At 38.3% G+C, this 144,179-nt stretch overlaps 1 protein-coding gene and 1 long non-coding RNA gene across 4 annotated transcripts; both read left to right on the top strand.

The window, feature by feature from the left end:
• Positions 1-12,448: 12,448 nt before the first annotated feature.
• Positions 12,449-21,411, top strand: LOC122177922. Its single transcript, XR_006178199.1, has 4 exons — positions 12,449-12,534; positions 13,697-13,750; positions 17,538-17,608; positions 18,963-21,411. It is a non-coding gene; the product is annotated as an uncharacterized LOC122177922 (long non-coding RNA).
• Positions 21,412-43,145: 21,734 nt separating this feature from the next.
• Positions 43,146-133,164, top strand: USP25 (ubiquitin specific peptidase 25). 3 transcript variants are annotated; one of them, XM_042866611.1, is made up of 26 exons: positions 43,146-43,225; positions 61,867-61,944; positions 62,967-63,111; positions 71,672-71,795; positions 77,236-77,398; positions 92,771-92,857; positions 97,267-97,404; positions 97,918-97,994; positions 98,670-98,743; positions 100,731-100,879; positions 104,300-104,427; positions 105,223-105,318; positions 105,738-105,899; positions 107,740-107,948; positions 108,665-108,735; positions 112,871-113,099; positions 114,458-114,655; positions 115,262-115,401; positions 118,258-118,371; positions 120,206-120,301; positions 123,601-123,779; positions 124,634-124,712; positions 126,358-126,437; positions 131,149-131,272; positions 131,912-132,107; positions 132,567-133,164. In XM_042866611.1, the coding sequence occupies exons 1-26, from the start codon at positions 43,181-43,183 to the stop codon at positions 132,737-132,739; spliced, it is 3,354 nt and encodes a 1,117-aa protein (XP_042722545.1). In that variant the 5' UTR covers positions 43,146-43,180; the 3' UTR covers positions 132,740-133,164. The 3 variants fall into 3 exon arrangements, with proteins under 3 accessions (XP_042722545.1, XP_042722544.1, XP_042722546.1); XM_042866610.1 differs by lacking the exon at positions 43,146-43,225 and adding an exon at positions 43,757-43,929; XM_042866612.1 differs by lacking the exons at positions 43,146-43,225; positions 118,258-118,371; positions 120,206-120,301 and adding an exon at positions 43,760-43,929.
• The last annotated feature ends 11,015 nt before the right edge of the window (positions 133,165-144,179 follow it).

Here is a 144,179-nt window from a genome sequence, read left to right as displayed (position 1 = left end):
TAGCTCAGATGCACCCAATTCAATGCAGATCTTGAAAGCAATTCCTCTAGATCATCAATTCACTGTGGATGTGGCACATTTTCCATTGTAAATCCCAATTTTGTCTTGTTTTTCACTATTAGTGGGCTTCCACCAAGAAGTACAGAACTGTAGGTTCTGGATGTATGCCTGTTTTGAAACAATTCATCTAAAACAATGCAGATGTTTCCAAACACAGTGGGAGGGGAAGGGGTATTGTTTTAAACCTGTAAAACTGTCCTAGCCACCATTCATTTGATGAGGGCTGCAAAAGCAAAATTCCCCCGCCTTACACAATGCAGATTCACACCCTGCTGAGGTACCAGAGGTCAATGTAATTAAGGCATGTATGTACAGAAGGCCATAATAAGGTTACATGCACAACATTAATTCTGGCTCTTCCTAGTTTTTGCATGCTTGCTTGAGCAAACATTATCTGTATTTCTGTGGGCTACTGGAGGGATTTTTGCAGCTGTATCTAAATCACCTAGTGTTTTTTCCCTCTATCTTCACTTGCCATGCCTGCCTGTCTTAGAAATATTGTGTGAAGAGAAAGCAACTGCTTTAACTGCAAGTAAACTTTCTCCAATCGCATACAAGATTATCTACATACAAGTTGTGCTCAAGGACTGCAGTTATTAATATAGCTGGTGATAACTGATAATGCTGCCAGTTTGATTTGGTTGGACTGTTACACGAGCCAGCCAGGAGCTAACCCTGCCAACACTGCTTTTGATCTAATGCAAAAGGTGAATTTCAGCTTCATAAAAGTGTAGAGGCTAGCATATACCTAACTGATACTACCTAACTGCTTATACTTGGTAACTGTGGAAATAATGGCAGACGATACATTTAATTTCTGATGCTGAACAATCAAGAACCATTACAGGAATATGGAAGACACGAGTAAAGCAATTAAGATAAGTGGAATGGCTTTCATTGCTTGTATCAAACAAGTGAACTGCTCAGGAAGATGGGCCAAGTTGGTGGACTTGCTCAAAATAAATGACCGATGCAACTTTCTATGTATGCTTACTGTAACTCCTACACTATGGTAGCTAGATTGGCTAATTGTCAAAGCACTGATGTGGCACACTTCCACTTACTACTTCAAATAAGAGCATAACTTGTTTTAAGTGAAGTTGAAGATAAACTGACTGTAACAAATGAAAAGTAAATGACTAAATTTTGTTCATAGAGAAAGCTGAGCTTATAAACATACGCTCCTGAGTTTATACACATACAAGAATGAAGTGACTCCTGTTCTGTGGGACTATTCAAATGAAGTTAGTCATTTGTGTGAGCGTTCACAAAATCAGACCACAGCATCCAGAAACTCAGCTGCTACACCCAAACACTTTTCCCACAGCACTCAATTCTTAGTCACCACTTGCCAGGGAGAGAAGACTGTGTGTAGCAGAAGTCATTCTGGTCAGTGTATTGCCTATTTAGTACAAGAACTTATCTTGCTCATTTGCAATGATTCATTTTACAAGACTGCAAGTGTTAATTTCTATCAGTCATAGGCACCAGATTGATACTAAATGAAAAGGTGAAGAAAGCCTTGTCATTTGCTCTTAAGTCTAGAGCTGGAGAACCCCAGCTTCACTGATACACAGGGATTGACAGTCAATTTGGAACTGACAGTAATATTAATGATTGATACTTTCAAATGTTTCAAATGATTTGGGGTAGCTGCATCATAGGGATTCCTTCCTGCAGCCTGATCTGAGAAAAAGTAAGTCCTCTGACCTCCTGAAAAACCAGTGACTCCCCGACACCTCTCTGATTGGTCTCCTCTACTCCTCATTGCTTTTGAACACTTTCTGTCATACTAGTTATCCAGCAAAGGAAAGGAACTGCCTAACCTGCTGTTGTTTGCTGCTGCCACTATGGAGACTGCAGGGCTGTAGTCCTTATAGAAATTTGCAAATTATTATATTATTAACTGCCATCATGTTAATTTAGCTGATAGTTAACTTTCTGGTTGTGGACATGCTTAAAGCCAATATTCACTCAATCCGTGGGCTTGAAAGAGAATTGAAAGGTAGCTCTGAAAAGGCTGTGTATCCACTCCCAACAGATGACTTCGAAGACAGCAGTCTTTCTGCCCACTCACCATCATCCAGAGGAGCTTCCTGGATCCCTATGCTTCCATGAGAAAGGAGGGGAGATGCAGCTCCTGCAGCTGCCAGGAGCCACCAGCTTTGCAGAAAGGGATGAGATGATTGCTCATTAAGCAATGCAAAATTTACTCTTAAAAAAAAATCAGACCAACAGAGCTGTAGAAATAACACAGTATATATTTTTAAGCACCTTAGTCAATTCAGTCAAAAACTATATGTTGTCAGGAGAAGGGGATGCAGTTTAATAATTTTAATGGCCAACACTTAAGAAAAGATTAAAGGTCTAATACATTAAAAAGGAAACTTTGCTGATGGTAATCACTTTTGCTGCTTTTATACATCATTTTACTCCATGTTTGTGTACGAAATGAGGTTTGGGGAGGCGGGTGGAATTTGAAGATTTAGGGAGATTACTGCTTTCATGAGAGTGTTTTATTGCACTTCAGCAGTTCTGGATTTAACCAGAAAATCCAATTGTGAAAAAAGGATGAAACAATCTGTTTTTTCTCTAATCAATCACAAGGTTGCAGAACACATTAAAATAAATTTGTGACCACCATTCTTCTTCCTTCCCACTGCTGTCATAGCAAATGATCATCCAAAAGCAGATTGACACTTCACATATCAACTCTGATGCCTGCTGCTCTCTTTTTACCAGTTTTTATGATCACAAACAAATAACTTCAGAGGTGTTACAAGAACACAGAGAAAAACCTTACAGTAGAAGTATTTTAAAAAGTGCTTCCCATAAATGATTGACAAAATGATGATCAATTACATGAAATAATACAAAAATTCTCATAAAAAATAAATAATCGTTTATGCTACTGGAAAATATTTCTGGATTTTGCCTACGGTGACCTCTTATCCCTAAACTAATTGTTGTCTCAAGTATAGCAGCTAGCAACTCAAATCAAAGGCAATATCTTCAAATCGATACAGAATGTGGAATCATCCCCTACTGTTGCAATAAATAGCTGTGGCTTAAAGCCACTTAAAGCCACAGTGCAAAGACTCTTATCCAAGGTAGTTATAATTTTACCCTCTACATCTTCAAATTGGTAATGTTCATCACATGTAGACTATGGACAGACTGCTTCTGGTATCTAAGCAAGATCAGTTCTGTAAATGCAATGTAAATGCACAGTAATGTTAAGAAGCATCTCACAGTTTCTTAGTGTAAACACCTAGACTAAGCTATTATATTAGATATAAATAAGTGTTACAGTACTTCCAGAGGACAACTCATCCTTTTCCAATGCAGATGCAATATGCAATGAGATGTGTCATTGCTGAGGGTATCTTCCTGTTCGTTGAGTCTAGGTATAGAATAGATGGTTCATTTTTAGACAGTTAAATTTAGGTTAATTCCATCCAAATACTACAGAAACCTTTCAGAGAAGCAATTATTTAGCTATTCTTATGACTCTGACCTGAGATCAGTAAGCACAAAAGACTACAGATTAGTTGAATGAGGTAATTAACACTGTTTTTGGACTGTAATTTACCTTAGCTTCCTAATTGCTGTACATGGATGTTCCCTGTCCTCCACAGGCAGATTCCTAAACCTATGCATTGGAGCAAAGAGGTCTTCACATATATTTCCTGTCCCCTGATGCTGCGAAAGCCTGTGGGCTTCAACTCATTGCAGCATCAAACATGACACCCGCGTCTGGAGTGGACAGATGTGATGTGAATGAACCAAAATCTCTCAGAAGATTCCAGTAATAAAAAAATCCAACTAAGCTCTGAACAGTACCGATAGCCAATGGATCTGTCCTATGACCTTTTATTGTGCAAAAAGTCATTGGGATTTGGGAGGGCGAGTATATATGCTTGGCATTAGATGATTCAGAGTATGTTGCTGGTGGTGGTATTACAGTTGTTCAGCTAACAGTTGGGAACATCAGCAAATAAAGTGAAGCCACTACCAGGTACAGAGAGCACTGTGTGAGTATCTTTGTGGTATTTGTTCTGGGCCATATTTTGTAGAGCTGCTTTTCATTTCTCTTTTCCCAGCTGTCTTTCATGAGCACAATATAAAAGGTTAAGTATTAATATAGAGTCTTATGATTCATTGACAGTGGTGGAATGTAACGCTATGTTTGATTACATTGACTGAAAAAAATCATTGCTTTCCAGCATGGAAATCATGTGGTGATACATAAGGAGACGGATAAGTGAAATGCTACAGCATGTCACTCTTAAAAACAAAAGCAGGAATAGTCAAGGAGATTTTGCTGAACAACGCAGGAGTGAAAGACAGAAAGAGAAACTGAAAAAGAAGCAGCAGCACATACCAAGATGCAAGTTAAAGAAGCACTGGAACATGGCTTTTCTGAAGGTCTTCAGAGAGATTTCTGGGCTGAGAACTTAGCTGCAGAGGGCTGAGAACATAAAGAACTGTCACTTGTCTGAATACTCCTGAATGCAAATGCATGGATGTGTGCTTTCTTTGTGTGAAATACACATATACATAACACCATCAGCAAAGATGACTGCTCTCCTAACCATTTCTAGTTCTAATTAAATAAAATCATGTCTCTGAAAATCAACTAATCTCTTAGACAGAAGGGGTAACAGCACTCTGTTACGTTCTAATAAATGTGGCTTTATATGGGACAGAACTATCTGTCATTCCCTGCAATCTTATGTTTGTTTATATCCCACATAAAAATAATAATGTTACACCAAATTTTTATCATATAGTTTTATATGATGACCATATGTAATTTCTAAAGTGCTGACCATGTAAATATTTATCATACATATTTTTCTGTGCAAGAACTGCATTTAACTTCATCAGTTCCATTTCATTTAAAAAAGACTAAGCCAGCATATTGAACTGATTTCTGGCACAACTGAAGTTTTTTTTTTTTTCTTTACTGTCATTTTAATTCATTATATTACTCTGCTATTTTTAACAGATCCCATTTATATTGTACATTGCAGTTCCAGAGATTAACAGTTGGAAACAAAAGATTAATTTACAGGAAATGCAAAATATCAAAGCATAGTGACAGGAGTTATCTTAAGAGTTGTATCATATTAAAAACCTCCCGATGTATACCATGGCATATTCTCTGCAGTTTAGATTTAAAACTTTTACAGGCAGGGGCTACCTACTATTGGTGCTGCTGTGAAATAGCATGTGCTAAATCAATCCGTTTTAACAAGTGTCTAGGATGGAAAATGATTATAGTTTAGAAGAGGAAAATAAGTTGTTAGAAAATATCAGTAACAATGCTGTGGAACAGTACAGTATTTCAGTGACTTACATTTACAAAAGTGAACCCCATGTGTGTGTGCAGCCAATTAAATTGATCACCACCTGATGGCTGTCCAGTGGCCCACATGGAGGGAATTAACTTGTTTGTTCACTTTGGAGCTGAAAACTCTCTGTGTTACAGAAACTGCCACCAGACCTGGCACCATCACTGGCAGAGGTCAAGGGTTTCTTGCAGAAACACGCATTGCTGAGCTTTTAGCTGCTGACAGACTAAGTGCAAGGCTTCATTTGTCAGAGATGGTGGTGAAAACGTTCTGAAATTTTAAGCAAAGCTCACAAGAAATATATCCCTCACGAGATGGTTATAGCACATGCACAGAATTACCCATTCTAGTTTACTAACAGCCATGGTACTGGACATCAGGCAATATGCCTCTAAAAAAATTATATTCACGCAAGCAAAAGTTATGGTCTTGAGGCAGAAATTAATGGGTGAGGTTCTCTGGCCTGTGTGATACAGGAGGTCAGACAAAATGATCACAACGGTCACTGTGGCCTTTTAAATCTGTGAGTCTTTGATCGTTAAATGGAAATCAAGTTGCTTTCAAAATCAGGTAATACCTCTTTTCATTTGGTCTGCGTAGGGGCGTGTGTATTTGACATTTGATGCTGTAAAATATACATAGGTTAATATGATATTCTGCATGAGTGGGGCACTATCTGTTCCCTCATGATACAAAGCTTCTTGTATCACAGGCTCTATCACATAACACTATTTTAGATACTATTCCGCTGTCAGTACTGCAGGCAGCACTTTATCACTTGCATAATGCAAGATCTAGAAAAGCAGAATAGACTCTTTGTGGACATTCGTGGGAGGAGTACTTGAGTAAAAGTAGTGTTCTGCAGCTTTTCTATAGCTAGAGTAATGCTAACACTCCTTTTGATGTAAGCAGGATCATCTTTGCTTTGCTGAAATGAGCATATAGAACTAGCAACTTTTCTACCGTCCTCAACAGATTTTCTAGTCATTCTGAATGTTCTGCTGGTCACAATGAAATGGCATCAAAACATAATTGATGGATTTATTTTGCGGAAGCTAGGGTTTTTTGTTTTGTTTTGTTTTGTTTTGTTTTACTAAGGCTTTAGTTGTTTCAAAAGAGAAAATTCAATTAAAAAAAAAAGCCATCATACTGTCAGTTGGAGAGAAGATGGCACTGCAAAAACAAAGTGATAGAAGCTGGCTATCCAAGAGAAGCATACAATTAGTTCTGAATACTTTTCTTTCAAAATTATACCAATAATTGGCAATCTTATTCACTTGAGTTTGCATTTGGCTAAATGACAGAGACTTCTATTAACTGATGCATTAAAAAAAAAAGTTCATTTGCAAATAGCAGGGTCTACTATCAGTGAAAAGCCAGTTTTCTTTCTATTAAAAAAAATATATGAGGGCACTTCTAACTGCATGATTCCCATTCCCAGCACACAGCATGTATCACCACATTTAGGATGGTAGGATGGTCTTAGGAGCTCGCTTTGCTGCATGAGCAGCACTGTGAATGGCAATACCTCACACACCTTTTGTAACCACCTTCTCCTCACAGGGTTCCTGCCCATTTTTGTCTCATGCCAGCATCTTCTGTCTTCTTCCTGTGTGCTGGCCGCATTGTGAAGCAGCCCAGCAAACAGGTCAGGTTTGAAAAAAAAAAACCCAACAAATCCTACCTGCTGAAAAAAAAAGATAAAAAGAAAAAGAGAACAGAGTCATCATGGATGGCACAACAGAGCAAATTAGGAAGCCTGCAAACCATCCTGAGCATCACTGTGGACAGAGCCAGGCTCACTGTAGGCTTAGTGAGTGATAGTAAGAAGATAATCTGTGCCTCTCCAGTTTTGTGTGCCAGGTATTCACCCTTCTCCACACCTCAGTAACTGTGTAGCTTCCCATCCGCCCTACACATCCCATGACAGTTTGCCACAAATAGATTCAGAAATTGACTGTCAAGTTGTTCTTTATAACGTAGTTTATTGCCATACATGAAAGCTGCATTGACTTTCCTCCAAAATAGGAGCAAAGAGCTGCACTGCACTTGATGTTACCTGCAATGAAGTTGAGCAACAAAGGGAAGAATTGGCTGTTACCTCTCCAAGCTCAGTTCAATGTCTTACACTGGTCTGGAAAGGATCAGGATAATGGAAAGTTTTGGTCTGGGTTGAACAACACCTCAGAGGAACACTTTTGGATGTCAGAAACTTGGCTTCTTTTCCCTCTCTTAGAAGAAGTTGCCATATAATTACCTTTGCCAGGTACTTTCTGTCGAGAAAAAAAAAAAATAGTAAAGCCTATTTTAATCCTTCCCCTCGTTGACACCTCATTGTTTTATACTTGTAATGATAAATGTGATAATGAGTAATAACATCTATTCATGGAATGTGTGAAAGCAGGTCTGAAATGTCAGGATTTTGCATGAGGAAAATGTGTCTCCAACAAGGTCAACTGCACTGACTTACTTTAACCCATTCCTCATTAAAACACATGCTGAATTTCTCATAAGTCTGGTCAGAGTACATTCTCTGTCTCTGTGCCTCTTTGCCTGCAGTTTTTTTTTTTTTCAGATGGTGCTCAAAGGCCAAATTATAAGAATTTTCACACTCGTTGTTCCCCATTAAAATGCTAATGCTGGTTGTGATTCTTATTGTTTAATCCCTTGAGTGCTTTAGGAAATGGAAGACAGAATACACGTTCTCTGAAAGAGCGCTCACCCTGTATGTTTCTCTGTCCTATTGTCAACAGCAGGGCAGATGAAATGGAGTGGCTTGGCCAGCAGACAGGGCTCCTTAGCAAGGTGCGGAAAGCAAGCTGTACGCAATCGTGCCTCTGATGTTTCGCGCCTTGTGCTCGTTCTGTTCTCTCCCACACGGACTTTTATAATGCCCTCATCACCGAAGTGTCTGAGTGCTTTCTAATAGTGCATTAACCAAAACAGCCAACATCTGTCACTTGTTTCTCCTTTCATCCTGTCCCCAGGGAGAAGAGCCTGCGTAGAGAGAAACCTTTGGTAGTGGGCTATTTTATGAGAAAAAGATAGGGAATGAAAATTGCTTTTTAAGAGTTTATTAGCGTACGTGCTTTTGTAATCTATAACAGGGTGGGAAAAGGTCAAAAGAATACACTTGGAGCAGAAGGAGATGAAGAGGTATGGTGGTTCACAAACTCTGGGGAATGTCATCCATGGTGCTTGTGTGCCTTTCAGGACAGCTCTGCTCTGCTCTGCTCACCATGGTGCCAGAGACTGGAAGCTGCCAACATCAGTCCTGGTAAATTGGATTATTACAATCATGAGCCGAGGCTTGGGATGGCTATCAGTAAGAAAGACAGATTCTGAATTTGACTACAGAATTCCAAGGGGTTGGCACTGACAGCACCATGCTGACTGTAAGATAACTAATGGTGGGTGACATAGTTGATCTTTTTGTTGTTCCTGCTTTAACATTTCTTGACCTTAAGAATATAGATGCTGATTTTTGCTCCCAGAGTGAACTGAAGACTTGAAAACCAGGATCTTTCCACTTACCATAATCAGGAAATAACTTCTTTTGCCACCTATACATTTGCCCCATAGAAACAAAGATTTCTTTACCACAGAAAATAACAGGAACAAAAGATATAGATTTTATAAAAGCAGTATTGGTTCTGTAACAAAAGATGCATTTTTCAAAATACTCCCATCTTTTCAGAGCAACTTACATTATTTGTGCCTGTGCATAGTTTTTGAGAATCCTGTTAAATAACTGGTGCTTCTTCCTGCTTCTGTGACTTTCCTCATTCCTTTATACTATCTGAAATACTGGCTTTTATTCCGTAATAAAACCATCATGAAAACCTGGCAAGCATCTCCTTAGAAAATTCAGCACTGCTGTATACACACTGTATGCTATCAAGCTAGTTTTAAAGAGTATTTTGACAATATTGAATGGCTTGTTATGTCATGATAATCTGCTTCATATTAATTCATTCTGGCTCTTGTTACTTTAATCTAACACTTGAGAACTTTGGATATTTCTACCATCAGCCCAGCTAAAATAACCACCTTTTTGTTTTCCATGATTTTTCAGCATGAATCAAGCAGACATTACCCATGGTTTTCATGGCTATGTATGAAGCTTCAAAACTAAGTGAAGGACACCAAATGAAGAAATATTAATTACAGTTTGCCTGGAATCATAAGGGAAGAATTGATTCAGACATACTCTGCTGTGGGCCTGGATTAGCAGTACACCATGATTCCTTCTCCCCTTGAACTAGCTGTGCTCACCAACGAATGGAATTTTACAGCCCAGATTTTCCGCTCTTCTTTTCTTCCTTATGCATAAGACAAACAAGCAAACAGTGTGGCTCAAAGATCACAAGAGCTGTCCTGAGTACAACTACCTTGCATAGGAACACAGACCACATCATAGTTTACATCTTTGATGTCTGTCTTGAAATTAGACTGTGATTTTTAAAGTTAGGTAGCACAACTAACTATTCACATGAAAATATGTAGATAAAAGAGCCATGTTTTCTCATCCGTCATTCTCGGCTTTTAGAGTCATAATCTTGCTATTGGACTGCGCTTTTCTGTGAAAGTATGCGTTCTTTTATTCCATGATTTCATATCTATGCAGGCATCCCTTTCTAAGATGTGGGCTGTTGCATATTCAATCCATATGTGTCATCCAATAGTGAGTAGCTAACACTGAGATAAACAGTCTAGATGTCTACAATGGAAGATCTTCCTGTTCCTAAGTCCATCAAGAAGAAAAGCAAGATGTTCAGCTAGCATAGTACGGTCTAGGTGACAGTTTGCTCTGTCTGGGTGTAGTTCTTATTACCACCGGTGTGTTTGCTTTTTATTTGTAAGTTTCGAAAGCAAGTAAAATAAAGTGAGAAAATCACATTTAGCAATACATACTTTATTATTATGCTATCAAAGGCATAAACGCCTTTAAAGTAAACTAACATAACATATCACACTCAAAAGACAGAAAATAATAACAAGATACACATAATGCTAAACCATCAATGTGTTTGGTTGGTGGCTTTTTTTTAGTTGCATTTTAGTAACTATAATTCCTCTCTTATTCATTTCTTTATACCAAGACTGTTAGACCAAGAAAAGCACCAAATCAGCAGACACAGGAATTTGTGCTTTTAACACATATTCTTAGGTAGGGAAGATCTGGCTTGTACGTGTATCACATACTTAAGAATCTGTTACAACTTGAATACATATAGTAGCTGTTGTCCAAGTAAGTCTATTCAATAGGCACTACAGATCTGTAGAGGCCAGTTTTTATGAACTCATGGATTCACAATGTATTGTCTTCATTATTTTCAATGACTGCTTCTCTTAAGTAGTACAGCTTATAGTGTTATAGAGAACAGCCACGTGAATATAATGTTGGGAGGAGGGAATAACAATAAAATAAAAAATAAATAAACCCAAGTTTACTTACATTTCTTTTATTGGTCTAATTCTCTCAGGCCACCTGTTTTGTAGCAGCTGTGAACCCAGTGAACTCCAGGAGATTACATGATTCTAACATTACAGATCAGCAGCCAGGATGTGACCTAACTTCAGTTTCAGAAACAAAACAAATAAAACCCAAAGTGGTGTTTGCATGACATTTTTAGTGGCCTGAAAATGTGTGATATCATGTTGCAGCCAGCCCGGTGCAAAGGCAAAGTGCTGCTGCAGGAAAGTCCTGCTCCTGCCTTTCTCTCCCAGCTGTGTACCTTAAGCTCTCTTGCAGACCAGTCGTGCTTTGACTCAGAATAGCCCATCTGACTGTTGTGGTGGTCTTGTTCTCTGTTGAGCCACCTAAATAATCCAGCTCGCCTTGCAACTGCACAATCGTTAGGTCTGAAAGAGAAAAGGCAAAGGAAGCACAAAGCCAGGTACAAGCAGATATATCAGTGGAATTAGCCCTTTCATTAGCATTTCCCCATTAAACTGGGGCAGATCTGACATGAAAACGGATCCTAAGAAAAAGTAACACATTAATTCCCTGATGCTTCAATAGCTCATATTCAGCACTAACATTCTCACATTCAGCTAAGTAAAAATAAAACTGTTTCCACCATGAGTGAGAATCATGTTTGATAAAAATTTTACTGTAAATGACAAAACGATGCAAAGATATTTTTGATACTTTTATATGTATAAAATATTATGTGTCAAAGCAGAGTGAGAATTTCCACACGCTTTGGTTCAATCTTGCAGCTTAGCTAATTGAACTGGATGCTGCTTTAAAAATCTTTTTTCCATTCCAAGCTAGAGATTGAACGTTTGAGACTTCACACAAGTCCCTCAGCACTGACCTCATTCGTACGTTTTTATAAACTCACGGAGGTAGGACCAAAGGAGGTAGGTCTCGCAGCTGAGAACTCATAGCTCACTTAGCCGAATACTAATCACGTTATTTAAAAGAAGAGAGTGCCCTCTAGCGGAGAATTCTGAGACTTACTCCTAATACAACATTTTAAGGGATGTACTGGTTTTTGCAACGCCAGAAACACCCAAACCAACCCAAACCAAACAAAACCAAAAACCAGCTCAGAACCATGTATAGAAAGTACAGTCAACATTGAAAATCCTCCAAATTCATGCTCATTTTCAGCTGCAATACACAGGCTTGTTTGACATTTTTTTCACTCTTTTAACCCATACCTTTTTAAAATGTAGAAATACTTTAGTAATCCTATTCTTCTCTTTATTCTTTTACTGTGGTCATCTGATCAGAAAAAGAGGTGACACGTGTTTTGACTGCCCTCACAACAGGAACAGTCAAAGGGAGTGTCTGCAAGGCGTTCATACACTCCTGCAAATAAGAAATGTGCTTCCCAGAACGAGAATAATTTCACAAATAATGTACCAGTAACAGAAAGTTAAATTAGCAATGAATATCCGTCACAATGAAGCACTCAACCAGCTCTTGATGTGACACAACTTGAAGGGACACAATGTACTTTCAAAGGGCACTGATGTAATAGGATGAGACATAGTGACCTTTGTATGGTTTCCTTATTTGCTACGCAGACGGCAATCAAGCAACTTTAAACAGCCCTGAGACTTTGTTCCTGACCTCTTCTGAACATTTTTCGTTTAATAACATGTAAGTGCCTTTTACATTCTCCCTTCCTGTTTGGATTGCATGGGGATGAGAGATCAAGACAGATAGCAAAACCCTGATCTGGTGGAGGAATGATCTCGCTCTATGAACCTCCTGTGAGTTATAGGGTTCAGAAGGCAGAACCCATGGTCTTGTCAGTAAGAAGTACTAGTACAGTTTCATCCTCCTCCTCATTTTTCTCCAGCATATTTCATTGCAGTCTGACATTCCTGCTACCAGTTTTCCATCTTACACCTGATAGGGGTTTTCCTGCACCACATGCTGCCTTTATTGTGCCAGACTTATGGCTAACTCTTGAAACCCTGTGCCAAACCTTGCAGTTTCTACTAGTATTCATGGAGAACAGCTGCTAGAGCATAAGATTTCAAAAGAATATCAGCTCTCATTTAAAAAAATAAATACAGAAGAAAGCTTGAACAACACAAAGTCTCCAAATCTGAAGTGTAAATGCAAAACCACAAGAATATATTAGTCCAGATATGTGTCATATTTTTAAAGCCCAGTGGCAATCTTCTGAGGTGTGAGCTGTGATTTCCAAATGTCTGGAGCTGGCAATTGTTTGCCATTTAAAATTTCTCATGTGGAGAGTTTATTCTCCATCACACAGCTCTGGCCACTTCTGAGTTACAGGACACCAAATGAGTTTGGCAGACAGCAAGATCTGTCTGTGTGCGTCAATCACGCTTACTAAAATGTCTCTCCTTATTCATTACATTCAAATGCTCTGTGAGTAGACTAAGACTGAACTGCAGTGTGGAGGATGTTTTAGTGGCTGGAGGGTGCACTTTGTGTAGAAAAATGGAATTGGAAGATGTAATCTTCACCATTCTCTCTTTTTCTTCTCAAATGCTGAAGTACGTAATCTTCAACAGCATTTGTAAGTGTTTGCTTTCTAGTATTACGCCTGTTATCTTCTTTTCATTTCCTTCCAAGCTAGCTACTTGTAATTTCTCATCTGGGATGAAACACCTGAAAACCAGAAAATAAAGAAAGAAAATAAAAGCAACACATATCTTTTCTACTGAAAATTACAATGATTAAATAATTTCTAAGATAAATCCAATGAGTTACAAATACAGTCTTCACATGATTTTCTTTTAGCTGTATTGCTAATAGTTTGCATTCATTTTTTCGCGTATTCTAGCAGATGGCATCTCTGAATGGACGTGCTGAGACATAGGACTCAGGCAGTAATGAGGTAACGCGTGTTTAACCTCATTTGTTGTCATGAAAATTCTCATTAGGATTAAATTCATCCCACGAGAAAACAGGAGTCTACCTTAAATTACATGAGTATTCTCAAATTAACTGTAGTTGGCAACTAAACACAGTACTATCTCCACGAGTTCTCACTGGGTTTTCAACTCGTGAGTTTTCTGCCATTCAGTCATTTCTAAAAATACTATCTTTACTCTAGCAGGCCTCATCTCCTCTTTCAAAATACAAATAACAAGAATTCTTCTTTGGCCTGTCATTTGTTTGATATGCTAAGCTTATGCCCATCTTAATGCTTCATTACGAATGGAAGGAGTATCTAACTCAGGGAGGCAGAGAAGGGAAAAAAAAAAGACAGCTGAGAATCTTTGAATAAACTACAGAAAATGCATGTTGAATTTTTTGAAGCCTGGTGAAGAAAAAATGTGCAAGTTTTCTAAGAGACTTTAAGCTTTTAAAGCAGATTCTCTGAAGATCTAACCACTAAAAAGATCCTAAATTAGATTAGAGCCTAAAGTGAAGTCTGCGTGTGATGCTTTGGTACAGATTATTATATTATGCCAGAGGTCTAGACAAGAAGGAGCCAGCCGTGATTCTAGCCTGCATTGTGAGAGAGAGCATTTGAAACAGAGAACAGCATTATCCAGAGACAGCAAAGCTGATTCTGGGTCTCTTTTTCAGTTCTTTAGGTAGGTTATCCCCAGATGGAAGGATGACCCATATCCTAGCTTTGACTGCTGATGGCTTAGAAGCACAGAAACAATGAGTTCAGAAACCATTTCTCTGCATCCTCACCATTCATCCTCTAGAATGACAGTTTTTTCTACATACACTCCAAGACGCCAAGAAGCCCTGGAAGGGAAAACCAATTTTCAGTACCGTGTAGAACTGGTTCTAGAACAGACTCCCATGGGACACTTGCGTATTTGTCTCCTTAGCACTGCTGTTGCAGCCCAATTCCTCCTCAGAAACAGACAGGCCTATGTTGCCATTACCTTGTTGCAGGAGTCCCGGTATTACCGTGGAAATGAGCAACCACTGAACTCAGGGAAGAGCGGCCCATGGTAGAGATGTCACACCATGCAGTCTGAATTTCAGAGGAATTTGGATCAAGTCTTTCAAAACTGTAACTATGTGTTATAAATCAGCCATGTGGTATGTAGGACTGGAACACCCTTCAGCTTGGAATCAGGTCCCAGAAAGTCCTCTCAGTTCACATGCAATGAATCCTGGCTTTTCTGCTGGGCATAGCTTTGTCTGTTATGCAAATGTTAGTTTTCTTCTCCCACAGATCAAGGTCTTTATGGTGGTGCTGAATAATTTTAACATACCAATTGATAGTTCAGTTGGAAAATTGAACTATTTCCAAGATTGGATTTTGAATGCATGAGAAAAAAGAAAAAACAAACAAACAAAAAACAGCTTAGAAATTGATTTTGTTAAATCACAGCAACACTTTGATGTAGGTATATATTTAAGATGTTTTCATAATGGTTTTACCTCAAGGAGTAAGGAATCAGCTTAAGCTAGTTGTACCCAGTGTACCCTAACACAAAACACCAACAAATGGTATGATGAAACTAAAGACTCTAAATGTACTGAATGCATTGATCTATTAAAACATTTCTACTCCTATTTGATTGCATTGTCTTGCAAAGACAACACTTGCGTACAAGTATGTTTTTACGATCATTCTATGAAAAATACAGAACATCAGCCAAATTCAAGTGAAATTCTCAGTGCAGTAAAAGTAGTGAAAAGTCTTGTGACTAGGGCTGAGAAAGAATGGATTGTCTTATTTTCATTGGAGCTTCATTAGTTACAAAAAACTGATAGAGTAAATGCTCAATCACAAAGCACTACTTTTCAGCATAATTACTATCAATAACTATACATTTTTACCAGTGATGAACAAGAGTCTACATGCTGCACTCTTGAAAATCAGCACCTGTTTGGTCTCCATAAACATTCAGCACGCATTGATGAATATCAGTAGGTGCTATTTTTTATCTGCATAGAGGAAATCAGTGACACACCTTTTCTTCATACACACTTCCATGTCAGTCACCATTTTGTCAGACTGCCCCTGTGCTGCCATCTGTCACACAGCAACAGAATGTAATGGAATAGTATCAGGAAGGTTCAGCATCTACTGCCATGCCACCAACATCTGTCTGAGACATTCCGAGCTGGCATAATAAAATAGGAGGCATTACTTTCAGCATTTGTATGATAGTTGCAAACATTTCATCCAATTATATTTTTCTCTAAATGTTAGGACCTCAGCTTATTAGTTCTAAAAATACCAGAAAGCCTGAAGAGGTTCTTGGAATTGGTGCAAGTACTGTCTTTAAGATATCACTGTAGTACGTTTCTAAGAGAGAAATAATCTGCATGAAGTTAACCTGTTCAGAACAGAACATGGACTTTTTTTTTCTCTAGCCTCTTTTCTTTTGCAGATCCTTTAAGTATTTGATCTGGTATCCAAGATTTAATAAAACATGATTTACCCTAACAGATATATAAACTAACAAAAAATACATGAAGAACATAAAGCATCACACATATTAATTCAGTTATGAAGACTATGTAGTGTTCTATATCACAACATCTGCAAAAATTAGGTTGTGTTAAAGATTAGTTTATTAGTAATACAGAACTCCAAAGTAACAAGAATCACCTCTTTTTTTTTCAGATTATCCCTTTGACCATGCTAAACACTGCCTTTCCTTGATACTTGCAGTCTATAATTATGTCTATATGTAAATTGTTTTTTGTCAGTCATATGTGATGTGTTGAAGTGTTGTTTTGTTTTGGTTTTATGCTGTTGCTGCTTTATTTTTAAATGTTTCCTCACAAGGCAGCTGTAGTTCAGTTGCTCAGAGTAAGTGCAATTAAATTGAAAGGTTGAATACATGTTTTCACACTTTGTGCTGGGAGGACTGGGTATCCCCATCCAGTAATCTATGCACTCTCTACAGCAGAGCTGGATTATTCCAAATGAAAATAGGTAGAGCTGGAAGAAATATGGGAGATCCTTGTATGATGGGTCTTATGCTCTTGATTTTCAACCTCACACAGCAGTACGATTCATAGAAAGCGCATAGACAAAGTGCATAAAATAAGAAAAAAACATGCATCAGATGAATCTGAGAGACTATCAAATCCTAACATATACCAGCCATTTGCAATAGTTAAACAAAATACAAGAGTTGTGAATGGGACTCTGCAAATGCATCATCAATAGTTTGATTTGATTATTTTGTAAAGAAAGCAGAATCAGATTGTTCAAGGATGATTTGCAAACAGATGAAGAAAACCCAAGGTTCAGTGCCTGTCAACAAGTAATGAAAAGTGTCCTGTCCTATCTGTCCATCTGTTCTCCTCCCAGTGACTTCAGTTGATGAAAGTCAAAATTCTGTAGTAGGTGAGATTAATCTAGTCATCCTCCTCCCCATCTAGATAGTCTTATTTAACCATAGTGACATGGAAAGCTTTCATGGTATGCACAATCTGGGAAAAATACAAATGCTTTACCTAAAACAAACAGACAAACAGCAACAAGAAAATATAGTAGAAGTAAGGATTCTAGGCTTGTAAAGCATCGCTGCAAAATGTCATTGGTCTTAAAGTTAGAAACTACAGGGTTGAGGGGTCTACAAAGCAAATAATCTCAGATGATCCCTTAAGTAGGCACTGTACAGGGACACTTTTTCTCAATTCAAAGATGGCTCAGTATTTTCATACAAACAATTCATGTTCTTCTCCAGCTAGCTAAGTGTTCCTGATGCTGGACACTGGAGGAATTTCAGAGAAGGCACCAATTTTGATTGGTGATAAGGTAACTGCAAATGAATTAATCTCCATACTATAAGAGACGTTAATTTATCATATGAAAATGAATTCAGAAAATAGCTCCCTTTTACTAATGTAACATCTTCTTGCTAGAAACTTAGTTTAGTTTTTTCATGCAGGTAACCATCTTTATTAATCTCCATCATTTGACTGGCACACATTTCAATTTTTAAATGATTTTTCTCCAATACTTGAAAACTCTGGAATGTAAATGTAAAGTATGCATACATTATGCAGTAACATCAAGGCAGAATTAGACTGTACTTTGAGACAAGATATAGTATCTGTTGCTCCTGTGAAACAGACTTGATTAAATTCCCTACAGAGACAAAGGTTCAAAAGTTCCTAGTTTAATAAAACATGGCACAAAATGTGGGAAATAGTTGGGGATGTGAAGCTTTCACAATGTGAATGGATCTATTCCTGAAATATATGCATTTTCTCTGTAAACAGCTGTTCTCCATAAAAATACATTTTTCTTAAATAACTCAGTGTTTGGTCTGTTCACATAACGTGTGTGAAATACCTTACCATGCCCTAGGTGTAGACCTGCGTACTCTTTGAAGCAGGAACAGAAATTTCAATAAAACCTGTTGCAAACTAGAAATTCTGAGGTCTTCCACTAATTAAAATATTTCTTTCCTGAAGGTCTGACCTATCTGCTCTTAAGTTTTTCACAGATAAAGTTTGGGAAAAGATCTGAACAAATGATAGTTTGGGAAAACGATGGGAGACAGTTATCAGATTTCAGCCTACTTCTTTTGTATGAGCATTCAGTAGTGCTCATAACAAATAAAAAGCAGTTGGCTCCAGCATACATGAAAACCATGGAGGACGACATACTGCTCAGAGGCAATACTGGAAATTCTATGTTACAATAGCTGGATGCATGGGCTGAAGAAGATGAGAAGAAATTTGAGTTTTCAACTATCATAACAGGAACTGCAGCCAATTGTAGAGCATGTTCTTGCTCATTACTTGATTTTCCCATACTGTAGGCTCAAATTGTTTGATAATGACCTCTGGGAAAAAAAAAAGTAATCGCAACACAATTGTTTTGATTAAAAAAATGTAGCACTGCAAGGTCTGAGTGTGTGTGCAGTTCTCATGGACTGCTTTTTGGATGTGCTCATACATCTGAATTGAGAGTAAATTGACTGAAGAAAAAAAAAAAATTATTTCTCACCCTTGCCAAGAGATAAGGAAAAACAGAAAACAAAACAAAACCAACAAACAACCAGAAACAAGATCCTTCCACAGCTTCTATAGAGATAAAATAACACCAAATAGGGTGATCTTTATATGTGCACAATTTTTACAATTCTCTTTATCCTTCCTAGGAAAGTATGAGTACAACTTCAAATGAAAGACAACAAATGCATCTCCCACAGAAAAGAACACAACTGATCACCATGTCCACTGTGAATGCTGTCAGGCCCCTGCCAGCACCAACAGCCCCTCCCTGCCCTGGGCTACAAGCCTCAGCCCAAATCCTGCCCTGGGACCCCTGGTTCTCTTGTGGGGCTTCCCAGATGGGCCTCAAGTCTGTGGTGTTCTCATCTCCAGCCCTTCTCCTGTTCCATCTCCTGCTGCCTCTGGAGGAACCTATCTCTGGTTGATTCCCTTGTTCGTGGGCCCTGTTGCCACCCCCTTGCCCTGCTTATGTGCTGTGAGGCCGTGCCCCGGCTGGTGGAGGCATCATCTATGCTGCAGTCACTCTTGGCTCATCCTCCCTTGGAGGAAAGCCCCGTTATCGCTATTCCCTGACAAACACAGCAAGTTCATGGAAATTGCAATAAGATAAGTTTCAGTAAGCCATTAGGAAAGCTTCCCAAGTGCAACCTGTTCTTAAAGTCCCTTCTACCCTTAGTTTCCATGTACCTGGAAGATGCCTGCAAAAGAAAATAGATCAAGTTAAATTCAAGGATGTTAAAGCTACAATCCTCTGTGTCTTGAGGGTGTGTCTGCACGGTCCTTCACAATTACAGCTGATGCTTCCTCTTCAAAAACTGGTAAACTGCTGCTCTGTGACAGGCCTGTAATGTGATTCTCTAATAAAATTGCAGTCAGGGGTCAATTTTGGCACCTGTCTTCTAAACCAGCGGCTTCCATTCAGCTTTTCTCATGTGGACAGACAACTGGACCTACAATCTACCTTTTCTCTTAAGCACTTCTTAAGATTTTTCTATCTGCCACTAAGGTATATTCTGACTGTCTTCAGAAACGGTAGATGAGATATGCCCATATGGGATTCTTAAAATATCTGTACCATTCCAGAGTAACAGATTTTGCTATTTTCTTAAATACCACTGCAAGTTTTCCTGAACAATTCATTTTGAAGGAGGCATGAATAAATTCTCCTGATACTGAGATGCCCAGCTGGGGTGTCTCAGGCCACAGCTTGTGTGACACTGCACCATGGCATCAACATGACGGCTGCCTCCGGACAAACACAACAAATAAAAATAATCACGAGCACAAACTAGAAAATAAATGAGGTAGCTTTGTATTCAGAATGGAAATCAACTAAGGTACACACAGAGCTTTTGCTTCGATGTTCTAGCGTATCTGTGTAATAGCTGTTTTGATATTTGCCTGAGATGTGTCTCTATTTCCAGTCAAGTATTAGGAAGCTGAATGCAAAGTGTAACAGCTTAATCTTTCTTTTTCTTTCCTCACTTGATTGCTAGTTTTTCATCATATGTTGCCACATGGAAAGTTACCCCAAAAATATCACATTTCAATTAAAGAAGTCATGTACAGGCAATGTGATGGAGTAGGAGACAAGGACTATGGGGATGGTCAGAGGATCTGTACTGGTTATAGCCAAGTTAAACTGACATTTTATTGACACTTATCTGCAACACACACACGGCTGTTTGTTCTCACCTTTATCTACTGCCTCTAACAGAGATTCCTGTCATTGCTTGGGTTGTTGTTTTCATTTTGAATTGGCTTAACTATGTAGGCTCTAAATCAGTTCTGAGCAATGACACATCTGAAAAAAATATTTGTAAGAAAAAAGATTGTTTCAAGCTAACTTGGTCTGTGTGTTAGAGATTAATGAGGAAAAAAAAAAAAAAAAAAAAAAAAAAAAAAAAAAAAGAATATTACCAAGGGAAGAAATATCTACCAGACTTGTGATGGGGGTGGAAGAAGAGGACAAGCTTGCACCCAGAGCTGTGTTGCCCCATCCCTGGAGCTGCTCAAGGCCAGGTTGGATGGGGCCCTGGGCAGCCTGAGCTGGTGAGGGGCAGTCCTGTCCACAGCAGGGATTGGGACTCAATGACCTTCAAGGTTCCTTCTAACCCAATTAGTTCTATGATTTTATGATTCCATGATTGTATGATTCTATGACATCTTGCCATAGATCTGCTGCAAGCAGCATAACTCATGTAACGATTTTGAATGCTAGAAAACACTAGCTAAAACACAGACATGGGAAGGAAATCACATTTAGTGCACCTTTATTTGGTCTCTCATTCTGGAATGACTAGAACTGGTTAAATCAGTTTTAGGACATCAGAAAAAAAAAAAAAAAAAAAGTGAGATCTATTTTCACATACATTTTTCTCCAACTTTTCTTTATATTGCTTAAGTTAATGTTTGTTATTAAAAGATTCAAATTTAGCCTGTCTGCTGTGTAGTGGTATGCTTTCATACTTGTCAAGAAAACTCTCATTTTTAAAAAAGAGCTTGAAGAACTAACCCATCTCTGTCAATTAGAGAGCTTCCCTGCATTGCATGCTTTATTTGATCTGTTATTCAGCATTCATAAATAATTGAATCTGTTGATGATATCTCTTTAATACAATAAGACCTCACAATAAAGCAGTATGTTTTTTTTCCCAGAGTAATTTGCTGTTGCTGTTTTTTGTTTGTTTGTTTGTTTGTTTCTGGTTTTTTGTTTTTTTTTTTCTGATTGGATTGTGTAGTTTGTTTGTATTTCAGAGCAATGTATTTACATTTCTAGCTTGGCCTTAGAAAACAGACTCTTACAACAATCACAGAATGGCCTGGGTTGAAAAGGACCACAATGATCATCCAGTTTCAACCCCTCTGCTATGTGCAGGGTCGCCAACCAGCAGACCAGGCTGCCCAGAGCCACATCCAGCCTGGCCTTGAATGCCTCCAGGGATGGGGCATCCACAACATCCTTGGGCAACCTGTTCCTGTGCGTCACCACCTTCTGCATGAAAAACTTCCTCCTGATATCTAATCTAAACCTCCCCTGTCCCAGTTTAAGACCATTTTCTCTTGTCCTATCACCATCCACCCTCATAAACAGCCGTGCCCTCTTCTGTTTATAAGCTCCCATCAAGTACTAAGGACCACAATGAGGTCTCCCCGACAGCAGTGTATAAAGAAAGGTGCAATGTTTGTGCAGCAATATCAATCTTCACTTAGATTAATACGTAATAATGAGAAAGGAGAGAAGCCAATTCCATAATAGCTAAAGGGAACAAAGAGCCTAATCTCAGTAACAAAATAATAATAACCATAACTCCTGGTCAGAATCATGGAATGTCTAGAGTGGAACAAGGAATCTGAGGAAAAATAATGGTTGCAAAGATAAAAAATAAAACAAAAATCTAATCTGGTCAGAAAAACACCATGTAGCTTTTTGAGGAGATCACCAGCTTGGCTGCAAAAAGCAAGTGTTCATAAAATGGTCTTCTGCAGGATGTTCACCTCAGGCTTGCTTAAGGTTTAACTTCCTCAAGAAGGCCAGTGTCAGAATGAGCACAGCCTCTGGTATTTGCAGCCATCTCAGAGCAGAAAAGGGTTAAGCAGCTTATTGAAGGGCAGGCACACCAGCAAGCTCAGCAAGCTCTACGGTAAGTTAGGGACAGGAATCTGAGCTCAGGTAGGGCAGTACGAGCAAGTCCCCGTGAGGAAAAGGACGCGGGCTTTCTACGGGTAAGAGTTGAGAAGAACGGCGCCCAGCAGGTGGCGACGCCGGGCCGCGGCCGCCGCCGGCGTATGGCTGCCTCTGGGGCGGTGGCGCTGCCGGGGGCCGCCGGGTGGGAACCGATTGTGGGCAGAACTCAGTGCGAGTCACGGAGTTTCTAATGTTACAAGGAAGCAGAGTAAAAGTTCAGCAAGTGCGATGGGACGTAGAGAGGAATGAAGGGGAGGCCTGCGGATCCAAGAACAGATTACGCGAGGCGCAGCTGTTCGCTTCCTTTTCTGGAGAAGCGGTGATGTCTCCTCAGTGATTTGCCTCTAGTCAGATAAACACAGCTGGTAGTAAGAGATTCATCAGGCCAGGCAGAACTACACATCTGCCCGAAAGAGGTAAAGTTGCCAGATTTAGCTCACCCACTTCACAGCAGAAAGGTTGAGGTTAGGAGTACTTTCATTCACTGTGGAAAGAAATCCTTTTGACCTGCCAGGAAAAAAACTGGAGTGAGAATCTGACCCTAAGAAATAACAAAGAGAAGTGAGGTTTTCTGGCATCTGGATTGTCAGAGTTCATAACAAAGTCTCTTCTGGCCAGGTTGTAATCTGTTGTCTTTCAGCTATCTAATTTTTAGAAACGAAAATGAGTGAAATTTAGGTGGAGACTGTTGTTTCAAGTTAAGCTCTACTCAGATAGTATTTAACCTGCAATTAACCACCTGTTTTAAAGAAAGTCAGAAGACTGCATTACATGAGGCAATGCTAATGCCATGTGGACTTACGTTGTAATGCTATTAGAATACCCTGTGAGAGGTAAATTTAGAGAGCTAGACTATGTAAGTTCTATGCTGTGGTTTATTTAGCTAGATTATGTCCTTTAAACAAATCTCCTCTGGTTTTAATTTTTAATTAAGTTACTGAGCAGTACTAGTGAAATTTGGGAAACTGAAAATTTATCATGGAAATGAACTCGTTATTGAATTGGGGGCAGCCTGATCGGGCCTTTTTGGATCATTTGCTCTTTTGAATGTGGGTGGAAAATATCTGTACTTATTTGATCTTGTTCAGATTTTCAGTGTGGCTACAGCTAAATAGCATGGTTGGTCAGCCTGCTAAAATTTATGAAGAAAATCCAAAAGTGTCCACCAGGACAGGCAGTTCTCCTCCAGCTGAAGCTTTGGCACCAGTTAGCTTTAGCTGAGTTCTGCTCAGTATAATTTGAGGTCTTAAAGGAATGGAAATATTATTAATTTATCATTAATCTGTTATTGATTGTTAGGAAGGCAGATGATCTATAGATGAAAACAAGCCGTGGTGCTCATCTCAAGGATTTCATTTCTCAAACAGAGACAGCATCAAAACAAACTGAAGATAATTTATGGACCACATAACAAGAACAGGTAAGCTGTGGTAATCATATAATCACTGTGAATGCTTCATTGATTAATGCTTTCTGACGTGTATGTTTAAAAGATAAAGGGAGGTGCTACAGAACTTGGAATGGAGAAAGCATAAAGACAAATGAAAGAAGTAAGTCCTGAGTCAGTGAACTACCTACCATTCTGCTCGTCTAGCATGGGATGTTTCATTTTTGTATCTAATGGAACGCAGGCATCAGAATAGATTTTCAAAATATGAATTAAACAACTAAACCAAAGCATTCACATCTTCTATCATTAAAGAAGATGCACACTGATTTTTAGTGACAATTAAAAATCACCATACAATTTTGATGGCTTACATACAATTCAGGCCCCTTATTGCTGACCATAGATGTGAACTTAGAAGATAATTTTAAAGTCAGTTTTCCTATGACGAGAGAAGTCTTGTCAGAAGTTAGGTAGAACCTGACTAATTAATAAAGTGCTTTCAGGCTCTGCTAGAAAAATCAGAGATTATTCTTGATTTACATCTTAATAAGAAATCATAGATAGTGTAAAGAGCTTCTTTGATTATTAAGATATGGCATGAATATTGAAACCTTTTCCAGGTAAAGACATGCTGATATGAAAAAATACAGAATAAAATCATTTCTGTTTTCCTTTTTAGTGTTTCTATTTTATATCTTCTCAGCAAATCAAAATTTGTGACTCCCAACGTTCTAATTAAATGCGGTGGTAGTGAGTTGAGAAATATGACAATGGACGTGCATTTGCTGCTTGGAGATGTCTGAGACACTAGTGAAGTTTCTGATCATGCTACATTCAAGCTCCCCTTTTTATATTTATATCCTGTATAGTATGTGTTCTTATCGCCTGAAAAATTAGAATGAGAAAGGTACAGCACAGGCAAAGCAGAAGAAATAAATGGAAAATGCTCAAATGTACAGGAAAGAACAGTAATAGTGAGATTTTATATGATGTTTTCTAATGTGAGTATGTCATAAACTGAAATTAGTAATAACTATGTACTAGCCGTTGTTTCCTTCACTAGATTGGAAATCAGTGAATGGTGGTACTATAAAATCATTAGAGGTAAGTTGTGATCCAGAGCAGGGCATAAAAAAAGTAATCTGTCACTTAGGTCCTCTGCACTTAGGTCCTACGTGTTATGTACCACAGGTAACTTTAGTAAGAGGTTAGTCATGTCATGCTCTCACATGATGTAATTAATACACAGTAAATGACTCCAAAATTTAACACCAGTCTGAGTATAGTAATTGTGGAATTGTTCCAGATCTCCAAGAATGCACGAGTGTATGGTGTTAATAGCCTGATTATGTAGCAGCAAGGGTTTAAATATAGATTTTGAGGTATCTAATTTGATTTCTCAAGAGGCAACTAATTCGACAGCAAGCACCTTGTGTTGGAAGCTTAGTTTGTGGAAGAGCTGTAGAGCCAGGCGGGTTTTATTTTGGTGAGCGTATGAGACCTGTTAGATGCTTCAAGTGTTTACATCTTATCTGCAGTACTTTAACAGCATCCCCAGACATACTGATTCACCAAAACCTGAACTGTGTGCAGTTCTGGGTGCTACAATGTAAGATTTAAAACTACTAGTGAACATCCCAAAAAGAGCAACAAAAGCAGTGAAGGATCTAAAGGGCAAGACAAATGAGGAGCAGCTGATGCTCCTGGTTTATTCAGCCCAGAGGAAAGGAAGCTGATCTCAAATGTTGTCCTGCAATAACATAGCATCATCACCAGCTTCAGAGCATGATGAGACTACTGAGTGTCATTGGCTGACTTTGCCCATGAGAAAGCTGAAGAAATAATTCGCCTATCCAGCCCCATTCTTCCCTGTTTCACTTACATATGCTCTCTCCACAGTATTCTTTTATAACCTTGAAATTTGCAGTAATCTTTCAGAAAGCCCTAACATATACTGCGTGTTTTGTATGAAATCTGTGTAGCTTCTTCTGGTTACAATAGTTGCTTTTTCTGTTGCCAAGAAAATAGCATCATCAGCTACTTGGACTATACAAAATATTACAGAATAAAATCAGCAACAGAAGTACACTGTTATTTTCTTCTTCCTTATGTTCTGCCTTGTGACAAGAATCCTTCACTCTTCTAAGTTCATCGGTTAACAATAAACCAAAGCTGTTTTCAACAACTGTTTTATCATAGCCTCTGCGTAGCATAGTACAGTGATCATAACATAACTGGCTGGCTATTATTTGTATGACTTGCAAAATCTTCTAAATGGAGATTATACATTTTTCTTGTTTCCAAAGAGAACAAAGCTTCTGCAATTCCATAATAACAGTGTCAGAGAAAAGCATTCACTGCAAGAGATATGGGGTCATAGAGATTTTGGAATTGACTAGAGAGTTTACTGTGGATTGTGAGTTGCTTATATCTTTCATTCCTATTAGCAGAAGTTTTTGTCATCGATCCTTCTTGGAAATTACATAAGGATGTTTGGCTAGATCTCAAACACTGATTCATCAAAAACACCTTTTAAAACGTGAAAAAAAAATTGTTCATCTTGTCCAAGGGAAATGCCTTGAGGCATTAGGATAAGAACTTTACAATCCTCAGTTATAGGAAACTAATTTTGGTCAACAACATTGTGATTTTAAGTTCTGAGTAATCCCTTTGTAGTTAACAGAAAGAGGATCTTCTAGGGGATTCTTGACCACAGTTAGACTTTTGATCAGGAATCTAGTTTTCTTTCACCCTTCTGAGGAGGTTTGTGGGAGAGAGAAGAAAACCACCTTAGACATCCTTGGTGATATAGGAGGGATTTGAATTGGTGGTCTCAGTGTTCCTGTGCTAGAGGCTGGCTGTCAGGTCTGGGGATCTCCTTACAGGGTGAGGAGGACATGAACACAGGGTGAGATATCAGTTTCTAGCCAACATGTCTTTACTTTGTCTCCTTTAGCACTGCTTCAAAACAGATAGTGAGCTAAAATCACCTCCTACACCATATACCTGACTTGCAGACCACTTCTTTTTAGGGGTATTGGTTTGTCTTTTACTTTGCAGGTACTCTGTCATGCCTATCTTTTGTTTTTCAAGTTGTATAATCAACAAATATACAGAGTGGTTAGGCTGATGGTATAGCTAGAAAGGTTATCGCAGTGGAAAGGGGTAATCAAAACTAATTGAAAATACTGGGGCTGGGCTCACAGGAAAACTCCAAAAGGAGCTGTCTACAATAAGAGATCTTTCCAGAGTGGCAGTCAGCCCTTAAATGGAGTCTAGCAGATGTGGAGCCAGGCTCCTCCCCTTCCCGGTTACACAGCTGAATTGCCTTCACCTTTGCTTCTGTGGCTGACTCACTGCTTGCCTCAGATGATCAATCAGAGGTTCAGGCTGTGATTCAGTAGTACCCATACACAAGTATATTGTACGTGATTTTTCTGATATGTGTGCGTAAGGTTTTCCCTGCTCACGCTCATGCCAGGCAAATTGTATGATGCTAAGTTCTGATTAATTCTTTGTTCTGTTTGTAGTTTCAGCTGTGGATGATAACATTTATATTCAGAAAGCACTGACTGTGCCTTTATGCTTGAATAACTGTCTCAGGAGCAGGCCCAGGTACCCCAGGACCCCTGATCTCTCCACTGCTGTCTCACAGACTGACCACGTGGAGCTCGTTCAGTCATGTGTGATGTTTTTGTGACACTGGTGGTGCTTTGGTATTTGAAGTTGTGGGTTCACCTTCACTCATACCTGGGAGTGTTTTTTCTGAGTTTACAGTTTTAGGTCTACCCAAAACTGAAGTTTGGAGAAGTAACCAATAGCCTTCAAAGGTAATGTGAGTATTGACTGTGATTTACTTTAGGTAATCCTTCAGGTGGGCCACTGACCTGCATCTTTGTGCTGGAGAGTGTCTGTTAAGGAGCCCTGTAACTTGCTGTCCTTTATTGCACTGTGCTGCTGTATCATTTATTTAATAATGTACTTATACTCAAAAACCGTTACAGATATCTGGATCTTGAAATTTGTTGCCAAATTCTGTAACATTCATCCTTCTCACCCAGTGAAACTATCCGCTCTCCTCAAGTGAGTAAGACATAAAAATTTTTTTGTATTTTTCCTTGCATCTGAAATTTCAGTTTCTACAAAAATCTGAAGGCTACTTCTGAAGGTAACGGCTGTACTATTTTGTTTTCTGTTATCAGTGTTTCTTTTTTATTAACGTTTATGTTATTTCTCAGTTAACGTGGCAGCCTAACATTTAGGTAGAAGAGAATCTGACTTTACGTAGAACGCATTTTATTTATTTGAGGCCATTCTAGATGACTTGTTTAAAGGGATGTATCACAACTTAACTGATGATCTCATCCTCCTTCTGTGCAATTACAGTTCTACATAACAAAGAGATGGCCATATGTATCCAAGGAAAATGGAATTACATAAGCAGAAAATTAAGCTTGTCAAAATAGTATATAAATGATGTGTAGTATATAGCATATAAATACTTTTGCCTGGTAAGTAGAGAGATTTCCAATGTGATCTGAAATTTTGCTCCTTGGACCAAGGCAGAAAATGATCACCTCAAGGTAAAATACAAGTCTCTTGTCCTTTTAAAAAATATTAGTTACATATAAATGGGTGATCATGTTAAAGCTCCTTGCTTTGATTTATCTTATGAATTAAATTTATCAGCTGCAAAATTTGCTGCATCAGGATTTTCACAATGATCCCCCCTCAAAGAGATGGCATCTAATGTGCTAAAATGAAGGCTGGTATCGAAAGAGTTTGAAGCTCAATTTAAAGTGCTAATCAGAGGTATGTCTGCAACCAACAACTGCTCTTACAGTACCTCTGGGTTGTACCTCTTATGGTAATGCTGCATAATGATTTATAGCAAGAGCTTTATAAAACCTCTCTCATACAGAAAAGACCTCAAGAGAGAGAGTGAGGCTTCTTTACTCAGTGGTTTAGTCCTCTACAGAGGCCTTCTAAAATGCCATGGACATTAACATTTACACAAGCACAGCTGGGATGCAATTTTTTTCCTGGCATCTTTCATTCAGATATAAACAGGTACCAGGAGAATATTAACAAGTATATTTTTGAAGAAATATAGTCTTGAACTAAAGTCTTCAAGAAAGCCAGCATTTTTATTCTTCAATTCTGAGTACATGTGAGACTGATTAGGAACTCTAAACACAGAAAGGTGCATGCCAAATGCAGTAGATCTTTAGTATAACTTGTTTAAATGCTCTCTTTATTAAAGCATCATTGTTTCCAAATTGAAATGCTTTAAAAAAATATGCAGAGTTGATCTGTGTGAAGAAAAGCTAATAAAGCATTAAAAAAACCAACGTACATACAAAAACCATCAACCACTGCACAACAAATTTTATTTCACACATCCAGGAAGGAACGTTTGGAACACTTAAAAATTAATAAAATGTGAATTGCTGTACCTAATCGAAAGAAAATTGAACTCTGAATGAAACTTTGTTGCAATTGCAGCAAAATAGAATTTAAGTTGAAATTGGAAAAAACTGACAACTTGAAATGTAATTTGAAATAGAGAATCCAATTCCAGGACAGGTCTGTTTAATTATGATTTCCTATGACCAAATAATTTTGATTATTTTAAAGAGAGAGAGAAAAGTCAACTCACAAGTGCAAGTGTTGTATTAAAAATCTTAGACTAATTATTCTTTAGCAAAGCACAGAATTCTCCATTACCTGAAGTATAGATTGCTCTTCTTTTGCTGATGTCTGAGAACTTTTTAGTTCCAGTTGATCGCTGTATGTTTTAAATGTGATATTGCATTTGGAACAAAGAAATCATGTCAGACAAGCTGTTAGGATGTCTGGATGCATCTCCATACATCACCACAACGTGTTATGCCATGGGTTTCATTGGAAGCTGGACAGTGATAGAAAGCTGGGAAATTTTTTTATTAGGAAGAACACCTATGTTAGTGGAAGAAATGTTGGTGGATGCAGATGTCATTAATTGGAAGGAAGCTGAGCCCATTCATTAGGTCTTTCTTCTGTGTGGGAAACTACCACATAAAATAAAGAAGACTAGTTATGCACTGCAAGTAGTTGCTATGTAATGAGCATTAACTGCACTGTTCTTTGAATGTAACAACTATCTGGTGGCTGGCTTTCTTTTTTTTTTCTCCAGGGTTTTTGATCTGTTTCCTGTAGAAGCAGATTCCTTGTGCCACATTCATGCGTTTCCCATCACTTTGTAGGCTGAAGAAGAAATCCAGTCTGCCAAATTAATTAGCTAGAATTCTCCTACGTAGGCGACTTTGTAGGAGTGTGTAGACCTTAGAGGACTGTTTGTCACCAAATGAACGTGTCTGTGCTAGTTCAGAATCCCCTTCGAGCTATGTCTGAAATATTTTTCTGTTCAAATGAGTTACTCCTTCTCGTGGGTGTAATGAAGAATCTTGTCCTACATCTTCATTTGTATATACTAGGTTCATGACAGAGCAACTTAGTCATATGGAAGAATGCAGATATCACCTCCCTTCTATACTGTGTAAACCTACTGTGAGCACTGGAGCTGTGCAACTAACAGACAAGTAGAACCAGGTCTGTGAGGTCTACCAAAACAACCCGGTTGTGAAGTCTGCATAGTCAAGTTAAAAATCTAATCTGTCTGTATGGATACTTAATCATGGACATACAAGTTCACATTCAAGTTATCCTTAATTACACCTCTCAGCTCTACTACCTAAATGAACAATACTTTGATGAATGTTGCTTTGTTTTTTTTTTAAATAATTATCCTCCCATTATATAGCAACTGAATATTCCTATTCTACCTATGGGCTTTTGTGCATAGGAGCGGTACACTGAAAACTAAATATATCCAATATTTATTAAAATATGTATCTAAGAAGGACAGCAAGACAATTCTTTTTTACAGCTTTATGAGAAGATTTGTCTATGCATGAAAAAAACTCAGCCAGTCAGTGTCTTCTACTTCAATTTCAGATTTATGTTTATATCTGTGAAAATGAGTAACGACTGCATCCTGCATTTTACAAGTTGGTATATGCAAAAAAACCCGAGCTTTGGTGAAACTGAATTTTAAAAATACTCTGAAAATGGGAAGAAATGATGCAAAGGGCAAAAGAAAACGGAAGATAAAACAGGGACAAAATATTTAAAGGGAGGGAGAAATAAACCAACAAAATACAAATCTGGACATAAAAGTATTGGTGAATCCTGAAAATGATGTACACTATATTACATTATAATTTTGTTTGCTATCTCTCTCGCCCTATTAATCTCCTGCATGTATATCACATGTGACTTGTGCTCTTTATGCTTTTCTTCCTTCATAATGAATGTCTTATCTCAATGAACAAACTTATCGTGCTTCCCACCAGGCTGCTGTATCTATGCTTCATCTTCACACAGCTTTGCCATCAGTCCAGCTGCACTGATGTGGCTCTCTAGAAGTGTGCACACTAGCTAGCGTGCTTATTGGCACTGTCCTGCGCTGAGGCCACAGTGCTGCCTGCAGTTCCAGTGCCTCTCTGCTCTGTGTAAACTTGTACACCATCTTTAATCATCTCAGCTGGTGGCTCTGATGCACCACCAAAAAACTCAAAGGTCTTTTGCTCAGCTGTCTGCAGTAGCTGTGGAAAGGCTTCAGCAGAGTTCCATCTTGAGTTCAACAGAAGTCCACCAAACCTGAGATGGTGCAAATTTGGCGTGCTGAATTCAATGAATCAGAATTATCCTAAATTCTTTTGCTTGGATGTAGAGCTGTCACAGGTTTACTTCATCTATAGCGCAAGTACGCTGTTATACATAATGCTGCTGTTTATTCCTTGACCAAAGCTGCTTACCCACTCTTTCCATCCAGGGACATGGACAGAGACAGTCTGGCAAAGTGAGCTGAAATAGTTTGAGGCACAGCCCTTCCAGCTGTCTGTTCTGTCCCTTTTTTATCAGCTTCCCCTCCCACAGCTGGCTTGGCAGGATGGAACACCTGCACATGTATCAGCACAAAGTCTGGTGTCTTTGCACAAACAGTCTTTCATCAGCACTTTAAAGAAAATTGATGGACTTTGCATCTGAGGTGTGCACACAGCTCCAGCCTGCTGCTTTTCTGTGGGGATGCTTTTCCCTGGCAAACAAGTGGTAGCAAATTGTGGAGGGCTTACAAGTTTAAGAAAGGAATAGTGCCTTAAATCGTCACTCATTTCTGCCATGGGTATATTTTTGTAGCTTCAATCTCTAAAGATCTTTATACGTATTTTTTTTTTTTCCTTTCTCCTCACAGTGTTGCAGAAATTGTTACTTAGCTCTACTTAAATAGCTGTAACAGAAGGCTGTTACATTCTCAAATGAAAAACTATGTGGTATGTAGGCACCAAAGAATGCAAATAAATATTTTGCAAAACTGTCTGTAATTATGCAAAGTGAGTTTTATGCAAGGAGTGGCACCACGTAAATGGCAACATAACATATGCACACATTCAGAAAATACCATTTTTTCAAACAGGCTATTGCCACCATCCTGGAGTAGCTGGAAAGTTGTCTTCAATTGCAAGTTAAGTATCCCACTTTAAGTCTTTCATGTTGGGAGTGGGCCATTTTTCTGTAGTAACCTATTCTTGTTATTTGTTGAAACAGTCAAGTGACTCAAGTCAACAGGAAAAAGTAGAATTTCTGCCTGTATGAATGCTGTATGCAGCAACATGACAGCAGTTCTGCTACAACTTTCCTCCAAAAAGAGATCTGAAGTGGCTCAGATGTTACCTAAGATGGCTTATAGCTGGAGTTTGTTAATTTCTCGCTTTAAACTTAGACCCAGGCAAGTAAGTTTTGTACTAACAATAGTTCCGGTATTTATGGTTCTCTCCCAGTTCACCTCATCTCTGTTTCCTGATGAATAGAATTGGTCCGGTGGCACTGGGCAGCAACAATTTGCTGCAGACAAAGTGGGAACAAGGCTGCTCCAGCCATGGCAGCAAGTATCTGCTCTATGCTTGTCTGCCATGATGTCTTCTTCACACAGACTCTCTGGGGAACTGGGCTGAAATTACAGCACTGTGGTTGAGAATGTAATTGCCTTTTTAGAAGAGTTTAGGGGAGTTTACAGCTCTATAGGTTGCAAACACAAAGCTCCCTCAGCTATTGGTGTGATGAGCCCAATTCTAACTGCCCGCATTGTTAAAGTTCCAGAAAGCGCATGAGAGTAGTATCTGTTGTGATGAGGCTGCTGCAATAATAGCTGTGTGTCAGAACCAGAAGGTGTTGCAACTTCCTAAGAAGTAATAATAGATGAGTTGATAAAATCTACTTCCTTAGTTTGTCTTTTCCTGCTTTGTCATAAGGATGTCTGTCTGGCAGGGCTAGAAAAGGGAAGACACTGAAAGATTTGCAATTGTAAGCAGCTGGAGTGCTAATTTTCTTCAGGGTCAGATTATTACCCTGCAGTCTGTGTTGTGCAATGAAGCAGGCTCAATGACAAGATGGGTTCAGGCTTCACTAGGAGCAAGAGAGTGGTGATTTGGAAAGGCGAGATTCTCAGTTGGTTCCTAGTAATTCTCCTGATTACCTGTGAAAGTCTTAGGGATGTGCCTATCAGTAGAGCCATATTATCCATTAATTTAGGTGTAGATCTCCCCAAAAAGAATGGCTTTAAGGAAAAAGTTCAAATGGATGAAAAAAAATAGCACTGATTCTGATAAAACAGATGCCTTCATCCATCACCTTTCCAGATGAATCCTCAAATCCATGACCGCTTACACTAAAATTGACTTTACAGTCTATACAACCTGGTCTTCAAATATTCAAAGTTTTCCTTCCCACCATATTCCCCTAATGAAGACCCAACCATTTGTTATTACTTGAATCAATAGGGACACCATTTGAATCTTAGAAGTTTATGCTGAGACATTTCAGTTGTACATTACAGCAATTCATGTATCTTTTCTGTGGAGGCCTGAATATCCCAGAATAGAAAAAAAGGCTTACATTCTGTTTTGCAATGTAAAACAAGCAAAATAACAACAACAAATCCCCTTACCGTGTAAGATATGTTTACCTGAACTCATCACCTTATTACATATGTAGATTTGGTGGGAATGGAAATTTTGTGTCTCTTGTCCTCTTTGTCTTGCTCTTTCATTGCATGCATGGAATTCACATTCTTAGTCAGCATCACAACTTCTCCAGCACCACATGAAAGTGTCTGCTTGAGAAGGCTCATAGAGCAGGGAAAGAACTGTGATGTCACAGTTAAGGCCACCCACTCTGGGGCACACAGAGTGCCTGCCCATTGTCCTCTACTGCAGGGATTTTTCCCACAGTCCCTCCTTGACACTGTGGGAGTCCTCCTACAGTTTACATACTGCCACCCCTTTGTACTATTTAGCCATGCCATCTCGCAGCCTTGGCTAATAAAAATAAACAGAACCCTCAGAACTGATTGCTCTACCTCTGTTTTCTAGATGCAGTGCTAAGATAAATGTATGAGACTTCACCTACCTGTAATGCTGACCTGCTACATTTAGAAAGTTTTTGTATTTTTCCCTGCCTTCACGCTTAGGTAATTAACCCATATCATGTTCATGTGATGGATGACTTCATTGTCTTCATTTTGTCTATTCTTACATTAGATACATAGGTTTATAGGTTTATTTGTCTGTTTTTTTTTTTGTTTTGTTTTTTTGTTTTGTTTTTCTTTGTTGATTCTCTACAATATAATATTGAGCATACACATGTATAGCATGCTTGAGCCGTGCTACAGTGTCCTGGGTGCTGTAATACCCACCCTCTTCTCTTCCAACTTTGAGATTCATGCCACCAAGGCTAGCCCCCAGAATGGTTTTCCTTGGAAACATGTAACAAATGTGTAATAGTACAGTAAATTGAATAATTTTTTAGCAGGTTTTGTATTAAATATTCTTCCAAATGCTGTGCAAAGGATCGTCAATGAAAGCCCCCACTGAGAAGCAAGTGCCACTGGAGATTATGTGTCATGCAGTATGACTAACACAATTTATGACCCCATCTCATCTCATCAGGCTCCAGTTTTTCAAATGTGTCACCCTTTCAGTGTTATGTTTCACCCCAGCTGTTCGTGTTTTAACATTTAAGGCCTCTGCTGTCTGATGCAGTAGTAGAGTTTCATTTCTGTTACCAGACATGATGAGGAAGAGTCGTAGTCCACTGTTCACAAAATAAACTTAAAGTGTTTAATGTATTAAGTGATTGCTTTTAGTTGGTCTGTTCACTTCAAGTGAGACTAGAAATCTCATTAGAATACATAATATTCTCTGGGCAGCCTGGTCTGGTGGTTGGTGACCCTGCACATAGCAGGGGGTAGAGACTAGATGATGATTATGGTCTTTTTCAACCCAGGCCATTCTATGATTCTACAATATAAAGTGACAGATTTTATGGAGCCAGCTTACTCTTAGTGACCAATATTGTCCTTCATGTGAATGCAAAGAGAAAATAATTGAATATTTGTTTAAAGGCTGTCATCTGTCATACAGCTGTGTCTGGAGAGCCCGATGGCATCAGCAGCAGTTCTGCCTCTGAAGAGGTTTTCAAAGGGCAGTTTTATATTGACTGAAAACTTTATTTTTCTTTCTTCTTGGTGGGTAACTCTCCTAACACAGATTATTAAAATCTTCACTATTTATGGACAAAATGGACAAAATATACCCAGATAAAACAAGTCATATCACAGAATCACAGAATTGTAGGTGTTGGAAGGGACTCTGGAGATCATCTTTGCCCAACCCACTGCTAAAGCAGCTCCCTACAGTATGTTGCACAGGAAAGTGTCCAGGAAGGTTTTAGACCTCTCCAGAAAAGGAGACTCCGCAACAGGTTGTTCCAGTGCTCTGTCACCTTCACAGTAATGAAGTTTTTCCTTATGTTCAGATGGAACTTTCAGTGTTCCAGTTTGTGCTCACTGTCCCTTGTTCTGTCTCTGGGCACCACCATTGACAGAGCCTGGCCCAAATCCACACACACCCACCTGCACTTTGGATATTTATAAATGTTGATAAGACACAAATACAACAGAGATGTGAAAATGATCTGTAACTGTCAGCACTGCTCTGTAAAAGTTAATTGAACCAAGCGTGTTGGTTAAAACCACTAGAAGAAAAGGAAACAGATATTTTGTCATTTCCTCAGATGGCCACTGCCTTACAAAGCTGCTGTTGGGGCAGTCAGGAAAAGCATTTAGATACCATGTGCCATTGAAATAACATAAAGAATATATTATTTCCTGCCAAAACAAAACAAAACAAAAACAATTTGAAAAAATGTGATGACTGCATCTAGACTGGATAGTGAGTAGTTCTGAGAAGTTCTGTGTGATGCAGCATGAGAACCATTAATTTTAAAAAAGCTTTTAAGCTGAGGGCGTGGGAATCTTATGCTACAAGAATCCTATAAGATCCTAGAATGTTGTTGTACATTGTAAAATCCTATTTTATCTCTTTTTTAAATACCAGGGAAAAATAATTGAGGTCATTTATGAGAACTGTCCCAGTTGTTGTCAGTGTTTCCGGTGGCTGAACATTTTGCTCTACCACAACAAACCTTTTGCTCCATCACCATATTCTCTATGAAGCTACCTGTTGACAGTTAGATTGACTGAAAATATGGAGGGAAAAAAAAAAAAAAAGCAAAATATTCAAGCATCCCCCCTAAATTTTAAGGCCTCCTAAGTGCTGGTGAAGGACAGTTTCTGAGATGTTGTGCTTCCAGCCTGGCTAGGGAAGAATGCAGCTTTCCTAAATGGGAAGACATTCCCCAGTTCACCTTTCCTGAGGACGCTGATAGGTGTACTTTAGGCATGCTGGCAGGAATGAATCAACATGAACACACAGCAGCCTTGGGTGCTTATTTGAAAGATACAGACTGCAAAGGAACTGGTAGTGATATTTGGTTGTTTTTTTTTGTTTGTTTGTTTGGTTGGTTGGTTTTTAATTTCATGGTATTTCATGTCTTCTCTGAAGAGGTGGAAAGATGTCGGTGTTGTGTCCTCCTACATCACCAATGGTTTGGAGCCCTGCTTGCAGAAGAGTGGCCAGATACAGGGGCTGTAGACTATGCTGCAATAAGGAAGTGGTGTGATTGGAGGTGGTTATGAATCATTAAGTATGAGTTGTGAAACATGAATTTGGACACAGAACAGCTTCCCACTTGTCCAAAAGTAGATTCACAGTCTGTCTCAGGGTAGGATATTAGGCTTGTGCCTCTTTCAGCATTTCAGCAAGTCAGCGTTTGTGCTAGGCTGTAGATCCCAACTTGAAGTATCTAAATTTCTTCAATATCTAGGGCAGGGAGCTTAGGCAACTACCTGAAGAGTTTTGGTTACTCTAAGAACAGAATACTTAAAGATAGGTTTTCATCTAGAGCATGTCAATAAAATACTGCACTTCCATGCTCTGGATTCTTTCATCTCTTTACCTAGTAGTAGTTTATGGGTGACAAGACAAACTGGCATCAAAAAAATGACAGGAGCAAAAAATGTGAATTTTGTACTGGTCTCACCAGCCTTGCCTTCTGGTTTTAGCTGTCAGTTAAAGAATCCTGATGGAGAGCAAACTTGTTTGTCCACATAGTCCATCAAACATAAGGTCATTGGCTAATGAAGCAATTATCTTTCATTATTTAATAAGGAACAGTGTATGTAAATGACTGTGTGCATGGGAAACTTGTCCAGGAGGTACAAGAGTATATCATTATGTTCAATGAGTATTTGCTTGAATAGAAAGCAAGGCAATAAGTGAGAAGGTAAGAATGTGACATTTTATTTGGTTAAAAGTTATGATATTTAAAAAAAAAAAATAAATCCCCAAAAACCCTAAAAAAAAAACCCCAAAGTACAAATAAATAATAATAAATGATTATTATTTCTGCATAGCTTTCTGCATAACTGGTTTAATTATTTTACAATCCAATATAATTTATTTAGACGTTGAATATTTGAATGTTACACTCACATGATGATAAAAATTATCGATGTTTGAGCAGATAGCTTTCAAACTAAGCACGGGAAAGAATCATTAGCTGAAGTTTCAGAAAGTTGTTTTTTTTTTTAGTTATCTTGTTTTTGGCTTAGTACTATTTATATTATTTATTCATTATTTATTGTTATTGAATTTAGAATTCAATTGGGATAATAATCTGCTGTGAAATGTTTTCCATTAAATAAGTTACCTTTTCAATGAAAGAAGCCTTTTAAGGAGAGGCTCTGAAACTTTCTACTGCTTGATAAATAATGAGTAGTGCCTACTGGAAAGACTGGTTTTCATTGTTGAGCTCTAAATTACCTTCAGTCACATTGGAAAAAATCTTATTGCTTCTAAGGGAGGCTGTGTGAAATATATGATCAATGCACAGGAGTGGTCAAGAAAGTAAATAAAGCGTGAAGATGGCTAAGGCTAAATGTAAGGCACTCAAAGCCTTACATTTAGGTTTTCAGGCTCTCTGAGAATCCAGAGGTGTATTCTGTGCAATTCAGCTGCAGCTTTTTTATTGTTTATTGTTGATGTTGTTGTTGTTTGCTTATTTTGAATATAGTATTTGACTTTTAGGAGGCATATGAATAGACAGCTGCTGTCTAGAAGCAACTGGAAGGTGATGGACCTTCACTTTTAAAATACATTCATCATGGAATATGAGGCTCTATTTTGTACAGTAACAAAGCTTACATTCATATTATTTTAGTTTCACTTTTTGTTTTCAAAGGGCTTTTGTGTGGTGATTGCCCTCTTCCCTGAGTTACAGCTTCAGTTATCTTTTGGTTTGATTCCCACAAAGAGTAACCAACAGGAGATTTTGCAGGCACAGAAGCAACATTTGATCTCTCACCAGTGATTGATTGATTGTTAACATTTTGGTTTAAAAGGTGTTGTGTTTAAAAAGCTTCTGGAGCGGTGTTGCTTTTGTTTCATGTGTCAGAACTATTTACTGCAAAGATAAACGATCTAAGTGAATGTGTTCCAAAATAGGCTTCATAAATGCAGATCTATAGAGGCTTTTCTCTAGGGTTAATGCTGTGTGTTCATAGCATTTAATGTTTCATAGCAGTGCTTTTTCATGGCTGATATTACAGGTCACACATTTGGGAAAAGAAAACCAAGAAGTTCAGACTTGTACTTCCTGAGGAAGTAACTAGTGTAGCTACAGTATAATTAAAGTCCTAAATAAATGATGTGCTTAAAAACAGACAGATTGAAAACAAACAAAGAAAAAAAAAAAAAAACAGGGGAAATAATGAGCTATTTCTTGTTGTACATGATCTTTTTGTACGACAAAATGTGCAAAAGCGTTTGCGGTTGGCTGGGGTCTTCCTCTCTTTTCATAAAAATGGGAAGACCACGAGAATCATGAGCAGGAGCAGGCTGTGTGTGGGCAGTGGGCAGTCCGCAGGCAGGCACAGTCACCGCCTGGTTTAAGAAGCGTGTGAAGCAAAGTTCAGCATGTGCTATCGCTAAGTCTGTGTCACCCTCTCTTTCGGGCTGGCACAGCTGTTCAGCTGCCAGCCAGTGAACCATTTTGGGGAAGTGATCTAGCAGAAAAACAACCGGTGTGAGGTGGTGAAGCTGCAGCTGTCCTTCAGGTGGATCTGCTCTCTAGGGAGTTGGTGGCCAGGGTGAGCGAAGAGGACAGCCTTCCTGAAGGCACCAAGCAGCTGGAAGTGAGGGCTGCACCCAGACGCTGTGTAACACAGTTGCCAAATGCAAGCCTACCCTGTGTCACCATTAAAAGGTGAGGAGAAACTAAGTGGAGATAGGACAGTAATATTTAGCTACAGGCTGTGCTATTTAAGATATTAAAGGTACAGTAAGGTACATTGCCCAACTTGTAGCCAACTCTATAAGGAACGAGGAAGGGATAAAAAGAAAGGAAATAAATTTCAGCTCTTGAGACTCATAAGCAAACATAATCACACAGCCTTCATTTTGCTGCGGACCAAAAGCTCCCTTTTCTATGCACTGTCATCAACACGACTAGCAGCGAAACACTTCCAGCTCTGGTTATGTGACAGCTAAATGATTGCTACAGACTAGCAGGAGGAGAGTGGAAAGTTAAGGCTGTGGGTTCCTTGTGAAGGAGGCATGTCTCAGAAACAGTACCTCTTGGGTACTGTTGCGCGGGAGGATAGATGAAAATACATAATTTAAAAAAGCAACCACCTGTATGGGTGTTTTCATGCACTACCTGCAGGAGTGACAGCTTGTGGACCTAGAGTTACTGTGCTGAATTCTCTGTTGCACACACAAGATGAATCTCAGTATCAGTCAATGGGATCTGGAAGCAGAAGAGGAATGAAGGATCCCTAGAAATCAAGCAGCCTCCTTGTTCAGTTTCTTCTGAAACAGTTCCTTACATATACTAAGGAATGTTATCTTGGAGTCAAGAGCTCTTCCTAAATGCGGCCCTGACAAAATTATCAGTTTTCTGACAAAATACTAATTCTAATGCTATATGTACCCACATAGAAATGTGAGCACGAAATTCCATTCCACCAGTACTCCTGGGCTATGGCCCACTTGTGTTTCCGTTGTAGATCTCTGCTCAGGGACCTACACACATACACACGTACACATGTGAACACACATTCATCAAGCTTCTTTTTTTTTTTTCTTTTTTTCTTTGCTTAAACGATCATTCAAAAGTGATAATTTTTTGTTTTGTTTTATTGTGTTGCTTTTTTTTTTTCATTTTGTTTTTTCTTTTTGGGAGGGTGGAAGAGGGGTGAGGGGAAGAGGGGAGAAAAGGGAAGGAATTTAATGAAAGACGATACTTTGTCATCCTATCCTGATTAGAGGTAAATTGAGTAAAAAATAAAAATTCTTTTCAACACCTTTTTGGATCCTGTGTCTACCAAGGAAACAGACTTTAACAAATTATTGCAAAACAAATTCTGTTATTGTTTTTAGTGCTCCACTGAAGCAAATACTTTCAAAAAGTATAAACAATATCTTTAATGGAAGTTATTTGATTCTGAATAGTGCAGCATATATAAAAACAAACAACAACAGAAACAACAAACAAGCAGCATAGGATAATCTGTAAAATAATGCAAGAAAATCTATATTTTGGAAGGGGACAGGAACTGGCACAGTACTTTGGCCCAACAGTGCAACAGGAAACTTTTCTTAAAACAAACCAAAGTCCTGCTGTTAGCAATCTTACACAACGACACTGGTATAAGAAGAGATAATTTCTGCTTATTCCCAAAAAAGCAATTTGTAAGCTGTTTTTGATCTCATTTTATCATCTTCATTGTTTCTCGCCTTTTGCGCAATAAACTCTTAGGGAGCATTAATTTTAAAAATTGCTTTGCATTTTGCAGTATAAAAAGCAGAAGCATTAAAACTGATACAATCTATGAGCACCAAGCCTTAGAAAAGGAACTATTGATCAAATTGCAACACCTCATGCTCAGAAACTGCAGTGAATTAAGGCAATATTTAGAGGTTGTCATGAGCTGTGCAAAAACTGGCGCTTTTCTTAAGGACCAAGAGCTTGCAGAGATGTCATTGCCAGATAACCTCATCTTATGTGGGGGAAGAAATTGAATTGCTGGGTCATAAATGCTCTGTGTGGCCGACAAGCAGCACACAACTCATTTCAATGCATTGGGCTCGCAGCTGCAGAACTTTTGGAACACAGGTGAGCCGCTCTCCCAAGCGTTTCTTACAGATCAGACTTCACCAGTGTGGGGAACTCAACTGGGACACATCCACCATCCCCCAGACTGCCCACAGGCCTGTCCCTGCAGCACCAGGGGCTGGCAGGGGGAAGCAGCTGTGTCTGTGGCCAGCTGGGCCTGCAGCCCGCAGAGTGAGGAGGGCAGTAGGTACACATGCCCCCTGCACTTCGTATGACTGGCTGCAAGGATGCTCACTTCTTTACACAAAGGGTTTCTAGGCACCTGGACAGGCCCCCCCCAGAGAGGTGGTTGAGTCACCATCCCTGGGTGTGTTATGAGAGTGGTGAGGTGCTGGAACAGGCTGCCCAGAGAGGCTGTGGATACCCCATCCCTAGAGGTGTTCGAGGCCAGATTGGATGAGGACCTGGGCAACCTGGTCTAATATTAAATGGGGAGGTTGGTGACCCTGCACATGGCAGGGGGGTTGGAGATTCGTGATCCTTGAGGTGCCTTCCAACCCTGGCCATTCTGTGATTCTGTGTTTAAAAACCACAGAATCTGTGTTTGGATGTGGTGCTCAGGGACATGATTTAGTGTAGAGCTCTTGGAGTTACGGTAGTACGGTTAGGTCGTGGTTGGACTCGATGATCTTTAAGGTCTTTTCCAACCTGAGTGATTCTATGATTCCTGTAATTTTCTTGACTCCACAGACTGGTCTTATATAAATAAATCTTTTTTTTTTTTTTTTTCTTTCTTTTTTTTTTTTTTTCTTTCTTTTTTCCTAGTACTGTTTATCTGAGGTGCCATAATTTGCAGATCTGAATGCATACACACACATCGTCATAAGCATCTCCCATTTGTTCCCATTTACCCCTCGTGCTGACTACGGCCACCTCACAGCCCCGCTGGTCAAACGTTATGAGCGAAGCGAAGTGCGTCCTCAGGCCCCGTGTCGGGACACCTCCCGCCCAGAAGCCGCTGGCCGGACAGCCGCTGGGAGCAGGTGGGTGTCGCTGCCGCCAGGCCCCGCACGGAGCCCGTTCTCCCGCGGGCATTCGCCGGGCTGCGGCAGCTCCCATCTCCCTCAGCGCCGAACCGGGGAAAGCGCAACCCCCGCGCGGAGACACCGCCGAGCCCGGCCGGGCAACGGGGCCTCTCCCCTGTCTCGGGCCGGACCGGGCCGGGCCGTCCTACGGGGCCATGCGCTGACTCCGCCGCCAAGATGGAGGCAAGCACTGCCAGCGGTGCCGCCCGCTAGGTAGCCGCGAGGCGGCCGGCCCGCGTAGGGGCAGCGGGGCTCCGGCGAGGCAGGTGCGCGGGGCGGCGCTGCCGCCGGGAGCCGCGGCGGAAGAGCTGGAGGCGGGGCCGCGTTCCGAGCACGCTGGGCGGCGGCGGCCGCGCTGGGAGTGACGGCGGGGCCTGAGCGGATCGGCGCTGCCCCATGGCGGCCGCCCGCCTCGGCGGCCCGCCCGCCTGGCGGTGACTCGGGCTCCCCCTCCCGCCCCTCCTCCTCCTCGTCCGCCGCCGCCTCCTCCTCCCTCCCGCTCCGCTCGCCCAGCCCGGGCCCGGCCCAGCCGCCACCGTCGCCCGCCCGCCGAGCCCGGGGCGCAGCCGGGAGCCGCGCGGGACCATGACGGTGGAGCAGAACGTGCTGCAGCCCGGCGGCGCCGCCAAGGTGAGAGCGTTGCCCGGCCCCGCAGCGCCGGGCCCGGCCCGGAGCGCGCCGCGATCCCCTGCCCCCGGCCGAGCCCGGGCCTAAGCGGGGCCGCTCCACTCCCTTGCGGGGCCACGGCCGGCCGCGCCGCCGCCTTCGCCTCCCGGGGAAGTGCGGTCCCGCTGGCAGCCGGGCCTGCGTCCTGCCCGCGGTCGCCCCGAGGTACGGCCCCACGCGCCGCGGGGTCTGGCCGCAGCGCCGGCTCCGGGGAGAGCCCTTAGCCGGCCGGCCGCTGCCCCGGGCTGGGTGTGCGGCCCTGTTGCGCTTGTGGTTGCGGGCGGAGGGGGAAAGGTGCGGTGCCGAGGTTGCGGGAGGGCCTGCCCGCTGCTCCGTCAGGGTGGAGGATGCTCGTGTGCGCGGCATGCCGAGGCCGAGCAGTGTGTGCGAAAGGTGACAGCTATTTTGGGGCCGTGACACATACATGGCTGTGACGCTCTCTTGCTGAAGTAGAAAAGTGGTGGTGTGTTTAGGGGCTGCGTTAATGCACGTTATGAAAGGGGGCTGAGCGAATGGCAGTTACACATCTTTTAGTGTGGACCAGGAGTTGCTGAAAAATCTCTTTAGAAATGGACACCCTCTACAGCTCTTTGCTTGTAGCAGATGGGACTGGCGAGGGGAAGACGATCCTGGAATCTAACCGCGGGGCTCTCTATTCCCCCCTGAAGGTAACTGTTGCTTACTCATGTGTCTGCCCTGCTTACAGGACAGACCTGCCTCCTCTCCCATGCTGTATTTTTTTTTTCTGTTGCATGTGATGCTTTTGTGGGATCATGGAGGTAGGTTTGTGTTGGTGTAGTCAGGATGGAAGTTTAATGGTAGTGGTCACACTTCATAAGCAGTGATGAAGGTGTAATTGGTCCAGGTGGTGCAACTTACATTCATGAAGCTCTCCTGGAGGGTGATGCAGGTATCTCTGGGCTGCTGTCAGCTAGGAGCATATATTTTGGCAGCCTCTACAGGAAGGAGAGGGCTGAATGGACATTTTTGTCCCTTCCTTCCTTTGTTGATATGGTTTTCAGTTGAGGAGAGCTAGCAGACTGTGTGCCGGGCTTCTGCTGGTTGGGCTTGTGCTGTGCTTTCTGTGTTTAAACGCTTCTTCCTTGCTGCTATTTATCTGGCAGTTTTCCTGAGAAGGTGTTCTTCTGCAAAATGCACTGTTAAATATCCCTTAATTATTGTATTGGACGTTCTGTTATGTAATCCTTGCTGAGCCTTTCTAGGGCTTGATGATCTTTCAGCAGTGCTACACAGAAAATGTTACGGATAAACTACTGCTTCTAGGTCAGGAGTTCAGGAGGATTACAGTTTCAAGAATTTCTTTACTGTGAGGGTGACGAAGCACTGGAACAGGCTGCCCAGAGGGGTGGGAGTTTCCCTCTCTGGAGATATTCAGAACCCGCCTGGATGCTTCCCTGTGCAACCTGCTGCAGGGAACTGCTTTAGTAGTGGCTTAGACAAAGGTGGTCTCCAGAGATGCCTTCCAACCCACCTTTACGGTTGTGTGTAATAAGCTTTAAAAGCGACTGGAGATTGAATCATAAATATTATTGGGGGCCGTATGCTGGAGCAGAGAATTAATGTCAGCAAGAATTTTAAAGCTGGCATTTCTCTATGAATGCAAATTACTACAGTATCTGCAGAAGCTGTGTAAAATTTCAAACTTTTTTCATAGTAAAGGTTTGTATTTTTTATTTCTGTTGAACCATCTGATTATTGTGCTGAGATTCCTTATTACCTACTTTATCCTCAGTTGCATTCTGGGGGAGGGGGAAACAAACTTGAGAATAGTCTGCAAAAAATCATGTTTGACTCGTATTATTATTTAGTGAGGCAAACAAATAGCTAACTGAGTGACAAGCTTTAACATTGTACAGTTTATTCTCATTTAAAAAGAAAATTTATGGAAGTACAGTGGCCTGAGGCATGGTTGGAGGGATTACCACTAGCTCATCATCTTCCCTGAGAAGAAAATCCCATGCTCCATAAATAAAGAGAGTTTGTTCTACAGACCTCAAAGTTTGTCGTGATTGTTTTCTGTTAGTGTGAGGAGACCACATCTAAACAGAATTATATTGCATTTCCAAGAGATGTCTGAGTCACCAGCATACCTTATTCACAGCTCTGGTTCCCAACATTGTTCATCAGATGTTTTCTTACTGTCATACAGGAAGTACGTGTTAAGCTTTAGCAGAACTGGGAGATGCACATTTTTATTAATAAATACCCCAAGTACAAACAGCCCACTTCCCACTTAAGCTGTCTTTAGCTTATTGTACAGTCGAAGAATTTGGATCAGTTCAAAGGAAATTCTTTCATGTTGAGTGATCATCTTGATTCCTCATTGAAAGTAGCAGTATATCTTCTGGAGCAAATAATCAGTCTTTTGACTCTTGTCACTCTCAGCTTCTCTGTGATCCTGTGGTGTGGTGGGGTGTTTGTAAGCTGTCTGTTCTCACCACATGAAGCCCAGAGAATTTGAACGTGGCTGCAGAGTGTCTCTTGTGCTGTGCCCTTCTCTGGTGTGTTCCTAGAGCAGTGGGTACAAGAGCAGGGGGTGGCAAAAGGTAGTTTTCTAGTGATTGGGGGGAAAAAAAAGATGTGGAGAAGTCAGACATGCTTCAGCAGTGTCAGCCTAACCATAATTACTGTGACGGTCATCTTGTGACAACAGATTGGAGAAACTGGATTTCAGAGGGTGATAGCTGGCGTCTGAGCTATGTGTGTCAAGTTCTACTGCTTTTGGAGAAGGGCTGAGTGTTGGTGTGTGCATGGATTGAAAGAGTAAAGAGTGTGTTTGTTTCTACTCCTCTGCTATTTCAGACCTGTGATTCAGCACTATATTGGTAGTCTAATCACAGGAGTAGTGAAATAAAGTTAGAGGTGTCAGTTTTCAATTTTTATTTATTTATTTATTTATTTATTAGAGAAGTGCATATCTGAGGATATTTAGCACTAGAAACAATGGTTGGTATTAAGCAAGATCTAATACTGTTCACTTCTCTTTTGCTCTTTTTCAAGGTATTGAGAAAACTGTTAGCTAGTGTATGTATTTCTACTCTGCTTGACCTATGTATTTGATGTCCTTACTGGAAGAGTGTAGTCCTGTGGCAGTAACAGCTTTTCTTTGCTGAAAGCAATAGCTGCTAACTTCTTAATACCGTGCAGTTGTACATACAGAAGATGGTGCAGTTGTGTGTCTCCAGCAACAGAGACAGTGATGTTTATTCAGTTCTGAATGGTGGGAGGTGATCTCAGAGAATATCCCCTCGGCATTTGGTACATGCAGAAAGTATTTGAGAGTTGTGCTGTTTTTCACCTTGATAGATGGTGACCTTCCCAGCAGCCCTACAGCCTTAATTATCTCAGTGTTATCATCAGCTGAGCTCAGGGCTGACTGACCTGCCATTTGCCCCATAGACCTACATCTCCTCATGTGACCAGAGGCTCTCTTCCAAGTGTTCTCCTTCATCTGATAAGAGTTCCCTGCGCCATGTAATGGGGCCTTATCACATATTGCCCCATGTGCAGGATGCCTGTGTGTGGGCTGTATGGCAGGCCAGCTAATCATGGTGGGTTTGGATGTGGGGAGTTAGACCTCTTTGGCTGACATGGAAGGTTTTATGACCTCTTTTGGCCAGAGAAAGGAGAATAACCAGACTGGTGTACTACCTGTGTTGTCACCAGCTACTCATTAATTTGCGGTAATTATTTGTAGTGTGCAGTTGAGTCACCAATTTAGATATACATGTCTTGTTACATAATTTAAAAGATGTTCATTAAAAGCCTACATACCATATGCAGATATACATTCTGTCCAGACTCAGGTTTCTGTTTCTGAAAGCTAGAGCTAGGCACAAAGACCAGTGATGACACAGAGTAGTTTTTGAAAGTCTCCTCAGGTTGGCATGTTGAATGCTTCCCTTATTATGAATGTTCTGGTGGGTTTTGCTGGCATTTTGTGACCTATTAGAATTATCACTGAGTTTGTAGCTATGTAGTTTTTTGACTCCTGTTTTATTCGTCGTCGTTGCTGTTGTAGTAGCATAATATGCTATGAATCTGCACCTTTTTGAAACCTTTAGTGGTAGCTTAAAACCTACTGCGTTCTAGAAAATCTTTCACAAATATTCAGTAATAATTTTGGTGGTGGTAGCAGGAGTTTACAACTATAATACTGTCATTATCATCTGGCTGAAACAGCATCTTTAAGAAGGGTAGGTCCCTACTTTGTGAAGAAAATACTACTTCAGAATATTAAAAGTTAAGATTTATCCTATTTTTTTTTTTTTTTTTTAAATTCTGTTAACCCTTTGCAGTAGTTTAAAATGTCTTTACGACTTCCCAAATAATCCTTAGGGTAAGTCCATCTCCTCAGCCATTAGGAACGGTAGCTACAAAAGATGACACAACCCATCAGCTTCTATGAAAAGGTCAAAAAGCAAATTACTCATATCTTAAAATAGCAAAATATTTCACATTTCTAAAAGTGCTTTGTAGAGGTAAGTGGGAGGATAATAGAACTGTTGCTTTTTTTGTTCTCTTACATCTTGAAAAGGTTTGAGAAGGGAGGAAGTACAATCTCTCTAATCCTGTGAAATCGTCAGTGTTTGTGGGCCTCTCTAACTGAGGATGTAATGTAATGAGCAGGTCAGACTTGAGTTCTGATCACAAGCAGGGAAGGGAATATCATTTTTTTAGAACTTCAGTTCTTGTCTAAGTCTTCTTTTATTTCTGTCTGAAGATTGTACCTAAGCTTTGCTAGTCCATCTATTTGGTTAATCCATGGGAATCTCACCCCATAACTTCACTTATTTAGAGGATCGCAGAATGACCTGGGTTGAAAAGGACCTCGAGGATCATCTAGTTTCAACCCCCTGCTATGTGCAGAGTCACCAGCCACTAGACCAGTCTGCCCAGAGCCACATCCAGCCTGGCCTTGAATGCCTCCAGGGGTGGGTCATCCACAGCCTCCTTGGGCAACCTGTTCCAGTGCGTCACCACCTTCTGCATGAAAAACTTCCTCCTAATATCTAACCTAAACCTCCCCTGTCTCAGTTTAAAACCATTCCCTCTTGTCCTATCACTATCATGATAGTGATGTAACCCATGTAAGCAGTCGTTCCCCCTCCTGTTTAGATGCTCCCACTGGGTTGGGACTAGTTCAGTCTCATGGTCCTGGGGTATGGTGCAAGTGTGGAACCTCCCTTGACACCCTGACCTGGCTCAGGGCTGCCCTCGGAGGACAGATCCGAATCTTGGTTGAGCTTACAGGGATGCTTGGGATGAACATGGCTCATGGTGGAGCTCTGAAGGTCAGCGCAGTGATGTCAGTGATGGGATTTTCCAGGTGCCTGCTGGGTGCTTGTGGGTTCCTCTGTTTTGCTGTTCTTTGCTTTCTGTGGTGAGGAACTGATCTGCAGCTCCCAGAGCCTGGCAACAGCCAAGAACTGCACGTGACATTCCTGGTGTTCCTTTGCAGAAAAAAGTAAACCAGAACCTTAAGGGCAATGTCTTCCCTTGCATGTTTTCACATAGGAAGATATTCCTTTTAAAGGTAACTTTTTTTGAAACACAGTTTTTCTTGTTGACATCTTGTGGTTCACTTACTATGGCTCAGATCTCAAAATTCAGAGTGGTGGGACAGTGTGTCTTGTCTGTCCTGCTGGCATGTGGGCTGAAACAGAGAAGTCTGTCCTCTCATATTGAGTTGGAAAGACCTTTGTGAGAGCAGCTTTGCTTTTCTGGAAACGAAAGTGTCTCGAATGCTTTCACTTTCTTGTTCTCCTGCTCAGTGCAATTGTGCAGTATGGCAAAGGTTGCATCAAGTCAGAATGAAGTCTGTGTTTTTTCATTCCTTTCCTTTCAGGCTTTTTTTTTTTTTTTTTAGTGAACTTGCTAAACTTCCCTGTCTGAAGTGCCATTGTAATATTATAGAGTCAGCAGTCAGACACTCACAGTTTGTGGGCGTTCAGCATCTCCCTCGGGGGGCTGCTCTCTGTCCCTGGGTGAGCAAAGCAGTCTACGGAGCACCACGAGAGGCTGCTGTGACAACAGATGGCTTTATGAATTTGGGATAGACTTCAGTTTAATTCCTGCTAGGAAATAAAGGCTTCTTCCATTAGGCGGTGACTGCACTTTGTCAGCTCCCCACCCAGGAGTGGAAACTATTTGATTGGAGTGCACATTAATTTCACTGAGCATGATTAAATTAATGCAACTTGCTCACAATTTCTGCCTGAGAAGTATGGGCACAGTATGTAGGTAGGGTGCTAGCTGAGGCTGTCCTTATGACACTCACAAACTTCTGGTTGATAAAGCAAGGGTGTGTGAACACTTGAAACTCTTAACTTGGCAACGCAGTTTTCTGAACAGTATGAATCTTACCAGGAAAGTGGCTGAGGGAACTGGGATTGTTCAGTCTGAAGAAGAGGAGGCTCAGGAGAGACCTTATTGCTCTTTACAGCTGCCTGAAGGAAGGCCGTGGCGAAGTGGAAGTTGGCCTTTTATCTCACTTAACTAGTGATGAGATGAGCGGGGATGGCCTCAAGTTGTGCCAGGGGAGCTTCAGGTTAGATGTTAGGAAACATTTATTCTCTGAAAGAGTGGTTATGTGCTGGGATGGGCTGCCCAGGGAGGGGTGGAGTCATTGACCCTGGATGTGTTCGAGGAACATTTGGATGTGCTGAGGGACATGGTTTAGTGAGGAAGTGGGGGTGGAAGGCAGATGTTTGGACTGGATGATCTTAAAGGTCTTTTCTAACCTTGGTGATTCTATGCTATCAGTTTTGTAATATCTTCAAATGTAACAAATGTTGTCAAAAGTTGCATTCTGCTAATGTAACTTAAAGTTAAGTTAGGATTGTAGAAAGCAGCCTTTGTTTGGATCATAGTTGAGTGTAACCACTGCCTAAAATGTTGCAGTTTTACAGCACTAAGATTTCCATGTTCTCATGGTACCATGGGCTTTAGTTCCTTTAGGACGTCAAAACTTGCAGTAGATGGACAAAGGTCTCTACTGGGCATCAACAGACAAGTTTTACGCAGCTTTTTAAGAATAACCCTGTCTGTCCTGCCTTTCTGTTCTTGGTATCCCAATTTTTAGAAACGAATAAAGGGAATATAATTATCTCTGTGTGCATTGCGAGTGACTGAGGTGCTCACACTGCCTTCTGGTGTGAGCTGTGGGGCTGTATCTTCTCATAAGTGACAATGTGGTTATTGTCTTGGTGAATGTGGTGATTCCTGTGGTTCTAGACTTCAAAGTTCAGCACATTTTAAGTCAATAGTAAAATTTCTATGCAGTGCTATGGAGGTAGAATTTGATCCTAAGGTAAAGACAGATTGGCACAAAATGTCATTGCAGTAATTTCAGTTGTTTAGCAATCCTGGTGAGTTCCTGTCTGTCCAGCAGTGGATCAAGCATTGTAACATTTTCATCAGTGTAGGCTTGGAATCTTGGAGTTTAAGAAGCTGTTCTTTTTTTTTTTTGTTTGTTTGTTTGTTTTTTCCAATTAGTTTTCATAGCTGTTACTCTTTTGAGACTATCAAAAGAATAGGTGCTGCTCTGAAAGTAATGCCTCCTATTTTATTATGTTGGCCCACGGTGTCAGAAGCAGATTTTGGATGTATGACAGTAGAGGATGAACCTTCTCACCAATATTTTGTTGCTGTGTGACAGATGGCAGCAGAGAAGCAGCCTGGCAGAAATGGTGTCTGATATGGAAGTATGTATGAAATAAAGGTGTGTCATCAAATTCGTCCATGCAGAAAAAAATGGCACCCACTGACATTCATCAACACTTTGATGAATGTCGATGGAAGCCAACCAGTGGATGTGAGCACAGTGAGGTGGTTGATGGTGTGTTTCAGCAGTAGCAGCAGGAACGTGAAAGTCAAGCCATGTTCTGGACAGCCACACACAGTGGTCACACACCACAAAATGATGAGCATCTCGAGTCAGCTCATCTGCACAAATTGGCTACTGGTAGTTGAAAAATGTTTTTATGTGGCTGAGATCTTGTTCTGTCAAATAGTGTTGCTGTACTCTTTGTACCTCATATTATAGTTCCCATGAAAATAAATAGGAAGCAGTACTTTCAGAGCAGTATATGTGACTCGCTGAAATTCAAGAGCCTGCTGAAAGCCATCAGCACAAATGTTTTCTTGAAACCAGGTGTTGTCTTATGCTGGGACCGTTGTGAGAGATTACAACACTGAATTTTTACAGTTGTAATAGAGCTCTCATAAGTAAAGATGCATATGTGGTATGGAATAATTTGAAGGCTGAGGTGCAAGTAGGTTAACACTGGAAACAACACCTGACATCAATTTGTGTATTATTATTATAATCATATAATATTATTTTATAGTATAATATTATATTGGATAATATAATTATATGTAATTATAATATATATTGTTGTGTAATATTTTTTTCTTAATGTAGCAGAAACATCCATATGCAATCTTTTAAATACTGAAACTTGCAGCTTTAACTTGATGCTTTTGTTTATTGTAGAGTTCTGGATAATTTTAATTGGTAGATTCTTGCTGAAAAAGTGTACACTGCACAACATTTTAAACTGTTTCTTAATAAAAAAATATCAGTTTTATCTTGTTCAGTTTTCAGTGTAGATTGTACTTATGACAATGTTTAAATATAGATGGTACTTATGACATCTTTGACTGAAGCCTTCTTAGTCATGTAGCAAAAGCATGTGCATATAAGCTCATGTAGACAGAAAAATTTATTTGGTGTATTAGAAAATTCTCAGAGAGCAGTGGTGTTTTAAAGGCTTGTTACATCGTTGTTCAGTTGTCCTATATCTCTTGACTCAGTCTAGGCAGAATTTATGGAAATTAATGCATGCTGTATAGTAGCATTATATGTCTCTGTGGCTCCTTCCTACCAATTAAGTTGTCATAATTTTGCTTGTGTTCTACCCCGTAATCCACATGGTTCCTTTTGATTTAAACAGGATGTTTACTCATCATTAGGGTCTGAAGCCTGAAAGTTTTGAACAGTGAATTGTGTAGCTATGCTTAATGCCATTTATTGCTTTTGATGAATGGTGAGTGCTAGGCTTGAGGTTTGCACGTGGTTTCTGTGATAGATGTTCTTCTCACAGCTGTACGACCTCAAGAGAAGTGAGGTACCTGTTCAATTCTAAAACTTTGAGTTTCAGTGAAACGGCTTTTAAGAGTTCATTTTGAAAAGTTGTATTTAACTGTGATCAAAGTGTTGCATGCAAGCTGAACATGGTATTCACATACATTCAGGTGTGTGCTGTCCATGTGCTTTAAAGCGAACAGCAGGCGTAGGGTGGGTATGTGGCGTTTGTCATTTGCAGAAGAGGAGGAGATGGTGAGAACAGAACTTTTCTTTTGTGTTCAATTTCATTTTATTCATGTAAAAGGGGCTTCAAAATAAATGTCTTTTGGGAATGCAGCTTCTGGCAATGATTTTTTTTTTTCCTTTTTTTTTTTTTTTTCCTAAATAAACACTTTCCAAAGTGCATAGGAGCAAACAGCCTGGCTAGACAACTGAATACTGTGTGTTTCCCTGTGTTCTAAAAATCTCATGTTATGACTGAGAAACCAAACATGATGATGCTGATTGCTTTTGGAGTGCTTGCAGAGTGGCATTTCCCCTCCTGGTATGCTTTCTCGCTTGGACAGATGCTTTCATATTTTTCAGCTTCTTTTCTTCAAATTCTGCTTTTGTCTCTTTCATGATTTGTGATTTATTAGAGGGGTGTGCTTTTTTTCATTTAACGTCTTTGCCACCAGTGTTTTCTCTTCTTACTTGAGGGTCTTCTAATTATTTGATGGTAGTCATCTGCAAGCTTGTTTGATTCAGGCACCTAAGTTTACAGGTGTTTCTTTTTTATTTTATGTGGGATACTGGAATTAAGCCTTTTCTTTACCACAGTGTTCCTTTATTTGTTTGGAAATTGAAAAATATCTCTCATCGTAGTGAGAGGCTTTAAAAGTTCACTCTAGTCTTACATGTGTCTTACAGGAGTCATATTGAAAGGCACAGAACATGTCTTGTGACAGCCTTGGGTGAGCCATAATCACCCCTTACCTGAAGCTGGCTGGGCTGCTGCATTAGGTACCTGTCTGTTGGCCTGCTGAATAACCTCTAGCTTCATGATGTTAAAGATGGACAGAGGTCCCTGTTTGTCACTGGTTCCATATCCTGTTGCCACATGCCTTGGAGCTTTTTCTAGAGGTGTTGTAAAGAAGGTTGTTAACTATGCCACCTACTTTCTAATGCTGGCTGAGAGCGTGTATGCACTGTACAAGCACTTCTGTGTTACTTGTAGACCAGGGACGGATTTTGCAGCCACCTGCTACTTCCAGCAAACATGCTGAAGGCTCTTGTTTTTCTGAGTGGAAAATGATTGAGAATTTTGCTGTTGGAGTTCAGTATTTCTGTTGTTTGATGGGGAGCATGTTGACATCGTGTTGTTGCTAGGCAGTGCAGTTTTCATTGCAAAGAACCGTTGAATTATTTGGGTTGGAAGGGACCTTAAAGCCCACCCAGCCCCAACCCCCGCCATGGGCAGGGCTGCCCCCACCAGCTCAGCTGCCCGGGGTCCCATCCAACCTGGCCTTGAGCGCCTCCAAGGATGGGGCACCACTGCTTCTCTGGGCAGCTTGTTGCAGTGGCAGCTTAGGTGCTGGCACAGGTTGTGGGTGACTTGATGCTATTGGGAGTCTTGCTCTACTGCAGAATTTCCTCATCCTCCCTTCAAGCTAACAAGGTACATTTTTTTTCAGGGTATCTTTGAAAATGCTTTGTAGGGACAGGATAATCTATTAAATCATTTACTGATTGCTGTGAGTTACGGCAACTCTCCTTTCTGATGGACTCTGATAGCAGCCCAGCTGAGAAGTCACGAATGTGGGAAGAGGCCAGCCAAGGCCACAGGGCATCCATGTTCTGGGAGCATCTTGAGTCTGCGCTCAGCCTCCTCTGTGTGCTGCCAGTGCGGCAGGGCCAGCTGCTGCCCTTCTGCCTGAGCTCCAGGAGGGCAGGAGTGCTGAGGATGCAGGGCCCTCTTCTTTAGGCAATCAGGTTAGCAACTTTTTTATTTTTTTAAATCATACTGAATAGAAAATCCATTAATGAAAGGCTTTGTCTTTTTTTTTTTTTATTATTATTTTTATTTTTTCTTTTCTTCCTTCTCAAATCAGGTTGTCAGGTGAAATTGCTTTCCCTAAATGTCTCCCTGCTGTTAGGTACCATGGACTGTTTGTTATAAAGACTGGCCTTAGGAAGTGCAATTTAACTTTTATTTAGGATTCTCATGATGTTCTATTTAGAAAGACAGCTGAGTCTGTGAAATCCTTTCTGATCTCGTGGAGCTTATGTGCAGTGTACTCTTTGATGTTAGTCATTAACAGCTGCAGTCAGAGTGAGCATTCTGGTCTGGAATACTGGACAGCATGCAGCTGCAGTATGTCCTGGAATGGGCTTAGTATTTGCCTGGTGTGTAGTGCACTGTATGGCTATATCAGGAGCATTAGATCACTGCAAGTGCTGTGCTGCTGTATTAATTTTACATTCATCTTCTGTTGGAGTAAGGTTCCTGCAGTAGTGCTGAAGTAGGGCAAAGATTACGAGAGATTTTTTTCCCCTCAGTTTCTCTCAGAAATGGGATTAAAAAGAAGGCAGAGAAACAATTCAGTTTTACAAGACTGCTGTTCAACAGCAGTTTGATCCAGCCTAAGTAGTTGCAGCCTTGGTCTTGTCCTCTCCCTTGCACCAGCTCTGGCTCTCACAAAGTCAGCAGGAAATGAATTTAAAAAAAAGAATAATTTTCTGCTAGTGAGGCAAGAGCCTCACTGGAGGTTCAGGCAATGGGCAACTCTGGCTGACAGGGAGGAGAGGATGGTACCTGGCCACACATGCATGGACTGGTGCTAGCAGGGGCCACAGCCTGGAAAGCGCATCTGCCACTTCAGAAACAGCTTGCGGTCTGAGAGTATCTCTAGACATTATTATTTGCAGGTATTGCAGACTGGGATCCTGCTGGCTTGAGGCTTCCATACTTAGTCTAGTTTTTGCTAGAGCAGTTGATGTTGTTATTACTGTAATGGCAGAGTAAGAACAAAGGACTCATCTGGTGTTCTTTAAGTGGAATCTCTTTTGTACTGTGCAGAGCAGGGTGTGAAATTGTGATGGTTGTCTGGGGAAAAAAATCATTTAAATAAAACCCTGACCTGCTGCTGTGATTTGAAAGGTAGGTCTTTGCCTTTTGGTGACAGGTGGATAATAAATGGGTGATGATAGGGCTGTAAAGTCTCTCAAACATGAACTAAAATAACCAGTGTTTGGCATGAGATGTTAAACTGTGATTGGGCAAAGAAAAACATCTCGGAACAGGAAGCTAAAAATGTGCAGCGTTGTCTTAGATCTCAGAATGATAAATTTCATGATTTTTTTTTTTTTTTTTTTTTTTTTTTTTAGACATTCAAAAGGACGTCTGTGATAATTGATGCAGTGAAATTATGATATTCTAGACTGTAGTTTTTCCTGTGAGGAGAGAGTCTGTATCTCAGTGATGTTGCATGGGCTGTATACTATGAAAGTTAACATTTAGCCATGATGGTGTGTGTGTGTGTGTGTGTGTGTATATGTATATGTACATATATACACATATATGTATATATATATCTATATATCTATAGATATATAGATATATACATATATGTATATATATATCTCTATATATATGTATATATGTATATATATATCTATGAATGGAAGAGGAAAAAAGAATAGAAAAAACACTTTTACTACAGAAAATGACCAGGAGTCATTGTAATAATAATAATTGAAATTTATAGCGATATATACCTGAAGAGCTAGCTGTATACCTGTCATCTTCTAGCTTTTTTTTTCTTCTTTCCATGTGTATAATGTCACTGGTAATTGAGCCCATTGGTTTTAATTTGCTGCAACTTGCATATACTGTTGGCAGTATGTACTTGATGCTGGGTCCAAACATGTGGATGTGTGATGAGGGTATGAACTGAAACTTGAGCATTCTATCAGGATGGGCATTTGCACAGCAGTTGGGTTCCCTTTAAATTTTACATAGTTTGCTGATAATATGTGTTTGTGCTTTGAAAGACCCGCCACCAATAGCTCTAGTAACCCAACAGATTTGGAGGGGAATAGAGAGACTGTTAGAGTTGATATTAGTATGATAACAGCAGAAGGACAAGCAGTAAAACACTAGCTTGATGCTGTTTTGCTGGGAAATTCTGTTGTGCTGAGCCGAAATTATGATCATAGAATCACAGAATGGGTTGGGTTGGAAAGAATCCAAGTAGTAAAACTGTAGGGCAGTGGAGCTGGAATGTACAGCTGAGTTTCAGTGCTTCTGTAGTGTGATAGGAAATGATAGAAAATCCTCTGACCATGTTTAAAGCAATGTGTTGCTTTCTGTGTGCTGTGTTACAGTATGTATATACTTAGTAGTTCTCCACTATTACTCCAATTCTTAGCCACCTAACCATTTTCCTGAAGAGACCATATAAAAAGGAGATACTTCCTCCTTCTTTTCTCTCTCAGCTGCTGTATGAGAAACCAAATTTTGGGGGTTCCTTCCTTTCCTGTTCTGTCCATTTGAATGTGAGGATGTGAAACCACTTGGCCTGCTTAGAGACGGAATAGCCTGAGAAGTCACCAGCTGTGAGCTGACAGGGTTTTCTGCTTGTTGCAAGGATGGTTGCCATCTAGGTGATAATTTGACTCACGTTTAACTTTGCTATTTTGTAAATGTGTATAACTATCTGGGCTGAGTTTGCTTTACATTTAATGTCAGTAAAAGTGTGCAAACCAAATCTCTCAAGTGTCCCTTTAAAATCTTATTTAAAAGGTTTAAATAAAGAAATGAATGTGAACGTTGTATTTAGAAGAGAGTAAATGGAATCGTAGAATCATAGAATCCTCTGAGTTGTAAGGGATGTCTGGGGGCCATCTCGTCCAACCTCCTCTGCAATAAGCAGGGACACTGAGGCTCAGAATAGTGAATATTTATGTGGGTGCGTGCTCCCTGTTGTGTAGAGTCCTTCAAGTCAAATCCTGAAATTCATTGCCAAGTCACTCCACATTTTCAATTGAAGTAGTGCAGTTTTGTGATAGTTTGTGGAAATTATGGAAATGCAGTGAGTATTCTTGAGTGCAGTCTTATGATGAATATAGGTATATAACACTGTGATAAATGGGATCCTGCCTTGAGCTCTTCATGGGGGACTGAATGTACAGAAGTAATGCACTCAGGCATTTTCCCCTGTTAAACTTCTGTTTGATCCGGGCTGCAGTTGGTTGAAAGTTGCTATTGTGTCCTTCTGTTTCCTTGAAGTACGTTTGCTTTCAGCCCAGGCTCAGGCAGCTCACTGCCTGCTTTGCAGCAACTGCTGCTGTAATTGGCAGCCTTGGCAGAGCAGTCACAGGCTGACAACTTCCAGCCTCTGTGCACACTTTTCTCTCTGCAGGTGATTTTTTTCTGCCAAGCCCAAAGCTGGGGCGCATTTTGTGTGTGTATAAAAATAAAATGATATTTTTACCCATTTTCTTGATGGATGCGATGTCAGAGATTTCTCTTTTCATGACTGAAAAGAAGGAAATCCATTAAGTAGATAGCAGGCAGGCGAACCTAATTACTCTGTGCTTTAGGAAGGTGCTGAAAGAATGAACAGGTCAATGCCTACTACTTTTTATTAGCCTGTGTAGAACTTGGCCAATAGCTTATTTGGAGGATGGTTAATGTACAGTGTCTTGCAGGCTTTCGTCCTTCAAATAGCTTTTTCAGATCAGCGTTACTTCAGAAAGAAAAGTGAGTAGGATTTGTGTGGAGGAAATGAGTCAAGATGCAGTTCTCAGCATTTGTCTGAGAATTTTATTTCATCTTATTTTTTTATGTGTCTGTCCCTAGTATAAGTGTACATCCCTTGGGAAGAAAAGGGTGCAGGTAGTTCATTTTCATTGTGTTCTGTTTTTCAAATGACCTGTGCAGTGAGGCAGTAGGCCCCATTTTCTGCTAGTAATGGTTGAACCATCTCATTTATTACAAAACATTCCACATTCTGTTGGAAACTGGCATGGCATGCTTTATTGTCTCAAGTGTTAAAGTGCTTGTGTTGCAAATATGAATATTTCAGTGTTGCCATGAATAAAGCCAAAGCCTATATGTACTTCTTTAGAAGTTGCAGAGATGAGAAAATAAACAGCTCAAAAATTGGCTATTTTTAAAATTCATTTGCAGATTCATTTGCAGTGTAATTCAGAATTAGTTGGTTTTTGAGATTTACCTTATCCAAATAAGCATTGAGAAATTGTCAGAGTTTACAGTACTGTTGTGGAACTAATTTCAGCATAGTATCTTCCTAAGCAGATAATAGTGCACATCCTTTTCTGCTTCACTAGCACTGGCACAGCTACTGAATGTGCTATTGTGTGGGGTTATAAACCAGATAATCTTAATTGGGTGTTTCCTGACAAGAAGAGAGGGATGGCTGAAAAAGGAAAGAACTGGAAATAAGGGCATGCATTCCTAATGTACAAATTTGGCATTTCTCCAGGAAAATGGAAGAATTTCCTGTTAGTTTAAATCTTCTAAGAGCTGAGAGCCCTGAGATACATAGCACGTATCTCAGAGATGCAGAGGAAGGGGGAAGGCTGGGAAAAGCTCATGCATGAAAACCCTGGGGAGCTGGCTGCTGCATGACGTGATGGAGGAGAGGGCTGCACGACTGTGAGCAGCTGGGGATTGGGGCATCAGTGGGCCTTTGTTGGCCATCATCTCCTTCACCCCACCCAGGATTTGGGTTACTCTGCAGCGCTTAATGCCAGTGGAATCTGGTGGCATAGAGCAAGTCCTGGAGCCTTCTTAGAGCTTAGTCAAATGCTATTGGTGTGTGTGTGTGTGTGTGTGTATGTATTGTATATTTATGTATGTACAATGTAATACATGCAGTGGCACATGTATGCTGTGGGCATATGTAGGGTTCTTATTAACTAAACTGCAGGATTTGAGCTATAGATCAACCGTGGAACCTGTGGAACTCCAAGGGCAACAATGGCAAACAGGAGCGGACATAGGCAACTAGGAGCTGAAAGGCTTGATGTGGATCTCAGCCCCAGTAGCTGTGTCTGGCTCTGTTGACTTTGGTGCAGATTCTACTACAGATGCACTAATTAGATGTAATCATATCTGTATTTGAAGATTCAATATTACATTTCTTAAACTTACGTGAATGGAGAAGCAAAAAGAAAATGCAGACTTGTCCTCTGATGCATGAGGAAAGGGTGTGATTGTTATTCCTAGATATTGATTGTCTGCACTGTCATTTGTAATGAAAAAGAGCAGAATGACGTATATGAGTGCTGTTTTGCTCCCTGTGAGGCATCCAGGATAACTGTTAATTTTCCTCTTAATTTCCATCATTTAGAGTTCACTTAACTACCAGCCAGAAATTCTGGAGAGGAGTGCCTAATCTTTTGGTCTTTATATATGTCTGTATATATTTAGGTATTTAAGTAATATCTTGATGATGGAAGAGCGTCTCTGGGCCAGGTTCCGATTTCTGAATGGCCGATGTCCTTGGGCACGGGGTCTCGAAATGCAGCTTTGCACCAGAGTCCTGGAATCTGGATATAAACTGCAGATGTCTAGGTTTAAATGGCACAGCTGTGCTCATAAATTAACAGCCAATATTTTGAGGTGCTAAGAGATTGTTTGTTAGTAAACTGTCTCTTGTGCCTTTTCCCACTCTCTGTGAATGACTGAATTGTCCTTCAGTCTTCTTTCTCAGCTTTTCCAGGTGTTGTATGTATTGTGGAAGACAGGAATTTGTTGTAACTTTCTGTTGTATTTTATATTACAACTATTAACCACCTTGTTGGTAACTACTACGAAAGCAACCTTCTGCTGTTTGCTGCCCTTGAATTGCTCCTGTCAGTTGTAATACTTTTCCCAAATATTGTTTTTAATTTTTTTTTTTTTTTTTTTTCCTTTGCTTTTTACCAGACTTTATAAGGGAAACAAGTCTTGCCTTTGTACAGTGCTGTGAAATGCATGGAGTAAACAAATGAGGAGGCGGGGGACGGGGAGAGAGTGGGAGTTTGTTTGCCTCATTGCTTGGCTTCCCTTGTGCCAATAGCAGGGCTTTTAAAAAGAAAAAGAAGAAAAGCAAATTGGATTGTTAGCAGCGTCCCTTAGGATCATAAATGAAGGGAGGATTGTGTATGTAATTCATAAACATCCTGAACTATACGCCTTCTATTTCAACTTATTAGGGCATGAAGTGGTGCCTGCCAGGTTAATTTCACACTGGGGAGTTCAGCATTCATGCAGTACTTAATTTCCTCCTCTATACAAAGCTGTGATAAGGAGAGAATAAGGCTATTTGAATATTTGATTCCAAAGAACTCAGAGTAAAGAAAAGTGTCTTAGAAGTGGTTGCAAGATGATTATAGTTTTTTTTTTTTTAATAGTTTGGAGAGCAACGTGAGACCATTTATTTGTCACTAATAGGAAATATGCCTTTTGTCGAGCAAACCCATATTTTACAAAATCTTCTTTATAGATGAAATTATTGTTTTGAATTCAGTGTGTGGTGGGCAAACAACAAAAAAGAAAAATGACTTGCATGTACCAACAAGCTCTTCTCTTTTTCTCATCTTCCAAAAGAAGAATGGAATCATATAGTTTAGAATAGTGGTCAATCTTCTGTTTTTCATGGTTTTAATGGCTAAGATGGTTTTAATATTTAAGAGAAGTGCAAGGACTATCCCAGCCAAGTGCCTATTTTTGCTTCCGTGATGTGATATCTGAACATGAGCAGAGAGTGTCAGCTGTTGGCTGTAAACAGGGCTGGGAACAAATTTTTATTTATATTTATATCAAAACTCATTTGACGTGAACATCTAAGTTGCAACCTCTTTTCCCTCTGTTCTAACTACAATAATTATTTGAAGTTCTACCATGGATGCTGACTGATTTTCAGTTTGTGAGAGCTGGATTCAGCTAGTCTGGGAAGGTGGTGAAGACTGATTCCCAGTGTTTTGCTTTAGCCTTTCTCTAAAAAGTAAATACTTTTTATAAGATTTCTTCTAAAACATATATATGTTCAGGAAAGAGACTTTCTGAGTCTTGAGGTGTGAATGGCTGGAAATTGCAAATGTTAAGGAACTCAGAGTTGAGAGTAATTAGGAGTTGAAGTTTTGATGGGAGTAAAATAAACTATTTTCCCTACTGCCCTTGAAGACCAAAGTAAACTTGAATTTGTTTAGGAGAGCTGACTGGGGTTTTGCGTGGGCTCCTTTTACTCATGTGTAAGCTCAATTATCTTTTTTTTTTTTTTTTTTTTTTTTTTTTGTAAAAGACAAAAAAGACCATTTAATATGAGAATTAATTGCCCAAGGTGTACAAACTTAAACAAAGTGAAGGCTCTCCCCCTTTGGTGTGCGTAGAGCTTATACAGAGATGTTTCTGATGTTTGTAGGAAGCATGCCCATCAGTAACGGTGGTTCTGTTGTTATTTGACTGTTACCTAATTCTTTTATCTGCTTATGTTTTTAGCATCAGCAGACATTTTTGAATCAGCTGAGGGAGATCACTGGTATCAATGACATCCAGGTACTACAGCAGGCACTGAAGGTAAGATAGTTGTAGGGAAGTTCCCTACATGTAGCTGAATGCTTAAAACTTATCATTAGCTGATGGTGAAAGCCAGAAAACGGCATGCTTTCTTCTATCTTTCCTTCCTTTCTTTCATCCCATTTGAATTATTTTTAGATATATTTTAGGGGGATAAAAAAATTGATGGCTAATTCACTTCAGAAGCAGGCCTGATCTGTTTTGGTACTGAGATTTAAAAAAAAAAAAAAAAAAAAAAAAAATTAATCTGGTGATCAAACATGAAAAGACAGGAATGGTATGACTTGCCCAGAAGCTAACCTTTGGCTCAGGTGTTTTGAGTACTTTGATGCTAGTACAGCTGCCTGACACCTGATGAGTTAAAATCTTGTTTTCTTATCAAGGTGTAGATAATTTTTTCTAGCATGGACAGATCCTGCTTAGTGTGCAGAACAAAGAACTCTTCCTGAACTTGTCACCTTTTGCTAATTTGGCATTGTTTCCATGCTTTCGCAATCATCACACATTCCTTCACATAACAAGATGTTGCAAGAATGGCAGATTTCTGTGTTCTCTTTCCCCAAGTATATACAAAGAAACTTCCACTGCCTCTTCTAAGCAGAGCTTTTTAGCCATTTATAAATGGTTAATTACATTTAGTTTATTTAAAGTATGGGTATAGTTGTTGCTTCTGATTCAGCTTAAATAATGTACACAACTGCCTTTCAGAATCTAGTATTTCTGGACTTAAAAATGAAATAGTATATTTTTGGAAGTGTATGGTTAACTGCTGTCCAAGTCTGATTGTGGTCATTGTGCAAGTCAGTGGGTTGACCTATGCTACAATATCCTTGTTTTCATACAATGCTTTATATTTATTTTGGTTAGAAAAAGTGAAATATGTAAAACATGCAAGCATGGAAAATTTGCTTTTTAACAAATATTTCACCTAAAAATGTGGTATTTCATTGATCTGAAACAAACAAAAAAAAAGTAGAGAAATTCTCACTTTTTTTTTTTTTTTTTAATATATGTGGTTAAAGGATAGCAATGGTAATTTGGAGTTGGCTGTGGCTTTCCTCACTGCAAAGAATGCCAAGGTACCCCAGCAAGAGGAGGCAAGCTACTATCAGACAGCACTTCCTGGAAATGACAGATATATCAGTGTGGGCAGCCAGGCAGATACAAGTAAGTATTTTTTTCTTTTCATAAGTTTAGTATAAAGGCAAGGAAGCTAAAAACTTGCCTGTGAGATGACTGATAAGTCTTACTTAACAACTCTGAGACTGTTACGTATATTTTCATTCCTTATTTCAACATCTTGGTTACCTTTTTCTTTTTATTTCTTTTTTTTTTTTTTTTTTTTAGCTGATAAGTTAGTCAGAGGGTGGATACCTGGGTTTTCAATCTTTTTTTTTTTTTTTTTTCCCTTATTATAGGGTTTATTTGTGGGATATGTAGTACATAATTAAAGTCAAAAAGCAAGTAGTCTGACAGTTAAAAGAAAAAAATTGTTTAGAAGAGCCTGTGATGCGTTTCCTAATATGCTTGAGTAGCTTTGCCCTAGCAGGGGTGACTTTGCTAAAGAGACCAGTGTAAGTTTAGATTTTAAGTTTAGATTTGCATTTAGATTTCCATTTTGCAGTGAAAGACTAGGTATTCAGTATGTGAAATTAATATTAAAAACGTTTCTTTTTAAGCAGTTTAACATCACTGATATGTAAGGTCTGCAGAACTGTTGTTTTGAGTTTTGTAGATTCAATGTCTTTGCTTATGTAGGTACATAGTTAATTTCTTGGAGAAAAACTAAGGATTTTAAAGTAACTGTACATTTCATACAATGGTGATGAGAAAACTACTGATAGGAGAAGCTTTGTGTTGTTGTGGTCCTGCATATTAAGTTTGTTCTGCAACTAAGCATAGGAAATAACAAAAGCAAATTTGAACTTTTGCAGAAGGATTGTAAAAGCCAAGTTTCTTGATGCTGTATTTCCTTCCCAAAATTCTAAACCTTGCCATACAATATTTTTATATACAATACAATGTGTATTAATCCTTTGATTATGTGGGTAGTACATCTATGTAGCTTTTATGAAATTAGCAGAATATTTAGCTTCAGGCACAGCAGGACTTTGTTCCTTTATTTCACTATTAATGGGTTGGCTCTGGTTGTAGTATTTTTTTTTTTTTTTTTTTAAAGTTTATTTGGAACTCATTGCTCATGGTACAATTGTCTTATAGTCCTTGACACCTTGGAAGAAACTCCTTTTTTAAGATGTTATTCTTGCAAACCAGAGTTGAGTTTATTCTCAATATCTCAGTTGCGAAAACTGTTTCAATTGTTGCTATTGCTAGCATCTCTGTATAAAATCCCCTCACTTTTAAAAAGAAAACACACATTAAATCCCATATCTGCTTAATTTGTTATGTCTGAAAACCAGTTGAGTAAGCAGAGACTGTTTTCTATGGACTTAGCACTGTTGACGTGGTCTCCAGTAATGAAGATGTACTGTGGCAGTGCAATAGTAAACTGGAATCTCTTGCAGTCTGCATTTGATTAGATTTAATGTTAATCCCGCTAGTCAAAATGTTTAGCTTTGGCATCACTTGATGTGTTATTCAATCTTATTAAAGGTATGAAGTGGTAGGGTATATAAGACAAGGAAAAGTTGGTCTTGCAGAGTCAACATTAACCACGATTGATGGTCAAATTGGTAAGAATTAGCCTTCAGTTGCAGATTCCAAACTGGATTTCAGGATATTCTGTTTTCTAGAGGGCTGAAAGCAGACCTGAATTCTCTACTATTAAATATTACTGCAGACCAGTAGTCAAGGCATCTTGGCCAATTCTTCTTCACTTTGGGGGGGCCTGGAAGCAAGAACTGATCATCTAGAACAGAGCCAAAGTCTAAACCAATCTGATTATATAGCTCCTCTCTATCTGTAAAACAGTTCTAGTGAAAGCTTCTTGTAGAAACTTGCATTTTTCTCCTTATGTTTTACTTGCCTGCAGTTATTTTTGATTATGAATTTCAAAAATGTAGCATGTTTAAGATGGACAAGTTTTAGGGCACTACATTGGTTGGTGGTGCCAAGTTAGGGAGTATGGTGAAAGGCTGTGGATAGAGATGAGAGCAGAAGGCTGGATATGAATGGGAAAACATTCAGTAATGATGGCTTCAGCCATCGACACTCCCCTCTAAAAAGAATGTTATTACCACATCTCAGAAACTATGTGAACTTGCTGACAGTATCTTGCCTTTTAAATTTGACTCCCTTTTACTATCTCACATAAGTATAATTGCATGAGGATAATTATAACTCACTCTTATCATTCCTTACTGCTTAACTGCACGTATGTATTTGGCACTTAGGAAGTTATGAGTCACCTAGGTTTGCAGTCCCACCAAGTTAGATCATTCAAACTGAGGCAGTAACAGATAAATATCAGAGCTCTTTTTTTTTTTTTTTTTTTTTTTTTTTTTTAAACCACAAAAAAGCCCTCCAGCCACTAATGGAAATTTCTGAACATATGCATTGCATAAAAAGCACATCTGAAATATTCAGTGGGCTTGACTGATGTTTCTTTGTAATGGTTACTTAGTTAAAACTGTATATAACAGGAAATCATATTTTAACAATCAGCCTGGATTGTGCTGCATTGGCTCTTTCAAAAACTAATGGTGGTCGCTCAGCTGAGCACTTAGGTTGCATTCAATATGGTAGGAGGTATAAAGAAAACTGTCATTAGCTTATGTAGCATTTCAGCAGTTATGAAACGTGCGGAAAACAGTTTGCATAAGTATTCAGTCTCTTTAAAATCCAAGGGTGGCTTGCACAGTCATTGTTATTCAGGATACTTGCCTTTTTGCCTGTTCAAAACAGTATGTGCAAGCACCTGCAAGTGCAGCTTTTTCACGTCAAGTGATGCGTGCTTCATCTGATCCCCTTGCAGAGGTGGTATTACTCGGCAATCTGTTAGAGAGCAGAAAGTGCTTAAATTGCAGCATACGTGGGAAGAACTTTTAATCTACAATCACTTTAATGTTCTCCTTTATTGTGTACAGCCTAGGCACCCTACTTAAAACAAAAGAAGTAGTAAAGTAGTACTTTCCAATATTTTCTCCTCATTGATATCTCTAGAAATTATTTGCATTAATTCAGAGAAATTTCATCTGTGGCTGCACATCAGAACTATTGCATTGCCAAGCATATATCAATTTTCCTTCTCATTGTTTGAGAAACTTGCAGAACCTAGGGTTAAAGGAAGCAGCAGAATAAAAAGAAGGCGTAAGTATTGTCTTTGCATAAAGCAAGGCCAGGACAAATTCTCTTCCACTCTTCTTTCAAAAATTTAGGAGTTCTTTGTTGAAAAAAATGAATAACCTGCTCTATAGCCAAGGCAAAAAACTTGAAGCCTTTTTGTAAGGACATTGTACAATTGTGAAATGCCACACACACCAATTCTAGGGAATTGTAGAATTCGTTGATTCTGGGGACCTGTTTTTTTTATCTTCACGTTCCTTGTGGTGGTTTCAGAAAGTCATTCACTCAGCTGATGTTTATATAACCTGTTTCTTAATAGCTCTTGTGTTGTAGAGACTCTGAAAAGTTCAGAGCAGCACGTTCTGGTGTTTCACAGACCTTTTTGACTTCTAATATCTTACCTGAATTCCTCTTTTTTTTCTTCAGATTTAGCACTTTTGCTCGTTGTGGTATCTCCTGTGGAGATCAGAGTACAGTTCATCACTTTTGTCTTAGCTCAAATGTTTCATGGCTCAAGATGATAAATCTTGGTGTCCTGATTTTCCTTATATTAAGATGAAGAGCCCAAGTTTTCCAAACCATTGCCCACGTTCTTTACCTAGTGCCATTTTTTTTTTTTTTTTCTTCTCTTATAGATCCTCTCTAATTGTTCTTAAAATGCTGCGCTCAGAACAAAAACCAAGATTGTAGCTGAGTTCTTATAAAAAATGGAATAATTTATCTAAATGTCTATATAAGTATTCTGTTATATCTCAGTGCAACACTTTGTATTTTCAATGCTGTGATTATGTGAATTGCAAGGTGAAAGTGAATCAGCTGTAGCTCCTAAGTTCTTCTTGACGTGAGTCCTAGTCAATCCCCATTCTGCAGCTATGTGTTTTACTGTTTCTGTGAGCAGAATTTTACACTATTTTATTCTGTCACCATAGCCAACTTGGATATCACTGTGTCTTCATGGCACTTCCATCTATTTCAGGGATTATTTGTGTCATGTCCTATTCAGGTTCCTGGTAATGTCTCCAGCATGGTGTGGCAGGATACCCTGCTTCAGAATGTCAGGAGCCTTTTCAGGCTCTCTTTTCATTTTACTGATTCACTCGTTCCTTTGCTCTGTGGCTATATCTCTCCTTCCCATTTCTGCTGGTGTGAGAATCATCAGTTCACTGTGCTATCATCCTGACAGTAAGGATGGAAGGAGCATCTGAGATGAAGAAATTGCTGTGAGACAGCAGTGGTTCGTGTTTGCTAGTTATTTTGTAGATAGACAGTTTTTGTCAGAGCTGTTTGGGTTGGCTAAGCGTGTGCCAGGGTGCTGTGTGTTCTTGCCCCATCCAGTTTTAACAGAAATTGGCCTGTACAAACAATTAAATTTCTTTAGTCTTCTCTTAGGAACCCATGCCTATCATGATGCCCAATGTTGCGTAATAGACTGTAGAATGTATCTTGCTTAGCTCTGGAAGTGTAAGTAATCTCTCTTTCTTTCTTTTTCTTCTTATAACGTTAGTGAGTTCAAATTGCAGTCTTGCAGGATTTTTTACTTGGCACCTGCCTCTTGAACCCATCAGGCCTGCCCTTTCATTTTCCTCTCCCTGTGCTTGCAGTTGCATCACTGTCGTTGTCTATTGCTTGTCCTTGTGTTTAATTGCTACTCCAAACCTGTCCCTCATACTGAGTTTCCCAGCCTACTTAAATTCAAAGTTTTTATTCTCAGCCTCCTCCTGGTGCAAGTAATAAGCCGATAAGACAGTAATTATTTTAATGACCTAGGCAATTACCAAGTAAGAAGCATTTATTTAAATTATGGAAAAACTTCCCAAGTAAGCAGAATGACAGGGTTTTATCAAAAAGATTGATATATGTGTATATGTATCTGTGCATTTACTATATATGTATTTTTGTCACAAATCTCAACGTTCAACTCAGCATTGCTTTATATAATTACAAGCTGGCTTTATGGACCAGAAGTATGCATCATTATGTAACACTTTTGTCGAACAAAAATACCTCACTTAATAGAACAGCTTATTAATTCTACATGCCAATTTGGTTTGAATAAACACCATAAATATGCTAAGCTAAACTGTTTTGATGTGCAGTTTTTCCTTTCATACAGGTCCTTTTTTTTTTGAGAAGCAAACTTTCTTTGTTTGCTTTGTAGTCATGGCTTAATTAAGAACATGTTTGCATTTTCAAAGGTGGTGATTTACAGTAAGAAGTACCTTTATGAGTGTGAGATGCTGAGAACTGAGGTGTTCTTTGGCCTAATGAGAGGGGTAAACAAAATCAAGTTTGAAAGCTCAGTGACTGAATTTGGCTTTCTTGTTCTTTTTCTTTATACCTTCATAAAAGCTGTCCTTCAGACAAAATGATTATACAGGTTTAACTGCTGAAAACTGGACACGTTTTCACTAAATAAAATCTGTAAGAGTTCCCAAAACATAAAGTTGCTAAAACAAATCAACAGCAACAACAAGCCTATGTGAATTTCAAGTATTACAAGTACACGCATATAGTCTATAATTTGCTGATAAGGATGCAAACCATGCTATTATGTAAACTGATTTTTTTTAAAGTTAATAATTTTTTTTAAAGAGGAGTTTAGTTTCAGATTGTTCCCCTTCTATTATGGCTTCTGTTGAGATCTCTTATTTACAGTTTAAGATTCAAGTCATACCTGAGCTGTTGTGGCTTAATGAGTTACTGTGTCAGCTGAGATGCTGAAAAAGATCTTGAATGTGCTCCAAGAACAGCACACAAGTTGAAATATGTTAGCCTAAATATCCATTTATTTTACATTTGCTACAAGCTAAGAGCTTACATGCAGTAGGCTACCAAGGATCATCTGACACTGAGCTTATTTTTGTGTCTTAGCAGTAGGGAAATTCTGTATGACATGCAACAATTGCACTGATCACAGTAGTATCTGGCAGCAGATCTTTGCCATATTGTCTTTTTTTAAAATGCAGATCACGAACACTTTGTACACAAGACTAACATTTCTGGAGGGAATCCTCCTCCAATCCCTGCATGCCAAAGAAAACTGTTCTGTTGATTAACTTTCTGAAAGAAAGTGGAAGTCAGGGATTTGGGGCCTTAATATTTAAAAGATATAATCACTTTAATATGAATGCAAAAATGTCTTTAACATATAAGATTGTGGTATAAGTTAAAGAAGAGTGAGGAGCTGGAGAGGTTGCAAAGAAATTGGAGAAGTAATGGAAGCTGGAGTTGATTTTGACCTTGCTAGGTTTTCCTGTGTTGATCTTTATAACAGTGGGAGCTTTTGCAAAATATTCAGCTGTGTTATGAGTGTTATGTGTTATGGAAAATACTGTCCATCTTCTTTATTGTTGTATAAAAGTTTCATCAGTCTTACTTTAGAAAAGATTAGCTAATGGATTCTTCTTCTTCATAAGCCCTGCTTCACCACACAGCATGTGTGGCTTATTTCATGTTCAGTTGTGACCACTATTGTAACTCTTAGAAAAACAGGTATTCTCCAGTGGAATTCTCCAGTTCATGTGGAACTACCTGTGAATGTGTAGAATGTAAGCAATGCATTTTAGAGCGTAATAGGTAGCATGTGTAATCACAAGACACTATCATTGCTCTTGTCCTTTCTATACTTGCTTCTGCTCATAGGTTGTAGAACGTAAGAATGCTTGTATATGACCCAGGTTGAGGTACTATTTTAGTCTGGATTGCTTTGTTCTCACCATGACAGCTCACATATCAAAACTCCTGTGGGTCTGACTTCTCTTGATGATTCCTGTAGTGTTTAAGAAGGAGAAGTTCAGACATCTAAGTTACAGTATCCTTTTAACATGCCAGAATGTTTGAGCTGACTGTTTAAGCATAAGAATGAAATTATAAACTGTGGTCTTAGTGTTTTTTCATACTTTCAGATTATGACAGGTTCATGGTTTAATTTGTAGGTAAGAGGGCTTCCTCTGAAAGCTCCCTAAATGAAACTGATATTCAGTCATCATTGTTTGGGGGAAGAAAGGCCTAAGTTGAAACTAGTTTTAAAGATGCTGCTGTTAACAGAAAAGTTGATTTTCCAACCTCTCTGCAGTTTCAGCTTTCAGTGAGGACAAGCCATCCCGTTTTTCTGTTAATGCGTAATTACAATTTTTGTGTCATGAGTTCAGTGTGAGAAACGTCAGAGAAAATTAAGCCTGGGGAAACAGTGCAAGCTGTCTATTCAGCAGGCTGATCCATCCAGGAAAAAAAATAATCTTTGGGAATTGATTGATCTCTTCATGACTAGCCATCAACTTTGAATAGGTTTCTCTTCCTCGTGTAGTCTTTCAACTTTTAACACAGAAACCCAAGGCTAGAGAGCAATATCTTTTGTGGCTATTTAGATAAACTTTGGCCTTTGAGTAGGGAAGATAACAGTAGGGTGCCAACTCCCTGTGTACCTCTGTCTGCCACCACACCTGAAAGTCACTTTCATTTTCCCCTCTCTTTCTGTCTGGTTGACTTGCAAAAAGCAGTTTTTGGCCCTTGAAATCAGGGTAACTAATGACCTTGGTTTTTTTTTCTGAAGGCCTCCTACAGCTGACAGGCAATCCTCTTGGCCCTGACTGTGCTGAGAAATGCCCAGTTGGGGAGTGCCTGGTTTAGAGCTGTAATCTGGGCAGTAACGCTCGTTTTTATTCCAGAGGGGAAAACAAGCTTTTACCACATTCAGGAAATGTGCAGAAGGAGTAAGGATCTGATTGTTTAGTTAATCTGAACTGGAGAGGAGGTAAGAATAGGGTTGTTTTCAGTTTATTCCCTGGTTAGTAACCCATCGGGCATTCTGCACTTGTTCAAGTATAGATCCTTTCTTTGATTTCTCTGTTTACTCTCTTAATTTTCTCCTCTGAGAAGGATACTTCTGACAGAAAGAAATTAGATTTAAATAAATTTAGAAAATGAATACATGGGCAGAATGGACAGGAGTTTTTTTTAAGAAAGGAACTCTCCCACATGCAGTGAAACTGTGTAGAAGTCCCCATGTATGGAAACACTTGTAGAATTTGGGCTTCTTCCTGTGTTTTGAGGAAGCTAGACACACATTCCTTTTTGAGAAGGAAACAGCTCAGGTATCGTTTTTAAAGAGAAGGTGGTTTTCACCATATGTGACCTGGAAGAAACTGATCATGGTAGCTGAAGTAGTACACTTAAGTGCATTTCTTTGAAAGGGCTTTCAGAAGCAACAGGTATTTAAGTTTCACAAAACAGTGAGATAAATTTAAAGTCATTAGGAGGAAGAATGACTGTTGACTGTCATGTCCTCCTAAGAGCAAACTCCTGAGGTTTTCTTTGGTTTTGAGGTGATTGGCATGGTTAGTTGTTGGAAGAGAGCAGACCACAGGAGGGGTGGACTCAAATATAGCTCAGCAGTCCTTGGGGGTTCTGTCTCCTCTACAGTAAGACTTGCCTTTCATTCTGTTTCACGTTTAATTTTGAGAAAGATAGTTTTGCTTTTCAGATGTGATTGATCTCACTGGAGATGATAAAGATGATCTTCAGAGGGCAATTGCCTTGAGTTTGGAGGAATCAAACAGGGCATTCAGGGAGACTGGAATAACAGATGAGGAACAAGCCATTAGCAGGTAAACAAACAACTTATGTAAAGCAGAAATTAAATTAAAGAGTTGGAGATTGGCCTGTGTTGCTTTTTTATTTCTTTTTAATTTAACAAAGAATAACTTGTTTGTTTTCACTTGTGCTACTTATATGCCTGGCTTCAGGATGTTGCTTTAATATATTTTATGTTCTAAACTGGAAAATAGTCTATTATGTGTGGGCTAGGAGTTAATAGTATGTTTATCATGTTGATGTATTTGTTTAAATTTTGAGGAAGTGAATGGAGATTGAGGGTATGTGGTCATATTTAAGTAGGACTTAAAAAGTTTCTCTTTTGTATCAGGTAACAAGCAATGAAAAACAGACAAAATAAAAACATTTCTAAAAAGCTAATAAATACTCTACCCTGTTTGTTACACTGCTCATTTTATAGTAACGTTTTCTTACCTCTGGTATGGCTGTGGTTTTGGGAGTGGGGGTTGTAATGCTATGGCTTGAGTACACTAAGAACAGCTGCTATATTTTTAGCCAATGTAGTATGATACTAACTTCTTTAACAAGTGGGATTTATTAGATTTACGTGAAGTTAATGTCTTGTTTTAAAGTTTTATGAACTTAACTTTTGCAGCTTTGGAACGATGAGAGTCCGCAAGTTAACCTTGAGTAAATTTTGCAATGTCTTTGTATAGTGTGTATTTATATATAAATAGAGATATAATTATGAAATATTTGATACTTGGACTAAGACCCGAGTGTAAGGTTGTGTGTGAAGGGTTTTGTTTTTTTTTTTTTTCATGGCCTTGTTCTCTGGAAAAATGGCAATGATTTGATCCTAGGGTTGGAAGATTAAGTACTGCTTGCTTGTTTAAAAAAAAATGAATAAATTACATGGGGCAAATTTACCACAGTAATTCTTTTCCTCAGTAGACTGTATTAGGCAGACAGAATCGTTAGCCATATTCTCAGATTGGACTTAAATGGATAGAGTTATTCAGAGTCATTTTCATTTTCCTTTTTGAAAAAATAATGCACTAATTTTGAGAATAAGCATTCCAACAAAGTGTGCCCTGATATTTGAGACAAAAAGCATACAGTTATTTGAATTTAGTGTTAGATATTTTTGAAAAGTGAGATGAGAGAGATTTATATTCTCATTAATAATTGGAATAAGTTTTAAAGAGTAGTTTTTTTCTAAGACTTCAAGATATACATGTGCTCAAGATAATGGAAAACGTTCTTTCCGGTTTTGAGCCAGAAGTGCAGCTCTTATATGTTCCGTTTTGAAGGACAGAATTGTCATAATTAAAGAGTTATGATTTAGCCAGACGCTCAGAAATATGGATCTATTTGGAAGAAATATGGAAATATGGAAGTCTTTCTCTTTTTTGTTTTTTTTTTAACCTCTGCTCTGCTTCTGCTGTGTTTGCTTCTTGTGTGCCTAGAAGATCTAGTTGTTTTTTTTTTCGTGTAGCCACTGTTATTCATTTCTCAGACTAAAAATTCCTTTTTAGTCTTACCTGCTTACCCCAGAACTAATTATTCAACTTAAATTTCAGTGTGCTTTTTCTGGTTGTAGAAGATTGTGAAGTAGCATGACTTCTTTTTCCATGCATAATGTACAAAAGCATGTAGACACTTTTCAGTTATATAGAGAGAAAAATGTTGGTCTTTTATTTTGATGAAACTGTTAGAAAGGTATATTTGGTGGCAAAATTGCAAACAGCAGTGTGTGCCAGTTTAAGAGCTTGTTTCTACCAAGGGGGGTTATGGAATACCGCTTGTAACACATCTTCTGTTCTTGCTGTAGTATTCTTTGGAGCATTTGTTGTACCAATCCAGCTCCAAAGCCATACAAGAATATTCAGGAACAGATTCAAAGCATGTCATGTCTTGAGAAAAGGGATGAGGCTTGGTTTCTGAATGGAGACATAGAGGAGTGAGAATGTGGGATTTTGGCAGCATTGAGGTACTAGATCAATTCAGTTACGTGTCAGGGTAAACCCTGTGTTGAAGGCAAATTATTTCAAAATTATACAAAAACAAGAAACAAATTTTTGCTCTGAACCATTCAGTCAGTTTCATTAAGGGTAGAAGTTGAGACTGTTTAAAAAAATAATAATAATAAAAAGATTTCCTAGTTAACACCCCACAGAAGAATGTTGGCACTGGAATAGAAAGCACAGTATCTGTGCAGGACTTTTAAAAACAATAAGTAGAACAGCATGATTGTAAACAAGTCAAACTGCAGCCATTTGTTGTTGTTGTTGTTTTCCTTTTAGTTAAATAGAAACAGAAATCAAATAGGATCTCAGTAATACTTTAATAATGTAGGATGTGTGCATATATAAATAATTCAGTTTTGGAAGAATTTCTTTCAAAAGGTATTCACTCTGGTTTGGGAATCTGACTTAACGCTGATTTTGTTAAAGTTTCTGAGGGAGCCCTAATGGAATTTCTTGAATTGTGTAATTAATGTTGTAATTCCTCTATGTAATTGCCTTGTGTTGCTTAATGAAGACAGATCTGATTACTATGTAGGTGTTAAGAGGAGTGCAGCTGAAATGTTCAGCTTTTGAACGCTCGGACATCTTGTACATGATGTGTTTAGGCCTATTTACTGTTCTCCTTTCAATCTCCAAGGGAACTTTGAATTTTCAGTGTATTTACACATATGAAAAAATATTTCCTATTTGTATAATTTTTCATGGATTGAAGGAGTTTGAGGCTGGACAGATGGGGCTTTAACTGGGGAAGTCAGTCAGGTGATTGAAAGGAGAAATTAGCTGACATGTGCATTGTGCTTAGAGTAGCAGCCTTGTAAAAATGAAAGCCTATGAGGGCATAATGGTGCATGCATCCCTGAGCATTTTATTATTATTTTTGTTTAACATGATCATGAAAACTGATGGGGACTCTGCACTGTGCGTTGTCTGTATGGATAGAAGGTAGAACTGGTGAGGAATGTAGGGTAGAGGTTAAGTTCATAAGAGAGTTACAATGTTTTTGCTGAGTAGCCTGCTAGTAAACTTCTGTTCAGCATGCTTAGTGAGTTTCCTCAATGTAGTTTGGCCTGAACTTTTATCCTCTGGACACATTTTGGCCTTGGTTTTCTGCGTTATCTAGCTAGCCCCATGCAAATGACTCTGGAAAGCAGCTTAGCTATACCTAGCTTGTTACTGAGAGAAATAAAACACTTCTTTCAAGTCTCATGCAAAGCCTGGCATTAACTAACCCCCATCTGAAAGTTACCGTCTGAACGTGATTCCAAAACTTGGCCCCATGAAGTTAGAGACATACCATTTGTTGCACATAGTTGATGGCTCTGCTGCTGGTGACAGCTGCTGTGGTCTTTTATGGTCGTAGAGAGGGTATTTCAGCTGTTTGATGAATTGCTAAATCCTCGTGCTGGCTTTCTGTAAAGTTACTCATCCTGTTGAAGAGCAAAGCATGAATAAGGTGTTTTGTCAAGGTAGAATCTCAAATCAGGACTTCATTGTTTCGGTTTTAGTGAATGTTATTGTAAAGCAGAAGAGACATATTTGCTATAATGGGAAGTGCATTTATTTATGTAGCTTTTGAGCTGGTCACCTGATTCCATTTGAATATGCTCATTTTTATTTCAGTTTTATCATAGTTATCATTGTGACCCCCCAAAAATTTGACATTATAGAATGTACAGCAATTGCGTTTTTCGTTGAAGACAAATAACGTTTTAGGTAAACATGAGGAAAAATGGGAAATTCTGAGAATCAACTATGTTATTAAAATGTGAAATAAGATTTGAGGGGGATCTAGAGCTGAGGAAATCGCTCAATTGCTATAATAATAAGTAGTATTAAAATGTACAAGAAGTTACTGCTAGGATCATTTATCAATTGAATTGCCTAGTCTTTGTGCTCTGTAAGCAGTTTGAAAATATGTATGTACGTTCAGAACTTCAATCTAGAAATATTAGTGAAGTCAGAGGGAAAAGATGACTCTGCATGCAGGTGATATGGAAAGTATTTTGATCCTATTGATAAATTATTCTGAATTTGTTTCAGTCTGTCTGTCATGTAGGCAGTTTTTAAGATCCCTTCAGTTTAGTTTAAACTGAAGAATTTGGATATTCTTACTGAAAGAGAAATTATTTTAAATACATTAGTCTTTTGATTTGATTTTAATATCCTCATCGAACAACTTTTACTCTCAAATCAGAGAGATGCTGGCTGTCTGACACTTTTTGAATGGAGGATGTTTTTTTTGCCATGTTTTGTCAAGTTTTGTCCCTTCATGCTTCATCATTCTAGTATATCTTGCAAGATATCTTTTGCTGCTTTCACAAGAACGTTGCTTTAAACAGCAACAACAAAATGTTACAGTTAGGAAACTGATGGCTGTGTAGTGTGAGCTTTTTCCTGCTTTTTTGTGTTTTCTATTATTGAATATTATTATTTAATATCTGTTTTTTAGTAAGATGTTCAAGTTGTTGTCCTTTGGGAACTTCATTCAGAACCTAGTCTAAACCTGTCCTTTCTTTGAGATTTAGTGAGCCCAGAACCAAAGAGGGCAACCCTTCAGGCTGCACAGACTTATGTACGTGTTTGTCATACAGCTCCTGTAATGCTGTGCTTGCCAGACTTAGTAGTTCCTTAGCAGCTCAGTCTTTTGTGTAATAGTTGGACTTGATGGTTAGGGATAGTAGCAGTGTCAATGCCTCCCGCCAGGGAACTTTGCTTAAGATTTTGAGACACTCTTTTAAGAACTGAGTGTGTCTATTTCTGTCTTTCAATTTAGAATGCATAGTTACTACAAATTACCTGTAAGGTACCTGTCTAAGGATATATGCTGATATGAAAATGCTTTATTAAGTGAAGCCTGAGTTTGGGACCATATCAGATCTTGTCGTGTGAAATAAGGGCATTCTTAATGTTAATGTGGCTTATAAATTAATTATTTACATGGAAAGCAATTAATGCTATGGCATAAAACTGGAAATATGGAAATAGGTTGTCCATTTTTGAAATTTATGTAGGTAGTTTTTGTTTCCTGTCAGTAAAATAAATATTGATGACTTTGTGCTCTACGTACCAGTGAAAGCATTTATAGTTGAAAGTGCAACAGTAATAGTACTGCCTGGAAGTTTTTCTTGACCATCATATTGAATCAGATTCTTAAATAATTAATGACTTACAAATATGGCTTATTGTATTGATAGTTCTTGTAGTAGGCTCGCTCACTCACTCACTGCAATTACTTTTCCAGAACATGACAGAATTACTGTAATATATCTAACTGTAAAATACTGTTGTTTTTGAAGTCATAAGATTGTGTGTAAATCCACTTTGAAACCAAGTTCAGCACAATCAGTTATCAAATGATACAATTAAGATGGCTGTGTTAGTAAATGAAAGTGTTTTACTACATCTTTTTTTGCTTTGGTTCACTTTTTTTTTTTTTTTTTTTTCCTTCCTTCTGTTCCGAAAGAGTTTTAGAAGCCAGTATTGCAGAAAATAAAGCAAGTTTAAAGAGGACGCATCCAGAAATATGGAGTGACTCTCCAAACCCTTATGATCGGAAGCGACAAGACAACTGTCCAGTGGGATTGAAGAACGTGGGAAATACGTGCTGGTTTAGTGCTGTCATTCAGGTAAGCACCATCTTTGATCAGCTCCTCATTGTATTTAACATGATGTGAGTTATCTTAAGGGAATAACTAAAGATATCTATTTTCCTAGGAAGTTTAGGGCATTGTATGAGAGATTCTTGAGTACTACTTTATTTACTGCGCATCTTAACATGCTGAAGTTTATAAAGTACTACAGCATAACCAAGTAAAGCTTCAAATTGTGAGATTTTAATGATTTTTTTTATTAAAAAGTTGTTGAAGACAAGGAGTTGAGTCTTTGAAGATGTTGAGTGCCTGCAGCTCATGCTGACATCAGTGACAACTGTGAATGCCAGAAAGCATGCAAATTGGATTAGGGATGAGGAACAGACTTTTTATATTAAAAGCAACATATGCAAGGGATAGGAAGGTGGTGGCTGAGTAGGACAGGGAAATGAAGTGCGCTCAGTCATGGAGTGCTTACTAGCATAGCTATGTGGAGGTATAGCAGAGTAGGGCAGAAGAAATAACTGGTAGAGAATGAAACTTGAGAAATGGGAAAGGGAAAGGTGTGATATGGATGCCTCTGCATCTGTTTTGAGATTTATTGCTTAATAGTCAGTACATGTGCTCTTTAGTCTGTTTCTTTGTGTATGTATAGCTGGTTGCTGACTTGGAATAATTGTTTAGCTGAACTACCTATGTAGCTATCACCTACCTTGTTATCAGTTAAGTAGAAAATACTTCATTTTTTAAAAAGATAGAATAGGTGAGTATAGACACTGCAACTTGTCTTGTGGAATATAATGTTCTAGTATCGTGTGATGCTTTTTTAAATCCATATATTATTTTGTAGATGCTTTCCAAATCATCCAAAACCACAAATATCTGTGGCTAAATCTGGAATTCAATATGTTTTTTAATTTTTTATTTATTTACAAGAAGCAAATTCAGCATATATTTTTCTTGTTGTGATTTGTCAGAGGAGTCAAATGAAGTGCGTAATACCCATTTTTTAACAGATTACTAACCTGATGAAGGACATCCAGTGACTGAATTGTTTCTGTAACAAGAGGTGTTCCACTTCTGGCCAAACCTGTTTACATCAGTGTTCTGCCTGACACAAATGCATGCTCACAGAGAAATATAAACAGAATAATTTACTATTCTGTTCAAAAATCAAATCAGAACCTTCAGCTACTTTAATCTTGGGAGGTTGTTTCTTGATCCTTTGCAGTTTTAGTTGATAATACCCCTGGATTTCTCTTTTGTGCACTTGTCTCCTTTAAGCATTGCAGTCTTTTTTCAGTCCGTGTCCTTTCTGTAGGAATTCTGTAGTTGTGCTTTGTACTACCTGAAGAACTGCCTCTTTTGTTTACAGACCTGGCTCTCTCTAGCTTTTTCTGGTGACCTTCATGTTGGCCGGTAGACAAGACAAAAGTTGACTGCTGTTACATTTCTGAAGGCTTCTGTCTTGTTTCTCTTTGAACAAGTTGTCTTTTTTTTCCAAGGTGACTATTGAGTAATTGTCTATATAAAACCTGTTGTAAGCTCTATCAGCCTTCTTGTCCTTCTCCAGGTGTTCTCTAGCTCTAGTAGCTGTTTTGCTGAGGGTCCAGAAAAGTTTTCCAACAGCTCTGTGGGGGATATGATTTTATTGAATAGCGCAATGCATGCAGGCTCTTCAGGATGGGCAATCAGGGATGACAAGACATGGTGTTGCTTTTCTTGGGAAAAAGCAGTTCAAATGTGTTTATATTGGACAAGATAAACTTGTTAAGATGAGTTTGTTGGTCAAGGAGAGGATCATAACAAACTAAAGAGGATGCCATCTTCACAGAGCACCTGATCTGGTTGAGAATATGGACAAAACCTTACTTACAGGCAGTGAAGATCTGGAAATAAAGATGGGCTACTGAAGAGTTTGGAAACATTGCCCAAGCATGAGAAGGTGTCTTTGGGAAAGTGAAAACTCAGAATTAATGCTGTCAAAGGATATCTGTGATAAAAAGAGCTTCTTCTTTTTTCTTGTACTAGTAATAAAAAGCTGACCCAGGAGAACTTTGGTCTATTCCTCAATATGTAAGTTGACTTAGAGATAGCAGGCACGTATAAGGTTGAGATATTCTGTGTCTGCTCTGCTTCTCTTCACCAACAAGGTCTCTCAGCTTCCTGTGTCTAGCTGTGGCTGATGAACTATGAACAGTGGATGAGAACTGAGTCAGAGGTTACATGAAGCTAGCTGGGCCCATGTAAGTCCATTGGACCCACTGAGCTCTGCCCAGTGGAGCTAAGAGAAGAGTGCAAAGTCTTAGGAAGGCTGCTGTCATTGAGAGTATGAGAATTTTCCAGTAACTGGAGAAAGGCAAAATTCTCAACCTTGGAGTGTTGGCATGGTTGGCCTTTGCTGATCAGTGAAAAATTGGAGTTAGGCTTTTCACAGCAGTGCATGTTGGGAGGACCTCATGAAGTTCAAGAAGGCCGAGTGCAAATTCCTGCGCTTGAGTGGAGGCAGTCCCTAACATTAACAGTTTCAGTGATGACTGGATTGAGAATGGTCCTCTAGAGAAGAAGTTGGGGTTACTGGTGAATGAAATATTTGACATAAGCCTGCAGCCAGAAAGCCAATTGCATCCTGGATTGCATCAAAGAAATCGTGGGCAGCAGGTCAAAGGATGTGATTCTCCCCTTCTTTTGAGATAGGCTGCCAGTGTTGGAGTTCTTTATCTTGAAGAGGAAGAGGCTCCAGGGAGACCTTGTAGTGACCTTCCAGTGTGTAAAAGGGTCCTATGAGAGAGGTGAAGAAGGACTCTTTACCAGGATGTGTAGTTATAGGACAAGGAGTAGTGGTTTTAAACTTAAAGTGAGTAGATTTAGATTATAGAAACTCTTTATTGTGAGAGTGGTGAGACACTGAAATGGATAATTGAATAACAGTTAGCTTGGAGCCTGTAATTTTCTATAACTTTCAGAATTGTTTTCCACCATGTACCTCACTGTACAGTTACGTGTTGAATTTTGATATCTTATTGTCTAGTTACTCAGTCCCATACGATCCTTCTGTCAGTTCATAGAATCACTTATGTTTGAAAAGACTTAAGATCAAGTCCAGCTGTTAACCTTGTGCTTCATCTAAACCTTGTCTCTAAGTGCCACATTTATACATACTTCCAAAGATGGTGACTCAACTATGTAGGTTGCTCTGAAAGCAGTGTCTCTTATTTCCATGGGAACTACAGCAGAGAGCAAAAATGCTATTTGACAGAAGAAATTCTCAGCTACAAAACACTATTTTATTTTATTTTTTTTAACATAGTCACCATTACTAGCTGTGCATTTTTGTCAGTGATGAGCAGGAGCTGGCATGCTATGCTCATAAAAATCTGCATGGCTGTATGTAATGTGGCTTTTCTTTCAAGTCATTGTTGCTCCACTGAAATGCGTCACCCGCTGCCTGTGCTCACATCCACTTCATAAATGTTTGGCAAGCGTTGATGAATGTCAATTGCTGTGATTCTTTCTGCGTGGAGGAATCCACCTTTGTTTCAGCAGCCTATTCCAATGCTTCACAACCCTTCCACTGAAGACTTTTTTCCCTAATATCCAGTCTAACCTCTCCTGATGCAACTTGAGCTAATTTCATTTTATCCCGTTGCTTGGTGCATTTGTGAAGAGACTAGCCCCCACCTTGTTGCAGCCTCTTTTGAGATAGTTACAGAGAGCAGTAACATCTCCCCTCAGCCTCTCTTTCTCGAGGCTAAACAACCCTAGATCTCTCACCTGCTCCTCATCAGACTTTTTCTCTAGATTATTTACCAACTTCATTGCCTTTCTTTGGACATGTTCCAGCACCTCAATGTTTCTCTTACAGTGAGGGTCCCAAAACTGAAAAGATTTGAGAGGTAGCCTCTCAAGTATAGGGAGACTGTCCCTTCCCCAGTTCTGCTGATGCTATTTCTGTATTTGTTCTCCCTTCCATCTCCCTTACCACCTAAGGGAATTTTTTGCTGTTCTTAGGCCTCTAAGTGTCTAATAAATTATCATGTTTGAATTTTCTGTTTTCCTGGGATCTTTTGAAACTTTACTCCTCTCAGTTCCTTTCCCTATTCCCTCTCATTCATAGGTCTTTTTTTCAGTAGCAGAAATGTCTTGGTGCTACTAGAGGAGCATTTTATTTCAGTAAAGGTCTTCGCAGAGCTAATACGATTTGGCATTTTACCTTCTCTGTTGTGTAATCAGATTTTACATTCCATAACACTTCAGAATCTCAAGACTACTGTTTTTTTTGGTGAATTTCTATTTTCATAAAATGTTTTTTTTTCTTAATAGGAGACTCAGATTTTTAAAGAAATATTTTAAAGGAAATTTGAATTTTAATTAATCAACCACTGAGATAAGGACAAGGAGATAGGGAAAATAAAAGCTCTAGACCTATGATCTCATGTTATTTATACCTGACATGGAACTTTGAAAATTGGTTATAAAGAGACTAGCTAGTTCCTGTGGTCATTATCCACATTATATGAATTGGGAATTATACTGGTTTGGCCCTAATTAGGTCCATAGAATGTAATTCAAGTAAACCATTAAAAGATTTAAAACTTCAATTGGTTGAAAATTTAGATTATTAATATTGTCTGTCAGCAAGAAGGACTTGTGTTTCAAACAGCCACCCCAGGAAATTTAATGCATGTTAATTTAGAGCATTAGCTAATACCATATTTATTTATCCACAGGGACAAATTGACTCCTTAGGTTGCATTGACTGTGTAGAAGTATTTTCAAGCTTTCTTTAGGAGTCTTTTGAAACTTGACACATCACAAAGGTCAACAATATCTAAAGGTTAACTACTGTCAATCACAATGACATATTGTGTAATACAATCTAAAACTAAATTGCGAAGAAAAAGGATCCTTCTATTTCAGACCTGCTTGTTTAAAAAGGAATATGCTTTTGACATGTTGACAGTTTCCTTATGCAATGTATATTGTTTTTACAGCCACCAATTAGATAATTTAGTCAAATGCAGTTATCAGTGGCTTGTAGTATTTGCGTTAATAGCATGAAATACCTTAAAGTACATTTGCAGTGAGTGACAGCCAACACTAACAAGTTTTAAACATTTCTAGAAATACTGACTTTTATTTATGTGTTAAAGAAATATGTGTACATGGAAGTCATTTTCTTTCTGAAGGAAGAGGGAAGTCTCTCCAAAACCAAAACTTTATTTTCAACAGCTACTTTCAGTATCACTAGAATCAATGCTAATATTTTTCTTGAGTGTCTGTTCTGCTGTTGAAAACTTAATAATAACTTGAATTTAGAGAATTGTGTTCAGAAAAATATATCAAAGCAAAACTGTGTTAAAGCATGTTCAATTCTTTCTTATCTGCCAGTAAACTAATCAAGTCCCTAAACAATTTCCTCCGTGCTTTTGGCTTACAATGAACATAAATTTTTGAAGAATTAACCTGTACATACTTGATACAGTTTGGGTAGATTAATGTTTATTGAGCCTGTCCAATTGTCTGTTTTTTGTTTTTTTTTTTACTTGTCATGCTAAGCATGAATGAATTGCTTGCAGGACTTAAGATGTAGAAGTAGTAGAACTCATAGGACGCATGCTCTGCTGAGACTGTTGTCTGCAGGCTTGCTTCTTGTGCACATTGTTGCCAAGATTGTGTCTTTTAAGACACTGAATAAGAGTAACTTAATATTTCTGAGTTTGAAGCAGGATTTCTGTCATGTGCTAGATGTGTTTACCCCTTGAGAAAGGTGTCACAGGAGACGTATCAAGTAGCTGACTGTTGAGTGAATGCCATGCAGTCATGCCCTAATACAAAGTTCTGATGGAAGGAAGAAAGGGTGTGTATGGAATCACATGAAAATTGTACTGTAAATGCTGTTCTATTTCTGCCACCCTTTGTCCCATATTTAAAGTAGTAAGTGCAGTGTTTATTTGGGACTTCCAACTTCCTGATTGCTTATTTGGATCGTAGTTTCCCACGTTAGCGAATGAGTTATCTCAATACGACAAGTGGGATTTGGTGTCTGCATGCCCTTTTCTATGGGAGCCTTTCAGAGTCTAGTTAGTCTTTAAAAAAAAAAAAAGCTAAGATATTTTTTCCTCCCTTAAACTGCATAGCAAGTATTAAGCTACAGTCTTTAAAAGCATAGTTCTCCCTGGCTGCCCTTTAACTATTATTTTCAGACTTCTTAACAGTACTTCAGGTGTTCCACTCTTGTTTTCTGTTTAGGAGAAACCTTTCTTCTTTCCTAATGTCAGTGTATTTGGAGCTCGGCTCTCTTTGCATCCTAAGAACTTAGTTCTGGGAAGAAAAAAGTCTTCTCAGTCTTCACTGTGAATCAAGTAAATGTTTTCTTTGTGGTTGGTGGCTCAGCTACCATTCTTAGTATGTTTGAAGCAGTTTCCTATGTGAATCTAATTTTTGAATTGTTTTGTTTTTCCTATTGGTCACATTGAATTTAGGAGATTGTGATGGATGACAGAATGGCCAGGGTTGGAAAGGACCTCAAGGATCACGAATCTCCAACCCCCTGCCACAGGCAGGGTCACCACCCTCCACATTTAATACTAGACCAGGCTGCCCAGGGCCCCATCCAGTCTGGCCTTGAACACTTCCATGGATGGGGCATCCACAGCCTCTCTGGGCAGCCTGTTCCAGCACCTCACCACTCTCTCTGTAAAGAACTTCCTCCGACATCCAACCTCAATCTTCCCTCCCACAACTTAAAACCATTTCCACTTGACCTGCAGTTATCTACCATTCCAAAGAGTTGATCCCCCTCCTGTTTGTAGGCTCCCTTTAGATACTGAAAGGCTGCAATGAGGTCACCCCGCAGCCTTCTTTTCTCCAGGCTGAACAAGCCCAGCTCCCTCAGCCTGTCCTCGTAGGGAAGGTACTCCTGTCCCCTGATCATCTTTGTGGCTCTCCTCTGGACCCTCTCCAACAGCTCCCTGTCTTTCTTGTACTGGGGGCTCCAGACCTGGATACAATACTCCAGATGGAGCCTCACAAGAGCAGAGTAGAGAGGGACAATCACCTCCCTGTCCCTGCTGGCCACCCCTCTTCTGATGGAGGATGATACCAAAAAGCATATTATTATGTAAAAGAATTGCTTATATACTCATTGTAGAAAGCTCTTGGTTCCCTGGGCATGTAATGGAGGACTGAGTCCTGAAGAGCTTTCAGTCTGCAATCTCTGAGTTGCAGTTGTCATTAACATAACATTTTCTTTCCTCTGTTTTGTCTGCGAAACAGCTGAGGTGAAAGTGGGTGGAGAATGTGGTTTAAACTGTTCTGTAGTTTTACAGACAGAGGAATAAGGATTTGGGAGTCTAGCTTCTCTCTTTCCTTCCACTACTGCTACTGTTACACTGCTGAGTAAAAATCTACCTGTTTCTTTCAAGTTCAGATATCCCGTGTCCCTTTCATATGGGATGTTCCTTTTCTTTTTGTTTTTATGTGTGGCCCCAGTTTTCTCTTGTTAATGCTGTGATTTTTCAGACTTCTTTATATTTAGTATATAATGTGAAATCTGTTTTGTGAAGTATTGGAAAGCCTTACTGGATGATGGCTTTAACTTTGATTAATAGCAGGATTAATGAAAATGAGGCATATGGAATAGAAGTGCTGTGAGCCTTTGTGCGGTTTCTAGGTTCAGTAGGATATAAAGGCTTGAAATTGCTTAGGTGTATTGTTTACTTTAAGCAAGAACTTCAAAACTGTAACCATATTAGGAAAAGTTGGCTGTTACTTTATGTCCTAACAGAGTATTTTTTCTTGCTTTGAACATGTAACAGAGGAGTGGTTGAATGGCATTTCTTATTATGTGCCAAGACACAAGTATAAGATGAGTTATTCTGGAAGCATCTCAGATCATGCTTATCTGTCTTTTGAATTACAGTTGTGTTCTGAATTTGTTGCTTTAAATGAGTAAACTCATTTAAACTCATAAATTCTCTAATTGCAGGCCAGTAATGCTATGGTGAGCTGTTGATTTAAAATGTTGATTTAACCCAAGTGTGCAAAAGTTCTTAGGTTGGTCTGACTTTCTAGATCAAAATGTACAAAAGCTGTTTTCCCTCTTCTTCCATGTTACAGCAAAGCCTTTTAGAAAACAAAACATGACAGCTTAAAGCTGGTTTTCAGCAGTTTGGAATGCTGAACATTTATGAATAAATACGCTTTTTGTGGTACCTTCCAAAGCTTTTAAGATCCGTGATTGAGTGTCTCTGTGACTTGAAAATTCTGAGTTTTCTCCTGACTCCAGTGTGCAAGTGGAGTTGTTCTGCACAAATTCAACTGCAAGATTTCCTTCTTCTTCCTTACATGCAATTTATAAAGAATGTGTGGATTTCCAGGAAAGCTTTTGATTGTGCAAATTATCAATGCGCAGGAAAAAAAAAAAAGCAACATGGAGATTATGCTCAGGGTGATTTCCTCATTTTGGAAGGTCTTTTTCTTTAAAAGGTAGAAGACAGTACACAGAGCTACTAAGTGCTTAGGAGGAAAATATACTTAAAATTCTCTTTCATTTTTAACGTTATTTTCTACGTCATAAGTAAAATAGATATAATTTTATATCCAAATAAATATAGTAGTCAGTTTCATTTTTGTGTAAGCATTATTCTCCATACATATTCTGATTCATGTTGTATTGTGTTTGCTAAATGTTTTACTGGTATGTGATGTGTATATCAGCTTAAATACAGGACAGATGACCTGCCATTAGTCACTATTCCAATAAACAGGATTTATCACCATGAATAAGACATGAACAAATGGAGTAACGAGCTGCTCCAGTGTAAGTTAAAGGGATGTGCTGGGTGGGTAGGAGCACAGTGCATAAACAGAACGGTTCAGTGGCAACGAACAATCCTGTTCATGGAATTCTGTTGTCAAAAGAATAGATTTAAGAATATGAACTAAAAAGTAAAGTATATCATTGAATGGAAAAGGTGAGGAAGGCCTTAAAGGTAAGAGAGAAACAGTGCTGCTGAATTAGTGGTGTAGAGTCAGAAAGACTTGAGGCTTGGAAATAAGTACATTTATAGCCAGTGAAGTTGCTTGTGTTTTTGCAGTATGGTACTAACGTGCACTCTTCAGTCTGTAGGAGTGCTAAATCACTAATAAGCATAAGCGCAATAGCATTTTATTTCTGAACCCTTAACACTTCAAATATCAGTAACTACTAAGTTTAAGCATATGCTAATATGTGCAGTTGTTAGCATATACTCCATATTGTTCTGCATTTTCTTTAACGTAGGTTATCAGCATGAATGAGGAAGTTAATCCTAATAATGTCCAGTTGACCACTAATACTAGCTCTGTGTACAGTAAAACACCAAAAATTGTTTATAAAGTGAAGCAAGAATGGAAGTCGAATTTGTCATGGTGGCCAAGGCAAACTATTAAGAATGATATTCTTAGATATTCTTGATGTATTTAGTGATGTAGGCAGAACTCTTTCTGCTCTTTGCTTTTAGAACAGTAATACTGTACTCATTCTTGTACTCATTCTCTGTTCTTGCTATACAGAATGAAGGTATATATGATATCTTCTTTGTGGCTTTAAAAATCTGAATAAACATAAGATCAGAAATGCACAAAAAGGCCCAAGATGACTAAATGTTATATTAATGAATGAGTATTTTAGAGTGTTAATGTGTATGTAATCTTTTGTCTTACATAGATCATATTTTAGCTAAATGCCAGTACCTGAAGAAATTCATTATAAAATTCCTGTATGAATTCATGCTTCTTTCCCTCTGCCTAAGACTTGCTTTTTAAGCGGTACTAATATCTAACATCTTTTGATTTTTGGCTTATAGCTAAATATGTTCTTAATTTTCTTTGCCAGAATTCAAGTTTATGATTTTCTCTCTTAAGTCTTAAGCCTTAACACTACTTTGGACAAATTCCTTGCTAGTATTTGCTGCAGACACGTTGGTATTGCTACTCACACATTAGTGATGATATTCTTGTCCATTTTAAATCCATTTCTCTTTGGTAAAAGGGAGCCTATAAAATAGCATGCTATAAGAATGGAAATTGCACAGCTCTTCTTGAGGCTGTTGGAAAAGAAACCTCAGTGATGACCGCATTTTACAAAAGTCAGTGCTGTCCCATCTTTCTGCCTCTGCATATGTCCCATTTTGTTGGCTAAGCTTTCTTAGTAACCAAGATATTTTCTTTTTCTTGCTTATCACCTTAAGAATCACCTTATCACCTTTCGGTTTTCTGCAGCTATTATCGCATTGGTCAAGTGTGTTCATTCTACTTAAAGCTAATCAGTGATATTCTGTGAAATGAAGGTGTTTTGGGCATCCTGCAGATTGGTTTAGAATTAGTAGTCTGAGTCTCTTCAATATGAGCTTTACATAATAATTTGAAGGTTCTTCCTTCTGACATTAATCTTTGTAATGAATAAAAAGATGGCTGTGTTCTTTGTATTGGAAAGTTGTATGTTTTCATGTAAACTTCAGAAAGGTACTCAGTATTAATAAATCATCAGCTTTTGCTCAGAAATTTTAGCTTCTTTGTCCTCTGTGATGGAAACAAATACAAAATTTCTAATCAAGGAAAACAATGTGTACATGTCCAAGAAATAGCTGGTTTTAGTGCCCTGCATTTACAGATATTACAAGAATCTGTTAGAGAGTGCCTGTCCTAAGATACATGTAACAACGTGGTAAGTTTTCTTTTATCTAGATGGAGTGTTACTGTTTTCCTATTCTACAAGTATGTTTGATGGCAATAACTTTACTATTTTGGGACTCTGTTGTCAGCTGTTAATTGTCTCTGTTGCATATTAAGCTTTTATGGATTTAATATGCTAATTTATATTCTTGCAGTATTAATATAACATCACAGTACTTGAATGTTAAGAACTAATCCATTATTCTGCCAAGCTAAATTCTTCCAAGGTCCTTATTTTGATAATCCTAGATATTAAGAGGGAAAAAGGGGGATAGGCAGGATGTTTTAAGTGAAACCAAGGCTGCTTATGTTCTGAAACCGTTAGACTCCGTGTAACTAGGTTACACATTACTCAGAAAAGTGAATGTTTCTAATATCTTATATTCTTGAAGCTGCAACTACCAAATTCACATTGACATGACAGAAAATATGTAGGTTGCCCTGAAAACAATGCCTACTATTTATTTTCATGGGAACTACAACATGGGATATGAAGAACACAATAACACTATTTGATAGAGCAAATACTCTGCTACAAAACACTGTTGTTCAACATAGTCACCATCATTAGGTGATTTGTGTGGATGAGCTGATCAAGTTGCTCTTCATTTTGTGGTGTGGCAGCTGTACATGGCTGTCTGGAACATGGCTTGTCTTCCATGTCGCTGTTGCCTGTGCTGAAACACAACAACCACTGCCTCATTGTGCTCATCTGCTGTTTGGTTTCCACAAACATTCGGCAAGTATTGGTGAATGTCAGCAGGAGCAATTTTTTCTGCATGGAGGAATTCACTGATACACCTTTGCTTCATACATGTTTCCATGTCACATGCCATTCTGTCAGACTGCCCCTGTGCTGCCGTGTGTTGCATACAACAAAAGGTAATGGAATAATAGTGGGAAGGTTCAGCTTCTCCTGCCATACCACCAACAACTGCCTCAGACATCATGGACCAATGTAATAAAACAAGAAATGTTACTTTTGGAGCAGCCCCTGTATGTCTACATCACTACCTACACCAAGACAGCCACAGACATTCTGTTGCCATTCTGTTAGTACTGTTAGTTTGAAGTCCCTGAATTAACACAGATTTTTTTTTTCCTTGTTCAATTGGACTTTCTGTTATTCTTTTGTTCTGTCCCAGAACAGACACAGTAAGAGACAGTAGTCTAAAAATCTTGATTTTTGTGGTAATTTTAACTGGTACTACTGTCTCCCATATCTGTGTGCCTAGCTGTGGGAGAACAACTTTTCAACAGTGGATGAGGACTGAGCCAGAAGTAACTTGGCCCATGCAAGTCAGTGGGATGGTCAGCTTTAGCTTGGTGAAGTTATCAGAAGAAGATGAGGTGGGAGGCCCAGTTTATATTCTTGAGGGGCTGTTCAGAGAGACCTCTGCAGTCTGAGGGAATGGTCTGAAAGGAACGTTATGAATTATCAAGGATAAATGCAAATACATGTTCCCAAGAAAGAGAAAGTCTCTGTGCCTGTACTAGCTGGAAAGCCCTTGTGGTTCCAGGCTGTCAGCAAGCTGAGTGGGAGCCTGCCCTGGTAGCAAGGAAGGCCAGCAGCATCCTAGTTCATAGGAGCAAAAGTACAGGTGGTAGAGCTAGAGGAACGATTGTGCCTCGATATTCATAGTGCTCTGATTTGGACCCACAGTACAAGAAGGTCACTGACATGATGAGGTGAACTCAGTGAACTGGTTAGGGACTGGAGCGCTCCTGTGAGGAAGGGAGAACTTGTGGGAGGACCTTGTACCTATGGGAAGGCCATTGCCCAGCTGGAACCAGGCTTTTCACAGCAGTGCGTGTTGGGAGGATGTGAATCAAAATTTTTCATTTGGGGCAAGAGATTCATTGTGGATGTAAGGACCACTTTTCTCTGTGAGGAGAGACGGATAGTGGAGGAGGCTGCCCAGAGAAACTGTGGGCTCTATTGCACTTCAAAGACTGCAGCTCAGCATGGCCACATGACCATTTCCTTCCCCATGGTGCGACAGCAGAGAGAATGGGAAACAAAGCAGAACTCATGTGAGAAAAAATATTAGCTAAGACAGATGAGGAAAGTGGAAACAAAAAAGCAGTGATAACAGTATATATGGCTCACTGCAATTACCACCTGCTGTCTGACACCCATTGCTAGCATGATGCCTGGCAGCACCACAGGGTATCACCCTGCCAACCAATGCTCTCAACCCCCAAGCAATGCTGCTCCCAGCCAGTGTTATGGCCTTCAGTGTGGTGCCACATGGTATGGAGTGATTCCTATCTTCATTTTGGTCCCACCTTCTTGTCTGTGCCATTATGGTGGTGGCCTTGCCCCAACAAGTGTCCTGGTCCAGCCCCAGGCATGCATGTATCACTCAGCAACAAACAAATGGTGTATGATTGAAACTGTTCTGGATGAAACTGACATGCTGCGTAGAGTAAGAGGTTGTACACCGTGACTTCCATGGGTGCCTTTCAATCCTAGTATCTCTGTAGTTTTACTGTACAATTAGGGATATTTAAATACAACCAGGAATTTATGTTCAGTTAATGTAATTGAGTGTAAGATTTATTATAAATACAGAGAAATTTCCTGAAGTTGATATAGCTTAGCATGAAAGAGCTATGACATGAGACTGTCCTGTTAGCATTATCGCTATGGGCAGTGAATTACTCTATGAGCATTCTGCTGCATCTTAGAACAGACATGCACAGTGTATCATGTAAAACTAGCTTCTGTTTCTTAAGAGGCGTTTAGTAACTCAATACATTTAAGAAATCCCCAAAATAACTTTGAATTGAATGAAGCTAAAGAAAAGAATGTCCTTAATTATCTTCAACCGTTTTCAGAAAAAGATTGGTTCAGCTTACTAGAGCTGTATGTTCACAGTTGAAAATTCTGGGTTAAATGAAATGTGGATCAAATGCCAGGCAAAAATGATAAACTTTGGTACGACTTTCTGTGCTTGGTGCTTTGATAGCACTTGGATTAGTCATGGAGAGAGGTCAATCTTTGGTCATTATATTTCAACAGCTGTTTTGTTTTGTATGTAAGACATTGCTATGTTTTAGTTGATGAAGAGCCTATCAGTGGAATGCTGTTACATCATAAGACATAACTTCAATTAGTATGAACCTCTAGAATATCATTTAAACTAAATATTAACATTTTCTGTGCTTTGAGTAAGTAAATAAAGAACTCTGTTTTAATCTTCCCTCTCTATGAGGAAGGATGAAATGGGAACCTGTATTCTGAATGTCAAAACAGAAAGGAAAAAAAGGAAAAGCTTGCTTATTTGATTGTATTGGTTTAGCAAGATCAGAAAAGTATTTTTTTGGTGGCTTAGCAGGATTGGTTTTTTGTTGTTGTTTTTAACTCTAAAAACATTGGGAAGGACAACATCTGTAGACTTCTGACTTTGGAGATGCTCTGTAGTCTGGTGTATAGGAAATATCAAATTCAGAAAAGGCTATTTTATGAGGAATGTTGGGAGTGCTGCAACTTCTCATGAATTCATCTTTTCCTTGTTCCGAAAGGTTTTAAATTCTTAGAGTAGACCCAGTGGATCTTCATAGTATGTGTTTTACTTTCTTTCCATTATGGTTTGAAATCCTGTGAAATCCACTGTGGTCTGTGACATGTTTTTACCTGTAGGACAAGGTGCATGATCAAAGTCAACTGTCAGTGTAGGCAAGCTCTGCCTTTCCAAAATAAGTAGCTAACATGTGAACAGGGGAAAAAAAAAAACAACGTTATAGATTGTACAGACAAAAGTAATGAATAAAGTTGGATGAATAAGAGAGTCTTTCTGCATTTCTCTGAGCATACATAGATAAATTAGATCCTTTTTGTAACCCTTTCTTCATCAAAATGCTCATCTGTTGTAATGAAGTGATATTATTAAGCCTAAATTACTTTTAAGAAACTCTAGAACTTCAGCTTTAACTGAAGAAGTTCCTTCTTGTACTGAAAAGCAAGGATGCAGTTACTTAAGTGTTGAGGGCGTTAATTCTCAGCCACTGCTTTGAACTTTTATTCTTGCGATCAAAAGTCTTGTTCTTAGACTCTCTTTGTTCCAGGCTCTGTATTGCAGTATTATGTTCTTTGTAGGTGTGCCCATAGAAACCTGTTCTCATGTCCTATTGTTCATAAAATAGCAACAGTTTTTGCCAAGTTGCATAGCCCAGTTTCCCACTCTAATGTGCCTTATTCATATCCTTCAGTAATGGGAAGAATTGATAGAATGCAAATATTATAAATAATTGCAAGTGGGTTTACATTATGTGTACAAAGATATAGCCACTCTCCATTGAGGAGGTAAATTATAGAGGACTGCAAAACAAATTTCCTATGGTCAAACAAGCGTTCACTTTAATTTGAAAATTAATGGCTATGCGATTAAAAAAATACTTGTTGTAGAAAAGTAATTTCTTCTATCTATCATACATTGTTCTTGTTCCATTCACATGGTTGTTAATATGTTTTTAAATTATACTGTGGAGTTGGTTTTTTTTTTTTTTTTGTAAAGATAATTGTATAATGTTGAAAATATGTTTCACCAAGTTAAGTGAAATAATGCAGCTTCTGAAATGAAACTTTGGAGTTGCATATGTTTAGTATTTATTTTATTGTCACTTTTGAAGAATTTTTTAGAGTTTTCAGAAGTGCTTTAACACTTTTTTTCTTTTCCTTTTCAGTCATTATTTAACCTACTGGAGTTTCGAAGGCTAGTTTTGAATTTCAATCCTCCTGCGAATGCTCAAGACTTGCCCCGAAACCAAAAGGTAAATTAGGAGCTGACTTCCCCTAGTGGTTAATGAGGACATTTCTCTCTTGTAATTGAATTTTGTACTGCCCTGTAGCTCAAATTAGCACATTTTATAGAAGCCAATTAACACTGCTCTGAGCTTTCTATTATGGATCTTACCTAAAACATGTTGACTACGCAGTAGAGTAGTACTTTCTTAACATCCTGGCCTATAGAATTTGCTTAGCATACTATGCTAAGTATAGTATGCTGTTTAGACTTGATTTGTTGAATGGGCTTCTCTGATAGTAGTAGCACTGATGCTAGTGAGTGTGCGGTTTTAATGTGGAAGTAGTTTGTATGAACAAACATGTTTTATTCTGCTCCTCTCGCACTGTAGGTATGGGCATACTTTTGGGTTGCTCTGCGTAGTTTTGATCAGTGTACTTTTACCTGTAACATTACTGTTGACAAGGAGTGTGTGTTAATTATTTGCAATTCAAGATCTGAGAATAAGCCTTTGATTATTAGTTGGTCTCTTCTAGCCTTTTAGCAAGGTGATAGTAAACATAAATTCTCCAGTGTTCATTGTGGTCATTTTGGTATTCATATAGAACTGAGGAGTAGAGAAATTGGCTCAGATTTCTTGTAATCTCGGACTAATGTGGAGGAATGGTCATGAACTGAGGGACAAAATAGATCAAGTTATTTTCCTTTAGAGGATATCCTCTGAGGAAAGATGTATGGGTACACAAATGAATTCTCTGTTACACATTCTTTTATAAGGAAGAAATAGAAGGAGGAAGTTGCTGTATGTTATGTAAAAGCATCTAGGGTCCTAATTTTCAGCAATGCAGAGCAGTGGATTTTTTGCATATCCTGAAATAAGACTATTGTCTTTTGCCCATTTCCTTAAGATTTTATAAAGAGAGTGTGTTGACAGCATGGCTTAAAGTTGTTTGGCATTGGAGGATTGACTGGAATGTTCACTAGGAAAAAAAAGCTGCAATTTGAAAAGCAAAAGAAAACAAATAGAGATGGTGTCCATTTTCTAAACCTTTAGGTATGCACCATAAAAGGGAAGCTGCATGTTCAGTCAGAACTGTATTAATCCTCCCTTCCACCCCTTCCCCCTCTGCTTAAAGAGCAAGTTGTCACTTGTTTTCTTTAGGAAAAAGTGTTTGCATTAAATCATGAGATTTTGTGAAAATACAGCATCGATAGAGTTAGGAGCATATCACAAGAGGATGACAGATTGGTATGTTCTACTAAGAAGGACAGGATAAAATCATGCTTTGCTCCAGTAAGGCAATTCACAGGTAAAGAGATAATAATTGCAAGCTATTGTCTTTGAGAAATATCTTACTCAAGCATTGCCACTAGCAGCCATATTCATTTAGCAATTTAAAGTGCTATTTCTTAGAAATTCTTATCATTACAAACATGTAATGATCGTATGAGATGATGAGACAGCAAATTGTAGGATTCAGGTAGGAACCTTGCTTGCTTGCAAGCCTACTAGTAAGAATCTCTGGCAGTAGTTCCTATCCTCTCCTATGTTTAAACTTAACTTAGATTCCAGAGTGGAATTGTAATTAATCCATATAATTGTATCTCATACCTGAAGCTGAAAAAGGATTGTATTAACATAAAAATATTTTGAGAGGAGAAAGAACAAGAATAAAAAAGCCCTTGGATTTACTTATGTCTGCTTACTTGTTTTAACAAATATTTTTACCTACTGTGGTGGTGTGTGTTAGTTTGTTTGTTTTGTAGGTGGTGGTGGTTTCTTCTTGCTTTGTGTGTATATGTGTGGTGTGTTGCTTACTTCCCCCTTCCTCCCCATCTAGTATTGAATCCTGGATGTGACTGATATTCCTTGCTCATAGAACAAGTTTTAATAAGCTCAGCTTTGGTTCTTGTTGATGGAAAGTAGAGTTTAATGCCAGGATCGTAACAGTGTCATGGTATAGAATTAAAGCATATCGTTGCTCTTCAGTGCACAGTGAAGTGTTTCTGTTATCTATTATCAATATATTGAATTCAAATTCAAATGCAAAATTTTCTATCTGGAAATCATTGGGAAAAATTGTGGCATAACAAATAAAACTTCTACCACCAGCACAAAAACAACAAAACCCACACGCACTTATTTCAGCTGACTGAACTTTGCTTTTCTTGACTTTTAAACTTCAATATACACTTAAAATCTCAAATCAACTTTTCTTCCTTTCTGAAATTCCTTCTTCTTCATTAGTGGATCAGTCAGCTTCCCATGGAACAAAATATGATTCTCTGTACTTACTGCATCCTACATGCTTTCCCAGTTATCTGTTCATATGAAAGCATAAGGTATTTTTTGCTGTAATCAGGGAGGCCACAAACATATTTAATGTAGAGTAGATCTTCAAGAAATGTTCAGTTATTACAGGAAAAGAGTTAATGTGCTACAGGTTAGGACATTGTTCGCTGTTTCAACATTATTGGCATGCCAGTGTGCTGGCATAGTGCTTGACAATAATGAATGCTTGCTACGTATCAAATACGTAGATTGTTTTAGAAGTATTCCTTAATCACAAATTGTCCCAACATCACTGCATTAACAAGGTGCTTATGCAGGTAAGATATGTGATAAATTAGAGAACATCTTAGATAAGAATTTTCCATATAACTTCTATTTTAAAGTTGAATTCAACTTTTTTCTTGTTGCACATAGAGTATGCTTCAAAATGGAGACCTTATGCTATGCTGTGTTTACTTCATCAGTTCTTTTGTTCTAATACACAACTCCTTGTGACCCAGCTAACCCCATTTGAAGATTTTAGCCTTTGTCTAGTGAAAATCACTGTTTGTTGTGATAGTACCTGCATATTCTGGTTGAGGATCATGACAAATGCATTAAAAGAGCACTTTCAAAGAAAAAAAATTACTAGTTTTAGAAAACCTTTTTAGACTTCACAGATTATTCCATGTACTCTTTCTGAAATCACTATCCTTTTCTTTAACTGAAAACTGCATGCCTGACAGTCAGCCAAATCATTACTGTAAATTTGGTTGATGCAGTTGTGTTCCTTGTCAGTGTACTTGCAATTTAATAGTACAGAGGTGATATCTAGAGCATTATGGTCAACTATGTTATGCATATGAATAGATAATTGATACTACAGAAGATTCTTGATAAATTGTAATTCTGTTCATCTTTAGTAGATCACTCTATTAAAATTGTAAGAACGAATCACAGTTAGTTTCCCTGTTTTATAATTGTAAATTGTTTTAAATATGTAAATGGAAGACTAAATTATATTCTCAAATTATGAAAATTCATTGTAGAATTAGGATGGCGTTTGGTGAAGCCTTTGATCTTTCCTGTGAACATTGGTTATAATTGGTGTTTTGCAGAGGGAACTAAAAGAGCAAAGAAAATTTGTTGAGAATTTACATGACTAGAAGTAGTTTCTAGGTATTATGAAGAACACGTTTTAATTCCTCACTGCCATGATATCTGAAACTGAAATAAAGCCTTTATGTACTAGAAGCTTTATACATACTGAATTGACATGGGAATGACTAAACAAGTCTGATCTTTGATTAGCGTGTTTGTCATCAAGTAATTCCAGTTTGATGGGCATCTGACAGCTGTGCTCTTTGAATGATACTTCGTTCTAAGTACAAGTGGATATTACATGGGTTTTAGTTTCACAAGTGTGTCTGCTACCCACTAAGGACTAAGAGTGATAGTTAATCTCCACATTAAACCAGTGGATTAATCTGTGTTGTGATTGATTGTGTTTCAGTTTACTTATTCTTCATTATAAGGGCCTGATAGAAATAAGCATAGGGAATTTGGGCTTGTTGCCCAGAGTGTATAAGATTTAGTGGTAAGTAGGTTTTGGGATTAACAGATCTGTCCACTTGTTCATTCGGCCTTATTTTAAGCTAAACAGTCACATCTCGATGTGATTTCAAAAAGCTGTCAGTTTCTGAAGTGTAATTTTCTTTCCAGATAATTACATTATTTTGTAAATAGGACATTATTTTGTAATACCAAGAGGTCTTGTGCACAAACTGGGACAGGATGTTCCTGCAACATCAGGAAGCATGTCTTTATTGTGAAGGTGTCAGAGCTCTGGCACAGGTTTCCCAAGGAGTTTTGAAGTTTTCTCCTTGCTAATTTTCAGAAGCTACCTGGGCACCATGCTCTGGCTGACCCTGCTTGAGTCAGGGGTTGGAGCAGATGGACACGGAGGTCCCTGCCAACCTCAAGTACGCTGTTGTTCTGTGATAAATCTGACAAGTAAAAGGCAACACAGCCTCGATAGCAATGGAAGTAAACTTAAATATTAGTTTGACAATTGGCAATATATATGCTTAGTTCATTCACCAGCACTTTTGTCAACTGTATCTTTGTTACTGCTTTATTAAATATTTTTAATTCTTCAAATACAGGAACATAGGAATTTGCCTTTCATGCGTGAATTGAGGTACCTGTTTGCACTTCTGGTTGGTTCAAAAAGAAAATATGTCGACCCATCTAGGGCGGTTGAAATTCTTAAAGATGCTTTTAAATCAAATGATTCTCAACAGGTAATTTATGTTTTTTTAATTCAAAATTATATATGCTCTCATACGGTCATATAACAGTAGGATTTTGCTCTTTCCAGAAACACTTTATTTCTACAGAAACGTCCTGCATGAGGTTATATGGTTAGGGTATTTAATTACAACAACATGCTGAAGTTAGTGCCTGGTGAAAGTAATATTAGTCACTGTTGGATACCAGAGGGTTTGAACAATAGGATTCATAAGATGCCTTTGAACTGCAGTGGTGTGAAAGCTGAGTCCAAGTAATAAGGATCACAAGACTACATAGAGGCTGAGGAACACTAGAATATTAATGTGCTCTAAGAGGTGCATGTAAAAAAAAAAAAAAAAAAAAAAAGCAAACACAAAAACAAACCATGGCATAGTCTTAGGCACTGTGTGACTTGGGAATTCTTGTAGGGGAAGGATACTGCTATCTTGATATTGCAGAGTGACATACCACTGTATTCTGTAATATATGTGAATGTTTACTGATCATTTAATATTTTCCAACAGCAAGATGTTAGTGAATTTACACACAAATTACTAGATTGGTTGGAAGATGCCTTCCAAATCAAAGCTGAAGAAGAGAGGTAAGATTTTTTTTCTAACCCTGTGTATTGAACGTTTAGTTGAGGAAAAGACAAACCAAACAGAAATCTACTTTTAACTGTATGGCTGAAAAAGATCTGAACTTGTAGCTGTACTCGTTAAAATGTAATTTTCCTTGTATGCTGATAGCTTCAATTTTCTGAATTTTCTTTTTCACCTTCTTCCATGTTAAATATCCAGAATATATAAATAGTAGAGATATGTGTTGTCAGTAATGTTAAGCTTTTTTTTTCATTTGAATGCAGTTTAATTTTCAATACCATAGTTTAAATTCTTCAAAACCTTGCTCCTGTTTTTGTTCTCAGAAGATGAATGCTGGTAGTTTGTGTAAGTGAACATCTACTTGTAAACTGCTTTTTGAACATATACTTGTTTCTATAGTGTCTGAAAAAGTAGTTCTTCACAAATTTATTTTGATTTGAATTTGATTTACATAAGTTTTGCTGGAATTAAGTGCTTCTGAAACTTAATTTTCAGACTATACTCACCATTGCAAATATGTGAATGTTTGTTGTCGTTAGAGGAAAGTACAAAACAGTGAATTGTAACTAAGTAAAATAGTCAGCATTTCTATAATAAATTTAAAATATCTTACACATTTTTGTAAGAATTTATGGCTTTCTGTGATCTTGTACTAATATGCTTTCTGTTTTCAGGGATGGAGAGAAACCAAAGAACCCAATGGTGGAGTTATTTTATGGACGATTTCTAGCAGTTGGTGTACTTGAAGGTATGTGCCTGAATTTACTTGGACTTTTGTGCAGGTATGTTTTCAGTGGTAGTCTGAATGCACAGATGAATGATGCAGTTGTAACATTTTTAGCTGTCTGCAAAAATAAGCTTGGAGAATACACCTGCAGAATGTGTCAAAAGGTTTGTCCTGAGAAGATGAGACTAACAGTGAATGTGGTGAACTTCAGCCATCATGAATGACTGTTTCATTACCTTGTAAAGCTGAGTGTGTCCTGAAGTGTAGTGGAAGTTGAGTTGCAGACCAAAAATGATTGCTAGAACGGATAATCAGAGCATTTTGTCATTTGCTAATGGTATACAGAAGGTATACAGAAGACAAGTGACTACATTTTATTGAGCTAATCTCTCTCAATCTTCTTCATTTAACGGAATTTAAATTTTCAGTTCTATTTGTCTGCACAATTTCTGGTGTGGATAACTCATCTTCTTTAAAGTATTGTTCAAGGAACCATTGGAAACTTGCTCAAGGGCAGTGTCAGTGTGCTGAGCAGTCAGAGAACTGTACAACAAGCTTTCCTTTATCTAACTGGTTACAATTTGTGGAAATGCAGCCTTTTATATTTTCCAGTGGACGGAAACTGTGAAAGCATTTTTAATGTTGCTGATTCTGTCCCTGCCCAGAGAGCAAATAATTGTTGAGATGCATTTGAATGAAGAACATATAATCTTTGAAGTGTCTTTTATATTGTCCCTTGGCCTGGAACACTTCAGTGCTTTGTTGTCAGACTCAAAAACTGTTGTCTGAATTCCTTGCTACTAGCTAGCATTCTCATTCCTTTATTTTAGATTCTTTTGTCCTTCACAATCACATCTCTATTGAGCAGATGTTAACAAACAAAACAAAAACAACAAAAAAGAGACAACACCAACTGGCCGATGCAAGACTTGTTACTGACTTCAGGATGAAATAAATAGAAATTATAAATTGAAATTATTGAAGTTATATTTCTCAACATGTTTGAGCTTGCACACTGTAGCCAAGCTATGATCTTCTTTTCAGGATGGAAATAATGAATGTTCTTTTCTTGTGGTTTGTTTTTGCAAAAAATACTTGTCCAAAGAGCTGCATCTTACCAGCAATTCCACTTTCTTTGCTGATGCTGTAGAGGGTTCTATTATTCAGCTGCTATTTGCAAGAGGGCTTTGACTTGGCGCTACAATTTTACACACTTAAAACATTTTGAGATATGCTTATTGTGATTACACATAGAAATAAAATAAATTATCTAAGGTGAAAAGTATTGCCTTCTTTTCATAGATACAAGTCAATTGCTCAGTAAGAAAATAAGAATACTGTTCAGTAAATTAGGCCAGGTGATCTATAATTGTTTGGTGTTACTGTTTTTGTTTTGCCTTGTGTTAGTTTTCTTAGATCTTTTGGTGTGTATTTTTGTTGGTTGTTGTTATTACTTGTCATGGTTCTATGTTTTTTGTTTGTTTGTTTGTTTGTTTTTATTTTGGGTTTCAGTATTCCACATCAAAACATCATGTAGTGTACGGGGCATTAAAGTGTCACTGCCCCAATCCCAGCTACCTATCCCTGTACATTACAGCAGTCACGGGATCTGGCCCTTCCGGGTGGGGGGGGCGCTCTCTTGCTGCCTGGCAGTGGGTGCTGGAGGGTGCTTTCCTGGCCGTTCCAAGCTTTTCAGGTTTGACTCGGTCCCGGGAACTCTCTCTCTCTCATCTTGTCTGATTTATTAATCTCAATTTCAATTAAATTGTATATATTGTGTCATCTTGTATTCCAATATTATAGTAAAATAAGTTTTCCTCTATAGATTGTTGCCGCTGCTCTTTTCCTCCCTTCCTTCCTTGCCATTTTTGTGGGACTGGGGTGGGGGGGAGGGCAGAGGCCTGTCGCCCCTGTCACGGACATAGATTGATCTAGTCAACTCCGTGACATTACTTTAAAAGTAAATGTTAATTCTTAGCACCTTATCTGTTTAATTTCTTCTATGAAGGTAAAAAATTTGAAAACACGGAAATGTTTGGCCAGTATCCACTACAGGTTAATGGCTTTAAAGATCTGCATGAGTGCCTAGAAGCTGCAATGATTGAAGGAGAAATTGAATCTCTCCATTCAGAAAACTCTGCAAAGTCTGGTCAGGAGGTGAGTTGAATGCCCCTGAGCACATCTTTCAGAATGTTGTAGTGCCCTACATTTCACTTGGATTTCACTTGGATTCTTTTGTTGTTGTTGCTCATCTTTGTTATGTGACCACTATTAATTTTGCTGCACATTCTGATGTTTGGCATAATTGGATTGTTAATTTTGGGGCTTGTACTACCTTTTGAGTATCAAGAATATTATTTTTTGGTACGATAGCACTGCATAAAGTGATTGACACAGACTGATTCCCACCTGTTGCTGATATTTGATCTCCAAAGATGTCATGTTTATAATGTTCTGTGGTAGTTAATCACTGCTTTTACTGACTTGCTGTCCTATGCCATGCTATAAGCAACATGTGCATGCTGCCTGTTTGACCATTGCTTCAAAGAGTGGTTATTATTCCTCTGTACTCTTTCTTGTAATTTCTCAGCGCGCTGTACTTTTTCCCCCTCTCCCATTTTACTGTTTTTTCCAGCATCTTTCTCTGCCTATTGCAATGCACAATTCTCCTCTCTTTTGTTAATTGCTGTGGACAGACAGACAGGTGGAGGGAATAAGATGGCACCCCTCTAGGAAGTGGGATAGGCAGTTTGTGATGTTGAGTCAAGATGATGAATGAAATTTCTTGAGCAAAAGTAACAAGTTAGGGAAAAGAGGAAGTTGGATTGATGGTAGTTGTAAGACAAAGAGGTGTATTCTGATTTGTCCATTTCTTGGTCATGCTTGTGTATGTCCAGCATTTTTCTCTGGCAGGACTCCTTTCAGTAACGTATCGGTTATTGATGTGGAAATAAAGTAATTCCTATTTCCTGCAAAGGCTGAACTACTTGTACTTCACAGTCTCTCATGTTTCATCACAATTACTTTAAAGACGTAAAATCTTCAGAGGTTTCTTCTGCTTAAATAAAAATATCAGATATAGTTTCTTCTAGTCTTTTGCAATAATGAAATATTGCAGCCTTTAATAATCTCAGTATGCAGGATTTAATTACCCACCCTGATGATACACCTTGATATCATACTCCAATTCGAAGTGTCACTTAAAATTTGTGTTAACAACAGAAGTTTTGTAGCACCTCTTTTGCAGTCAGTTTTTCTGGTCAGTTAATGCTTATCAAATACTGATCAACAAAATTAGATGTTAGCAAATGTGTATGTTTTCAATTACCACATTGTCAAATGTATTGTTGCATCTTACTGTATTCTTCTCTGCCAGGATGCTTCAAATTCTTTTTTCTTTTTTAATTCCAGCACACGAAAAAAACCTAAATATATTGGCACAGTTCAAAGTTTGATTTCTTTAAGCAAGATAAAATCTTGTATGTAGGTACAGTGAGAACAGTATCGTCCATCTTATGGACTGTAGGCTTGAACTTAAAGTCTGTGTGCATTCATGCATAAAATGTCAGTTCAGTTGTTAATGCTTGACTAGAAATGTCAGACTTTGTTTATTTTGGGTTGTTTTTTTTCAACCTTTAATGGTTAAAAAATGTTTTTACAGGGGATGGAAGGATAATCACATACTGTTCCAGAGTGTTAATCTTTGAGCTCTGTGAAGCTGTTTTAATTAGTTTAGGTTAGCATGTGAAAATGAAGTGAAATAATCGTATTGACAACAGTGGCACAATGAGAAAGGTAACGTGAAGTCCTAATCTAGAAAACATTGTTATTACTATAGAGTCACCTGAAGAGGTTATCTTTCCCTGGAATTAAATAATGTATTTGTACCTGCTGCAACTGTTAGTTTGCTTAAACATTAATGCCTCAAAAGTAGAAATTTGGAATTTCTGTGGTTGTAGTGTGTTATTATTCATTCATCCTTTTTCCCACTACTGCTTTTAATGGAATATTTAGCTAGTTCATTATTTTTATAAAAGTAGTGTGTAGAAAGATCGGCCATGCAGTAGAGGATATCCACATGTGAATTAATATTCAAACATGGAAAAGACAGCATTGCCTGTCTCAAGGAATTGAATCCAAATTCAGGAGAAGATGGAGGTCAGGGTGTGTGCATGGGGTTCGAAGTATGGAGAAAACTAGATCAAATTTATCAACAGCATTGTTGATGTTGATGAGTTCAGCAGATTAGCAGTTTAGTCATTAAATGGTTTGGGGTCCTTGCAATAGAACGGATTTAGGGAGGGATTGTGTTTTGGTTTTGCTAATTTTAGCATTGAAATATACTGCTGTGTGAAGGAGTTGAAAGACTTAAGTTAGAAATTGTCTGCTTTAATACTAAGGAATAGTTAATAAAGGCTAACATAGGCAAGAAAAGGCAAGGCAGTTCCTTTTGCATGCAGGAAGAGAGTGATGCTGATGGTAATGAACTAGGAAAATTCAGCAATCTGCTTGAGAGCTGTTTGTGTGACTGCTAAGGCTGGACAAAGAGGAAACACTGCTCTGAGATGTGGAATGGTGAGAACCTAGACTAGAATTTTAACCATGAGCAAAGAAAGAAAAGCCTGTTATGGAGGTGTTATGTGAAAAGAATATTTGAGACATTTCACTAGACAGAAAGCTTGCCATGAGCCCCAAGTCAAATACATTGGTGCTTACATCAAAATTGTGTGACAGTCATGCCCGCAGCAATCAAAAGCTTGCATACAAAACATATTACACATCCATAAATGGATAGACCTAGCTCTTTATTTTGGAGAATGGAAGGGGGGAAAAAAAGAACTCTAATGGAGCTGAGTTTGTCTAGTTTGTCTTGTATTTTTGTTTACTAAACGAAATATAAAAGGAGGGTAGGGATAGACCTGTGTTGAATACCTGGAGGAAGCTGGGATGAGATGATAATAATATGGGTTGGTTAATGGACAGGCTAGCAGTGATTAGGGAAATGAAAAGAAACTTTAAAAGATGTTATTTGTACAAATGAGATTTCAAGAAAAAGTATCAGTTTTACAACAGTAATAGCACTTAACTAATTTGGCACAGAGCACTTACTGATTTTGCTTATGAGGAAGAAGGTCATTAGAAACTTCGAGTGTTATCAGTTGAATGAAAGGGTCGGAAACTCAAATCTGAAAGAACTTGTTGGAAGAACACTTCATACAATATGAACAAGTCTTTCAATGGCCTTTGAGAGTTGAAGGAGAATAGGACACTTGGAAAGGTAGCGGCATTCAAGTGCAGATTGCTTTTAGTACAAGAGAGATTAATGTGAAAAAATAAGAAGCCCTCCAGTCTGCTCTATTTAATGCAGTAAATAGTAGATGAGTTGAAATGCTCTGATGTGCATAGGTAATGTGTTGTCTCTATTTTCAGTGAAGCTGAAAATATGGGAACTTTGATGGACTCTCTAAAAGTAATTTCTTCCATAGTTGTGTCAGTATGCAAGTACTGTACCGTTATTACTGAAGTTCTGTTACTGAAAGCATTCACAGTGGGTTTTTGTCTTTTTGTTTTGTTCAGCACTGGTTCACTGAGCTTCCTCCTGTCTTAACTTTTGAGCTGTCAAGATTTGAATTTAATCAGGCTTTGGGGAGACCAGAGAAGATACACAACAAATTAGAATTTCCTCCAATTTTGTATCTGGACAGGTACAGTATATTGTTACCAACAAAGTCTTAGTATGAATATAAATTGAATTTCAAGAATTTGGTAAAATTGCTAATGTATCTAGTGAATTTCTGTTCTAGCTGAAAAAGTTGTAATTTCGTAGGTTTTAGTGACAGTTTCAGAAAATACACTTAGATGACAATTTAAGACATAATGCTACATCATGCCAAAACCTTCTTGTGCTTCAGTCTTTAACTTATTGCTAGATAGTTGTATATACAGGCAAAATACTCTGAAAAATGTCACTGTCTTGCAGTGTTTATTGGTCAGTTCGGGAAAGAGGGTGAGAAGTCAGCTATTTCATGGTGTTCCAGATAGACTGCATGGTATGAAGATACTCAGAATGTAAGGATCTGCAGCATCAGTGCATGGTGTCTGTATGTAGAGGTGAACTATCATCATGGCTTTCAGTTAGCTACTAAATGTTATTTGTGAGCCTAAACAGTGAAACAAGAGTATTGATACGTGGCTGCTACTAAAAGCGCTTAATTTAGAACTTTTCTGATATGTTTGTAATACGTGTATAAGACAAATACATTACATGAACAGAGCTTTTGATATTGGGGATAAAGTCTCTACTAAAAGGTATGGTGGGAGGCTTAATTGGCTTACTATTTACTGTTCAGCTCTGTTTTACTGTTTAATGTGTTGTAGGTAAAAGAAGTTCTGGAGAGTAATTTTTTAGCACTAAGTGGTGACCACGCTGGCTGCAGACTTTTGTTTCAGTGCTGGAATGATATGAGCTGATGTACCTTTGTAACCTTCATGTTTTACAGATATATGCACAAAAACAGAGAATTAACAAGAATTAAACGGGATGAAATCAAGAGACTCAAAGAGTATCTCACGGTTTTACAGCAGAGATTAGAACGGTACTATAGATAACTGTTCACAATGTAAATGTAAATAATGTTACAGGCTCTGTAGAACAGAATAACTCCTTTCAGCTCTATGCTTTTGACTGTAGTCATTTGCTCTAAATTTCACTGCTTTATCTCTTTTCTTTTAGCGTTTCCTTTGAAAACTATTTAATTACGGTAGTTGTGATGCATGAAACTTGCTAGGAAAGGTGTGCTTTATTTAATTGAAGTCAACCAGAAAAAAAATCCTTCTGCTTTGATTTTTATTCTTTTGTATGTGTGTGTGTGCATGTGTGCGTGTGTGTTTCGGTTTTGGTTGTACTTTTCTTTCTTTCTTTCTTTCTTTCTTTCCTTTTTTTTCTTTTTTTTTTTTTTCTTTTTTTTTTTTTGTATATGTGAGTGATGGCATTAATACATTTTATGGTTAACAGATATTTAAGCTATGGTTCTGGTCCTAAACGATTCCCCTTGGTAGATGTCCTGCAGTACGCCTTGGAGTTTGCCTCCAGCAAGCCGGTGTGCACATCTCCAGTGGATGACCTGGGTGCTAGTGCCCCCTCCAGTGGGACGCTGCCTGCCCAGACCTCACCCAGGTAAGGGCACCCTCCTTCCACTGTGAGATGCAAGCGATGTGCTCAGTGCAAACCCTGCAGCTGAGAGAGAGGAGAAGCAATCTGTTTCAACTAAGTGTCTACCTGAGGGTTACCAAAAACCAAATGTTAAAAATCCAGGGCTGTCTAATGCCCTGGATAATAAATAAGTACTTCTTTAGTGGACAACTACCACTTTTAAACAAAACACAAGAACTATGGTGCTTGATGGACCTAAACATCAGTACTTGTATAGTTTTTAACAGCAGGTCATTGTCCTTTGCTTACCTGAAAGGACATCTACAGTTCCAAACAATCACAATATTTGGTGAAGTTACTGTTTCCCAGGTGGAATGTATTAACAATTTGAATTTGGGCAGTATGTATGTGCTGCAGAGCTTCCAGGTTTCTGGTGTAGACTTTCTTTTACTTTTGCCTAAGACTTAAACTTTTCTCATTGGCTCCTTACATTTCTGACTGAGATTTTGAATTGAGTTTTTAAATTCATAATAGCCATAGTACTAGGGAGATAAATGTCCATTTATGTTATTCTTCTCATTGTTGCAGCTAGAAACTGTTAGTAATACTTAATAAAGTATTACTAATATATACTTAATATAATATTTTATTTATTTATTATATTTTATACTAATATATACTTAATATAACTTAATAAAGGTATCAATTAGAATAGGTGGACACTACCAATTTCTAACAGAGCTCTTTATTTTGCATTCTGAAAATAGGGTTCTAAGTTCTAGTTCAGTCAAAGTGTTTACATTAGTACTTCAGAGAAGTGAAGAAAATTAGTCTGAAAAGCTTTCAAAATTTTTTTTTTAATCTTACTAATATAATGCTGATATAACTACTGTCAATTGATTAGAAAAGTGTTGAGAGATACTAATGATTGCATGACATACCACGTCAAGAGTACTATACTTTGAATTCCTGTGTAGAAAATTTGTTATGTAAAAATGCAAATACTTTGACTTTTTTTTTGCCAGCCTGTAGAAATGTGAACACATTACATGGGGTGACATCTCTAAATGTTCTGTCAACTTTCTCAGCTACTGAAGACTCCAGATTCCTCAGGCTTTATCATGGTGCAATACCAAACATAAATAAGTAGTGGATTGCTAGGAAGATCTTCAGATTCATGTTCTGCCTAGGATTGCATAAACACCATCTTTTTTAATGGGAGCAGAAAAATCTGTAACAATTTTTTAAAGTTCTGCTGCTTTCGTACAGTTTTCTTATGTTGGCCACTTTGAGTTACAAGACTTGCTGGAAACAAGTTCAGATGGTTTGATACTAAATATTAGAGGTACTTTCGCTGTTGCTCTTCAGTTAACATGTGCTCTAGCTAGGTGATCAGAAAAAGAAAGCCTGCTAGGTATAAGGCATGAAAAAGTTGTTAAACAAAGAACTAAATTTATTGGATTTTACAGTCAATAGGCCAAAACCCAAGTTGCTGTAACTCTTCTGTCAGCAGTTTAGCAGTAAATGTTTTAAACTACAGTAATTACTTTTGTGACATTATTTGAAAGTGTTGAATAGTATTTCAAGTAAAGCAAACTGTGGCTTGACTGATCCAATTCCTTTATCTTTGATAATAGCAACCACAGTCATCATTGTGCTAACGTGTACATCACAAAGTTTCCAGCCATTATAAAGTAATCTTTGCATTGATATTTTCAGTGCCTTTTTTGGATTGCTCTGTTGGTAATTACCTTTAAAATGTTTCTATTTGAGTGAAAATCTTATTTTTATAGTTTTTATATAATTATATAGTTTGTGTACTTGCTGATTTAGTTTTGGTATTTTATGTTCTGAATGAATGCAGCGCAGTAGAGCAGCAGGGGCCTTCTTCTTCAGATGTTCCAAGCACATCACCTGTACAAAGATCTGTAATACATAAACCATTCACACAATCACGAATTCCTCCTGATCTGCCAATGCATCCAGCACCCAGGCACATCACTGAAGAAGAGCTTTCTGTCTTAGAAGGCTGCCTGCATCGCTGGAGGACGGAAGTAGAAAACGACACTAGAGGTATTGCCACAACCTGGAGAATGTAGTTGCAGTTGGAAAGGATTTATAGAATTTGGAAGGGAGAGAACTAGTGTTAATGTCTGTGTGTGTGATGAGTTGTTTGTTTCATACTTCTCTAATTGCTTCTAGGACGTAGGAAGGGAAGTCAGTTACACATCTCAGTAGACTGGCAGCGTGTAAACTGGAGATGCTGGGCATTGAGTGTAGTATGCATTGATGTTCTATTAAAGGTTTCTGTGTGCGTGGTAATGGAGAGAGCAAAACGAAAGTGGAATCTACACTGAAGGACCGTCTGCAAATGCGTTCTAGCTGTCACAGTGATATTGGGCTGGGCCTGCATTGTAACTTGACATTCTGCAGAGGTGTTTAAGGCAGAGTAGCCCCTTTAGCGAGGAAGAATTTAGCTCATTTCTGAGCAAAATCTTTTTTGAATGGATAGACCTTATGGTCCGTTTTGATGCCATGGGGAAAACTAATGAAGTAATTTTTCCAGTGGAGGTGGAGTTAGTTGAGTTTTAGGAAATGAGCAGTAATGGATCACAAATCATTGTCTGCTTTCATTTGAGATTTGGTGTTTGGCCAATAGGTAGTTAAGCAGATGCAGAAAATGTGAGATGTAGCTTTGTTTGAGCCTTTTATGAGAAAAAATAAAGATGTAGCCTGACACATTATGCAGCCTAATAGAACAGAATTTGTATTCTTATTTTTCTTTTTAGATTTACAAGAAAGTATATCTAGAATACATCGAACAATTGAATTGATGTACTTTGACAAAACAATGATCCAAGTAAGTATGTTTTCTGTATCAGATAAGTAGATGTTTTTGTCACTTCTACTAAAATTCTTAGATGCTTGAGAAGTGAGCAAGTATACAACTATTACATGCAGTGGCTTGAGAAATCTCATGGAACATCCTAGTGGGTTTTGCAAGCTTCCTGATTATGCACAGTCAGATGAAAGAGAACATTGCAGTATTTTACATATGACATGAGGTGCATATAACATGATGTATGTAAGTTTTAGCAACTTTGTGATGAAAAACCAAAGTAGGTTCCATCAGGTCTTTTGACTTGAGAGCAGAACTTTAGTTTTTATACAACAGTAGAATTTTCTCACCCTAATTCAACCTGTTTGCTAGGTAGTGTCATTTCCTTATGGTGACAAAACTATTATTTTCTTATGCTTTATACTCAATGTTTACTGCCACTGCAAATTGCAACTTCTATACTGAGATTTGGGAATTTACAGCTCCTGGTTTTAGTTAATAATGGAGTTATAATAATAATAAAGTTAATGCCAACATGACTCTTTTGTTTTTTAGTGTTTTTCCTTTGTCTGTTTTGTTAATCTAAGGAGAATTTTAGGGCAATTCTTCTGCTCTGTAATCAAAATAGCAATTTTAGAATGCTTTACTCTGGAACTGTGGCTCCTGTAGCATTTCTTGTGTTCACATGTTCATGTTCACTCTCTTAAACATGTTTAAGGGTGAAGCTTACTTCCTCTGCTACTTTCTGTTAGTAGCAAGAACTGTTGTCCTTCCAAGTTAGATCTGTTCATCTTATTTTTCCTTGAGATGTGTTTTCACTTTGTACACAGCTTGTATGTGGCAGCTGAACTCTGCTGCTAAGATTCTCAAGCAGACTCTGTAAGATGGCCTTCTTTAATCTTGTTACTGGCAGGCTTTTTATTTTTTAGCAATACTTGTGACTGGAAGGCTACAGTCTATGTAATCTAACACTAAAATGAAGAAATTTATTGTTTTCATGCCCAGTTAGATAGCCTTTGTTGGCTTATGTTTTCATAGGAGGAAACACATTTGGATGTATTTGTCCTATAACAAGGATACGTCAGCAGTCATTACACTGGAAAAATTAGATTATTCAGTAAAACACTTTTTTTCTAGTACATAATTGTAGATTTTATTTTATTTTATAAAAAAAAAAAAAAAAGAGAAGAAAATTCCATAAATAGAGGAAGATGTAGTTCTGCAGAGGATGTTTCTGTGCCACACCTGAAAGCAGCGATGTATGTTGCTAAGTGATTGTTAGGGGACCTTTTTTTAAAAGGGTCTCTGGACATCTGTTGTTGCCTTAGAATAGAAGGAAAACATGAGGAGAAAATAAGGAGCTTCTTAAGAAGTTCATATATGCTCTCTTATGTATTCTGCAAATAGAAATATTTTCCTTAAAGAGTCTAGTTTTGTGTTTCCAGACCTTATTGACTCAAAAATAAAAGCTCTTCCTGTAATTGTATTATTTAGAGGAGAAGATCAATACTGCAAATCTTCTCCAAGGGAATGGAAGAATATTAAGCTGTCCTGTTGGTCAGATATATAGTGAGTCAAAGGAAAGGAGACTGCTATATGCACTCACTTCTTTGCTGTTGTGCCAAAGTACCCATACAAATGAAAAAGTTGAGCTGCAGAAGAGTAACTTTCACTTCCAGTGTGTGATTTCAGACAGGTTCAATAGCTAAATATTCCCTTTGTGACATAAATTCCTTATTTTGCTTCGTCCTCCTGAATGGATAGACTCTATCAACTGCTTATTTCATTCCGCTTTTGTTTTCTTCCTTCCATGAATGTGCTGTGGGGGAAAATAAGGTGCCAGCTGGTGCTGGAGAAGCAACATCTAGTCTCAGTTTGTACTAAAGAAAGCTTCATAGCTTGTTTTCCCAGAACAAAAAAATACTGTTGTATTTAAAGTTCAGAGTTGACATCGGTGGTTGTTGCCCTGATACCACAGATGTCTTTAGCAATAACCTGTATGATAGGTTACTGTGCATATCTTAAAGAACGAACGTTCCCCTCTATTTTTGAAGTTGATAACGTAGAAACCAAAAAGGAAAAAATACACCCAAGTTGGCTTGTGATGGTGAAAAGGTTTGCTATAGTGACTATTCACTGAAGATGCTGAGACCGGTAGCTTTATCCCCTTTCGCTGGTTTTGCCATTCAGACATGTAACTGTCACTGTCAACTGGATCAGGTAAAGTCATACAATCTAAGATGTCACAATTACCATTTGAAAATGTTGTTCGTCTAAGAATGTATTGTTTCTTATCCTCCTACTCTTAAAATATTAAGCTGGCCAGTGATGCATACTGTGAAGTGTTCTTCTTGTCAGTCGTATTGTTAGCATTGCAAGGATGCCATTCTGGTTTTCATAATTTTTTCCATCAGGCTGCTATTTTGGTTTGGGGTATGTTCTTTTTGTTTTGTTTTGTTGCCCTGATATATCTGTTCTGTAACTGCGTGTGAAGAGGGTATTGAAGTTCCATTTCTGTTTCGTAAGTAGTAAGTGTAAGCTATGAAGCTTAATGCAGACTGTTTATTTGGTCTGTTGCCCTCAGCCTTTAGTTGTCATTGGTATATGGCACACTGTAAGAGATGCCTGTGTGTATCAAACTTGCCTGTCCCTCAGTCACAGACTTTTGGGGAGCATATGCCTGGAAACTGAGCATGGATGACTGCCAGTCAGCCCTCCAGAGCTGGAGGAAAGTAAAAGGATTTAAATTCACCCGGGATTGTACTGTTTTGTTTTATAATGAGGAAATTTTATTATTGAAGTCTCAGGAGACTTGGTTTACCATTTTTAATCAAGATCTGCGTATATTTATATGCATGTGCACAGACTGGCAATCTCTTTAAGAGAACTTTCATGTGGTTTTGATTAGATGTTAACCCCCCCCCTCAGCACATTCAGATTTAAGGACTTGCTTGAATTTCTTCTTGGGTTTGAGAGATTTACAGTGTGGTTTGGTCTCTGGGATGACAGTCTGTTTGACTTCAGCTGCAGTGCAGTCAGCCAGCTTTACAGTTCAAAGGCGGTTGCAAAATCTTCAGCATTTCCATATAGTCTGAAAAAGAATAATGAGGTAAAAAATAACTTCAGGGAGTTTAAGTCATAGTTGGATGTGTATTTATGGTTTACTGATTACTTTGGTGCTTAAATGAAATTAAAAAAAATAAATTACTGCAGCTTTTTAAGTAGCTGTTTTATCCACAATACAGACTTTTACTGCAATAAAAGTTGTCAGGTTTTTCACCCTAGCTAAGCTGCTATCATTCAGGCATAGCAGGGAAGATTAGTTTTTTCTATTATGTTGCATGTACTGTTTCAGGAGGTTAAAACAGGCCAATCACTAAGATACTTATAAAAAGCTTCTAAGTAAGGAAGCACTCATTCTACTCTTTGTTCTTCAAATTTCCAATGACTTAAGTAGGAGCTGAGTATTTCATTCCTCTTACTTGTCAATGAGCACGTGTAACATGTGATGCTTTTTACAGTGGTCCAAAAAATCATCTTCCTTCTCTGCAGGAGGATAAAGAGAGGATCTATTTATGTGCTCCAGCCTTCTCTTTGCAGTGCTGTAATGATACATTTGACATACGAGAAGAACAGTTGTAATTTTCACTGGAAGAATTTTACTCTTTGGAAATGGAAGTACTAAAAGTCCCAGTTACTCCTTTAAATAAAATCACTTTATAGCACATAGAAAGCATGAAGTTTATTACCTTGAATTCACATATACCTTACAAAATTGAGAATAAAGTTATTGGGTCAGAACTGGAACAAACTGTATATGCGCAAGACTGACATACTTAGTCTCTTTCTAGAGATACAAGAACAGTACGAATATTTAAGAAATTAACAGAAGAGGTTGTCTTGCAGTAAAGATAGCAGAGCAGACATTCCTTCTGCAGGCTTGCTCATGTGCTTAAGCTTTTAGCTCATAATGGTAACTCAAATAACTCAAAGTTATTTTGCATAATGGTTTGCTGATTTTAGCTTTTTGGTTTTTCGCTGTCATATTTTGATCCGGTTTATTTTTGTTACTTTTAATGTAGCAATTATTATTGATGGATAGTCAGAACAAAATGCTGACAAGGACAGTTTGATGATATTTTGTTTGTTTTCTTAGGTTCCTTATAGATTGCATGCTGTGTTGGTTCATGAAGGTCAAGCCAATGCAGGACATTACTGGGCATATATTTATGACCACCATCAGAACAGATGGATGAAGTACAATGACATTTCTGTGACAAAGTCAACTTGGGAAGAGTTGGAACGGGACTCTTTTGGTGGTTACAGGAATGCCAGTGCATACTGTTTGATGTATATCAATGATAAGGAACAGTACTTGATAGAAGGTAACGTAATGCTTATGTTTTCAGCATGATATAGAATTACTGAATGCATTTACAAGAAGAGCATTTTCCTGGTGGATTTCCAGATCTTCGAAACGGCTTTAAAAATTATTGAAAATTCAGTTTACAGTCACAGTTGTCAGTGAAATTGCTTCTACAGATTAAATAATTTATTTTCAATTTTCAGGTTAATAGAGATAATTGCAGTGTTCCTGTATTATTAAGAGAGCAAAATTAACTAAGTTTGCTAATTTCTGAAGATTTTGGATCATCATATGCAAAGTGTTTTGGTTATCTCCTGAAGAGTAGAATAGAAATAAGGAAATGGAAAGTGATCCTTGACATTAAAATCTTTTCTTCATAAGCTTTGGGACTCACATGAACTTTATTGGAGAGTGGAAACATCACACTTTTTGCAGGGTATTGAAATATATCCCTATATAGACCTACCACCAACCATATGTTAAACTAAAGAAATGTATGGATTTTGATTTTTCTTTTTTCAGGTTATGTAGTTATATGTGATTATAAGGCTCTTGTGAAAATACTGGGAGGGAGTGGAAAGTTCCTTAGTATGATATTTATAGGCCCTGTTAACATTTGTTAGGAGTCTGATTGAAAATGGCCAGATTCATAGAACTGTAGAATGAATCACAGAGTGGCTTGGGTTGGAAGGGACCTCAAGGACCATCAAGTTCCAGCCCCCCTAACACAGGTAGAATTGCCAGCCGCTAGATCAGGTACTAGATCAGATTGCCTAGGGACCCATCCAACCTGGCCTTAAGAACCTCCAGGTGCATTCAAAATTTCTATGGGCAGCCTGTTACAGTACTTCCTCACTCTCAGTAACAGATGACTGAAAACTTTGTTCCAGTTTATTCATGGAGTTAAATGCTAGAATGTGCATTTGTTCAGTTTTTAAATGAAAACTGATAATAACCTTGATGATTCTATGCTACCAGGTTAATGGTAGACTTGCAGCTATCAGGTTTATGAGCTCTGTAGTAATTTGGAGGTGGGTTTCCTGGGGGAACAGTTAAAGCTGATTAATCCTTCAGTACTTGATATACTATCACAGAATCATAGGGATTGAAAGGGACCTCTGGAGGTCCAGAAGTCTTATTGTTCAGAGTAGTAATGATCTGATGATGCCTGAGAATTTGTCCAAAGATTGAAAGAGCAATAGCAATATGTTCTATTAGTAGAAGAGTGCCCAATAAATGTTGAGAAAAATTAAAAGTAAGACAGTTTGGGAGATTTGATGTAGTATTACATGCTTTAAGTAATTCCCTTGAGAAAATTTAACATCTATTTTTTTCTCCCTATTTTTTGTCTGAAATATAATTTGTATTTTACTACAGAGGAATTTAACAAAGAAACGGGGCAGGTACTTGTAGGAATGGACACACTACCTTCTGATCTAAGGGATTATGTTAAGGAAGACAATAAACGTTTTGAAAAAGAACTTGAAGAATGGGATGCAGAACTTGCTCAGAAAGCACAGCAGGAAAAATTGCTATCTCAGATTCCCAGAGCTCCAGCACCCTCACCTGCTCCAGGTTAGCTGTTTCTGCTTGTTTGTAAAAGGAATAGAATGAAAAATCATTGGTTTGCATATAAATTGTTTAGCTGCTTAAAAAGGGAAGAAGTATTAATTTGTGTAATCTTGAATTTTAATTATTTACTTGACCAAGGTAACTGAATTTTAGTTTTTATTTTTTTTTGTCTTCTGTTTCTTTATCTTCGCCTTTTCTCTCCCAGTTTTGTGCTCATTTTTTATTTCGTGATTATTTTGCAAAGTGAAAATATATCTGGAATTCAATTGTCTGCAGATCATTTAGTGTACTACTAAAATCTACATAGATGCTCATTTATTTTCTCAGTTGTCCCTAACATGATTGATCATCCCTTACTCAAGCTTTAATGATCTCTAGTCAGTGCAGGTGTCATTGTTCCTAATGTAAAATTGTGAGTCAATTTGTATGAAAATGTTCAAAATGTCATAAGGCACAGACTGACGAAATGTTGGATCTGTGAATGATGTGACCTACCTGCATCTTGTGTGTGGGTTACCTTATCTGTGAGATGATGATCCAAATAAAACTGCTGAATTTAGAGTTTATGCTTCTGTTAACGTATGGAATTATCTTATTTCTGTCACTAAGTTCAAGCAGGAGAACCAGAATATTTAGAACAGCCATCAAGAACTGATCTTTCAAAGCACTTAAAAGAAGATTCTGTACAAGCGATCAATAAAGCTTTAGCTGAACAAGAAGATAGAAGTCCAGAAGCTATAATGGATACGGTGAGGATATTTTTAAGCTTGAAGTAACTCTTTTATTTTGCAAGTGCAAAGGATGATAGCTGGTCAAAGGTGAAGGGGAGGGGAGGAAAAACAAAAATGAGTGAAAATATATTTGTTCTTCAGGGCCTCTTGAACACTACAAATCCATCCAGAAAGTGTATACTATGTCAATGAACATAGAAGTAAAATACTGTAAGTAGGTGTACTCTCTGTGATGGAAGTACTTGCTGAGAGTGCTGTATATTGATCAGATGACAATCATATTTCTGCCCCGCCATCAAACAACTTTTCAAAATGTTAGGTGGCTCAATTTATTTTGAGGAGTTAACATTGACATGCCATATAAACGACTTGAGAAATGCTGTTTTAAACATTGATTTTTACCAGAGCAATTTGAGAATGTGAGTTATCTTGAAAGAGCTATGGAATTTAAAATAGCTTTCAAATAGAGTTTTTTCTGAATATTATGTTTATGGAAGAAAGTTCAAAAATGGTCAAAAAATTTGTAATATGATAAAACTCTTATTTCAGCAGTATTCTGTAGTTTTAGTGCAAATTACAAGTTTGTGAAAATTAACTTTGTGATTAAGCAGATGTATATGTTATAATGCTAATAAGAATTACTGTTGGGTGATACTGTTTTCACTTCATGTCTGAATAAATACTGATTGGAAATTGGAAATTAACTGCTTCATGAGCTGCTAGAGAAACATTTAAGTTCTTTCTTTCAGCAAGTGTGTCTTGCTTCTGTATATGAATAGCCAATATATTTGCCAGAAAAAAAATGTACCTTTTAAAGTGATATATTTGTCTGACTTGGAGCCATATGCCATGGAATGAGACATGCGAAATGTATAGTATGGCTTCTTTGGACACAGCTAGTAACAAATAGTGATACGTAGCGATACAAACAATTTAGATATGCTCAAAATTTCAAATATGTTTCCTAAATTCTGGTACGTGTTCTCTTTAAACAAAAGCAGTCTGGGCCCAGATAGTTTTGGGGCCAGCAGGAAAATTTTTTAAAGCTGTTGAAAATTATGTGACAACTTGTTAACTTTTCTACCTGAAATGTATTCTATCCCTTTTTCCTGTGGTGTGAGGAGAACAAAGGAGCATGCTTTCTCTGCTAAATCAAAATCAAAACCAGCAGGGAAATTAATCATATGTTAAGATGTACTCTACCACTAATAATTTAAGCTACTGCATACTTGGCTTTGTTGAGTTCTCAGAGCAGAGACCAGTGAAATGGGAGCCTGTTTAATATGAGTTACCTCTTATGTTAATGCCTCCTATACTTAGCTCTGTGATAGTATGGATGATCTCTGAGGGAGTAGCCATGCGAATATCCAGGTTGGGATAAAATGTCTTGCCTGATGCTATCCTCTTTCTAGGGTCTCTGGGTATCCTTCTGGTGGGATTTGGAAGAATCTTAGAAACCTGATTCCATGGATCAAGTTTCTCTGTTTAGGCTCAGTGTTGTATACAATCATCACCTTAGATCTTTGCAAGATAGTGGCTGGGAAACTGCTGAGTGAGGCAGATACAGGCCTACTTACCCCAGTTATTCTGATTTCTACTGCCTTGTTCTGCAACGAAGGGAATGGTTCTTCAAAAGCAAAAAAAAAAAAAAAAAAAAAGAACACCTACAATAAAACAACCAACAAAACAAACCCAACAATACAAAAACAAACCAAAATCCCACAAACTCTCTTATTTAGAGACATTATGCTTTTAAAATATAAAGCTGCTTCCTAGGTAATCTGAGGCACCTCTATTAATGGATAAGAGCTACCCTCTGTTTACCTGAATTTAGATTAGATAGAACTATACTTCCTTTGGAGTGTATCATCATACTCTTTAATTGTTCTACTTTCATCTTCATTCTGATGTGCAGTCACATTTCCTCCACTTTTTGTTTGTCCATTTTAGAAAAAGGAAAAACAACATCAGAACATACAACAGAATTATTGGTTACTTGCCACATGATCATTTGTGTCCATTTTCTGCCCTTTGTTCTTTCTATTTGTTTCTCTGCAGTCTTCCTTTGTATTTCTGCAGTGCTGGGTGGTGTAAATGGATACTGTGTGCGTTTCTGGAATTTTTCTTAGAAAATAAAGCCATTATGATTGCTGTAGAACAGCAGCACAGAATTCTTTCTGCACTCCGTGATTGCTTAGATTAGAGATGAAGTGCTGCAAGTGTTGTAAACTGGCGATCATAAAATGATAGACTGCAGTAGCTGAAATCATCTCCGTTCTTTACAAGCTTGTGTTAACATAAGAATTTCAGTGACTAACACGATCTTCCTTTGTATCTCTGTGCAGTTATTTCTCTAAAAAACAGACCTTTTGAGTGTAACCCACCTTTATATATTCTTTCTAATACTTTAATTGCTAGAGGCTTTTTGTGTTTTTTTCCAGTGCATCAGAAAATGTTAGCCTTTGACTTTTTGCCATTTCTTAGCATGAATTCTTCAGATACCTTGGTTATATTTAGTAACTTTTTGGTGGAGGATATGACAATATGAAAAGAAATGGTGGTTCACAGACTCATCCTTTTAAAAATGCTTTGAATCTGTTGCTGCAGAGCTGCAATAGTGGCATACTAGCCTATGAAGATGTAATTAGTGAATAAAGGAAAAAAGGATTTTTTTTTTATAATTCTATTTTAATTGTAAAATGTGCTACTTAAAGTAAACTGTAAATAACTAGAGAATATATATTCATCGTTTTTGTCAGAAATGTACTTCTAAAGTGCATTTCATTTTATTTGATCAGCCTGTTAGCTTGTGATTTTCTCTGCTGTGTGATTCCCCCTCCCAACACACATACTGATCATAATTTTCTTCTGCAGAGCTCTCATAATGCCTCAGCTCAACCAGCTCCTAACCAGCGAGTTGTAGAGGTGGCGATTCCTGATGTAGGGACTTTTGTGATTGAGTCAGAGGAGGGGGGTTATGACGATGAGGTACATTTGATTGCAATTGTGTGCACCGCTCCTACTTGGTGCTTTCTTGTGCTGCCTGATGAGAATTTTTGGCATGTTTGCACATCATGACACCTAACAAATTTGTGCATAACGATATGCTTAGCAATTCGTAACCGTAGCGATGTCTTAATTTGTAATGAAGTATGAAAGGAAAGCACTAGCTACTCTAATTGGGCACGCTTTGCATGGTGCTGTGTACACTGGAGGTATATTTGTCTTTTTAGCTGTGGAAGTTGAATGTTTGTGCTAGGCCAGATAATCCTTGAAATGCTAGTGGTAGCCTGTGGACTACTGCATTATTTTAAGAATATCAGGATAGAGAGTGGTGTTGTTAATGTTTGTGCTTTCTTGTCAGTCTAATAAAGGCAATGTTCAAGTCCAATCTTTTATTTGCCAATGTTAAAGCTTTTTAGACTTTGAGGATTTAGTTATCCACACAAATAATCTGAAATTGATATGAGTGCTGGAAGTGACTTTTTTCCCAAGCTTAAAAAAGTAAATTGTTGGGTTTTTTGCAGTTCAGACCCAGAGTGGTAAGTGTCCCTGATACTATTTGAGGAACAGATGGTAGAATCTCATTCTTGCAGGAAACAGTACTTTCTTCTGGCCTACTTTAACAACAGAAAGCAGCACAGCCAGGGTCAGTTCTGCCTTAACGCTGCGTATTCCGTGTTTGTTTTGGTTTGGGGTTAGATCTGATGCGGCCCATATTCTTGGCTATCTGGGCATGTGTTATTGGTGGGCAGTGAGAAGCTTTTGCTTTGGTGCATAAAAGGATATTTCAGGAAGTTCTGTCCCATAATTATCAGCAATTCAACTAAGAGTGGGGGATGATAAAATGATTTAAATGCCATCATCGCACTGAGTCTTCTCACAAGTGTGCAGTCTCTACCTTTAAAGATGTGCCTTTTTTCATTTTTGAGGCACTCTTGTCCACATGCCACTCCTTTTCCAGAGGGTGCTAACTTGCTGCATAATTTTACTGTTTCTTTTGTAAGCATATTTGCTTTTTTAATACTGTTCTTATGTGTGGGGAAACTCTTCTGGAGGGTTTAGGGCTCTTCATCTTCTTGTCTTTAAGGCCAGCTTTTGTTGCTGTGCCAATTGTGTTAGCTAGACTGTGGGCAGGGAAGGAAGGAATGTTTTTCCTTGCTCACAGATATCAAAGAGAAAAGGCCTGTCTGAGTATCCTGCAGGTATCATATTGTTTGTGCTTAACTGATGTGAGTAGCTGTGAGATGTGTGTGTTATGTTTGGTTTTGTGTTTGTTAAATGTTTTGGTTTTATTTAAAAAATTCGTCTGGAAATGCTTCTGGAACCAATTGTGATTGTAGCAGTGAGTCCATTTACTTTGATGTTGAAATATGTATGCAATACACGAAGTGTAGTTCATTTGTTTGTGTCTAGTGTATATGAAGTGTGATTGGATGATTATCTGAAGCAGTTTATTTTATCCTTTGGTGGCCATGTGGTAGCATTCAGCCAGTACGAAATTCCTGATGGATACTAATGCTGAACCAGTGCATGCTCCTTTCCTTGGAAGTTTTGACCATGTACTTTTCAAATTGTACTTGACACACTCGTTCAGTTTTTGTTAAGCTTCCTTTAAGTCGTATGTTTTGCAGTAGAAGTGTATACACATGCCGTGATTGATTTGCAGAACACGCACAATGGTTTTTGTATTGAAACGTGCCGTTTCAGTGTATGCATGCATTAAGTTGCTTTTTTATCTTGCATGAGACTAAAAGCATATTGAATTTAAAACTCAAAATATTAATCATTCCAAACTTTTACCTTAAATCCCTTATGGCAGGTCATGCTGACCCCGAACATGCAAGGTATTATCATGGCTATAGGTAAAGCCAGGAATGTTTATGACAGGTGTGGGCCAGAAGCAGGGTTCTTTAAGGTACAACTAACATTTTCAATTTTTTCTCTGACTTTTTTTGTTAGATATACCTTTTTCCTCCACCCTTCAATGCATATTAAGACTGTTCCAGCATATATAAGTATTCTTCTATGGCATCAGTCTTCCGTTTAAATATTACTAAATTACAATCTCTGCTAGGGAGCAATATCTGTAGCTATTTCCATCTTCATTTAGCAATGTGCTGCCTTGAATTCAAAAGCTTACATATCTTTTTCTATTTTACTTCTTAATAATAGCCACAAGTAGCAAGAAACCTGGATGGGTAATCAATAAGAATATTTACTTTTTTCCCCTGTTCATAACAAAAAGTGTTATGTTAACAAAGACTGTTTGGGACTTCAGTGTTTTCACCAAGGCACACCAGTGTTTAGTCACTTGTTTTTTGTTTAGTCATATTAACAGAAATGTTCTTGTGTTGTCCTTAAAAGATTTTTTAGTAGATCAAAATCATATTCTTTTGTTTTGATGTCAATACAGTTTATCTGTGCAGAGTTTTATTACTGGGAATTGGATGTTACACTCATTGTGTTTGTTAGTCTACACACTAAATAGATTGAAAGATGCATTAGTTTTATTAAATACACAAACTTCTGAACAATTTAGCTTGTAACTTTTTGAGTTTTCAGAGTATAAAAAAGGGAATTACTTTGACATGTTGTAGAATCCTCTCAAATATGATGCTTTATTTTTATCTGCTGGAGGAGATGAAAAAGTTTCTTGCCTGTCCTTCAGTAGCACTGTTTTCTATTGAATTTTTATGGTACAGTTATACTGAAAGAAAACATTTGAAACTCCCTCCCAAAAAAGGCCAAAGGAAAAAAAAAAAAACCTCAAACCACCTCTATAATCCTTTGCAATGGAAAAATTTAAATCTTATGTTTGTTTGTTTGTTTTTAATTTTTTTTTTTAATGGATATTTTGTGAAGTGTTATGACCATGTTGCATTTGTCTCTGTTAAACATGCCCACTGTCAGGCATCGAAGAGACAACTGCCATAGCCTTTATTTAATGAAATGGGTTTTGTTTGGGATTCAGTGCTGGGTTTTTGAATTTCTCACTTAATGACAAGCTGTTTTAATTGAAAAACAAAACAAAAAACCCATGCTGCTCTTATCAAACCAGACATTTTTTGGAAAGGTTAATTACACTGATTGATTTACTTATTTTCAATGTGAAGTGTGTTTTGATGATGAAAGCTTCCTGATGAAAACCTCAGTGGAAGTGTGGAGGTTAGGGGCAAAATTTGTCTTTGAGAAAGTGTTTTTAAAACTAAACCAAGTTGTTGGAGAGTAGAAGTCTGCTTACTCAACTTTCTGCTGAATCCTGTTCAAAGCAACTTAGCACTGCTGAAACATGCTACATTTTTAGTAATACATTATTAGTCTGGATGTTCGCAGATGAAGTGATTCTACTTAGTACCAAGTTTAATATTTTGAAATGTATGAGGTGAAAACCCCTCCTATTTCTTACAATTACTATCAGAAAGATTCTGTGATATTTTTATACTGCTATGCTCTGGTTTTGTTCACGTGTTTGTTTTTTATAACAAGTGTTTACAAAAGACTGAGGTTTATTTCTATGATGTCCTTATTGAAGTGTAATGCAGGTAAAACCCAATTAATGAGGGTCATTGTTACTGCCCAAGTTTGATTCCTACTTTACCTCTCAGACTTCAGACTTAACCTATTGCAAAGCAGCTAAGATCTTTATTGATCAGTCATATTTATCTAAACTTCATTCACCGTTCCTTGCAGTATGTTTGCCTTAAGATTTTTATATATAATTCTTAGTGAGAATCCTAAAGCTTATTATACTTCTTCCTGTATTTTGTTGAAAGGAATAATACTGGTTTAGTTTTCTTCTTTTCAGTATATAGAATTCATGAATCTGTAGCATAACGTTTGACTTTTTTCTAAATATGTATTTGAAAATCTAGATTTTCTTGCCTTTTTCCTGTTTGAGTAATTCTCTGAAGAATTAAATGCAAAATAGCAATAGCTTTTTGTTTTGTGCCAACCTCAGAAAAGCGGCTTTAGTAACTTCGTTATCTGTGTCTGTTTTCTAATGGTAGAATGTCTTATGATGCAAGATAATAGAAACACTTATGTGTGACTTTTGATAATTATCATTGGTTCTCCAAATCTCTTTTTTAATAATAATACATATCATTAGGATGTAAAAATATGAATATGAATGCAGAATGTTCTTTTAAGTTTTGAAGTTCTCCACACACTCTCTGTTTAAGTCCACATGAATAGTATCCTATTCATGTGTTCAGTCTCAAAACACAGCATTTCTTGGTAAAGTTCAGTAGCCCAAATTTCCAATATTTAAATGTAAAGAAATATTTTACTGCCAGGTAGAGGCATAAAGAGATTTGTAATATTGAATAGGGCATTTTCTGCCTGGTTTGTAGCTTTATTTTGTCTGTATGTGGTATTGAAACTACTAATGTGTGAAGCTGCTGTGTTAGGTTATTTGTTTCAAATTGGTAGTAACGTTAGCCAGCAGTTTGATCACCTGCGTATTTTGAGAGAGAAATTATGGAGTATATTAAGATTTGTCACCATTTTTCTAATTATTTTTCTTGTTGCTCTTGGTTGTGTTGTGTAGTTTCAATGGATAATTTCTAATGAACATAACAGATGAGATTTCTTAAAATCTAATGTGCTGACAAAGGAATCTCTTCCTATAAGCTCTAAAGTTGGCCTAAAATAGTGAGGAGTCTGTCCTTGCCTTATGGGAGGCTAACACTGACCATATTGAAGTATTTTCTGTAGAAATCATGTAACTCGATTTTTATTGTACAATGATTTCCATTCTGACTTACTGTTTTCAATATCTCACACGTTCATTAAACTTTACCTATAATTTATTTGTGTATTTGCATTTCAACTATGTATTAGGGGTACTTCTGGAAAAATCCTTAAAATGAAATGTCTGTTATACTGCTTCAGGACAGTTCATGCGTAATGTCCCTCTTTAGGGACCAGATAAACCTTCTCTCAGGGTGATATAGGGAAGGACTGGGATTGCTTTTGAAGTACAGGTCCACTTGGGGTTTTGGTAGCCCTGGTTAGGGAGAGGCAGGAGCAGCTTTGCCATTTGTTTTTTTTTTTTTTTTTTTTTACTGTAGTTCAGACTGTTTAGAAGGGTCGGATATGGAATTGTTAAAGTTCTTTTGTAGTCAGTGGGCCATGGACATGAATTATTCCTAGTATCTGAAAAGGCTGAGTTAAAAGCCAGAAAGAATAACGTATGTTTTTAAAATTATGTAGGCAATTAAGTTGGAATATACGCGTCTGCTAAAATTAGCCCAGGAAGATCCACCACCTGAATGTGATTACCGTTTGCGTCATGCAATAGTTTACTTCATCCAAAACCAGGCACCAAAGAAGATAATTGAGAGAACGTTACTGGAACAGTTTGGAGATCACAATCTTAGCTTTGATGAAAGGTAATAAGATCAGCATGTCTCTCTTCCTGTGTTTGTGTGAGTTCTGTGTAAAGACACTTTTATATTCAGATATGCATGTAGAGGAAAGAAGAACAGCTTGTACGTTTGGCTTTATCTTCTAGTTAATAGCTTGAAAGTATAAAATGCGTAGAAGAATAATTTTATAAAAGTTTTAATCTCTATAAAAATCTCTATAAAAAGAATAAACAAGAAGTTGGGTTTTTATTGGTAGGAAGTAAAGAAAAATCCTTAGTGTTGCTCCTAATTGTATTCAGTTCTCTGTATCTATGTTTTGGAGCACTTAAGGCTGTGAAATCTCTGTTTCTTCAGTGGCCCAAAGCTCAGCAGTAGAAAACAAAGCCTGACATCTCTTAAAATGAGACATCAGACTAGATGAATAACTTATTTGAATGCAAGACGATGTCTTCTATACTTGAAATTTCATATACTTATAAAACAAAATAAAAAAATGACAGGTAGAGAGTGTTAGTCTGACTCCTGACAGCTGTTAAATGTTTGGTTCTAATCCTCTAATATTATTTTCACAAAGTGAGAGTTGGGGAGCTTCAAGCCACCTGAACTTCAAATTTGAAAAAACAGGAAAAAAAAGAGTAATGCAACAGTTTAGTTAGTAAAACAGGAAGTAATTCTTAAATGGCATGGCTGTGCATCACATGTACTAGAAAAGTATGCCTTCTGCTGATTATGCAGGGCATAGTAGAAAGCAGATTTTTCACAATGTTTCCATGCTGTTTTGTGTAAGGCTGTACTCTAAACTGCTTGAGTTTGCTGTTTTTGTATAGATGATATTTTTGAAAATTTCTCTTTCATGATATGTTGTGGCTTTTTATAAGGTGCCGTAACATAATGAAGGTTGCTCAAGCTAAGCTTGAAATGATAAAGCCGGATGAAGTAAACATGGAGGAATATGAGGTCAGTATTTCTTATGCTGTAAGTTAAACTGTAACTTCAAATAATTATCAGTAAGTTGAGTTTATCTTAGCAAATTTCTTTTTGTCCTACACTGAGAAGATGAAACAAGTTCCTGAAACATTATTTATTTCTAGGAAAGCTGCTCTGACCAGTTGATCTAAAGCCATTTTTTCCACATCTGTAATTTCAAATTCAAATTTGACTTGAGCCACAGATAAATGCCAATGTTGATTCTGTCCATACTCCTTAACATGCTTTGACATCACTAACAGTATTTCATAATTTAACACCATGTGAGCCAATTGGCTTTCTCTAGTCAGAAACTGCTGTGAGTTGAAGGAATGAAAAGGATCTAAGGCCAACCTTAAACATTTAGAGAAATGGGTCACAAGGTTCAGGGGCACATTTGTGTTTTTTGTCCAGCTTTTTTTGTAGCCACTCCCATTCTCTTACTAGCATCTTTCTCTAGGTTCTTTCATTTGCTAAGACCATACATTTTCAATTTGATACTTAAAAAAAACTTTGAAAAAAGAATGGAGTAAATTGCAGACATGATACAAGTTTGACTTATATTTAGCAAAACACTTCATCTCATATTTAAAGCTAAGTCTGTAGGTGTCATTATTACATGAGTTCCAATTCTGTGTGATACTGTTCATTAAGGCCTCTGAAAAGGCCTTATTTATATCCTGGGCAGATTCCAATGCACCACTTAAACCTCATTGTAACCAGTGTGTAGGTCCAAAACAGCTTGTTCAGGAGGACTATGGGAATAATCTTGCCCTCTTGAGGCAATAAGGGAGTGGGAGGAATCTTCTTCCCTTACAGGTACATGCCACCTTCCTGAGGCAGATAGTTGGTGATTACTCTGAGGACTGTATCACTGATTATCCAATATGGGACTGACATTTCATAGAACCTTTCTCATGCATTTTGTGTTGAATATGTAGGTGGCTATGTATTATGGTATGTTGTCCCTTACTTAACTATTAATTAATGATTAAAAGCTGGTTAACCAACTGCAAAAAAGACATTCTTTTCTCGTGGGGCAGTCACCTGTAAAGTGTATTAGTAGTCACTTTGTATAAGTGGTGATGCAGCAAGATAAATGTTTTGCACCAACATAAGCATTGCCACAGTCTCAAGTACTCCACAAGCTATGCAAGCCATTTAGGGCATTCAGCGTGTTCAGGCATTTTCTATGTCTTCCTTAAATGAAATTTAATATTCAGTTTATATATAAGCTTTCTTTCACTTTTTGAGTAAAGAACTGTGCGTAATGGAAAGAAGAAAAACAGAGTGTTAGCCTTTCCTTTTTTGAGGGGGTAGGAAAGTAGTGATTCTCATAATTCTGACTGTGGTTCTCCAAAAAAACCCTGGTGTTCCTTTCAGTTCAAGTGGTAATGTATTCCTGTGTTTTGTTTATGTTTTTAATAAAAATCCTACCTGAAACTCATCTAGAAATATTGTAGGAATTTAAGAATCTTATTTTCATTGAGAGAGGGGGGGATTCAGACTGACTTTTCCATCATACAAACTTAATAGGAGTCCTTATCACTTACTGTGGGTATTCAGCACTAAGTGTGTAAAATATTTGTATTTCATGTTTGTGGATGAAATTCTATATACCCTTTCTTATATGCAGAGATGGCATCAAGACTATAGAAATTTCAGGGAAACAACCATGTTTCTCATGGTAGGATTGGAGTTTTTCCAAAAAAAGAGGTAAGTGTTAGTATAGAACTCAAATGTGATAGAGTGATTTGAAGGCAAAATGTAACACTGATAAAGTTAAAAGTTATTATTAAAATTAAGAACTGTTTAATGTGTTCTTCATTGTATTTAAAATTTATTCAGTTCATTAATTTCTTCAGTCTCACATCTAGATCAGTTTCCTGCAACTTCCTACTTTTAATCTCCATTTCTTTGTCCCTTATCAAATCACGAACTCTTCTCAGTTCCCCACAAGCACTTCTTTTTCTCCTCCTTTCCTACTCTGAATGGTCTCTGTATTCCTCAGACATAAGAATCTTTATTCTCTTGTACCATATGTACACATAAATGTGGACCTGAACAAGCTTGAGAAGGGAGCCCACGCAAGCCTAATGAGGCTCAGCAAGTGCAAGGTGCCGCACCTCAGTTGATGCAGTCCCAGATACGTGTACAGATTAAAACACATGGAAAATAGCTGTGCAGAGAAGACATGGGGGAGTTCTGGTGGATGAAAAGCTTGACATGAGCAAGTAGTGTGTGCTTGCAGCTCAGAAGGCCATCTGTAGCTTGGGCTGCATCAAAGGAGGGCTGGCCAGGAGGGAAGGAGAGGTGATTATCCCCATATATTCCTGCCCTTACAAGGCCTCATCTGGAGTACTACCTCTGGGCCAGGGGCCCCCAGCACGAGAAAGATACGGAGCTCTTGGAGTGGATCCAGTGGAGGACTATGAAAATGAGAAAAGGGCTGGAGAACCTTTGTGTAGAAGGGCTGAGAAAGCTGGGCTTGTTTGGCCTGGAGAACAGAAGGCTCTGGAGACTTCCTTGCAGCTTCTTAGAGGGAGACTGACTTTTTATATGAGAGGATAGTGATAGAAAAAGGAGGAACAGTTTTAACATAGAAAAGGGGAGATTTGGATTAGATGTTAGGAAAAGAATTTCCTCAAGAGGTTGGTGAGGCACTGGCACATGCTGCCTGGAGAGGCTGTGGATGCCCCACTGCTGGAGGTACTCAAGGCAAGGTTGGATGGGGCCATGGGCAGCCCTGCTCATGGTGTAGGGGTTGGAACTAGATGATCTTTAAGGTCCTTTCCAACCCAAGACATTCTGTGGTATCTATATGCCAAACTTAGTTTCTTGTTTGTATGTTGTGTAGCAAATTGCTTTGTAGTTCTCTTTCTTGTCGTGTATGTTTCCAAAGAAAAAAAGCTCTAACAAAATAAAATGATAATAACATACTTATTTCTGTAACAAGCTGTGTGTTTGTGTAGTGGTTAACACAATGAGCCATAATTTTGGTTTGCTACATTGCAAATGTTAGTACGTTTACTAATAATCTAAATTGGCACATCCCACTTTGTTAGTATTAAACAGCTGGTATATGAAAGTTGGTCAGAAGACTGCCTGACTTAATTGGAAAAAAAAAACAAACAACAAAACACCAACAAAACAGTCTGGTATTGCTGGATCCCTTGCAGAGGAAAAAAAAAGACATCAGTGTGATATGTAGGAATCCTGTTTCTCCTGGACATCATGTGTGCTCCAAGCATGAAGTAGTTCTGGTTCCTTAACTCCAGGAATGACAGCTTTGGCCACAAAATTGCAATGTTTTCACTGTTCTGCTTCTTACTGTAATATATTCTCCTTGGGCCAGCAGGAGGTAAACAAACAGAAACCACAAACAGGTTTCTGTTTGTGCTGAGCAGTATTTTTTTTTTGGCTATCTAGTTTCTATGTTGATTTGAAAAATTAGAGTGACCCAGTTAGAAAACAAGCCTATAATGCCCAGTTGTGCATTCTAATATTGACAAGAAATGTAAAAAAAAAATACGATATTATCAGACTCATGTGCAGGAGGTATAGTGTTCATTCGCTTTGGCAGTAAATGGAATTTCACAAGTACTTCAAGTGGTATTTAATACAAAGGCACTAAGATTAGAGGTAAACAGGTAAACATGCTTTAAGGGATGCTTGAGGATCGAATATCCGTTGACTTACTTTAAAGGTGTCTACTGAAATTACGCTGCTGTGTTTCAGCTACTGGTTCCCAAACACCTGAGGTAGTTATTGAGGTTTACAACTTGTTATATTTTTAGAGGGCAGTGCTACTGTCCATGTTCTGAAAATGAGACTAAACTGATCAACTATTTTGATTTTCCTTCAGTGTTCCCTTAACTGTGAAATCATAAACTGTAGCTTTAAATAGTTATGAAAACATGGACTTTTATAATTCAAATATGACCTTCAGTAACAGGGGTTTGTTTTGAGGATTTGTTTTTTGGTTTTTTGTTGTTTTTTTTCCCCAGAAACCCATCTCTCTAAATTGACAAACTTTTCTTACTTGAAAAGTCAATAAATGTCTTGTAGTGCTCAATATCTAGGTGGAGCAAAAAAACAGCCTTTACTCAGGGAATCTGATTTTCTTAATGGTGCTGTGCCAAGCAAACACAAACATTGAAAATGTTTTTACTTTTTCCTTCCACCATGCTAATAGCTTATTTTTAGAGGTGTTGTTACTGGTGTGCTGGGCATGGAAGACTGTACTTTGAAGACAAAGGAAACAACAGTTTCTCAGTATTTCTGAAAGTTACCCGGAATATGTTTTTTGCTGAAAGTAGGCATGATTTAAGAGTCATGCCTGCCTTCATAGTTCACTCATGATCCTTTATGGTGGTTGACAAGGCCTTTTCACTGCAGATAAAGGGTCTTTGAGGCATACCTTCACTGATTATACTATTGAGTAGGAAACTGCTGTGAGTGAGGTGAATGTAGTCAACTAAAGAACCTTGGCAGGGCATTTGCTTGTAGCTTGTTCTTATGGTAGTGACTGAAAAGCAAACAAACTCTAGACCTTACCAATTGGATTCTAATTTTTTTTTTTTTTAATAATATGATTTTTCAGCTTTGACAATTTTTTTTTTTGTAAGCTGTGTTAAAATTTTGTTTATACATACCTGTGCTTTCCAAAGCCCAGACCCAGTTAGCTCCATAATTCTGTGTGTCATTTTAAGTTCAGGCTTAACAAACTGGAACTTAAATGCACTTCATGTTTAAAAAGCTAGCATCTGTTTGCTTAATTTAAGCTGAAGTAATATTCCTTGGACTCTCAAGGTATATAAGATATTTGAGCCTGGCTTTAGAATAATAGTGATGTGAAATGGCTTCCCTTCCTGTGAGGTAGCACTATTGCTGGTTCAGGTAAGGATTACACAACTTGCAGACAGAGGAAAAGAGGATCTGGGAATTAGGCAGCTGGCAAGTACAAGTTTTTAATTTGGATCAACTGAGTTGTTGACACTGTTAATTCAGCCTGCAGTTTCACAAGTAACTGAACCAAGAATGGAAAGGAATAGAAGGTCTGGCTCCTCTGGCTTTGTATCCATCAATCCCAGTTTCTTGCAGTCATGTTTTCCACTGTCTTCCTACATTAATGTTTCTGCTGTCAAGTCAGTTGCATTAATTAGTGGCTTGGAGAGATTTCATGAGCAGAGAGACTTGAGAAGAGGGCCATAGAGAAGAGAACTTCTTGCTTTAGAGGACACAGTTCTATATTTTGAGGACAAAAAGACAGAGAGTAGCAATTATATATATGTAGGAAATATTTAGGATTACAAGAAAAAATAGTGACATTTGAAAGTAAACCTTTAAGTAACCACTGCTATTTAAAGTAACCTTTTCCCTTCCTTTTATGTTGTCTTGTTGGGAGGCCTTACTGTAAGTCTTGAGTTTGTCTATTTTGGAAAATTCTGACATGTATTTTTCATGTATCATGTGCTCTGTGTGCTCACACATAAGTTTTAGCTACTTTTAGTAGTTTGATGTTTTGGTAGTTTATGCCCTAACCTTGATCTTCTGTTCTCACTAGGAGTGTATAATATACTGTTCTTCTAATACTCCATTAGAAAATTTCTCTCCCTAGATTTTTCTAGTTGTTTGAATAAAAATGACACATCTAACTGCTTGTTTATAGCATAGTTGCCTGAACTGCTTTTCTGGCTGTCTGTCATGACTGGGTTTCTGCAAGTCAGAGAATTAACAATCTAAGGTGTTAGCTGGAAATGGTATGCAGCAGCGTGAGGGGATTTAACAGGGCGGATGAGATCTCTTGATTATTAACTGTTAGGTTCTTAGGTCTTCTTTTACTCATCCTTCACCAGTTAGGAATGTATTTATTATCTGCATTTAGATTACAGACAGAAGTGCCAATAGAGAGGTACTTCTGGTTTTGAAATGCTCTTGTGGCATCATACATCACTTTGGATTTCATTAGTCCAGAAAAAAACTTAGTGAGGCTGAAAGTTCACAATTTATTTTTTAGATTAATTTTTATTGGTCAGGCATAGAATGCTATCAGGGTAATGGCAATTCTAATGTGACATAAATGCATGCAGGGAAAAAACAAAAAAGCTTTCATGTATATTCAAGGTTAATCCAAAGCTATTTTTGAAGTGGATGAAATGATATAGGTTTATGTCAGTGAGCTTTGGATCACACTTCATGTGCAAGTTTATCTAGCCTGATAATAAAATACATTGTTCTAATGTATACAAAACAAGAAACAATGTGGTAGAAAAAGCAATATTATGAAGAGATGGATGGGGAGGGTTGGATTTACAGTCAAACAAGTAAGTGAAATTACATGTCCTATGAATAACACAGTAGTTAACTTGAAATAGGTGTTACCTGGATTTGCATCTAACAACTTCGTTTCTTTACTTTGCTTTAGCTATATGGAAGCCTTGCTCTACCTTATCTATGCTTACCAGAATAACAAAGAACTCTTGTCCAAAGGCCCATACAGAGGGCATGATGAAGAGCTGATATCTCACTACAGACGAGAATGTTTGCTAGTAAGTGAAGGGTGAAATATACTGCAAAAGTTGAACTTTCCATTTAGCTTAAACAAATCAGACAGTGTTGCTGTATTTTCAAAAAACCAAAAACCAAAAAAACTTTCATTAAAAATTACGAAGATTTCAATAAGAAAAAGGTGAGAGGAAGAAATGTATGTAGTAAAAATAAAGAATGTGTTTGTTTTAAGTAATCATTTTATCATTTTAAGTGGTGTGCTCACTGCCACTGTGTCTGGGCTAGGTAAAAGCAACACTGGACAGTATTGGTGGGTGAGCTCACAATGTTACTGCAGTTGGACAGGGACATAAATATTTAGAAAAAGGCATCAGCAGATGGTGAGCTTTTTCCTTGATTGTGTCACCTGTTTCTTAGCAATAGCAAGAAAAGGCAAGAACAGGTGGTAGGACCTCAGTCTTGAAAACGAGCAGCTGCAAATGTTGAGTTGGCAGGTATCAACTGAAGTGGCCTGAGGAATAGTACAAGATCAGATGGTTTAATAGAATGTATGTATCATTGCTGTGAATGTTAAAGCTCAGTTGTTATTGCAGATTTGCCATAAGGCAAACAAAAACAGAATGGTAAAATGTGAAATGCTGTATACTTAAAGAATTTCTTTTTTGTGGTGGTACATGAAGAAACTAAATGAACATGCTGCAGCACTGTTTGAATCAGGAGATGATCAGGAAGTAAATAATGGCCTGATCATTATGAATGAGCTTATTGTCCCATGTTTGCCATTACTACTGGTGGATGAAATGGAAGAGAAAGATATTGTTGCTGTGGAAGATATGAGAAATCGTTGGTGTTCCTATCTTGGACAAGAAATGGAACGTAAGTATTTATTAGAGTATATGATTTTTAGTATTTTTTTTAAATGTCTTGGTTTGTATCTTGAATGGAGCCTGAATCCTTTGTGTTTTGGTAACATATTTTGAATTACCGTGGCTTTTGAATAGTATGTGCACATCTAAATGAACAGCAGTTTTTTCCGTGTATAATAATGAAGGTCTGCAATATTTTCCATATGTAACAGTGCCCTTAAAGGAAACTTTTTTTTTTCCAAAAGGAAAAACGTTGAAGGGGTATCTGTGCCAACATCTTCCTAGGAACCAATGTGTCCTTCAGTATTTACTGAAGAAAGTGCATTATTCCAAGTGAAACTCTTCATGCTCCCATCCCTGTTAAAAAATTAAAAAAGTAAAAGAGTCAGTTTGGGGCAGGACAGGAAGAGGAAAATTGCACCTGTGGACGTTAAAAACTTACGGTTGTGTTCTTTTCTTTCATTTGCAGCTAACTTGCAAGAAAAGCTGACAGATTTCCTGCCAAAACTACTAGATTGTTCTACAGAGATTAAAGGTTTCAATGACCCGCCAAAGTTACCCTCCTACTCCACACATGAACTGTGTGAAAGATATGCCCGAATCATGTTGTCACTCAGTCGAACTCCAGCTGATGGAAGATAAATTCTGCAACCTTCCTGAGCACATTGTATAAACTTTTTTAGTTCTTAAACCTTGCCTTCCTGTCACAGGGTTTGCTTGTTGCTGCTATAGTTTTTAACTTTTTTTATTTTAATAACTGCAAAAGAGAAATGACTGTACAAATTTTAGCCAGACTGCAAACAATTAAAGCTGGGAATCGCATGGCGCTCAGTTGTTTCAACCAGAATTGATGCAACTTGCAAGTCTGATAACTATGGCAAAACTGCTTTTTTGCCACTTCTCTGTTACAGTATTACTTTGCTTTTATCTTAAGATCCTTTACTTTATCAACAGCTGTCTGGATCATTTTGTGACTGCAACTAAATTTAAGTGTCCAGTGCTGTGTAAATACATGGTACTTGGTAGCTTGTAAATGAAATGAAAGAATAAAGTTTTATTTATGGCTACTTCTGTGTTTGCAAGCAGATACCTTGTATATTAGTGTAAAATATGGGTATTTTTAGGAGAGATACAGTATATTGATGGGTAACTCAATTTTATAGACAAGATTCTTCAGGATTTATGGACAGTTAGATGAAGGTAGTCGGAGATTACTGTATGTGAATATACTGAAAAACTGTTGCAGTATTATACACTGTTGGTTGGGTTTCTTTTGTATATACTTTTTTGATCTTTATGATACTGCACCTGAACACTTTTGTGTGTGTGTGTGTGTGTGTGTGTGGCTATGCCACATATATTCTGATGACAAGGACTGGTTTCTGAAGAAAAACAATAATGGTACTTTGCTTCTATTCTTAGAAAAAAACTTGGAAAAAAAAAAAAAAGTAAAACTATTTTCATTAGAAATATATAACAATCTCTGAACAAAATTTTTAGGAGTTGATTCGAGAAGAGAAAATAAAGATTTTGAAAAAGTGAACTTTGTGAATCTTCAGGGGTAATTAGATTTTGTTTGTTTGTTTTTTTAAAGTGGTATTTCAGTTATGTAAGTGACCAGAAGGTAAACTGTAACTAATCCCTTACTTGAAATGTGTAGCTATTGATGCAACACAGTATCTCAGAAATCTTAAGTGTGTCCTAATCACGTTTCTATTGGAAGTGAAAGAAAAGATCTGCAGGGCTTGCTTGGTAGAACTGAAACTGTCTAGTTTAAACGATGATTGTTTTTTATTTTGTGGAGAAAGAAATTTAATGTGTCCTTAATTAATCTTGTTACCTGACTTTTGATTCTTACTTGTTTTAGAGAACATTTTATGTTAGAACAGTAAAATATGTGAATGTTTGCTTGTTGGCTTTATTGGAGCGGCACTGAACTTCACACTGCAAGCTTTCTAGTGGAGAATATTGAGAATATTCTAATTTCTGCTAACGAAATAACAGAGGGAAGTGGGAGGACGGAAGGAGGAAGGATTGATTTAGTTCAGACTACCTGGAAGTGTGATGGGAATAAGTGTGGGCAAATCACATTCAAGAAAAGGCTAACTTCAGTCTTGAAAATTACTCACCCTTGAGAAAACAATGGATTGTAATATATAGTAAATAGAATGCAGGCTTGACTTTAAAGTTTTTGTTTGTTTGTTTGTTTTTCCCAGGAGTATTTTCCTCTTCTTTTTTCAGTATTGAAGTGCTTCATAATGGTGAATCTACCCATTTGTTGTATTAAACTGAGCTATTAGTATCACAGTGCTACTCAGAAGCCTTTTTTAGGCCTGAAATTACTTGTGTGTAAAATTTCACCTTCCAACGAAAGAATAAATGCATCTTATGAAAATGTTGAAGATGCATTTTAAATGACTTCACATTTTGTATCTGTTGCACTTTCATTTGAATCTGATTAATATGCCTTCTTATCATTGAGTATTTTCTATATACACAGTGAGTATTTAAAATTTGTCCTTTGCCTTTTTAAATAATGGTGAAAGCAACTAAAAGCGAAGGAGGGCTTTTATTTCTTTATTGCTAACAGGTTTTGAATTTGAATGTTTGTGAAAGCTTTTAAGGAAAGCTCCTCTCTAACCCTGAAGGAGACAGTTAACCAGACCGTCTATGTAATCTTCTGTGACAAAAATAGGAGAAAAGACACTGTAAAAACAGTGTAAAAACAGGTAAAAACAGGAAGCAAATATTTCACTTGTGAAGAATAGCTAAGATATTTAAGTTACGAGGACATAAACAAGGACAAGATTTTTACTGTTCTGTTAATTTTACATTTTTTTCGGTTTCTAAGAGTATGACTTGAATTCTGAGGGGAACTGAAAAGGTCTGTCCAGTAGAGCAGCAGAAGTAAATAAATATGTATAATATACACATATTTTACTATTTTAATTTCTTTGGAGTATTGTGTATGAATCTAAACGATCAGTGAAGTAATGACAGTACTGTTTTGTCTTTTAAAGCTTACTTATTTCACTGTAATAATAGAGCCTGTATTCACCGTGACTAGCACAAAACCTATACAAGCAACTGTAGAGGACTGATGTGTACAATTAATTTGACTCCCGAGTATATAGATTTTTTTGTTTGTTTTCAAAATGGAGAATGTCAGGTTTTTATTGAGTTTTCAGTTTGTAGGGTAATTCACACAAAGCTCATTTACGGAATCACCCACACCAGGTATTAAATGCAGTGGTATTTTTCCATATTTTGCTTCATACACCAAAGGTATTGTAGTCCCCCAAAGGCGTGGCACTACAGTCTTTTAGATATGTGCTTTCTTTTTTCTCATGCGACTTAGTTTTAGATGACTTACCATATTGCTTTGCTTTCACTAACATTTTGGTATTGTCAGAAATCCTGTGATTTCTAGTTAAAGGTCTTATTGCAGGTGTGTTAGCCTCAGCCTAGCAGACCATGAGCAGCAGGAGGATTAGTCTGAACAAGAGAAGAGGATTGGTGGATGAATTTGAAGTCGTTAGAAATGATTATCTTCAAATCGCACCACGTACAAGGTTCTATATTGAAAATTCATTACTGAGTCATCGTGGCTTTCTAGACAGCCTGTACTTCAACTGCAGTTAATGACTGATACAGTCAACAGATTTGCTCTAGAAAGCATGAAGAATATGTGCGTAGTCAAAAGCATGTGTTTCACATTCAAGCATTAAAAACCAAACAAAACTGAAACCACGAGGTCTGTATTATACCTAAGTATCTCATAGACTATTCTTAGTAGTAAGCTGGAGTAACCTCTGCTCCAGAAAATTAGGTGAGATAAACAGTAGCACACTGGAAACAAGCTGAGAGTGTCCAGCAAAAGTCTCTGAAGAAGGATGATGGTGGTGGTTCATACTCTTTGTTTAGTTTCTTCTAAAAATACAGGGAGTTCAAGTGTCTGTGGAGGTGTTATCGCAAGTCAGGAATGTTGGTGAAAAACTCCAACACTAAGTATATAATAACTAATGTATGCATCACTTTTCAAATTGTGTACTTTTTTTTTTTCTTTTTTCCCAAATTCTCTTTGTGTCTAGTGATGCAAGAGAAGTCATGGCACTGCTTCTGGAGTGAAGATTACTATAGATATGTAAAAACTCTTATTTGAAGAGGTCTTGTAGCAAAATGCACATTCCTTCAGACAAAACAAAATCGTTTTTCATGTGACTTATGCCCAGTTTTCCTTTATGTATTATGTCCCTGAAGATCTTTCCAAATCCAAGGTTTAATGGATAAGAAACAGTTTCTTGAGACAGCGCTTTGAGAGTACAGCTTGACTTACTTACTGGTCATTAGGATCAACTCAGATCTCTCTCTCACTGGGAATTCTGTAAGGAGACAGGTTTATTATCAGCATAGCATTCAAATAAAGGTTTAGCCTTCATTTTTATCAATTTATTTATTTCTCCTGCCTGTTTGCTCCGTTTTAACTCCTGATTTGCCTTCCTTACCAAGCAGAACTTGTGGTATGGAATCATGTTCTTCTTCTGTCTCCATACCAGTGTAACTTTCCATCTACAGGTGCTGGAGTACTTTCCTTGGAACCATTCTGGTGTGTTTGTGTGTGCAGGATATGAAGCTAAAATACCACAGTCCAGACACGTGCTGTTTAGCAGCTGAATGTTTTAGAAGTACAACGAGTACCCTGCTCACTATCCAGGTTTATGGAGGTTGCAGAGGCTGTGCCTGGCATTGAATAATTTGATCCCTTTGCTTTGTCTAGAGTGCTTAAATTTCAGTCAAACATAAACTTTGGCAAAAAAAAGATGCTTTGTCTTGCTCTACTGGCTTTTGCCAGTATGTTCTCTATATGCATTCAGTATCCATGTATTTCCTGTGCCTTTGGGAGATTTTTGTTATCTGTGTTAAATTTTTCTGAGCCTGTTTATATTTCATGCATGTGCAGTCAACAGGGAGGAAAACAATAATTCTGTTCCTTTCCTTCAAGGAACAAAAGTGGCATTTTGTCTGTGAAATTAATCAGTGACAAACTTCTAATTGATTTGTGGACTAAGGGATTGAAAAATGTAGCTGTTTTGTGTTTTGTCTTCCCCCCCCCCCCCACCCCCCCCCTTTAGATAAAGAATTATATGATGGAGGGAATTACTACATAAATATAATAAACTTTTAGGTTAAGCTAAAAAAATTTGTAAGTTCTAAACAAAATAATTCAGAGTTGAATATGCAATTTGGAAAAAATCATGTTTTCTCAGCAAAGAAGTTGGAGAGTTTAGTTTTTGAGAGAAACTTTGATCTCTGGAACTGGATATCTTGTACATTTTAACAGCCTAACGTAATTTATTCTTGTAATATACTTACGAAGCTCTTTTGTTCAGAAATGCTTTTATGTATTGCATCTCATGAAGCAGATGGTTTAGGAAAAAAAAAAAAAAAAAAGAGGGAAAGAAAAGGAAAGAAAATACATCTTTCCTCCAGCTAATATAACAAAGCCTCCATTCCTTGAGGGAGAAAATACAGTTTTGAGTAGGCCAAGTTAAGTTGGAATGGTCAAAAATCTTATTTCCTCCTTTCCATGCTCACAGTCTACATTTAACAAGTAAGTTCTGCTTTGGTATATGTACAGCTCCCCTGGAATTTCTGAAAGGGGATTTATCATCTTCAGAACCTGTGAACGTGAGGTTAAGGTCTGCCATTATATAGGCACAGATGCATGTTCACTTTCAGCCAATGGAGATTTAAATGTGGTGGTTGTTGGTATTTGAACAGATGATGCAGACAGTTTTCCACTTCACTGACCATATGCTGGATGGAGTCCTTAATATACTTTGTGTACAAGAGTTTGTGCTTGCTGTGTAAAGAACTTTGTCCCTACTTCTTTTTTTTGGAGGGGGGTCTGCTGTAGTCCACTTATTCAAATACTTTGCACTGAGCAAGTAAAATTGTACTGCTTATTCTTTTGCCATGAGTATCTGTGCTTTTAAGTTTCTTGAAAGGCTTTGGAGCTTTATGCTCTGTAAAATTAAGTGAAATGGAAAGCGATGGACCTAATTCTATACATTTTGTAGTTGACACAGAAGAATCATGCTGTTTTCTGATTAGTAACAAAGTAAAACATACTAATTTCTCCCTTGGCACAGGGCCTGACAAGCTTTGGAAATGTTAGTATTTTTCCAGCAAATTGAAGTCACTAGGTGGTAAAAACTGACTAATCTTAAAACCGGCAGTAATCCCTTAGGGAAGGATAGACAGCATAGATAACGTTTATTCTTCTGTCTTCTGTCATGGAGTACAGGCATACAACTGAAATTACTGACTCAAAAATATTTATAATGTACTTTTACCTGCTCTATGGTGATTTAAGTATTTTGCTTTATACATGTTTGCTTTAAAGAGGCTTGTTTTTTATTTACATGATGTCAGTTCTTGGTTATAAGCAAAACAGTGTAATGAGTTCAGATAGCAATTGTATATTGAAAGTACAGTAGGTTGTAATACTTCACATTTATCTCCATCCTGCTAGCTGGGTAATTACTTCTTCATCCAACCAAAATACTTTTGAAGCACAGCAGTGGGCAGACTATAATGTTTATTATTAGAATTATTAGTATTATTTCTCTTTTTTGGGGGGGAGAAAACTTGGTGGAGTATTACACAAGAGAGTTCTGTCCAGGGCAGCAACCAAAGAATGGTAAGTTCTAGCTAAAAGAAGCTTGTAATATAGCCAGTTTAAAGCTAATCTTTTTTATTTCTGCTATTGAGAGTGAACTGATTGGTTTAATGCTGTGCTAATTGTTAAATTGTTATACTGTTTACAAGCCTTGTGTAACGGTACTGCACAAAGAATGTCTAAAAGGAAGTGCTGGACTGAGTAAATGCTGAAGGCTCCCAACTACTGTAGCTTAAGACATCCTTCCAGAGTGAAAGTATTATGGAGTTTCATCTCAGCAGAGTTCAGTAAAGAAATTTGGGGTGTTAACACCTACAGAAATACTCAGATGTGTGAACAGAGAGAGGTGTTCATATTCCATCAGGGTTTCTGCAGGGTGAGAGGGAGTAAAGGCTGCCACATTCCCTCTTGATCAAGACTAAGTCATCTCAGCAGAGTAGTCAAAACTGGGTTTTGCCACAAGGGGAGTAGGACTAGGGCTCCCTTCCGTAGAGAAGGGAGAGGAAATGGGCATGTTTTGGATGGAAGCCTGAGGGAGTCAGGCACACCATTTCGGGAGCTGGGAATGATAGCAATAGCTGGGAGGACTTTCCTCTTTTCTTTAGGAGTAACTGACATACGTCATCCATCCCCTCCCTTCTGCATCACCAGCAGAATGGTAACTCCAGGGCTGGTGGTATAGAGAAGTAGGCACAGTCCTGACAGATAAATGATGTTCTTTCTGCCTGAAGCAGAGGATGCTATGTTGAACCTGCGCTCATAGCTGAGTAATCTCAGCTGTGCTGTAGTTCTGAATGATTGATGGCAATGTATGCCTTTCTTTCAAATTTCGTAGTATTTTCAGACTCCATCAGCTATTGCTTGTATTTCAGTTCAGTGACATAGTGACTTGACTCCTTCTCCTCCCTTCACTAGGAGTGCTTCCTGTGCACAAGAAAACTGTCAGGATTCCACAAAAACTTCTCTGGAATGAACCATCAGCTTTCAGTCTTAAAGCCTTCTCAGGCAGAGCCATGGGGCTGTAATGGGAGGCTTTGGGTAGTCTGTGCTCTCTGCACTACCTTTGACAGCTAGGCTTGGAGTAGGCTTCCTTTGACACCAGCACAGACTGCTGCCTTGCAGTACTTTGTGGTTTTCCAGAAGCAGTAGCAAATGGCCCAACAGCATTGATAGAAGGGTTGTGTAGATTACCAGGTTGCACATAAGAAGCTATTCCTATGTGCTAGGTCCCCAAGTTAAAAATGTCAGCATTGAGGTGTTTCTTACACCAGACGGGGATAACACTTGTGTTAAATGACATAAGACAAACAGCAGATAAAGACAGATCTGTGAAACTGAAACATTTGATTTTTGGGGGGATACCTTACATGGTAACAACCTGATAATGTACAGTTCAACTTACCTGAAGTTCCCCATTTGCTCAGTTTTGACCCAACCCTTACACGGTACTGTAGTATTCAGAAAGTTTCTCTTTTTTTATACTATTTCCTTACAGTAGAAATCTGGGAGGCTTCACCACAGCGCTCAGTGATGGTCTGTGTGTAATGTTTTTTAATAGCTGACCTATATAGCAAGTCATTGAAAATGAATGCATTAATTTGGATAGCTTTCTCTAAATGGATGAAATGTATGTATTATTACAGTGCTTCTGTACTGTGAATTTTACAGCGCCGATGGGTTTCCTATGGGATGGTTGGTTGTAATGCCCGCCGTGGTTATGCTGTTTGTGTTTTAGGTGGCCCAATGGATCAGCACCCGTGTCGGAAACTCCAGAGACGGTGTATTTTCTCAGGGAACGCAGCCTGCTAATGCCTCGACTGAAAGTATCCAGGTCCGGCTTCGGGTGACGAGTAGCCCCAGACCGAGAGCTGGGGACGCCGCTCGCTCTTGGATACAACGCCGGGCTGCTGCTGCCTCAGCTGCGCGGCTGCGGGCAGCCTTGAACCTACCGCCCCGCACGGGGACCGCCGCTTCGAGCCGCTTCCGCGACCGCCGGGAGCCGCGCCTCTTCCGAGCTACTGTGAGGCGCGGGCGCCCCCTGCTGGCTGCCCGCCGCCTCGGCCACTGCTCCTGGGAGGCTGTCACGGCGCCCGAGCGCGTTCTGTGCCGGTGTTCTGACGCCCCGTTCTTGGCCGAGCGCTAAAGCTGACCGAGTCATTAGCAAGCTGGGAGTGTTTTTAAACGAATTTGATTTTTTTTTCCCGTTGTTAACGCCGTGCCGGCCCTGCAGGGTAGAAGGCACACTGCAATGCTATGGCCATTGGTTTCACTCGTGACATTTCTCTCCTGCTTCTGGCTGAAGCCATGGGAAGCAGTTCTGCACATTCTGCTGCTGGTGTCTTCCTCTGAACCACAACAATTTACTCCTGTATCCTAATCCCTAGTTCGGGTTAGACAGGAGGTGTCGATTTTAAAATAAAAAGCCTGTGTGATTGGCCGAGGCATGGTGGGCGGCTTCTTGCAGCGGTTTGTGCTCATTGGTGTAGGCAGTGCTGCTGTTAACTCACACAGCTTTCTGCTATTGAAAATGGCCAGCGGCAGACAGTGCAGCGTTCTGAGTGACCGGGCACTTTGGTCTGAAATTCCCTTTTTGTTTTGTGCCAAAAAATGTGGCTTTGGCGGGACCTGTGGGCTCCCAGGAAGCATTCCTAAGAACCTAGTAGGCCTGTAACGAAGAGTGCCAGGGATGGTGTACTGGGAGGTGTTTAAAAGTAATCCAGCACGGTGCAAATTTAATCATTCTGCTTTGGCATCGTGTACCAGTAATGGACTCAGGCAGCCATATTTTTGGGGAGCTTAACTTCTTATATTTATGATGGCAGTTGATTTCCAGCAGGAACAGCCAGTGTTCCTCCTGTGATGGAGCAGGGTTTCAGGGGATGCCCAGAGCCAGTTGCCAGCTATCTAGTGTGTTAGTAACTAACTAACAGGATTATTGCCTTTTTGGAAATATAAACATATGAAGAAGCACTAGTGAAAACAAAATGATCTGGCATGGTCAAAGTAAGGAAGGGAAAACCTCCAGAGGCTGAAGAAATACAACTGCTCTATTCCAGTATGCATGGCAGGATCCCCTACCCGCCTGCCAGGACTGATGTGTCAGCATCCTGTCTGTTACACCGGGTCTGTGGCTTGAGCTCTTCTGCTTTATTTAGACTTGCTCTGATGAAGTCTTCCTCAGAGTGCCTACCTGATAACAGAGGTGCTCAGCAGTCTTCAGCACCCTGTGTGATGCCTAAGAAGAAACGTGGATGAGGTTAATCTTTATTATGTTTACCTAGTTTGACATTAAGCAGGCAGACCAAAGATTACTTTACCTAATTAGAATCTCTAATTGGATTTGAAAAGTTATTAACCTTTTAAATAGGCTCTCCAGGGTGGTATGTCAGCAAGCACTGAGCTAACTTTCCACCAGTTTTGGTTCCGCTCGCAGGGCTGATGAATGGATGGCAGGCAAGGGCCACCTGCTGGTGGTGGGATGGTAGGAGCAGGGATAAAGTGCGAGTGGGACCCGCCGACGAGCAAAGTGGTGCTGTGCGTGCTGGTGCGCAAGTTCAGGCTCAACACATCTCACTGGAATGGGTACGTGGCTGAAGAGCCTGATATCTTGCCTGTTCTATCACTGACTGCTACTGAAACTAGCTAGGGTTTTAACAGAGGCCTGAATAGAGAAAGAAAACTGTCCCGGACGTTTTTCTGCCCCTTAACTCTGTCTTGCCATCGTGTTTACCTTTTGTCTGGCACACAATGTGATGTTTCTTCTTCCCACAGCCTGAAGGTTCCTCCTACAAAAAGCTGTAAGAGCTGAACATACAAGGAAGCTAACATGGCCAAAGCTGTGGCAGGAACAAAAGCTACAAAGCAGCGTCTTATTTTGCAGCATTTATTAGGAGGTACAATTAGTCTTTTCTGATTTTTAGACCAGGGCTGCTGGCAACTTTTTTATTCTTGATGAATTTAAGACCTGCTAATTGTTTGCTCTTCTGTGTCACTCAGTCCTACATGTGCAAGGCTTAAAATGGCATTATACAGACACCTGTGAAAACATGAGAGAGAACCTGGAGTGTTTAGATGTACTCGTGATCAACACTGTGAAGTTGGATGGAATGTGAGTCTGTTGTACCATGTCTACCAGGACTTTCCTGTGAGCATTTCTCATTGCCATACTTGCTTTAGGACTCTCAAACTGTTATTTCTTTCCTTAATTCTCTGGCATATGAAGCCATATGGGCAGAAGAGAAGGTAAATGTTTATTAAAAAGACACCACAATAGGACAGCAAAACTCTTAAGACTGGCACTGTTGCATTTTTTGTTCTGACTGTAATGAATATTCTTCCCCTGCTTACAAGTCACAGCACTTTGCAAGGGCTGCAGAACTGAGGCATGGAGGCCATTCCAGCTGGTCATGCTAAGGAGCATTGCTTGGGCTTTTTAGTACTGCCACATCTGCTCTATGCTATTTCCTTTCCTGCTTCCCTGGCTGAAGACATTTCTTCACCTGCTCCACGGGGAGCTCCATGGGGGCTGTGCTGCAGTGCGGGTGGCTGGCACAATGTCAGCCTGGTGGTGATGGACTCCTGTCACTTTGCACATGGAAAGCTTGGGGGCCAACAGCAACCTCTAGCTGCCAGGGTAAGCTGTGAAAGCCTTGGCACTGAGTGGGAGGAAATATATCGTACTTCTGGCACGAAGCTCCACTTCTACATGCTCTGCTGAAAGGGAGCAATAGGTTTCTTCAGATGTATCTTGTGCTTATTACCAAATACTCAGGGAGAAGCTTGCCAAAGCAAGGAATTGAAGTGGTGCTTGTGGTAGTAACGCTCGGTGACAGATTGCACGGGGAGTTGTTCTTGCTTCTCACCTCAAGGTAAAAACTGAGAAATGTTTGGTAAAACCTCAGATTATTTTAAACACCTCTCATCTTGGGCCTAATTGAGAGGGTACTGAAAACAGGCTTCTTTGTATTTTTCTTGGTGAAATGGAGCCAAAGGACTGAGTGTCAAATCTTTTTATGCAGATTTGTTGGGTTTAACCTGGAGTGAGCAACCTGTGACCACCAAAGGTCAAACAGAGTCATAGAATCATAGAATGGCTTTGGGTTGGAAGGGACCTCAAGGATTATCAGGCTCCAGTCCCCCTGCCATAGGCAGGGCCACCAATCTCCATATCTAATGCTAGACCATACTAAACAGAGATACTGGATTAGATACAGGATTTTTCCTAAAGGAGCCACCTGTATTGCTCAGGGACATGAAATAAATCCAGCATTGCTTACAGCTCCAAACTGTGTTTTACCCTCCCTTATGTTATCACTAGCTATATGCATGCCTTGTTACAGATCTAATTGTTCCTTTTTTTTGTCCCTATAGTCTTTGATTTTGCTGATGTCAAGCTCATGA

The sequence above is a fragment of the Lagopus leucura genome, unplaced genomic scaffold, assembly GCF_019238085.1.
Source record: "Lagopus leucura isolate 7727_CA_CO unplaced genomic scaffold, USGS_WTPT01 Super-Scaffold_100001, whole genome shotgun sequence".
NCBI lineage: Eukaryota > Metazoa > Chordata > Aves > Galliformes > Phasianidae > Lagopus > Lagopus leucura.
The sequence above is the reverse complement of the archived record's forward strand: the minus strand, read 5'-3'. Positions and strand labels throughout refer to the sequence as shown.

What these genes read in the sequence shown, in the direction of transcription:
- USP25 (XM_042866610.1), top strand. Translation starts at nt 43,831, where the DNA reads ATGGACACCCTCTACAGCTCTTTGCTTGTAGCAGATGGGACTGGCGAG. An exon ending in CAGAAGCTATAATGGATACG is followed by an intron (nt 115,402 to 118,257) that starts GTGAGGATATTT and finishes TTTCTTCTGCAG; the next exon opens with AGCTCTCATAATGCCTCAGC. An exon ending in GAGTTTTTCCAAAAAAAGAG is followed by an intron (nt 126,438 to 131,148) that starts GTAAGTGTTAGT and finishes ACTTTGCTTTAG; the next exon opens with CTATATGGAAGCCTTGCTCT.